The following is a 144179-nucleotide window of genomic DNA, read 5'->3' on the forward strand; positions in this document are numbered from 1 at the left end:
CGTTATTTAATGATTCCCAAAATGCTAGTAAGGTTAAAAATGCACTTGATTCCATCAGAGGAAGGAACTTGGCAGTTTTAGAGTTACGCGCGATCAAGGCGCGAAAGCTAACAAATTTTCGTTAAGGAGTGTTATCTTACAGCCAATAAAGAATCGAAAAGGTGTTTTTCTACTTTGCTTCAATAGAAAACCTTGGCGTATACCCGTTGTTAAATCTGGTAACAAAGAAAGAATTTCGGACCAACATGTTTGGGCAAAAGTTTAAATTTGCTCTTTCTTTTAACTTTCTAAGCTCACTCGACAATTTTGGTCTTTTTGGCTTTTTGCCGAATCGAATCCAAGACTAATGTAATTGTTAATATGGCCTGATATCAACCGGTTAACTTTAGAACTATTGTGATGTCAGTGATTACAAGGGACTTTCCGTGAGCGACGCGTCGTTTGCGGGGAAATAGAGGGGAACCGTCGTAAGCAACTTCATTAAGCAACTGATTTAAAGACAGCGAATGTTAATTTTTCGCCTAGTGGTCGGCGTTTGGACAAGATAATCCACAGAATTTTGGTTAATCAGTTATCCATGGATAATAATCAGATAATTATTCGTGATTACATTGCATTAATCATAGACTTCCCGTGGATAATTTCAAATTATGAATAAAGATAAAACAAACAGATATTATCCTATCCAAATGCCCTATACTAGCTGTTACGGGCGACTTCGATCGCGTGGAATTAGTATTATTTTTAATATTTCATCGAATTACCTTTATCTCAAACCTACGAAATGGTTCCCAGCTGCTCGACACACGACTTGTCTCTATAATTCCAGCGGTGTTTGTGCCAAATTTGTTCGCGATTAGCTATATATATAGATAAAGGATAAAGCGACACTGAGGCGTTCATCGTAGCTTAATTTTAAAGGAAAAACACGTTCCTGAATTTTCGTTCTTTCATTTGAAACAGCGTATCAAACAACGGATAGCTTACCCCTAGCCATTAAGCCTCTAAAGATCGTCCTATTCCAGATGCGTAAAATTCTAGCTTTAAGAATAACACCTAATTAAGCATCGTTTTACTGTATTTGAAAGTTATAAAAAATTTGTTTCTTAGAAAAAATCAACATCATGCACATATTTGATTGGGCGTTGTTCCAAAGAGTATTTAGTGATTAGTGTCTTCATGGATAGGAAACCTCCCGGTTTGTACTCGTTTAAAAATTCCGGGAAACGCTGGGTAGCTTAGCTAGTCTACAATATTAAAGACGATACCAAATGAATTCGAGGTTGTTACGCAAAATTATATGGGATGAAGTAAATATTACAACCAGAGGGGTATCGTCCAGCTGTCTTGTTCGTGGTCAGCTTGTACCACGTGACGGGTCCATCACACTGAAGCCTAACGCTCGTACGCTCTTGTTGATATCCACTTTAATTTTGTTAGTGAATATTCATCACTTATTTTGGACCTTCATTTTGAAAAAAACCAAAATTAAACGATGAATTTTTCCTTTAATTGATAAGATACGAGGAATTGAACACTAATACTATAAAATTTAAATTATATCGAAAGAGTTGCGCGTATCATTTAATATTTCCAAGGATTGAAACGAGAGACGATTCTTAGGGAATATGATCGGCCTCAATCGAACTGAAAAGAGAGTTTGACCTTTGCAACGTTGCACGAATTCATTATGAAACCAGGGATACTAGTTGATTTAAAAGGGATTCAAAGGTAAAAGAAACTTGAGGAACGTTATCGGCGTGTCATGCGCACTAGGGTGTACCGTATTTCTTAGTTTTTAGTACTATTCAAGGAGACGTATTCATTGAGTTGAGAAACATGCCACTAGAGTGGCCTTTCATCCGCTTGGATATTGACCAAATGAACTCTATCACGCGCTTGTAGCGCCATCCCGGTGCAAAAAGGGGAACTAAAAGAAAAGGCGGGAAATTTGACGAATTTCAAGAATACATGTAAATGGCCGAAATTCAAGTTCGTTTTCTAGATGGCGACACCATCGTTTGATAAACTTGGTGGCTGTCCGTCCGTCCCGTTGTTTTAAAAGTGTCCCGCGCTCCCCCAATAGGCAGGTTAACGCAAAGGCCACTCTAGTGGTAATTTTCTCAACTCAATGGACGTATTTTCCATTAGCAATCAATCGAGTGGAAGCGTCCTTAACGTCATTAGTGAATATTCGCCTTCTAACCCTAACCCCTATTCGCAATCTGCAGAGTCGAGAATAAGGGAGAAAATAAAAAAAACTAAACCCGACATTGAACTTGAAAGAAAAGAAATTTGGTTCACGCGCTGTTATAGATACCGCAAACATATGGATTGGTAAATATTCATCAACAAGCAGCGCAGAACCTGTAAACATGGTAATTCGCAATAGACAATTTCGATGGAACTAAGTTCAAACATTTGAAGTTTCAGTCAGAGTCCTGCACGGGCCGGGCTCAAGCCCGGTCCGGCCCGAGGCCCGACCCTATCGGGTCGGGCCGAGCCGGGCTTTCCACTTTTGAAAATTGTATTGGGCCGGGCCGGGTCGGGCTTTTAAAATTTTGGAAATTAACGGGCCGGGCCGAGTCGGGCTTTTAAAATTTTGGAAATTAACGGGCCGGGCCGGGTCGGGCTTTTAAAATTTTGGAAATTAACGGGCCGGGCCGGGTCGGGCTTTTGTTGATTATCATTTAATCCAAAGTTCAAATGAAAGATAATTTAAATGAGTATAAGCTTCTAAGGACAAATGTAGCGAACAATTATCAAAAGAAATGAAAAATACACGATGCTAAAGCAAATATGAATTCAAATCATTGATTTTATGTAAAAAAAATATAAAAATTACAATTGAACTACATGTAACGGGCCGGGCCGGGCCGGGCCTGTTCAATTCATGCAACGTGTCGGGCCGGACCAAGCCGGGCTTGGTTAATGCATGTAACGGGCCGGGCCGGACCGGGCCGAAAAACCAACTATGTACTCAGACTCGGGCCGGGTTTCGGGCTTATTCAAAATGCTAAAACCGGGCCGGGCTTCGGTCCGGCCTGAAAAACTCGGCCCGTGCAGGTCTCTGGTTTCAGTGATCAAAGAATCGCATTTTTAGCCATATCGTAGTATACGATAGGCTCTTAGTTTGACCCGAGCCGTAGTAGTAACAGTAGTACCAGTAGTGGCCGGAGTTTTCGCTTCGTTATCGTCAGATTTTAGCTTAAAAGGAACTTTATATTACCACAACCCACCCATAGGGGTTACTGGGCTCGGTTAGAGATTTAATTTTAATTAAAATTATTTGATGTCAGACCCGGGAATCGAACCCGGGTCGCTGGCGTAGTATACAAACGTTCTACCATTGAACCATAGAGACTTGATAGAAACCCCGAGTTTTTTATTATTTATTTTTATCTCTAAAATGTCGGGGTGATGTGCGGTGGGGTACCTCTTAATCTGTGGGGTCGGATACTTTTGAATTTTTATCTGTGGGGTCGGATACTTATGAATTTGTATGTTTGGGGTTTTTATATTTATTTTCTTTTTATTTATGTGTTAATTAAATAGATAACGATTTTCCCCTATAGAGAAGCCGGCGGACTGTCATGAGTTTCCTACCGCGCTCCTCATGTGTTTCGTTCTCTTTCGGTAGCTATCGTCGTCTATGTTATGTTTGACTGGAACGTTTTGGCGGTAAATTCAAATGTGGGTTTAGATAGAGCTAACATAGTGTTAAATGAGCGTTATGCGTTTGATCATTTTAGCATTGCTAAAGGTAATTCGAGGGGATAATCACTAAAATGCGTAATCACTATAACTAAACTTTCTCTTTCAAAATTTTCTGGGCATAAGTCCTTGTTAGAAATTTATAAGATGCGATAAGTGTGCATCGGCATAAGTCTATGTTGTAAACTCATCGAGGGGATTATCACTTAAAACTATCTGTTCTTCGATTCGCCGGAATATTAGAATTACAGCATAAGTAAATTTATACGGTTATAATTTAATCACTGTTTAGAGTGGGGAATCGAGGGGGCTATTAACTCTGATTTTATGCACGGTAAATCAATTAAGCATAGAAAAAGATAGCGCTATTCACTCATTAGGGTAAGGTATAGAGGGGTTATCCACTCATTAGGGTAGGGTATAGAGGGGCTATTCACTCGTACGATATGGCTACTATTACGAGCCCTTGGGCCGTCTTGTTAAAAATACAAAACGCACCTAACCAAACCAAACCTAACGAAACCTAACCTAAAATTTATGATTTAAGGTAATTTTGGGATCGACTAATCTGCTGAATGTCTAAACGCCTGAACTGCTGAAAATAGTAGAATTCCTACTATAAAATTCTCCCATCCTACCAAACCGTAAACTGTCTGAACCTTTTTGACTATTTTGCTGAAATGCCGAATTCTGAACACTGAACATTGAAATTAAAGTAAGAGATCGTCTGAACCTTTTTGAATATTTTGCTGAAAAGCTGAATTCTGAACCGTGAATTTTCAAAATGAAGTAAAATGGAGACCGTCTGAACCTTTTTGACTATTTTGCTGAAATGCTGAATTCTGAACCGTGAACTTTGAAATTAATGTAAGATAGAGACCGTCTGAACTTTTTTGACTATTTTGCTGAAATGCTGAATTCTGAACCGTGAACTTTGAAATTAATGTAAGATAGAGACCGTCTGAACTTTTTTGACTATTTTGCGGTCTCTATCTTACATTAATTTCAAAATTCACGGTTCAGAATTCAGCATTTCAGCAAAACAGTCAAAAAAGTTCAGACAGTCTCCATTTTACTTCATTTTCAAAATTGACGGTTCAGAATTCGGCATCTCAGCAAAATAGTCAAAAAAGTTCAGACGGTCTCTATCTTACATTAATTTCAAAGTTCACGGTTCAGAATTCAGCATAATAGTCAAAAAGGTTCCGACGGTCTCTTACTTTAATTTCAATGTTCAGTGTTCAGAATTCGGCATTTCAGCAAAATAGTCAAAAAGGTTCAGACAGTTTACGGTTTGGTAGGATGGGAGAATTTTATAGTAGGAATTCTACTATTTTCAGCAGTTCAGACGTTCAGACATTCAGCAGATTAGTCGATCCCGGTAATAATTTACTAATTTTCACAAAATTCATTCCGCGTTAATTATTTTATTTTTACATAATTTACACGTTATTTTAAGTTGAGTTTGGTTTGGTTAAGTGCGGCGCCGCTGCGTGTATCATCACAGCGAGTCCCGGCAAAGCCTTTGTAACTGCTATATACATAATTAGTTTTTAATGTCAATTATTGTTTGCGCTTACTATAATGGTCTGCAATGAATAGAGGAAGGCGTAAGCTTTCTTTTGGTATATGATTTATTCAGTTTGGAAGAGCAGGGGCTATTCTTCAATTTAGCCTAATAAATAATAACAAGACGGCCCAAGGGCTCGTAATAGTAGCCATATCGTACGAGTGAATAGCCCCTCTATACCCTACCCTAATGAGTGGATAACCCCTCTATACCTTACCCTAATGAGTGAATAGCGCTATCTTTTTCAATGCTTAAATGATTTACCGTGCATAAAATCAGAGTGAATAGCCCCTCGATTCCGTACTCTAAACAGTGATTAAATTATAACCGTATAAATTTACTTATGCTGTAATTCTAATATTCCGGCGAATCGAAGAACAGATAGTTTTTAGTGATAATCCACTCGATGAGTTTACAACATAGACTTATGCCGATGCACACTTATCGCATCTTATAAATTTCTAACAAGGACTTATGCCCAGAAACTTTTGAAAGAGAAAGTTTAGTTATACTGATTACGCATTTTAGTGATTATCCCCTCGAATTACCTTTAGCAATGCTAAAATGATCAAACGCATAACGCTCATTTGACACTATGTTAGCTCTATCTAAACCCACATTTGAATTAACCGCCAAAACGTTCTAGTCAAACATAACATAAATGACGATAGCTACCGAACGAGAACGAAACGGGGAAAATCGTTATCAATTTAATTAGCACATACATAAAAAGAAAATAAATATAAAAACCCCAAACATACAAATTCATAAGTATCCGACCCCACAGATAAAAATTCAAAAGTATCCGACCCCACAGATTAAGAGGTACCCCACCCCACATCACCCCGACATTTTAGAGATAAGAATAAATAATAAAAAACTCGGAGTTTCTATTAAGTCTCTATGGTTCAGTTGGTAGAATATCTGCCTGTTGCGCCAGCGACCCGGGTTCGATTCCCGGGTCTGACCTGAAAAAATTTTAATTTAAATTAAATCTCTAACTGAGCCCAGTAACCCCTATGGGTGGGTCGTGATAATATAAAGTTCCTTTTAAGCTAAAATCTGACGATAACGAAGCGAAAACTGCGGCCACAACTACTACTACTACTACTACTACTACTACTACTACTACTACTACTACTACTACTACTACTACTATTACGGCTCGGGTCAAACTAAGAGCCTATCGTATACTACGATATGGCTAAAAAGGTAAAGCATGAGGTAAAAATTTCTTTACTAGACGCCATACCTCCAGTTCTGAGCGAGTCTGACAAATATTAACCTAACAGTAGAACTCGCAGCAGACAGCTTAAGCCTTTAGAAGGAACGTTATCCCCTAGCACCATCCCTAAACCAAGGCACCATCGCGCACTTCGGAGGAGGCGGAGTCTATTTACAGGGAGCACAAATCCAAATATTTGTGCTCACTGCTATTTACTATTTTTTGTCGCTTCAACTAGAGTTCGTTCTGGTGCAGTCACAAAATAAGTGTTTACTTTAAAAAATTCGAAATCGGAATGATGGGGATAAAAAGCCCCGAATACGCGGTATTCCTGTCAGCATACATTGCCAAAGCTAGGGTAGAGAGACCTTGAAAAGTCGGCGCAATACTCGTGCGAGGGGGGATTCTCCCCCGCACGCGTAAAAATTTCTTTGCGATTAAAAAGCGTTAAAAGTATGACAAGCAGAAAAATATTTACATACCTTGAATTTCCAAATTCCAATCAAATGATTAATACATCCGTATTTAAAGGGTCCCCGTTGTTTTGTCCTACGTCGAATGGTTGGGGATGTGGCTTCAAAGATTGCAATGCTCGGAAACTAATAATTTTCATGATTAATTATAGAATTAATTTTTTTAGCTTATTTGCCTAAAAAAACTATTAGAAATATCTGTTCGAGCGAAAGGTAAGCTAGCGGTTCAAAATCTTATCACCACCACGTCACTTTAAATGGGCTCTTTAAAATATCCAAAGGTAAAGGGTCAATTAATAATACGTTCAGGAAAGTTCAAGGCTCTTATCGGGTGCATAAATCGATTAAATAACGACAAATTAATGACGATTTAGTTAATCTGAACGAGATTTAAACCGTGCATGTTTACACTTGAAATTTTGAAATAGCTTTTTAAACATTTTGGAAAGACCAAATGTAAAGTTTTCCGGTTAACTTTAATAATCACTCTTTGGAAAAATCAGTTTTTATTTTGAAAATGGGATTAGAGTTTAGACATTTGCTAAAACAGTCCAAACCCTTTGAAAGTGCTTCACGGAGCCCTAACTTAACACCACGGATAGTAATTAGTAGTGAGCAATGGTTAGAGCATTGGGATGATTTCCAAAGGTTGTTTGTTCAATTCCTTTCTGAGTGTGTTAAGTATTTGCTAAACGGAGCCTACTTTTTAATTATATCGTGTAAACCAGCTTCATTTCAATGTTAACTTTACAATAATGAAATCTAATCATTCTAAACAATATCTGAATATTTGGCAATTTAAACTTAATATAAAACTCATATCGAAATCAACATGGTTTGGAAACTGAGACCCTCGTTACACTTACAATTACAAGGAAATATAACGGTTCACCAAGGCTAGTAACGTACTTTTGTAGTTGTGACAGAGATGATTTAGAGGTTTTGTAACTTGTTGCTCATAATATCATACAGTTATAATTGACGTTAAGACAATGTTTCCTCAAGATAAATATTTGGCAACAACAGTTGTACACAAACGTTAACATGTTTTTTGAATTGAAATCAATAAGCTTGTGTTTACTTCGGCGCCAAAAAAGTGTCCATTTTCCCATCTTAATTAACATTAAATGCGCGTTTGTTGCGCTCACATCGAAACAGGCCAAAACAATCAACAACATCACAACAACGTCGCGTGCTGGAAAGGCGAAGACACTAATATTTGCCTTTATCGAACGCATATATATTCATAAGCTATATATATATATAAGGCATATATCTATCAAAGTTGGTCTATATATAACCAGGAATAGACTTGGAATCTTTAACAGGCCATATTCTGGATCTTTCTGCTTGACTTAAAGGGGAGGAGGTGTAGAAATCGTCACCCCTGACGTCATGCATCATGTATTTGAACTTACAAACCACGTGATATTGACATTGCTAGCGACCCGCGTCGCGATTCCCGCGAGCTATGAGCGCCAACAGGCACCGTGGCACGTAGGAACGTTTCGAATTTAGCGGGGTATAGTCTAAATATGGATTTGGGCGCCCCCTTCCCAAAGATAAGAAAAATGTCGAAAAATATATAGTATTTTAATTACAGTGACAAGTGAAACGGTGAATTCAAAAACTGGTGTCCGATAAGTGTTGGTTGTTAAAAACCTTTTGCACATGAAATTTTTATCAATCCTCTCTGGGCATGTTTGAGTCATTGTTGCCCGTAAGTCAGGGCACCAACTCTTTTTGAGAATCTTTTAATTGGAAAAATACTATTCTTTTTGCAAAATTATAGGATTTTATAGGGACGGATTCATAAAATTATAGGATTATATTGGACTCATAAATGAGAAGACCTAGAGTGTGGATAATTTTATTTTAATGAGAATGTAAGATGCCAAGAAGAGCGTTATAGCACCTAGATGCAATCAAAGGCTAAAGGGTTCACACAGAAGACACACTTTCAGGTTTACTTGGGAATTGACCAATAATTAAAAAAAACAGAAGCAAAAAGATACTTAAAAGTGATTGAAAAGTTACCAAATCAAACTATTTAAAAGGGTCAGGTAGGAAAAAATGTTTTTCGGAGAAAACCCTATTTCCATAATTCCTTTTTATATTTAAAGGTCTGTGCTATAATTGAGCTTAATCTGTGAGCTTCGACATTTCAGATGAAAGGTCTTAGGTGAAATTAAATTAAAGCAATTGCTATAATTTCAAACAAAAACCAAAAAAGATTTCAAATTCAATTATGAGAAAATTGAAGATAAAAATATCGTGAGCGAGCGAAGCGAGCTCAGCGATTTCTTGGTCTGACCAAATGAGATCTTGCTAATTCTGCCGCTTTCTGCGTTTAAAACGTCACACAGCTAAGATTATAAATAATTACACCAAAATACCAAAAAATAGGACTTTATTGAAATTACAGGATACCTACTAAAATTTAGGATTTTATGGCAATTATAGGACTTCTGGGGCCTTGCTATTAGTACGTTTTTAAAAGCTTCAATATAGAGAAACTTCTGTCTGCTGAAGTGTAAGTGGCAGGCACAACAAGAAGGAGACGAATTAAGTTGCAAACAGAAATCAAAAGAGGTTCATAGCCTACACTAGGTATCATCGCTACAACCACCCTTCTCAGATAGATTCGCACAAGAGGGGTCGGACGTTTTGGAAAAAGAGTACGGGATTTCGAAATTCAATTTGATTTCTTCGGATTTTGTTTGATTTCCTCGGATTCGGCGATTTTTCCCGTGATTTTGACGAATTTTGCAATGTTTCCCTTGATTTCATTGGATTTTACGATATGTCCCGTGATTTCCTAGGATTTTGATATTTTTCTCGTTATTTCGTCGGATTTTTTTTATTTTGGATCTCCTGAATTTTGAAATGGATTTCGCGATTTCTTTACTGGTTTGGTTTCTGATTTTATGATTTCTTTGTTGATTTTGTCTGAGCTAAATTTTTCAAAGTGTTCCGACCGACTAACAAATCAAAACCATAGTCCCCGCTCGCAACTTCAAAGAAACACTCTGAATAGTGAATAGTAACAAGTCACCGAATTTTGCTTTAGTCGAATTCAAACGGTTTATTAAATCCAATTAACTCAATGTCTTTCAATCTAAAGTCTTTTCACTTTTCTTAACATGTTACTTCGTACTTAAGCATAAATTTTTCTGAGGTATCGAAACCTTTTCGAATTTTCATTATTATCTTCATATCAGGTAATATTCTCGATACTTATTTTGCTAAATAATCTGTTAAAGATATTTTTACTTGAATTAATTAATTAATTAATTAATATAACCAGAAATAACTCTTCAAAACATGAATATTTGCGTTAGCGAATTAGACCTGATTCGTAAATTTATTTATGTGCAAAATATATACATAATATACAACGTTCATGAAGTACAATCTGATTACCAAATTTAATAATTTATACACTCGTTTTGAATTTTCAATAAACCACACTAAAAGACCTTTCTTGTTCACCTTTCCTAACGCTAACGGATAACGTGACGCAATGTCCCTCGAACGCTATGCAGCGATGTAAATGTGAGTGATAGGGCAAACTGGAGTTATGAACTTTTGGACTTTGCTCTCTAAAACGAGTCGGTTTTAGTTTGAGCACGCAAGGATGTTTTAGGCCTATATTTTCGAAACTTCAAAATAACGTTAATCATCGCTAGGGTTAGTGGATTTCAGATAAGTAAAAACTATGAGTCCCAAATTTGAAAGTGAATCTACAAAGAGAAACAAGTTGGGAAACCAAAATAAGCCTCTCCGAGGTCGAGGCGTTTTTCTTAAATAATTGAATAAATATAATTGATATTAATTTTTTATAATCAGTAATTTACCTTACTATTAGTTTAGTCATTTTAAGAAAAGTGTTTCCTAAAATCATTTTAAACTAGTGCTGTGCGAGTACTCGATAAGAGATTTTCTGAGACTCGAAAAAGTTTCGAGTATCAAACCAAGGCTCGATAAATACTCGAACCTACTTTTGGAAGGCCTTTAACTCTGAAAATGGGATGCAGTAGCTAAAAAAATCTACTAGAAAGTCATGCTTATTGTTTAACAAACGCGAGTTAGTGCTCATTGAGTAGTTTAGATCATAATGCCAGTGTAGTGTAGTAGGGTAGTAGCTTCTAGCTGGTTCAATAGTGGAAGTAAAAGTAATAAAATACAGTTAAAGGCACGTTGACTATTACTATTTTTTTATTTTATTTATTTTTTTGAAGTTCAGCATAGTAATTTTCGTTTGGGAGTTGTGCGAAGTATAACAATGGCTAGAAGTGACTTCGGAGAGGAATGAGAATGTTAAATTTAAAGGGAATTGTTTGAAATAGTTGTCGATGATCCAAATTACAGTAAATGTCTATTATGAGAGCGATAAATTAACAGAAAGTGTGAAAATACTAGAAAATCAATTCCCAATTACTCGATAAATACTCGAAACAAATTTTCCAACTACTCGATACTCGATTCGAGTACTCGAGACTCGGCTCGATACTCGATAAGGGAAAATTTCAATACTCGAGACTCGACTCGAAACCAAAAATTCAAGGCTCGCACAGCCCTATTTTAAACATAGTTATTGTTGACGTTTGAATTCTAGCGTATGCCTCTTTAACAATTTTTGTAAATTTAGGGTATATAAGGCCATTGATTCACAATAATTGGCAAGAAAACTAGCAATTGCGCGAACCTTTGAATACAGCCCTGCCATTGGAAGGCTAGGCGTTTCTTGTAACCCTAGCCGATCATCGCGTTCAACTTAAAGGATAGCGCGGTTCCAGTCGATCCCCTACAAGTTGACTTTCCTTACGAACTCCAGTTTTGGATTGGCGAAGGCAGGAGGCATTTGTGGACGGGATTGTTACGTGAATGTATAAATCCCGCCCACTAGCCTTTGCCAAGCCAAACCCGAAGTTCAGGAGGAAAGTAAGGCAATCCACTGGAGGCGCACTATGCTTTAACCCTAACGACGGTAATGGAACTGCGAACACGTTCCGGATTTAGCATACACGTTTGCTCCGATTCGCCATTTGCGAACGCGGTGAGAGACACAGACAGAGAGACACACACCCCGACACGTCCAGTGTAGTACCTTTCCGTGACGTCATCGTCACTCCGAGAGGTAAAAACCAGGGAGTAAGGAACGTTAGAGGGAGTGTTGATCTAATGCTAAAAAAACCGTCATACAGTGGCAAATGGGAAAGAAAATGGGGGTAGGAATTTTCATCTCCTTTCTACAACTTTAGCTAACGCGCAGGCGCGAGTGACGTCGTTTACTACCGCCAAATTCTCTCTGCTGCCAGCTTCCGCTTCCATCGACTGCTGCCCCACTCACTCTGTTCAACCAACAATCAACGTCTGTTGGGAGGAAATCGAGGCTTAATAAAAATGCCAAATTGTTTTTGTAACGGTTGTAGGAATGATTCAAGGTATTCGCTTAAAAATATATGAAAGGAATATCCTTCCACGCGTTTCCAAAGCCAAAAACCCAGATAGAACAAGTTGGGAAAACCAAAATATTACCTCTCCGAGCCGAGACGAATTTACTTTCTGATCTAAACACAGGTCCACCAGCCAGAGAGAAAAACCGGAAATACGTAGTTCAAATTGGCGGGACATTGCGAAGGTCATTTGTAAAGGTTTAATCGTTTAACATTTCCCTGTGTATCCTCATAATTTTAATGAGGACCTAATATCTATCACTTAAGTGTGTATTTAACTTTCGGCTCACTCTGAACCGTTAAAACCTCTTGTAAGAGGACACGAAACAAGGTCAATTCGGGTTTAAATCTAGGGTATCTTATTTCATAGCCCCAACAGCTTCAACACTTATGGAGAGCCGAAGTATTGAAACCCACATTTAGTAGTGAAGTTAAAAGTTGTGTTTACACTATATATAAATGTAGTAAAGCTGAATTAAAAAGTAAACACCAAATTTGAAATGTTAATATAAAAGATGTTCTTGGAATATTGAGATGAAACAGAGCTTTATAGCTACGCAACTACTAAAAGAATCGTAATGCCGAAAATTATTTAAAATATTTCCATTTAATATTCTGCTAAAAGGAAATGTTATCGTTTTGTAAGAGATCTTATCATCCTACTCGCTTATTATTAACTTTGATAAGCTTGTAGTGTTTCGATTCGGATGCAATCTTCATTACTCGTTCTATATAAACGCTCACTTGTGTCATTACATAGAAAGAAGTTTATCTTAAATAATTAATTAAATATAACTGATATTAATTATTTTAATCGTCAGTATTTTACGTTAATTATAGTTAAATCGGTTTAAGAAACTTAATTCCTAAAATAATTTTAAACATAGCTATCTTTAACGTTATACCTCTAGGGAACACCTATATCAGAACTTTTGTAAATTTAGGGTATATAAGGCGATTGATTCACATTAAGTGGTAGGAAAATGCGCAATTGCGTGAACCTTTGGTGGCGATCCCACCTTAGGGAGGCTAGACGTTTCTCGTAACCCTAGCCGCTCGCCGCGTACATCTTAAGCCTAACGACGATGATGGAGAAGAAGCCAATGTTACAGATTGGTGTCTATGTGGTATAGACGAAAGACCAGTAGATGGTGGTGTTGTTAGAAGCCAATGTTGCAGATTGGTGTCTATGTGGTATAGACAGAAGACCAGGAGATGGTGGTTGTTAGAAGCCAATAAGGATAGATTGGTGTGTATGTGGGATACACGAAAGACTAGCGCATGGTGTTGTTGTTAGAAACCAATAAATACAGAGGGTGTTGAGTGAAAGAATCGGCGGTTAGTCAGCAGATGAAGGCGTAACGACTAGTCAATGATTGGCGTTAAATAACATAGATAATGTTTTTCGGAATTTCTGTGTACTGCGAACGCGGTCCGGAAATTGCGAACACGTTTGCTCCGACTTGCCAACTGCGAACGCGGTGACAGACACACACACACACACACAGACAGACAGACACACACACAGACACGTCCAGTGTAAAACCTCTCCGTGACGTCATCGTCACTCGGAGAGGTAATTATCAACCATGAATTGTAAAAAGTCCAAAATTACACATAGTTAAATTAGTATAGCATATTTAAACAAAACGTAATTTATTTTAGTAGAGAAATATCAGTTTATTTGTGGACTGAAGTATGGATTAAAACCGGGACTGAATTATCAAGCCCTTAGTACAGCCTTCTGACGTAACAATAACTAAAAGTATCGAGTCGAAACTGCATGATAAAGGAATTTAACCACTTAAGATGGTACTACTAATTTTAACTTCTCCAGAAATGATTGCTTTACGAAAAAGCCATCGATTTTTTTCGTGCTATGATAAGGACATTGTTACAAAGACAAAGTAATCATCTATGGTATTTCGATCGTTCTATTATTTAACGAATTCTGTTTTTGGACTTTCAACAATTTCCAAACGTTACCTAATATCTTCTGGTTTTACTTAAAAAATGCTGCCAATGCGATAATACTACATAATTGTGACTGAAGTACAAAAGATACGCAATTTCACAGTAGATATAGATTTTCCCTGGTTCTTCAAAACAGTTGTTTATCTTTATAGATGTAACCATCATTTTTAATTCCAATATTAAAAAAAAATTATCACATTTTGATTCTTACAATTACATTTAAAAACGATTTACGATTGACTATTATAAGTAATTAACATGATGAAGCTTCATAATCCTCAATCAGCTTGCAATTAGTCTCTATTTGTGCCAAATAATGTTGCGTGTCTATGCTAAATTGTATTTGCTTCAAGATGTTTAATTTCATAAATTATTGCAATTAAATCGAACGAAGGAACGCCCCTCTATTTTTTATCAAAGATCCTACTAAGGAACGCCTCTTTAGTTTTTACCAAAGATCCTACTAAGGAACGCCTCTTTAGTTTTTAGCAAAGATCCTACTACGGAACGCCTCTTTAGTTTTTAGCAAAAGAGGCTTCATCGTTACTCCTCTAAATTTTAAAACTCGCCCCTTGACGTTTACTAAAAGTAAAGTCTGCTGCTTGTTTTAAAATCAATTGTTTAGTTGATAAATATTACATTTTGCTCGTTTACAATAATATCCAAAAACGTTTGTAGTTATTATCAATTAATAATTGTTTAATTTCAGAGCTTAACACAATTAGAAGTAGAAACTTTCAAGTTTATTATTATTTCCCAAGGGTTATTTGAATGTATTATTTTAGTAACGTGCTTTTGAAATAGTGTATAACAAAACGGATTTTTGTGAGAAGAACGTTGAACGTAGCAAATTCACTACCCATCCTCGCATACTTTATTGAGAAACGTGGTCTGCTTATATTTTGACTCCACCCACAAATTCTGCATATAGCGACATCTAGAGATCAAAAATGTCATTTTTATCTCTATTTTCGTGGTTAAATATACAAAGAAAGAAAAACTAGATGCTTAAAAAAGAAACATCAATTATTTATATTCTTAACTTTAAAACTTAATTCCACTAAATCGGGAGTTATATAGCATTATTGTCCACTTTGCTTTTTTACCACTGGCGCAATTTCGGAAAAAAATATTTAACCACGAAAATAGAGATAAGAATGACATTTTCGATCTCTAGAAGTCGCTATATACAGAATTTGTGGGTGGAGTCAAAATATAAGCAGACGAAGTTTCTCAATAAAGTATGCGAGCATGGTACCAGAGGCTAAAGCTATGATCCCACGTTCTTAGTACATAAATCCGTTTTTGTGTATAATTATAATATAAGTGCAATTGATATTATTTCAATTCATAAATGTAAATTAAACTTTACTTTGACCTAATGATAACTAAGTGGTGGTGGTATTAGATAAAATACCTGGGTCATTATTTTCCTCATTTGGTGACTTCACTACCGACAGTACAAAGGTCAGATAGGATATACAACCCCTAATCAAACCTTCGACAAAACTTTTATCAATACAGTAGCACCCCAAAAAAGTAAAAGAAATCATTGTAGTGTCCATTTTTTTGCGAAGAAGTATCTCACGCGTCTGTCTTAACAATGACGGGTAAGATTGGTTTGTAGTACTCGTCAAAACGCGTCCCTGACACGACAACAATAACAGAGATCTCGAATCGCTTATATCTGACAACGTCATGAGCAACATTAATGTACCGACCAAGGGTCCCAAAGCCAACATTACAAAGAACAAATAATACTCTGTTTGTTCTTGTTGATTGGTGTCTTTTATTACTGCGGTAACGTTCAAGCAAAAATTAAGTACCCAATCCACGAACCATAGTAAGACAGGGAATCTTAGGCGTTTATCTAATTCAACCACTAATGTAATTAGCTGGGTGTGAACGATGCAGAGTTTCCTAATGGGTTTTTGAACATGCTTTATATGATGTGCTAATATTTTCAACTTAAAGATAACACATTCCACCGTGTAGGCAATTATTCCCTGAAACAAGTAAGTCAATGAGAAAAGCCAGGCGCAAACTAAATTCTCCACAAGTACAATCGCACGTGCCAGGAATAAATTCTTTTTTAAGTAATCCCAGTTGTGGAAAGTCCACTCGATGAAATCGCGAAGTGATTTATCATCATGTTTAAGCATTATTGGGAGAGCAAGTCCGAAACTGATTAGACAAATCATAAATAAAACCGCCATTCCTAAGTTTAGACCGTAGGTCTTAAGTTTAAAGGTTTCGTTCGATAGAATATTTGATGTCTCTCTTTCCAGGATGGATAAGGTTTTTATGCAATAAACAACTATGTTGTCTCTCACAAATAATTCGTTTACAAAGAACGCTACGATAAAACAATGATAAACCCATTGGATTTCGTAAATTAGTTGCATTAATCCTGGATTTCGAACATGGTTGTCAATGGCCCATGCTACTACACGTATTAAGTACAAGTTTACTAGGGTGAACGTTACGATGAAGCATAATGGTTTTCTTTTCATTTTCCCACGGTTAGATGCAAGTCCCGAGAACTCAAGTAACTTTAGAAGTATATTGAATGTTAGATTCGATTGTCTGTAAATTATATTATTTTCTTCTAGCTTCAACTTATTCTTAGGGTGACGTCGACGACTTAAGAAAAGCTTTTTGGGTAGTGGCATTGGTTGTAATTTCTGTTCAAAATTATTTCTATACACTGAATATGATCGCATTTTCACTGCCTTTTATAGTTTGAGCTTCAAATACTCTTTAATGGAAGAACTAGCGTGTCTTCGGTAGACGTCACGTCGACTGGTAGTGTTGTTTCTTTGGAGGCAGAACTCCATGTCGTTTTCGCTTTTGAGCTCTTCTTACACTTAGTATATTTTAAAACATCTTTCCTGCCGTTAATATTGCTTAAATCACTACGACAAACTATGCTTTTCAATTTAATTCCACCGTCAGTCTTACCAAGAACGTTTATCAAACATAACTGATTTATTAGAATTTAGAAACGAACATTCCTGCTTTAGGGAATGTTTTGAGTTTATGAACGTGGCCGACAAATAACCATAAGAGAAATTTTCTGCCCTTGACTAAAACAATAGCTTTATTTCAAAAATATGGTTTGTTTAATTGCGCGGCGTGATAAAAACATACTTGCGAATTAATTGATTCAGACTGCAGTTGCGTGCAATGTAAACAAGTCGGGAAAGTCAAAATGTTTCCTCTCCGAGTCGAAACTTGTTTACAAACGTCTTTACTTAGATATGAAATTATTGCTCTTTATTCATAAGCAATTGAAGAAGATAAAATTAATGAATTTTTAAAGCATTATTCAAAGCTTAGAGAATATACAGTTGAGTGGACGATACTTTTCTATCAATAAGGGTATGTTTTGTAAAGAAGGTAATCAGCCAATGGGAGAAAAACTGGCAATGGGGAGTATACATTTTGGAAAGGTATTCTCTTATGTAATGGTAAAGGCTCAACCGTATTCTCCTCAACTGTATACCCCTCTATGTTCAAAGCTACATTCTCAACTGAGCTGGCGTGTATAAGCACTATCCTCTCGTTTTACCTCAATGATATTCTTATTTTGCCAACAGTATTGGTAACGTTAGACAATTCTAAAGCTGATCTATCTCTTGCCGCACTAAATGAAATTGTGCACAAAAAAGAATGGCTATAGCTACCCAACGAAGGTTTAATGTTTACTTAACGAGTGGCGCTAATCGTAATGGAGTACAGTTCTTCAAATTTATGTGAACTGCAAACCCGTTTGATCCGATTTGCACGCACAGAGACGTCCATTGTAATACCTCTCCGAGACGTCATCGTCACTCTAAGAGGTAAAACGATCTTGTAGATGTAGGATACTTATTAGAAGAAACATTTTAAATTCATGAGAGAAACGTCATTCGGTATAAACCTGTATCTATCTTTGCCTTACCTCTTTTTGTATTTAATTTTTTATTTATTAAATATGTTAGTTGAACAAAGCGTTCAATAACAAAATATAAACATTATTGCAATCAAACCAACGGTTATCTGGTGTATGGTCCGCGATCGTTCGGCTTTCTTGGTTTTTAATGTAAAAACACGAGCGCATTCTTCATTAAGTTCTTAATTTGTAAGTCCGCATTAGAAAGAGTCAAAACTTAAACATAATTTAAGGACTCGATGGGCTCGATGAGCCTTTGAAAATTCGACTTGGTGAGACCTTTTTTCCAGGTCTAAAAATAATGACTCGCAAACCTCTATAACATATGGATTTTTTTCTTCAATTATTTGCAAAACATACCAGAGATATACTATTAGTGGAAGTTTATCTTTTCGCGTGACTTAATTTATCAGCAAAGCAAAATAATAAAAACAGAGTTTGTACTTAACGGTTTGGAAAACCAAGTTATGCACTCTCGCGAATTTATTGTAGGAAGTTCGATATAGACAAAAACAGTGTCATTAATCCAAAGAGTATCTATTTTTAGTGAGCAGTTTTAAGCAGAGGTCTTAAGGGGGTAAGGTACACGGCCCATGAATAGTATAGTGAGTTCTAGTATTGTAATGTAAAATCCTAAATGAAAAACCTGACTTAGAAATTTTTCAATTTATTATTAGGGTACAACGATTAACGATCCTGACACGACAGAACGCCTCCCTTTGTTTATAATTGCAAATAATACGATGGAGCGCCCCTTTTAACTTTCAGCAACAGAATCTACGACGGAACGCCCCTTTAGTTTTTAATAGTAAATCCTACGACGGAACGCCCCTTTAGCTTTGAATAGTAAATCCTGCGACGGAACGCCCCTTTAGTTTTGAATAGTAAATCCTACGACGGAACGGCCCTTTACCTTTGAATAGTAAATCCTACGACGGAACGCCCCTTTACCTTTGAATAGTAAATCCTACGACGGAACGCCCCTTTACCTTTGAATAGTAAATCCTACGACGGAACGCCCCTTTACCTTTGAATAGTAAATCCTATGAAGGAACGCCCCTTTAGCTTTGAATAGTAAATCTTACGACGGTACGCCCCTTTAGCTTTTAGCAATGGACGCCTCTGAATTTTAAAACTTGCCAAATTTCTACTAAAAGTGAAGTCTGCTACGTGTTTCGAAATCATTTGTTTATTTTACTAATATTACATTTTGCTTGTTTACAATAGTATTATAAAAGGATTATAGTTATTATTAATAAATAGTAGTTTATTTTCAGAGTAAAATACAATTACAATTAATAAATTTTAAGTTGATTATTATTTCCCAACAATTATTTTAGTAACGTGCTTTCGAAATTGTGTGTATTTGGATTATTTGTAGAATTGATAATTAATGTAAATTAAACTTTAGTTTGACCTAATGATAATTAAGTGGTGGTGGCATTAGATATAATACTTTGCTCATAAATTTCCTCAATTGGTGACTTCACTACCGATAGTACAAAGGTCAGATAAGATAAACAACTCCTAATCAAACCTTCGATGAAACCTTTATCAATACAGAAACACCCCAAAAAAGTGAAAGAAATCATTGTAGTGTTCATTCTTTTGCGAAGAAGTATCTCACGCGTCTGTCTTAACAATGAGGGGTAAGATTCGTTTGCAATACTCGTCAGAACGCGTCCCTGACAGGACAACAATAACAGAGATCTTGAATCACTCATACCTGACAAGGTCAGGAGCAGCATTAAAGTACTGACCAATGATTGTACAACCCAGATCGCTAATAACGTAAAAGAGGCGATATGTTTTTGTTGATCACTGTTTTTTAATAGCGCAGTAAAGTTCAAACAAAAATTAACCACCCATTCCACAAACCATAGTAAGATTGGGATCCTTAGGCGTTGGTCTAATTCAACCACAGTTGAGATTAACTGCTCATGCGCCATGCAGAGTTGTCTAAAGGACATTTTACAATGCTTTACATTTTCTGCTAGGGTTTTCAATTTAAATCTAACACATTCCACAGTGTAAAATACTATTCCTTGAAACAATAAGGTTAAAGACATAATCCAGCTGAAGAATAAAATATCCACAATTCCCAGCACATATCCCAGGAAAACATTATTCTTTAAAAAATCCCAATCGTATAAAGCCCAACTTATATGAATGATAATTGATTTCTTATCTAGAGTTAGTATCCAGAGAAAAGCTAATACAAAACTTGTTATACTAGTCATAAGTAAAATCGTGGTTATTAAGTTTAGACCGTACGTCTTAAGTTTAAAATGTTCATTCGATATAGTATTTGATGTTTCGATATCCAGTTTGGATAACGTTTTAATACAAAAAACAATAATGTTATCCCTTACCATTAATTCGTTCACAAAGAAAGCCACGATAAAAACACGATAAACATATAGGATTTGGTAAATTAGTTGTATTGATCCTGTAATTCGTAAATGGTTGTCAAAGGCCCATGTTACTGTGTGTAGAAAGTACAAATTTACTAAGGCGCACGTTATAATGTAGCGTATTGGTTTTTGTTTCATTGTCCCACGGTTAGATGCAAGTCCCATGAACTCAAGTAATTTGAAAAGTATATTGAAGGTTATAATCGATTGTCTGTAAATCATGGTACTTTCTTCTGATGGTAACATTTTCTTTGGGTGACGTCGACGGCTTAGAAATAACTTTTTATATCGTTCCATTGATTTTAATTTCTGTTCAATATTATTTCTATACACTGAATGTGATCGCATTTGTGTCAAGTCTTGAATTTTCACTGCTGGTATAATTTGAGTTGACGTACGCTTCAAATAATCTTTAATGCAAGAACTTGCCTGTATTCGTACGACGTCTCGTAGGCTGTTGGTGGTGTCTGTGCGGATTTGGAACTCTCTGTCGTTTTCGCTTTTAATCTCTTCTTACACTTATTATATTTTTAAACTTCTTTCCTGCCGATAATATTACTGAAATCACTACGACAAACTATGATTTTCAGCTTAATTCCACCGTCAGATTTGTCAGGTACTTTTATCAAACATAATTGATTTCGAATTTATATTTAACAAACGAATATCCCTACTGTAGGGAGCTTTTAGAGTTTATAAACCTACTCGACCAGTTTAACAGCGCGGACAGCGAGAGATATTTTCTGCCCATGACTAAAAGTATAGATATGTTTCATAATTATTATTTGTTTAATTATTTAATTGCGTGGCAAGATAAAAGTAAGCTTGGAAATTCATTTATGTAGACTCCATATGCGTGCAAAGTAAACAAGTTGGTAAAACCAAAATTTTACCTCTCCGAGTCGAAAGAAAGACTGCCTACAAACGTTTTTAACTAGATATGTTTATATTGCTCTTTATTGATAAACAATTGTAGAAGTTAAAATTAATCATTTTTTTAATACATTATTCAGAGCATAGAGAATATGCAGTAGAGTGGACGACACTTTTCAATCAATAAGGTTATGTCTTGTAAAGAGGGTATAATCAGCCAATGGGAAAAAACAGGAAATAAGGAGTATACAATTTGGCAAGATATTCACTTATGTATTCTTAAAAGCTCAAGCGTCTACTCCTTAACTGCGTACCCTCTATGTTCATAGCTACATTTACAACCGGTTTATCGTTTAAGCACTATCTTCTCGTTTTACCTCAATGGTATTCTTATTTTGCCAGCATGACCGTTATCGTTGGACAATAAAAAAAGCTGACTTTTCTCTAGCCGCACAAAAAGAGCATTAGCACAAAAAACAATGGCCATAGCTACCCGACGAAGGTTTAATGACTAGGTAATGAGTGGAACTAAAAGTAATGAAGTACAGTTTTCCGAATTTCTGTGATCTGCGAACGTGGTCTGGAAATTTCGAACACGTTTTCTCCAATTTGCCAACTGCGAACAGACACACATACAGATACTCATACAGACACACCCCCACGCCACTCGGAGGTAAAAATCTCTTGTAGATGTAGTCTATAGTTGTAAGAATGAGAAAATCGTCATTCGGTATAAACCTGTATTTACCGTTGTTTTATCTCGGTTTCTATTGCAATTTTTCTTTATTAAATATGGTAATTGCAAACAGCGTTGAATAACAAAATATAATCATTATGGCTATCAAACCAAGGAGTATCTAGCACATGGGTCGCGATCGTTCGTCCGTCTTGGCTTATAATTTAAAAAACAGGTGCGCTTTCTTCGGTAAGTTCTTAATTTGTAATTCTGCATTAAAAATATTCAAAACTTAACATAATTTATGGACTCGATGTACTCGACGAGCCTTGGAAAATTGGACTCGATGTGCTCGACGAGCCCACTTTTCAAGGGCTCGGGCTCGGACTCGAAACCTGGAAATGAGTACTCACACACCTCTAAAATATATAGGTATTTTGCTTCATTTATTTCCAAAACATAGAGAAAATATACTTTTAATGGGAATTTATCATTTGCGTGACTTAATTTAACAGCAAAGTAACTTAACGGTCAGGAGAACAAAGTTATACAATATACACTCTCCATACACAAACCATTTTTGGTATAACGTTTATTTAACTCTATTCCTCAGGGTATTTATTGAAGGAAGTTCGATATACGGCTTTGAGTAAATAGACAAAAACAGTGTCATTAATCCAAAGGGTATCTATTTTAAGTGAGCAGTTTTAAGCAGAGGTTTTAAGGTGGTAAAGTACACGGCCCGTGAATATAGTGAGTTCTTGAATTATAATGTAAAATACTGAATGAAAAATCTATAATCGTCGACGCAATGTTACTATACTTTCATAGTAGCAGAAGTATATAATAATTCTCTTCAAGAGAAGTGTTCTACAAAGCGGGGTAATTGCAACAAGATTCTTCCCAACATCAGAACCGAATCACTTACGCGAGAAATAGTTCCCTCATCATTACTCTATTAGCGCTTGACAATTTGGTAAGTCGCACGCGCTTGCGTGTTTTTGTCCCACGTCAAGACACTCAAGGTTTGTGGGTTAAGTGCTGAGAATTTAGCACCAAACAGTTATAGAATCTCAAATTTGATGAGCAGGAGAGAAAAAGGGGGAGGGGAGCTCCCTGACCTAGGAAGAATCATGTTACATAAAGTTTTATCCTTCTTCTAATATCCCCTTCTAATAGTTGTTATGTTTCCTTAATAGAGAACTGTGTTTAGACAATATTAAGTGATCACAAATGATAATAATGTTCTAGAATGATAGTTTTAGTTCGCATTGATGATAGAGGGATAAAATTCTTACATCTCCATGAGGAATAACTGCTTTATGGTAAAATTAACGACTTTATATTTGCGTGTATGGTTTTGAAATAATGAAAACGTGCAAAATGAACTGATATTTAATTATTTGGTCGGTTAAATGCGGCCGATAATTGAATTGGGAAAGTGTCGGATTTTGTAGTTAAAAATTATTCAGTATCCATAATTCTATTTGTATTCGTAAACTCTTTCTCAAAAGATACAATACTTTCGAAATAATTCCCGACTTACAAGGGGTTTTGAAGATTGACCAATAATAAAGGCCTAAATTCTATTAGATGTACCCGAAATTAAAAGAAACCCTTCAAGACAAACTGAACCCAAAGTTAATAACGGGTTTCCCGCCGAATTTCCAAACCAGTATACACAATAGTTAAGTTCTTAAAGTTGGCAGTTTAATTGGAACCAAACAACCATCGAACAAGGATAGCAAGACAATTTAATTACCTCAGAGTTTCTCGGTGAAACCATGAGAAGTATAATACTGGTTACGGGAAAGATTTTTTTCGAAATAATCAGCAATTATTCGAGAAATTGTAGGAAATTCCATCGTTTGCTTGATTTTTTGTTAAGACTTCAAGCAGGGCTGGCAAAATTCCGGCATTTCCAAAAATAAATACGAATTTAGTCCTCATAAGACACGTTTACTTGTTTTAGCAGACGTTATATAGTGAATTGAGGCGTAAGAGTTTTAGCTTGATTTTGGCTTATAAAAGACATGTTTTATGGTTTTAGTTCTAGTTTTGAATGATTACTCTCTATTAAATCTAAACTATGAGACTAAACTCGAGTCTCTAATAGTCTCTCGTAATCATAATACATTAATTATAAATGAAACGGTTTAAACCCTGGTTTATTCTTAATAGTAAAAACTGGTCTGGCTGGTTCTGCCATTCCTGGCTTCAAATTTACTAGTCGACCAAGTCCTTTTTCAAACCATAGACTCAAGTTTCTCTGTGAATCACCAAATTACCATTATGATAAATTTATATGTTCTAAACCAAGAGGGCGCTAGTTACCTACGAAGACCAAGCCCATAAAGAATTGCTTCCGTAGCAGACGACGTTACCAATCTCTCTATACTCTATTTATTTTAAAAAAATCTCTTTTATTTTAAATAAGAAACTGCTACTTCATGGAAACCCTTAAAATTAAATGTTTATTTACAAACTGAAGAATATTTTAGGAGCTTGGTAGATTAAAACTTAGTTGAAGAAGGACCGCGGTCCGAAAGCTCCCAAAATATTTTTTATTTAGTAAATAAAGATTTAATTTTAACGAATTCCATGAAGTGATAGTTTCTTATTTAAAATAACAGAGAATTAAAAACACCATGAATCCAATATCTAAGATACTTAAAAAAACATAAAAATTCAACTCGTCCTGCATGCCAACACTCATCAAACAAATAAACCCCAAAACCTCAAGATTTCAAAATGTTAAAAAACAAATAAAATGGTTCTTGAGAGAAAAGAAATCTCCCTTAAATGACCCTTACTCAAGAGAGCGAGAGGTGGAGAGTAAAAGAGTCCCCAGATGTTGGGAGCAATTTCTCCGATCTATATGAGACAACCAAATTATGAACTGGGATAAAAGTTCCTGGAGAGAGAAAGAGATTGTTTTCAGTCTCAAGCAATGAAACTCAATTACTGCCAATAGAACCATTGACTCTTTTCGCCAGATTTACTCTCTCGCTCGCAATAGTTCATATCAATAGACAGTTCTATGAAAGCTAAGTTAGTAATAGCTAATTTTGGGAATTCCTGGAATGCTCTTGAAATATATTTGTAGCTCCTGTAAACTCATGTTGGAAATAGACTTTATATTGCTTATACAGGGTGTTTGTGATAAGTCTGCGATAAATTAAGCCTGGGGATGTTCTTTGGGAAATCAATTTTGAGTCCAAAATGTAACTTCTATCATGACATTTTGATGTCCGGGACTCTGTTTTCGAGTTATGATTTGATGAAGGTTTTAGGGATGACCCCTTAATTAAATTAGCCCCAATCATTGTCTTTCAGTTTCTTAATTAAATTTAAGGGGTCATCCGTAAAACTCTCCAATCTTAACTTGAGAACAGAGGCTCGGGATACAAAATGGAGATAGAGTTACATTTTAGATTCAATAAAATTGACTTCCCAAAGAACATCCCATTAATTTATGGCAGACTTATCAGAAGCACCCATGTATATAGTTGAAAAGCACCTCGAATTCTTATATTGTTTTAGAGTAGCTATGGAATCAGAAATAGCATGCTTGCATGGGGACGAAAAGAAAGGTTCATATTGAAGTCTATCATGAATTTGTTAACGTTTTCCATGAATATTTCATCATAACTACAATAGTTATCGCTTTGCGAAAATTTAATGAAACATAAAAGGGTCTCATTTAAATCAGGGATAGATTTAATTTTAGAAGTAGGAATGGGGAACGGTTAGTATTTACTTCAGTCCGACTCATAGCCCAGTATAGAGCCCCTCCCTCCAACACGTAAAGAAAAGTTTAAATTATCTTATTGGCTCACTTAAACTACGTTTTGATGATGTTGCTGACGTGGACGGCGAAAAATACGTAATTCCTTTTTACCTCTGTCGCCGTGACCCACCTCTTCTTTCATACCCCTCCATCTCGAGGAAGGGAGTCCGGGACTTTGACGCGCGCCCTCATTACTCTGTTCTTCATTCCTACTTCCAAAATTAAATCAATCCCTGATAGTAAACAGCCCTATCACATACCATATTCATGTTACAATTTAGCAATTTCTCAAAGCGCTGGTTAAATTGGAAATTTTTTCAAAGAGATTTTAAAAGTCTTGAAACTAAAAGACCGTAAAACGTAACGAATTTTATTTGAGTTAGAAATTATGGTTCGCTAGATAAATTCCATTTGACCGAAAGTAACTGATTTACTTTATAAATTCCATTTGACCGAAAGTAACTGATTTACTTTATAAATTGGGTATTTAATTGGAAACGGTTTCATTTGAACAAAACTTTTGAAGGTCCATCGCGATGTTTTATGACCTAGCTTTTTCTAGATCTCTCTTACGATTAGAAATTTTTCAATTATAAATCGTTTCAGGATGGTTTTACAAAACGAAGATAATATAATATAACCAGAAGTATATAATACTTCTGTTCGAGAGAAGTGTACTTGTACACATATCGGGGTAATTCTGGTAATTGTAACATGATTCTTCCCCAACAACATCCCTTAACATTTATTATAGCAAGGTTAGGTTACTAAACTGAATCATGCACATACGCCATCTAAATAGTTCCCTCATCATTACTATATCTATTAGCGCTGCTTAACTATTTGCCAAGGCGCGTGCATTGCATGCGCTTGTGCGTTTTTGTCCCGCCACGTCAAGACAATCAAGGTTTGTGCCTGGTTGATTGCAGAATGGGGATTTAGTACCACCAAACAGTTATAGAATTCACCCTATCACGGTGTGATGTCCATCTGAAGTTTGATGAGCAGGAGAGCAAATTAACAAAAAGGGTAATTCCCTCGCTTGGGAAGAATCATGTGCTTACATAACTAAAGTATTAAGAGAACACAGAGTGTCATCCTTCTTCTATTATCTCCTTCTGGTATAACTTATTTTTTAAGGAATATGTATATATAGCTAAAATCATCCTGAACAGTACACTGCAAAGCTATTTCCTGAAATTTCTTTACACAACAATTGAATTCGCGTTAATATGCACATTATTATAATAATGGCTTAGGAATCACAAAGGGACCACGGCATATGGATGGCAAAATATATTTCTTTGATCTTGCAATGAACCCGAGGCAAAGAAGACCGGCAACAACCGGTAGACACTTGGGGCCTGTAATGTTAAAAATTATTGTCTCCGTTTTGACCATTTCTTGCTATGATATGAAAATTGGATGGTAAAGGGATGTGTTTCACAAAAAAAGTAACACTAAATAGTCAGTATTCTGGGAATGGAGGGGCGACAAAAATTTCCTCCGTAATGTTAAGTATAGGCGGAATTATCGACTTTAGCCACGGATACGACAGCCTTCCCCCACACCGAAACACTCGGAGTTTCGAATTTCTTATACAGAATAGATGTAAGAAAATTGTGGGAAAGGTATATCTTGTAACTGCAAAGGGTACAGCGTCCACGACGAAATAAAATCACTGGAATTTTGGTCTAAAACACTCGGAAAATAGTCCAATCGCCTGTAGAAGTGTTCGACTTCTCGTACACTGCTGCATTGCGGTTGAAGTGACATTCAGGGGCTTTGCACAGACTATTTAGTTGACTCATATAGTCTTTGGTTTTGTAAAACGTAACCTTAAACATAGAGAAATAATACCAAAAACGGATACTGGAGTAGAATTTTTTATTTCAAATCAAATAGTTTACGTTTCTACATTGTTCAACAGTTTAGCATTTGTCGGGAAGCCCTTCCAGCTCAGGGGCATCTACACAAACGACACGCAATTTTGACTGGTACCAACTGCCTCGATCGACATGGCGGCGATAACCGAGATACCAGATTACGCTACTAACATGAGCACATGCGCCTATCGTCAAACATCCACCTTTGCACGTACAGTACCAACCTAGAATGGCATGAATACCATTACCGTTGGGTACATATCGAATGAGGGCTTGATGAACAACTGAGCTGGAAAACTGACTAGGCAAACTTTATTGGAGACGCCCATTCGTAGTTTCATCAAGAATACTGCTAGAGCTGTCTTTGAAGAACAGCATCTGATTGTACCAATAAGTTCCTCAATAGTAGAATGAACCTCTAGGAAGTCTGTCATGGATAATGAAGTTAACACTTTACAGTCTTCATCACTTCGTATGACGTTGTCAAAGCTCCTCGTCTTTAAGTCCTTAACACACTGTCTAAGGCCCGTAAACAGGTGGTTGATGTCCCTGGATGTCATGAGACTTGATCTACTGGTGCAGTGAATACTATTAATTATTTCAATGGGCAACTCCCCGTCAACAAGATGCGTGGAGCACATGCGGTTGTCCTGGTGAATAAAGATTGCCCTTTCCACAAATATCTTTAACCGATATCCGGCTTTTATACTGGTGCGTGTACTGGCGCCGCAAATGAAGCAAGTCTTTGAATGTGGCCTGATAAAACTTTGGTTTATGGTAATGGTGTATGACTACGTGTTACTTGCGAAACCGGCTGTTCTTGTGACATCGTTGGTACTGCTTCTTCAAAACCCGCCTGCCTTCGTACTTGTGATGTTGGTTGGATTGGTACTAGTAAAGGTGATACGTCTGGTACTTGCGACGTGAATGGTTCTGGTACTTGTGAAGCGAATGGTTCTGGTGCTTGTGAAGCGAATAGTTCTGGTGCTTGTGAAGCGAATGGTTCTGGTACTTGTAAAGCGGATGGTTCTGGTACTCGTGACGCGGATGGTTTTGGTACTCGTGACGCGGATGGTTTTGGTACTCGTGACGCGGATGGTTTTGGTACTCGTGACGCGGACGGTTTTGGTACTCGTGACGCGGATGGTTCTGGTACTTGTGAAGCGAATAATTCCGGTACTTGTGACGTGGATGGTTCTGGTACTTGTGAAGCGGATGGTTCTGGTGTTTGTGACGCGGATGGTGCTGGTACTCGTGACGCAGTTACAAGATATACCTTTCCCACAATTTTCTTACATCTATTCTGTATAAGAAATTCGAAACTCCGAGTGTTTCGGTGTGGGGGAAGGCTGTCGTATCCGTGGCTAAAGTCGATAATTCCGCCTATACTTAACATTACGGAGGAAATTTTTGTCGCCCCTCCATTCCCAGAATACTGACTATTTAGTGTTACTTTTTTTGTGAAACACATCCCTTTACCATCCAATTTTCATATCATAGCAAGAAATGGTCAAAACGGAGACAATAATTTTTAACATTACAGGCCCCAAGTGTCTACCGGTTGTTGCCGGTCTTCTTTGGGCCGGAAGTAATCTTTCCATTATTGACGAACCCGGATTGTTATTCGAGACTCGATGGAGGAGATAATGCGTCACCTATTTCTATTTCTGGCTGCCTAATCGGTTCCCTATTTACGGAATTAAGAACTATTCATTTACGCAATGAGAGACGTGAACAATGAATATCAAGTAATGCAGCTATGTCATAGAGCTATAGAAAAGATTATTGCTTTAACATTGGCATTTAATTTCCTCAAGAGGTCCCGAAATATTTAAGCAGCAAGATGTTACCAAAACATTTATCAAATACACATCAAAATGCTTTGTTGTTCGTTTTCTTTAGTAAAAACATTTCAATCTCAATTTTAACGATTGATTTTTATCAGAAATAAATAGATTTCTTCCACTTGGAATCTTTATCACACCATTTGCAAGGCCTTTCTACTGTAATTAAAGGGGAGAAGGTGTAGAAAACCGTCACCACTGACTGACGTCATGCATTTTGTATTTGAACTAAGACACCACGTGACATTTACGTACCCTATTGGGTTTATGGCCTCCTAAAGATCCCAAGTAGAAGAAATCGATGTACTCATGTTTATTTCTTTCTTTCCCATTAAAAGTAGTATAAATACCCAAATTTCAAATGGATCATCTTGTTAATACTAACTGCTACAATGATACCTTCATCCTGATTAATCTGCCATAAACCGTGGTCATGTTATCTCATTGCCAACAATTCTTTCATCAATCTCCTTTTACTCCATTTAACCAAAAATACATACGAATTTAATTAGTAGAATATAAAACGAATCCCTAATTTTTATCACTTTCAGTGTTATACAAAAAGAAAACCGTTATTATTTCTCAACGTGTAATAATAATATGCCTGCGAGAAAAATAATTAAAAGTGAGAAACTGAAAAGGCTGGTATAACAAAGTTTTTTCTCTTGTCGTTGAAGATGAAAGCATAACATGGTCTTATGTTTTCTAGCCCCAAGTAGACCCATAATAATTAAGTCGCTTAAAGTGTAATTTTTAGCCTAGACCTAAATGTATAGTCTCTAGATTCCCGTATATTTTCAAACCGTAAAAAATAGTTAAAATAATCTTTACAACTTTATTTTAAACAAGTTGGGAAAACCAAAATATTACCTCTCCGAGTCAAGACGACTACTTACAAACTTATTTACCCAGATATGGAAATGTTTCTTTTTTTTATGAACAAATACTGAAGTTTAAATTTATGAAATATTAAAGCAGTATACAAAGCATAGCAAATATACTGTAAATCAGGCGACATTCTACATCCAATAAGGGTATACTTGTACACATTAAAGTCATCCGATGGGGGAAAAACGGGAAATGAAGAGATAAAACTTTGGAGGGATTTTACCTTTACGTGTTTGTAAAGGCCCAATTTTCTACTCCTCAACTGTATGCCCTCTATGTTCAAAGCCATATTCACAACAGGGTTGCCGTGTAAACACTATCCTCTCGTTTCACCTCAACGATTTTCTTAGTTTGTCAACATGACTGTTAACGTTACATAACACCAAAGCTTATTTGTGGCTACACACACTGAAAGTAAATGCGCACCATAAAAAGCATGAAAACACGAAGCTGTAACCCGATTACGATCAGACCTTTCACTGGTCTGGGCTGCGTTCAGCAGAGCTCACCAAAAAAGACAGTGGATTTTGGAAATGTTTACCAGTGAGCTCTGCCGTCATAGCTTTTCTCCGGTCATCGGCGTTTTAAAAATGACGCTAGCGCAATAAAGCGTGCAAGGTACCAAGGCTTAATAAAAATTGTATGATAACATATTTATAGAGATAGATAACAACGTTTATAATTAAAATTAGATCAACTGATTTCACGCCAATTAAATAGCCATAGTCCCATCAGAATCATCAAGAGCTATTTGTATTAGTTCCTCCATGGTTTTTTCGCCAAGCTGAGAACTACGCGTTTTACGTCACGTTATCCAAAAACCCGACTATTTTCTTTGAATACCGCGCTGGCTCAGCGCTGAGCACCGTGACGTCAAATTTCAAAAGCAAAATCCCGTCATGTATGACACTGCTAACAGCGCTAGGCTCTGCTGAACGCGGCCCATATTTCCACCATGATTATAAAATCTAAGCCTAGTTATTTAAAAGTGTATTTAACTTTCGGCTCACTCTGAACCGTTATTGTATCTGCATTACAGAAACGAAAACCAAACCCAAGCGTTTACTTTTTGGTTCACTAGGCCTATTGACAAATAAAAGTTCATTTGATCAACATAGTAGTGTTCTTCTTGAAATCACTTTAGAAAGGATTACGCTATAAACAGATGTAGTATAGCTTAAGTAATATATAAACATCCATTTCAAATAATAATATAAAAAATATTCTTGGGATATCAAAATGAAACAGAGCTTTATAGCTACAAAACCACTAAAGGCATCGAAATTACGAAAAATATTTCCATATATTAATTTTGCATTATGAGAAAACCAAATATTAAGGTTTTGTAGGATTTCTTTCCATAAAACACAAAGCGATCTGCTAACGCGATGCACTAGTGTAACAACGGACGGACACACACAGATTAAAGCATAGACTGCTTTTTAACTCTTTCTGTTTTAATTTTGAGTCGAGAAACAAGATTATCTTAAATATTAAAATAAATATAATTAATATTAAATATTTTCTTCGTTAGTTGTTCGCCTTATTGATCGTTACATCGCGTTGATAAAGAACAATTAAACATTCTTGAGAGCCTTGACTAATATTGGCGTTTGAAATGAAGCATACGCCGGTTGCTTCGCCTTACTCAAATAGGTAGTATATAAGGGTTTCGAATCGAAGCTATGGATAAGAACAGCGCAATTGCGTGAACCTTTGGTGGAAGCCCCACCTTAGGGAGGCCGGACGTTTCTCGTAACCCTGGCCGATCGCCGCGTATGTCTTAACCTTAAGGATGATGTTGGAGTAGAAGACGGGTGTACAGACTGGTGTCCATGTGGGATGGACAAAAACAAAGACCAGAAGATGATGGTGTTAGAAGCCAGTGTGTACAGACTGGTGTCCATATGGGATGGACAATGACCAGAAGATGGTGGTGTTAGAAGCCAGTGTGTACACACTGGTGTCCATGTGGGATGGACAATGACCAGAAGATGGTGGTGGTAGAAGACAGTAAGTACAGACTGGTGTCTATGTGGGATAGACTAAAATAACGCCCAGAAGATGATGGTGTTAGAAGCCAGTGAATACAGATTGGCGTTCATGTGGAATGGACAATTCACTAGTCAGATGAAGTAATAGTGGCCAATTGAATTGTGGATAGCCTCAAGTTTTGAATTTTCCGGGAACTGTGAATGCGGTCCGGAAATAGCGAACACATTTGCTTCGATTCGGAAACTGCGAACGCGGTCCCCTGGGGTGTAAGTCAATAACAACAGACAGACACACACACACACACACACACAGACACGTCGAAATTAGAACCTCTCCGTGACATACGTCACTCGGAGAGGTAAAAATTAGAACCTCTCCGTGACATACGTCACTCGGAGAGGTAAAAATGTAAAAGATGGATATTAGCTTGTGGAAGACCGATTTCGACTAGCTTCTATTCACTTTCAATAAATTTCAAGCTTTGTTTTTGGTTTGGGAAATGGTTTGAAAACGATATTTACCATGTCGGGTCTTGTTAAATACTTAGGGTTACTTGAACAATTAAAAAACAACACCTCTTATAGTTAACCATGGCAGATATTCAAACACGACCTTCCCCTGTGCTAGTTCAAAGCCGGTTTTTAAATTTGACGCATGCGCGCAGACACCGCGATGAGGCCCCGAGTCAGCGCCAGAGAGAGACGAATTTTAGCCACGAAGCGAATGAACGCGCCTATTCACTTTAACACTCCCTCTCAAGTCTCTCCTCCCTGTAAAAACTAAAAAGGGCTTGAGGAGATTGAAAAAACTGGGGACAACTTCTTCGTATTCTCATTTTTACCAAAAGGATAATGTATCTCAGAAGGAGCCAGAAGAGAGTGATAATCATAGAGAATCACTCATGAAAAGGCTAAAAAGAAAATGTTTTAAGTTTGTCGCGACTGACTGTATTGAAACAACATTTTGATGCTCTTCCTAGAATAGGGACTTGGCAGTACTACGTCATGCAACGTCAGGCTACCTTCCACTAGTGCTAAAAAACATACCAGGAGGAGGGGCTTATATAGCTTTCATTCTGTTAAAAAACATACCAAAATGGCGCTGGGGGGCGGAGTTAAGCCCGAATTGCCAAGTCCCTATTCTTATATTTTTGACGACATGAAATTGTCATCTTAATATATTATGCTGTCTCGAGTCTTTTCCAACTGACTATTAATTTAAATTTTATGTTTTTGAAATAATTACCTCTGGGTCCCATGACGCCTTAAGACGGCCCTGGCAGACGACAGTGTACCGAAGCTTCAAGTTTTAGACCTTTGGTTTATGCTCAGTCCACTGCCGTCATGTAACCACCTCGACCCCAAACCTTGGTGAGAAATACGGAAAATTTTTAAACTGGTCATTTGACCAGTAGAGCCTAAGGGTTTTAATTAAAAAACTGGTCAATGACCACTGAATATTTATACATACGGTCAGAGCTGCACTGATATTGCTCTAGGTTTAATATACTGTTTATTGGTTTTATATATAAGCATTAATTTCTATATCCCACTAAAAGGTTAGTTTATATATATATATATGTTAAAGCATAGCGGCGCTCCAGTGGATCCCATACAAGGTTACTTTCCTCCTTAACTCCGGGTTTGGCTTGGCAAAGGCTAATGGGCTGGATTTATACATGCAAGTATAAATCCCGACCACAAATTTTGTTCTCATAATATTAAACACATATCGCCACAAAAGTATCTTATACTTCAGAATAAAAATAATTGCACTTCAGACTAGAGATCTTTGAACTTATTATTATTAAGTTTTATCATGAGTTAATAATATGTTAGCCCATGAGTTAATAATATGTTAGCCCATGAGTTAATAATATGTTAGCTCCCTATAAGTTACTCAGGCTCCATAGGCGTAATGCATCCAGCGATTTCTTCTCATTTCGCCCGCGCGGGAAAAAAATCCGAATGTTGCGCTCTCTCTTGTCGAAAAAAAAAACCCGCTCGTACGGCTCCTCGACCTCGAGTCGTCGGCTGCTTTTTCACCAAGGGAGTGTTTTAGACGTGAATGTTTATGTTTTAATTTAACATTAAATCATGGCGTTTGTGTCAGTACCGAGACAAAAGAAATGCAGGAACTCAATGCAATTTGCCGATATTGATAAAGAATGATAAATTTAAGAGTTGTTATTGTGACTTGAAACGAGAAAATTATACAACAGCTAAATCCAATCCACTGATCTCTTAACTGTTTGCTTAACCGAGGCCAGACCTGTCCACTAGAGCCCAGGCTCAGCTCAGCTCACCTAGGGCTCATAAAACCATTTGTAATCTCAGGTGGCTCTTATTTTAGTGTTATTTTGTATTTATTTCCATTAAAAACTAATAATGAAAACAGAAAGGATTTGAAGTCTTTATTAACTATAAAGGTCTTGGAGAGTGTCAAACAAAATCTTATTATTTTTCTTATAACGGTTAAAATATCTTTCGATCCGCAATTATCCCTTCAAATTGAAAAATAACATTTCAAAATCAATGTTTTAACTTAAGCATTTTTTCTAAAATGGGCTTTCGGTTTTCTCTAATTAAAAGCAGTTCTTCGATTCGTCTTGGAATCATTGAAGCGCGCTTTGTTGATTGTAAGCCACCAGCCTCAGAAAACAATCTTTCGCAATCTCCGGAAGATGCAGGTATACCAAGAAATACTTGGGCCATTTTGGATTATACTGGGAACCTTGGTGCATTGAGCTTCCAGTATTCTAAAGGGGTATTTTTTCCCCAAACTTTATTCAAGGGCAAATCTGTTCCATAAATGTATTGGCTCAACTAAAAGAGAAAGTGAAATTCAGATCAGTACTTATTATTGATGGTGTTAAATATACTTTACTTCAGACGCCATATTCTGATTTTGAATTGGAACTTTGTCATTTAAATATTTTGCTCCATAGAAGAAATGTTTGCACATTTTGGTTGGTTTGCATCAGAAAGTTTATAAGTCGTAAAATTTGGTACTCTTTTTTGAGGATTTCCATTGCTGATTTTTTGTTTAGAGTACAGAAACTCGGAAAGTCCTTCGCCCAAGGAGGATTTGAAAATCTCTCTGTTGTATAATTAGTTTTGATATTTAAGTAGGCCTAGGATTTGTGAAGCAGAGAAGAGTATAGCCAAAATCATTTCGACTTTTCACAGTGCAAAATCAATGAAAAATCACTGATTTTGGCCATATTTCTTATCTACAAAATGTTTTGTGTTGTCGCTTTTGTCACCATGACATCCAAGTTAATTAGAGTACAACTTTGAAGAGTTAACTGAAAATCGATTAACCTAAAACATATTCCATACCGTGACACATTCGAATTTTTTGAATAGGATCCAAAATGGATGCTACCACATAATTTTTGTTCGAAATGACTGTGGAAAATCTATCTTGAAGATTAACAATTTTACATTTAATACTAGGATTACTTAAAAACACACAATCTAAAACAATCTATTCTCATGGATTCATATCACCACTAAATCTCGCACTGAATTTATTGTAATAAATATACATATCCTTAATAATTATAAATAAAAATGTACAACAACACATAAGTACGGTAATTAACTTACCTGCAGTTACCACAGATTATTCATAAAGAAAGAGCCGCCGTCTTGAAGAGTGAAAATTGAAGCCAAAACTAAAACCATGCTAAAACTAACAAGGTTCACGAAAGAAACACGCGGCGACGCAGACGCGTAGGGTAAAGCCAAGCCGAGGCGGAGAGACGTCGTTGGGCAATAATTCCAAGTATTTGGATCGGAGTTAGCTTGAATTTCGCGTATGCGATTCGAGACAAAGGGGCGCCAGGTGTTTGACTTGTCTTTTATCCAACTCAGTACAATAGTTGAATCAGTCCACATGTGAACTGCTTCCGGTTTATTTATGAGAGCGCGTGTGACGCTTTTAGCTAAGCGGACGCCCAAGACCGCACCCATCAATTCAAGCCTGGGAATGGATAGCTTGTTTATCGGGGAAACTCTGGTTTTGGCGGCAACCAGACTGGTCTGTATTTCTCCATCTTTTGTTTGACAACGCCGGTAAACAACCGCGGCGAAGCCTCTTTCGCTCGCGTCTACGTAACAGTGCAATTCTGACGTAACGCGACTATTTTCTGGAATTCCGGAGAAATAAAACCGAGGGATTTGTAATTTGCGGAGTGATGCAATCTCAGCACACCAGTTGTTGAACGGACTTGCTAATTCTTCCGGAAGTGGGTCATCCCACTGTAACTTGCGTTTCTTCTGTTTGTCTTGCCACTCCCACAGCTGCTGATAAAGGAATTTGGCGCGAACTGTGAAAGGTGAAAGGAGGCCCAGCGGGTCGTAAATTCTCGCGAGGGATCTTAATACCCATCTTTTGGTTTCTTGTTTTTCTAAGAGGAATTGCAACAAATTGTTGACCTCAAAACTTAGAGTGTCTTCTTGACTATTCCAAATTAATCCGAGGACCTTCAGTTCTCCTGGATTGGAAAGATTATGAGTGGCCCTTTCTGGGGGTGGATCCTTTTCTCCCCATAACTTTCTGAGCTCTGGTGAATTCGTATTCCATTTACGGAGATTCATTCCGGCTTTACTAATTATGAATTTGCTCTCCTCGGTGATTTTATGCGCCTTCTCTACGTTTGCGGCTCCTGCCAGTAAATCGTCGACGTACAGGCTTAATTTTAGGATTTTGCAGGTCTCCTCGAACTCGGCTTCAAATTTACTGATATGAAATTGTAGCGTTGCTACCAAAAGGAATGGACTACAGGTGGCTCCGAACGGTACCCGAGAGATTCTGTAGGTTTTTAGATCGGCTTTCCTCGGGTTGGTGATGTCTGAGGTCCAAAGAAATCGCAGGGCATCCCTGTCACTAGGGTTTACAGATATTTGGAGAAAAGCCTTCTCGATATCACTGGAGAAGGCGACGCGATGCTCTCGGAAAAATAGGTATATTCCCATTGCTTAGAATTCCATTAGACCGAATCCCGCCATCTCAAATTATTCTCTTATTTCTTTAACCCAAATCGACATTTGAATCTCCCGCGAAACACTTACCCAAATGTACGTCACTTCCTCTTTCATTGCATAATTTTATTTCAGCATAAATTACACTAAGGCAGTAAATTAATTACCTACGATAAATTAATTTATTACTTTAAAATTAGAATTTTATTCATTATAAAACTAAGCTTTTCCTGAAGGTTTTGAACCGTTTAATTGAAATTATTTAAACTATTAGTGATGATCAATTGGCCAATATCGTAAATTAACCGATGTCAATACCAATTTATTTAAAATCAATGAAACGAAAATATCAATATCAAACAATTATCCATTGGAAAAGATATCAAGCTATTCTTTAATTTAAATTTCTCAGGTTAAGTTTCAAAAGAAGATGAATTTTATTATTTTCTGACAGCAAAATTGGCAGCTTCTTTGCATAATTCCCGAAGTTTTTCTATTCCAAAATAGAAATGTTAACGTTTTGTGATATTAAAGGAGAAATATAAATATAATTTTCGTTTCTTTTGAACTAGTTTCTATAAAGGAACTTTAAACAAATGGCCATTTGTATGAGTACACTTACCGATAATGGATTTTACTAATCTAGACAATTACTACGTCTTTTAATTAATATTTTATAAATACTACCTGAATATTTTTTTAAATATGAAAGATTATATTTTTATTTTAGATTAATGAGTTAAAAAAATTGGTATCCGTGTTTCAGTTAAGCTTTGATATTGCAACGCGCTCTTTCTCCATAACCTCTCCCTACCCCTTTAGGGACAACGCTTCCTCCCTCTCACCTATCCCCCCCCCACAACTGAACCTTTCCTCCCCCCTCGTTTTTTTCCATGAGGTTCGAAGACCGAACAACCTCGGGGGGGCTCGGTCTCTCTCGTACGCGCTCGACCTAAGCGGTCAGTCCAGCCCCTCAGTGTATTTTATTTTGTTTAATGTGTATTTTATTTTTGTAATGTCGGTATTTCCATAATAAACAGTTCTTCGTTTAATTTAACGTCTCTCGTCAATACATGTGTTGCATTTTTGGTGGCAGCGGTGGGATCGAACACCTAGTCGTGCGCTGCCTTACCCGTTTCCATTGTCTTCCTGCTCCCGCGCCCGCAAGTAAGCCTAAGCCTAATTTACCCTTTTCGTTCGAACTCTCGCCTGTTCTCGCGCCCGCATCCCATGCGAGCCGCTACCGCTGACCGGCCCCCGAAAACTTTTTCGTACGAACTCTCGCCTGTTCTCGCGCCCGCATCCCATGCGAGCCGCTACCGCTGACCGGCCCCCGAAATCGCGCCTACCCGTTCCCATCCAGATCACCACGAGGGCACAGGTGAAATCGAAGATGGCGGCATCAAACGACGACCTGGCCCAGTTTCTACAAAACGTGAACGGCCTCATCACGCAGGCGGGCCAGCAGCCCGCTGCGCCTCCACCACCTATGTTGCCGCCATCTAGTGGTTTTACCCAAATAATCCCGTTCGGCGCTGGCTCCGGCGAAAACGCGAAAGACTGGATTGAGGGCTTTGAACGATTGGCGGACCAATTTCGGTGGGATGACTCCGTGAAACTCAACGTAACCCCCGGCTATTTGATCATCGGGAGCCCCGCGCATCACTGGCAAAAAACGATCGGATGCTCGCACACTACGTGGGCTACCTGGAAAGCAGCTTTCCTGCTGGCGTTTCCCGAGGTGAAAACGTCTGACGAATGGCTCATCGATATGCGGTTACGTACACAAGAGCCGGCCGAATCATTCTCCTCGTACCTCTACGCCAAACTCCATCTCTGTGTTAAGGGGGGCTTAACCAAGGATGCCCCCGCTACTTTAAAATACATAATTGCCGGCATGAATAACCGCACCCATGCCAATATTATCAGTGCCCATGCCACCTGTGTGACGATCATGGATCTTTTACGCCTCGGCAACGAGTTGGAGTCAGCCGAACGTGCCACCTGGGCTACCGGCCTAAATCCTTACGCCTACGGGGGCTTCTGCCCTGTTCCACCTACGTCGTACTATGGGCCGGCTCACCCTACGGCCTCAGCGTCCTGTTCGGTAAGCGCCGTTGGTGCCGCCGTCCCTCAAACCTATCCCGGCCTCCGCTACGTCCCAACGCCATCGGGCACCGCCGTGCTGGCCGGAGCCCCACTACAAAGTGCGGGCAGGGGCGTCGCCACACCCGACACCGATTCTACCGCCGCTGCTGTGCAAGAGCTATTGACCGTTGTTAAAAGCCTGAAGGACGAAGTGGAGAAATTGAAAAACGCTCGCCAACAGCCCCCGAGCCAGTCGAGAAACAACACACCGCGAACCCCTTGTCCTCGGTGTCAAATGTATGGCCACTGGGCCCGCGACTGTAACCGACCGCCGGCCGTCAACGAAGCGCCCAACTTCCATGGCAATCGCTCCCAGGACGTCCGCAACACCAACAACCCTTTTCACCATCAGGGAAACTAATTTGCGGTTCCCTGTTGGGGGAGGGGCCAAGTAAACCGCGAAACTCCATCACCAAACTCTTAGGGCGCTTAGAGCAGGGACTCCCTGTTCTAAACCTCCCAGTTCGTGAACTCGGCCTAGTAAAATGCCTGTTAGATACCGGGGCGGCAAAATGCGTGATCGATGGGGGCCTGATATCTGATGCAAACGCCACTGCCCTTGTTAAGCCCTGGGACGGTGGCCCGCTCGTTAGCTTCAACAACTCGGAAATCGTACCAGACGGTTACGTAAGCCTGGGACTAGAGCTTCGCGAAAACGAACCTTATCGCGACGAACAATTTATCGTGACGAACAATTTATCGTGGTGCGGAACGCACTTTACCCTATGCTTCTCGGATCTAACTGGTGCGCGAAGAACTATGCTACTATAAAATATCTCCCCGGAGACAGGATCGAAGTCGTAATTGACACTAGTTTGCTCCCACGCGTCGATCACGCTAACCGAAATGACCCTCCCGGCCAACCGGCCAAAAGCGTCCCCGCGACCACACGCGTCTCTGCAAATCCCTTCATAAACTCTCTCCCCGAACCTGACAGCTTTTCAGACCACTTATTTACCACAGCGAAAACGGTAACGCCAATGATCTCTGAGTCACCTTTGGAGGAAGCGCACGTAGGGGAACAGTCAGACGACTCTAACCGAAATGACTCTCCTGGTCAATCGCCCAAAACCGTCCCCGCGACCACACGCGTCTCTGCAAATCCCTTCGTAACCTCTCTCCCCGAAACTGACAGCCCTTCAGACCGCTTATCTACAACTGCGAAGACGGTAACGCCAATGACCTCTGAGTCACCCTTGGAGGAAGCACACGTACGGGAACAGTCAGACGACGCTGTGCAAGAAATGCCTTTCGCGCAAACTCTCGAGCTTGACTTGAGAAAAGGAACGGTTCTCCCCATTGGCTTACTTAGCACCGAATACGTTACGGTCCCCCCCGAAGCCGCTGTGTGGGTGCAGGTGAAGCCACACAACAAAACTGTACCCGATGGCACTATCGTAACCGAAACCATGATGAACTCAAAACCGGGACAGATATTCTTCAGCCCCGCAGCCGTAACCTTTGTTCACAACAATGAAGCGTCTGTACTTATCGTAAACCCATCCGCCGAAGATCTGGTCCTTCAAAGAGGCCAAGCTATTAACCACTGTACTGAAGTAGACGAGTCTCTGTCTACTCCCGTCGATATGTCAGACACTCCCCCGTGCATCCTCAGTCTTTGCAACAGGACCCCAAACACTGCTGCGCACATTCGACAAGTGCTCGAGGAAGTCGAGTTGGGAACCTCCCTCACTACGGCACAGCGCCAAGATCTCACCAACTTGCTAACCCGCTTCCAAGACTGCTTTGCCACGGCTCCCGAGGGTTTGGGCACAACGGATATCGTAGAGCACACGATCGACACCGGTAATCACCCCCCTATACATTCGCAGCCTTACCGGGTATCCCGCGCCGAAAGAGCTGTCATCCAGGAGCAAGTTAAAGAAATGTTGGCAACCGATATCATCGAACCATCACACAGTCCCTGGTCGGCGCCGGTTGTCCTGGTTAAGCGGAAAGATGGAACCTGGCGGTTCTGCGTAGACTATAGGAGACTAAACGCTGCCACAACAAGAGACGTATACCCTCTCCCCAGGATTGATGACGTCTTGGACCGCCTTGGGGGGTCGAAATACTTTACTTCCTTGGATTTGAAGAGTGGTTATTGGCAGATCCCCGTTGCCGAGGGACACAGACCGAAAACAGCCTTCATAACCCCTGACGGTCTCTACCAATTCAAACGCATGCCCTTTGGGGTAACGAATGGTCCCGCGACATTCCAGCGTCTTGTTGACCGGGTTCTGGGTCCGCTCAAGTGGAGCATGGCGCTAGTATACCTGGACGATATAGTTATCCATGCTGCCACGTTTGAGGAGCATCAGCTTCGGTTGGAACGCGTACTGCGATCGCTACGGGAAGCTGGTTTAACATTGAAGCCGTCCAAATGCACCTTCGCCGCTGACACAATCCGTTACCTGGGCCATGTTGTCTCGGCCGAGGGTATAACACCGAACCCTGAGAACCTAAGAGCAGTACGCGACTTTCCAACCCCCAGAACAGTCAGAGAAGTACGGGGCTTCTTGGGCCTCACCGGCTACTATCGCAGATACATACGTGACTACGCCAGACTAGCAACACCACTTTCTATGCTCCTCCGAAAAGACCAACCATGGGTTTGGACCCAAAAGCAAGCGACCTCCTTTCGAATGCTTCAAAACGCCTTAACAACTACGCCCATTCTCGGTCATTTTGCTGACTGTGACGAAATCGAATTCCACACCGATGCCAGCGGCGTTGGGCTCGGAGCCGTTCTCGTTCAGAAACACGACGGTAAAGAACGGGTTATTAGTTACGCTAGTCACCGCTTGGACCGGTGTGAAGAAAAGGCTCATTCCAGTGAGCTGGAATGTATGGCCGTTGTCTTCGCATTGCAGGAATTTCGCGACATCCTGTTTATGGCTCATGACTCCGCAACATCCGGCCACCTCGGGGTTGACAAAACCCGCGAAAAAATACGGGAGAGGTACTGGTGGCCTGGCCTAAGGAAGATGGTTAAGCAGTACGTTGCCTCATGTCCCAAATGCCAACTCCGGAAGGTTCCTCCACAAAGACCGGTTGGGTTCATGAAATCAATTCCACCACCAGAAGCACCCTTCGTAACGGTCGGGGTCGACCATCTTGGACCTTTCCCGACGTCGAATAATGGGAATAAACACCTCCTAGTTGCTGTCGATCACCTTACTAAGTGGGTCGAAACGAAGGCAGTCCCAACCACCGAATCTCGTTATGTTGTACAATTCCTCCTCGAGAACATAATTTTGCGCCACGGGACCCCCCAAAGGATTATAAGCGACCGGGGCACAGCCTTCTTGTCGAAAGAAACGGAGCGTACCCTCGAGAACTTGGATATACGTCACGGTGTGACCGCCAGCTATCACCCCCAGGCGAACGGTCTCGTCGAACGGGCAAACAGAACCCTCGCTGACATATTATCTTCCTACGTTGGGCCTGATCATCGCGTTTGGGATGTCATCGTCCCTTACGCCACCTTTGCCATTAACACTGCCCAACAACAAACCACTCACGCAACTCCTTTCGTGCTTGTCTATGGTCGGGTCCCAATGTTGCCCGAGGAAACCTTGTTGCCTTTCCTCCCACCAGACCCACGCGACGCCCCGCAAAATCTTAAAGATCGCCTCTCCCAGCTGAGAACCCTTGCACGCGAGTCCATTCTTCGCGAACAAACACGTCAGAAGAATCTCTACGACGGGAAGCGTCGTCCTCCACCAACCTATGCGAAGGGTCACCTCGTCTTCGTACGCGATTTCGCTAGAAAAGTTGGTAAGTCGGAGAAACTCCTGCCAAAGTACAAAGGGCCGTACCAAGTTAGCCAACTTATCGGGCACACTACACTCCAAGTCGAAGACCCTCCAGCGTTTCGCACTCGTCGCACCCACCGAATTTTCCCAGTACACTTGTCTAATGTCAAACCTTTCGTCGGCCGACACGATGACGCGCTGGAAGACCTTAGCGGGGATGACCCTGCTTCTGACCCCGAGACCATCTCCAGTGACGCATGAGGACATGCGTCTTCGTAGCGGGGGGGATCTGCAACGCGCTCTTTCTCCATAACCTCTCCCTACCCCTTTAGGGACAACGCTTCCTCCCTCTCACCTATCCCCCCCCCACAACTGAACCTTTCCTCCCCCCTCGTTTTTTTCCATGAGGTTCGAAGACCGAACAACCTCGGGGGGCTCGCTCTCTCTCGTACGCGCTCGACCTAAGCGGTCAGTCCAGCCCCTCAGTGTATTTTATTTTGTTTAATGTGTATTTTATTTTTGTAATGTCGGTATTTCCATAATAAACAGTTCTTCGTTTAATTTAACGTCTCTCGTCAATACATGTGTTGCAATATTGACATCGGTTAATTTACGATATCGGCTAACGATTCTAGTCTGTTTATAACATTAAATCGGAACTTCACTTGACGCAATCTTCTAAGGAGCTATGACTATAATTTTGTTTAATTATAAGATTTTTAGCGTAATGTTTAAGCAATACGTTTAATCTTGAAAAGGGAGTGAAAGTACTAAAATAATTTTTTTATAAAACTAATTAACTATGAACATTTTTAACCATTTTTGGATATAATCGATTGTAACACACTTGTCATTAAATTTTCAGGGCTTATACTTAGCTTGAAAAATTGATATTTAAATCTAAGTAGGAGATTCAGTTAAAATTTGATATTCGGCTCTAAACTAAGCCTTAATAACAATGTTTTGTAAATAAATCATTATTAATGATTTATTTACTAAAGTTACATTAATCACAACGTTTAGAGCCCGGCATTATCTATCCATTATCCAAGTTATTTTATCTTCATCCATACTCGAAAATTATCCATATAACTCACATGCTAAATCGTATTATAATCCACAACTTTGTTTATAAATAATCGGTTATCCACCAATTTGTGGATAATGGATAGATAATGCCGAGCTCTAAACATTAATCACAATGTTTAGTAAATAATACAATTAATCGCAGTGTCTACAAAAATTATACTTAGCTTGAAAAATTGATATTTAAATCTAAGTAGGAAATTCAGTTAAGATTTGATAATTTTCGTTTTATTTCAACTAGTTTCTATATAGGAACTTAACTCAATTGGCCATTTGTATACACTTACCGACAATTGATTTCACTAATCGGGCCAATTACTGCGTCTTTTAATTAATATTTCATAAATACTACCTGAATAATTTCAGTTAAGCAAAGGCTTATAGCATTGCCGTCGTCCCGCGTACATAATATAAGACTCCCGGTCTACCGTATCTGGCGTGTTTAGACAAGAAATCTCTCCTTCGTTTATTCTCAGTATCATCTTAAGCTAAAAATACGAGGTTCCCTACGTACATAATTTACGATACCCCTGATAACGCGCGCGGTCTCTAGAGCCGCGCCAATACGAGGTTACTAACCCGCACCCCGCGAGAGCGCTCGGCATTCGAGGGATCAGGCAACTAGCGTAATACGCTTTCCATCGTACACGCTCAGATAGACTTTATTACGGAGCGGCTTTCCCCTCGACAACTAGAAACGCACGACGCTATTCGAGGGATCAGGCACTGGCGTATTCCCCCGGTATTACCTTTTTGGTGGTTTTATTGCCGTAAATTCGGGAGATATGCCTTTAATCCGTTCTAATATTGAAATAAAACTATAAAAAGTAATCCCGAGTGTATTTCCGCGTTAAACGGCGTAATACGCTTCCCATCTTACACCCTCAGAAAGACTTTATTACAGAGTGGCTTCTCCCTCGTCAATTGTCCCGTATAGAGACTAACATTTTTGCTCCGCCACTAGATGGCGTGTGCAAAAATAAAAACGACCTCGGGAAGTTTTCAACACCGTGTGTTCTAAATATATAGTGTAATAGTATACAGACAAAGTGAAAATTGGACTTGGGTTAAGCATTAAACAAAAACAATTTCGCCCAATAAAACGTTTTTGTTCAAAACCAGGTTAGGTTAGTAATATTTTATAAGTCATTTAACATTGTTACGCCTTTTCCAAAATATTGATGTTTATCTTCATTGACTTCTCAAATAATATGCCTATTCCAAAACGTTACTGTTCGGTTAGGTTTGGTTTGGCTTGGTTATAGAAGTACGTCTCTTCCTCTTTGGGGCGGAATATAACATAAAAAAATAAATCAATATTAGCAATTGGTTTTATTATGTCATATTTTGCTGATTTATTACTATTTCGTTCTTATTATCCTTAGCTATATTATAATAATTTAGAAAATGTTTGGATCTAGTGTTCATTTTACGTAGGCCGGAAATTGTTTTAAGTTAATTTAATTTACATTCCATCGGGAAAAACCCAAAGTGCGGGTTTTTCGGTGCAATGGGAATGTCCCATTGGACAGCATCGTAAATCCTCCGAAGTGAGAGTTTTTTAGTCGAATGGGGTTGGTTCGGTTGAATGGGACTCGGCACAATATTACTAAAGTGTTTAAATTAAGCTAAGTTGAAGTTCACCGGAAATTGTGTTTTCCCACGAGGAGCGGCACGGGTTTTTCTGAAAACAATGTATCTTACTTCGCAACAAATTATTTCAACCTATGTATTTAAAGCGACGTAGGTCGTAACACCATTCAAAATATTTCAAGATAAACCTGCAAATATCTTTAAAACTAAGCTTATAAACCCTTAAACACGATAGGAAGCTAAGCTTATAAACCTTTAGTCATGTTTAAAACCTAAACATATAATCCTGAAAACATGTTATACAACTAGGCATATAATCGTGTAAACACGTTTTGTTACTAAGCACTATAGCACAATAACATGACATATACCACCTTAAACATGTTTAAATACTAGATATGACAAGCGATCAATACATTTTGAACCTAAACATAAGGTGTTGCAAACCTAAACACCATTCTTATTTAAACATGAGTGTTTTTAAACATGATAAAATATCTGTTGCATTTTCGTGTTTAGGCAAGTGTTTAGTTTCTAAACACTTTTTTTCTGTGTAGTTTTGGGACTGCAAACGGGTCTACTTCCTCGATTATTCCCTCTTGAAGTTGGCTTCTCAGAATATCATCGTATTCTCTCAATAAAACTGGATTAGATGCTAACTTGTTTAGCAGGTTGGTTGTTCGTTTCTTTGCCACGGCGAAATTATCGCTGAGAGTATCCTTGTTTGGTTTCCAGGGTAGTTGGATTTCATAGCGATTGTTGTCAAATTTGACGGTTTTGTTAAAGGATTCTTGTACGTCGTCCTGGAGGGGTTTTTCTAGTTCTTCGGGTTTGACTCCCATAATTTCTAGGTCCCAAAAGGCGCGTAATTGACGCGAGACGAGTTCTTCCTCCGAGACGCGTTCCGCCGCTACTCTCATTACCGTCACGGAATTTACGCTGACTACCGACCGACTCACGCTTAACTCAGCAGGACCTTGGATGGTCCATCCCAAAATCGTCTCGATCGCGGCTGTTGATTTCCCAAGACGTTCGTGTCGGTCTCTCGCGACTTCCCAATAGAAATCCGACCCGATTAGCACTTCGATTGACGCGTGATCATACGGACGACCGGTACGCGGTTCATCGGCCATAACTAGACCTTTACTTTGCATTTTTTGCACTATTTCGCCACTGGGTATTGAAACAACTGATCCGCATATTTGCGGGGTTTCAAACGCGATAACAGGAATTGAAATTGTAGGATCATGAATATTGCACAATACTACGCGAACTTTCCTTCTTTTGGAATAAACGGGAGTGTCGCTACCGAAATGATTAATACGGAGAGGTTCTTCTCCGATGACCTCTAATTGGAGACGGCGCGAATCTTCTTCTTTAATGAAAGATAACTGGCTTCCGCTATCTAATAAACAGCGGAGTTGACTGGAGGTTTGACCGTTAGGACTTTTTACGGTAGCTAGCGCGGTCTGGAGTAATATGACGCTCGAGCTATTAGAAATCGCGGACACGATATTCGCGGGAGGGTTTTCTCTTGGTTGTTCATCTGGAGTGTCCACCGATTTTGGCTCCGTGCTTTGACCTCTATCTTGGTCCTTGTTATAGCAAAGGGTGAAATGATGCTTTCTCTTACACCATTTGCACTGTCTTACTCTAGCGCGGCAATCATTAGTTCTATGACCTTCGCGTAGACAGTTAAAACATCGACGTTTACTCATCACTATATCACGTCTTTCGTCTGAACTATGTTTAGTGCATTCGGTCGTGAAGTGACTAGTTACGTCACAGAAAAGACAAAACTTTTGGCTTGAGGTAACGCTCAGAGCAGAGAAACTGCCTTTCGGTCGGGATTCGGGACGGGAATGGCTACCTCTAGCGTCAGACTGGCTTCTTTTGGATTCGCTGTCTGTCTTTCTGGACCTAGTCAGAGCCGCGGCTCTCTCTCTACTTGAGACTTCACGCAGTAGAAATTCGCATAAGTCATCTAAATCCCCATCTTCGCTATCATCAAACTTTCGGTTAAACGCTATAACTATGTCTTCCGGAATTAAGTCCATTAAAACGGGCGTAAGTAGCGCGCTGTAACTACTCGTGGATACTCCTAAATTTTCTAGGCTCCTAATCTGGATTTCGCATTTATCATATAGAACTCTTAACGCGGCGACGTCGCTTGAGTCTTTAACTTTAGTCATGCTTGTTAAACATTTCATGTGAACGCCTATGATATCTTTTTTCCTACCAAATTGCTTTTCAAGGACTTTTATGGCTGAATCATAGTTTAAACCCGTTGGCTGTAAGCCTCTGATCGCCCTAGCGGCTTTGCCTTCAAGATAGGAACGTAAATAGGTAAACTTAACTGCTGGGTCCAGGTCTGCTCGGTGAACTGCGGCATCAAACTGGCTCCAAAATTCTTGCCAGTTTGCGGAATCGCCGTGGAACTTTTTTATTTCCAGAACTGGTAATTTCACCAAAGGAGTTTGGGATTGGCAGGAGGACCCGCACGATGACGACCGATCTTCTTCGGCGGCAGCTTGGTTGTTTCCGTTGCCGTGGGATCTTTCTCCACCACGTTGAATAAGTTTGCTGGCTTTGAACTTACAGGAGATAATTCTTTCGTGGCACTCCTCGGTCTTGAGAATTTCGGCTTCTATCAGCGAGTCGTCTATTAGATCCTGGATTTGGTCGTTCATAAGGAGTAGTTTCCTTTCTTTTTCTTTAAGCTGCATTAGCTTCTCCTCGATCATAGCTAAATCCGGCGTTCTTTTCTTTGTTTCCTCATCAACAGTCCTTATGACGTTCGTAGTACTAGTCCGTAATGCGCCTCGCGCTTTTATTAACTTGTCTACATCTACGGGTGTCGCGTTTGCCATAATTAACTTTGTTCGAAATTAATTAGTTCATCTAAAGATTCCCAGGTATCTTGCACCAAAAATGTGGGAGAGCGGGAGGAATTGGGGTCTGAACCGGGCGATTACCGACTGAAAAAATAATCGTAGGTTCTGGAAGGTGGCAAAATAACGCGACAGCGGATTAAATATAACAAACAAAAGAAATTTATTAAACTACTGAAGATTCATATACTACTACAAAATTAGTCACAAAAAGGGCAGCAGTAAGGAGGGAGTTTAGTTTTCGCGTTAACTCGCGATCAAAAATTTGTACACCCGCAGGTTAGGAATAAACTCAAAAACTGACCACACAAAGGTACACTTTCAAGTTTTTCTCTCTTTCGAGGGAAAACGTGTGCGTCATGGGTTTTTTCGGGTTTTCGTGGTGCACCTGCATTTGGAAGCCTTGGTAAGGTACGGTGTTGTTGAACTCTTGAGAGAGGGGAGGGGAGAATTACCGGCCCATCGTACAACAGCGTTTATGTCTACAAGGGGGTTGGGGGATTAAGAGAGCTTCCAAATGCAGGTGTGCAACTTTGGGGACTAAAAACTCAAAAAATACCGCGTAAGAAAAAATACAAATGAAACTAAAAAAACACAAAAATTAATGACGACAAAGTTTTTCAATTATGTGGATAATTGCTCGAAATAAAAATTGATTATAATATTTAACAGCCCCCAAAAATGTGTCCATGAACAATTCCGTACTCATTAAACATATGAGGTAATGATAACGTAATTGATTCTTTAAGAGTGTCAAACGTTTTAAGAAGAAAACGGGAGGGTCGATCAGATTGAATAACTTCACCAAAGTTCTTCCAACGGAGTGAACGATGGTGATGCAGGTCACCAATCGAGCTTATACCACTAAGGGTAAAACGGGAATGTAGAGTTCCGCTGAGCGTTTCACCATCCCTATCCCGAATAAAGCGATTGTCAAAAATCGGAAAAGAGAAAACCGTTTCCCGAAGACATAGGTCGAGGGAAATGGTCAATGGTGAGAGTTGCCACGTAGTTAGACATGTGTTATATACCGGGATGGAGCAGGGTGTTAGAGGTTCCATCATGAAAAGGGTACGTATCGTAGTAAAATTGGGAAAACTAAGTCGAAGTAGTGAGTGCGCAATGTCAATATGAGGGGAAACGTTGGGATTTCCTTCAAGTATATTAGCTGCTTGAGCCAACCGAAAAGCTTTCATTTTAGTCACCGTGACCACTTTTTAAATTCCCCTTCTTTAGTAAAAAAAAATAATAATTTTCCTAAGAAAGTCTAGGGAATATTTTCAAAGGAAATTCTTTAGGAATTCTTGAGATCAATTTCCAAAGAAGGTTTAGGGTTTATTTCCAAAAGAAATTCGTTAGGAATTATTGAGATAAATGTCCAGTGAAGCTCTAGGGTTTATTTTCCAACGAAATTCGTTTGGAATTCATGAGATAAATTTCCAAAGAAGGTTTATTTTCCAACGAAATTAGTTAAGAATTTTAGAGATGAATTTCAAAGGGCCAGATATATTGCAATTATGCGCAGCTTTACATAAAATTATCTCAAAATATTTTTACCCTAATTGTTTAGCTAAAGTTTCTAGATAGACATTAACTTGATGGTTAAAAAAATTAAAAAGGCTTGTTCCGCAGCTAAGGCTCAGCAAGCGCTGAAATGGAATGTTATATTTACCTAATTTTACCTCTCCGAGTGACGTATGTCACGGAGAGGTTCTAATTTCGACGTGTCTGTCTGTGTGTCTGTGTGTGTGTCAGTCTGTTGTTATTGACTTACACCCCAGGGGACCGCGTTCGCAGTTTTCAAATCGGAGCAAACGTTTTCCCAAATTCCGGACCGTATTTACAGTTCCCGGAAATTTGGAAAATTGTATTCCACTTACAATGGCTATTATCTATTGCCTATCTACCACCACTATCCTCAGGCCATTTGTCCATCCCACTTGGACACCAGTCTGTACACACTGGCTTCCACACACCACCAATTATGGTCTTTGTCCATCTCACATGGACACCAGTCACACCACCATCTTCTGGTTTTTGTCCATCCCACATGGACACCAGTCACACCACCATCATCTGATCTTTGTCCATCCCACATGGACACCAGTCACACCACCATCTTCTGGTTTTTGTCCATCCCACATGGACACCAGTCACACCACCATCATCTGATCTTTGTCCATCCCACATGGACACCAGTCTGTACACCTGACTTCTACTCCATCATCATCCTTGAGGTTAAGACATACGCGGCGATCGGCCAGGGTTACGAGAAACGTCTGGCCTCCCTAAGGTGGGGCTTCCACCAAAAGTTCACGCAATTGCGCTGTTCTTATCCATAGCTGCGATTCGAAACCCTTATATACTACCTATTTGAGTAAGGCGAAAAAACAGTCGTATCCTTCAATTCAAACGTCAATATTAGTCAAGTCTCTCAAGAATGTTTAATTGTTCTTTTTTAAAACGATGTAACGTTCAATAAGGCGAATAACTAACGAAGAAAATATTTTATTTGAATTATATTTATTTTATTATTTAAGATAATCTTGTTTTTCAAATCAAAATTAATACGGAAAGAGTTCAAAAGCAGTCTATGTTTTTGTCTGTGTGTGTCCGTCCGATGTTACACTAGTGCGCTGCGTTAGCAGTTATTTTCGTTTTGATGTGTAAAGAAATCCTACAGAACCTTAATATTCACTTTTTCCATTATATAAAGTGAATATGTGGAAATATTTTTCGTAATTACGATGCATTTAGTACTTTTGTAGCTTTAAAGCTCTGTTTCATTTTGATATTCCAAGGATATTTTTTAATATTATTACTTGAAATGGCTGTTTATATATTACTTAAGCTATACTATATCTGTATATAGAATAATCCTTGGTTTAGTGATTTCATATAGAAAGCTAAGGCCTGCACTGTGTCGGGTAAATCAAGTTTGATCCGCAATAGGCTTAGTGATCCAAAGAGTAAATAATTGAGACCAGAGGTGAAGTAAACTTTGGGTTTTGATTTTCGTGTCTGAAATGAAGGGATATTAACGGTTCAGAGTGAGCCGAAAGTTAATTACACGCTTAAATAATCAGGTTTAGATTGTATAATAGAAGAAAGCATCATGGTTGCAATTAGGTCAGTAAAAGGTCTAATCGTTATCGTGTTATAGCTTCGAAGTTTTCATTGTTGTGATGGTGAGCATTGACTTTCAATGCGTCTTACCACAAGTAAGTATTGGTGATTTTTAACGTTAACACTCATGTTGGCAAACTAAGAATATCGTTGAGGTGAAACGAGACAGTAGTATTTATACTGCAAACCAGTTGTGAATGTAACTATGGGAATATAGGGTAAACTGCTAAAGCGTAGACAATTCCGCCTTTACAAACACATAAAGGTTATATCTCTCGAAAAATTATACACTTCATTTCCTGTTCTTTTCCCCATTGACTGATTTCCGTGTCCAAGATTTATATTTATTGGATGTAAAATGTCGTCTGCTTTACTGTACATTCGCAATGCTTGGAATACAGCTTCAATAATTCATAAATTTTAACTTCAAATAGAGAAATAATTTTATGTCTAGGTAAATAACTTGACTCGGAGAGGTAATATTTTGGTTTTCCCAACTTGTTTTATTTTTTGGATTTTTTTGCCTTTAATAATCTGTGAGGTGTTTATGTAAAGGATAAAATAGATTAAAAGTAAAATAAGAGTAATTAAAATCGTTATGTTTAGATTTACAGGGAATCTAAGCTGTCAGTCGGAATTTTTGCTTAATTCTCTTATGGCATGTTTTATCTTTATTTCGAGCGTAATTAGAGTCCAAAATAAATATATTTTTTAAAAACATTGTAGAGAAAATTAGGTTAAATGCGTTTCTGATACTCGAAAAACTCTCAGTGAATATACATTATTAAATTTAACAACAACGTCTGTATCTACTGCTTGGCCGTTAAAGCCTCCAAAACCCACTTAGTACCCCATACAATTGCACAAGATTAAAACTTTCTGCCGTTTACGGATGTTTTTAAGTCGATTAAATGTCTGACTTCATAAGCAATTTCACACTGCATGCGAGAACTGCCCTCGCTATAAGGGGTGAAGTCGGAGGCTCCGGTGTAGTTCAGCATATAAGAACCACACTTCCAGTATTGGGATATGGTTCTGCATGTAAGAACTATCCTCGTTTCAAGTGGCTAATTTAATTTACCCATTTCTCTATATATTTCCCAAGAAAATTCCATAGATATTTCCCACGAGAATTCCAAAGATATTTCCCACGAGAATTCCAAAGATATTTCCCAAGAAAATTCCCAAAGACATTTCCCAAGTAAATTCCAAAGACATTTCCCAAGAAAATTCCCAAGTAAATTCTAAAGACATTTCCCAAGTAAATTCCAAAGACATTTCCCAATTAAATTCCAAAGACATTTCCCAAGAAAATTCCAAAGACATTTCCCAAGAAAATTCCAAAGATATTTCCCAAGAAAATTCCAAAGATATTTCCCAAAAAATTCCAAAGATATTTCCAAAGTAATTTCCAAAGAAAAAGAGGCCAATATTCCGCAATTTCCTAAAGAACGCCTTAAGGATTAACAAAGAAATTTCGCAAGGAATTTTCTTAAGAGTTCTTAAGAAGATTTTTGTAAGGGGTTTTTATTTCGACAACTGCCACTTCAGGGAATTGGCGCTGCAATTTCGCGAAAACCAACGACTAGATGTCCAGTTAAATTCCATTTGGAGTCTTTGTAATCTGGCGTCACGTGGTGCTTGTGACGTATTTCAAAATTTTTTAACCCACCCGCCGACCCATTCTTTGCAGTCCCTTTAAGGCAACAAGATGTTCACAAACACAGGAGAATATTTTATCACCAACAATTTAAAACAGTATTTTGTTATTCATACAATGCTTTAAAAGTAAAGTACTTTAAATTTTCACAAAATACCATGGCTTTTCATCTGGAAGTGGAACCATTTGGAATTACTACACAAGTAAAAGAGTTTCACACATTCCTATCCGTGTTCAGGTTGTAACGGCCTGCTACTTCACTCGCCGTATAGGCGCTGAAAGTCGCGCGTCTCCATACTCCCCAACCCTCTATGCCTTTAGGGGTGTCCTATTGTCATCTTAGCTGGGGTGGTCCTCGTGACCCTGACTTCCCGGACTAGTATGCCATTAGGCACTAATTGGAGTTTCCACGAATCTACCTGAATTTATGGCTTGATGACCTGGCAGAGAGATGAGAAGAAACTCTCCGAATGATTTTATGACAGGGTTGACTTGGGGGATTCTGTTGTTATGACTAATGGAAATCAGTTCTATTTCTTTCCTCAAAACGAAGAGTCACTTTTTTAACATCTCCTACATTCGCTACTTAAAATCGCGCTCGTAGAGAGAATTGTAACATTAACATATCCGGGCAACGTTACAAGGTATCTTCTTCGTGTTCTTTATCAATTTTGTAACGGACAAACTATGTATAAGATCATTTAATCCCTAATGCTCTATGTAGCTATAAAGATAAATAGAGATTTTTGTGTCTAACCTTCAATCTATCTATTGTATTTGCAAATAACCATGTTATGTTTGGAACATTCATTATCAGTCACCGTTTGCTGTACACGAGCCATATGTGCATGGGGTCTAAAAGTATTACGTATTCCAACGTCATTCGTCCCAATTTAACACTCAATAGTATTAGGCTTAGCAAAGGCTTAATTTTAGGGGTGGGGATCGGACAAACTTTCACGGATAATTTGGCATTTAAATTGACTATTTCCCGTCTAAGAGAAGGCGGAAAATTGGGGACCAAATCAACGCAATAGCATTGCAAAATTTCAATACACACTGATGCAAGCCTGCAAGGACAGCTGCGTTTCGATTTTTTTTGCCCGCAATCTTCATCATAGATATATATGTCCCTGAATGCATTTCGAGAAATCAAGAACTATACATGTAATACTTCTCTTCGAACATTTGGAACAAGGTTACTGAACCGAATCACATAGGCGATAAATAATTCCCTCCTCATTTATTAACGCTTAAGGTTTTGCCAAGACGCATGCGTTTGTGGAATTTTGTCCCACGTTAAGACGAGTTTTGTGGGTTGATTGCTGAAGATTTAGTACCAAAAAGTCGGGACATACAAGAGGATTGATACATTGCTGTCTCATGACACAAAAAGACTGCATCAGCGCAGGGGTCAATTAATAAAAACTGTCATTGTAGACAAAGACGGGAAAGTGTAAAAGATAAGTGTAGAAAATGAATTGCCAGAAGTACATACAGATATTAAAATGTTTACTTTTGAAGACATGATCATAAAACATCGATTATTTTAAAAAATTCTTATCTTAGTTTTTTCACCAAATTTTCATTAAACTCAATTTATTTTTCTACATTATTTACACAAGTATTTTGCTCTATATAGTAGTTCCAGAAAAAAATGGTATCTTCAAGTTTTTTGATACTAGGTTTTAGTTCAAATACTCCAATTTTTGTATTTTATAATTGGAAATATTGCCAAGCAGAAAATTTAATAGGCCGTTTGACTGTGATGTAGTTAATAATGTTCTTAAGAAGATTTTTGTAAGGGATGTATTGTAGTTTTGCATTTATTGCGTAAAAATAGCTGCAAAATTATTAATTTCAACATCTACACTGTTTGGAAGAAATATTCTCCGGAAATATGAGACCAAGCTCGAGCTTGAGCTTACTAAATTGAATGAGCCCGAGCTCGAGGTGAGCTTTAAATTCTACCGATTTTGAGCCCGAGCTGAGCCCGCGAAAGATATTAGAGAGAGCTTGAGCTCGAGATTAGCCCATCAAAATTGGACCCAGCAGTTAAGTTTACCTATTTACGTTCCTATCTTGAAGGCAAAGCCGCTAGGGCGATCAGAGGCTTACAGCAAACGGGTTTAAACTATGATTCAGCCATAAAAGTCCTTGAAAAGCAATTTGGTAGGAAAAAAGATATCATAGGCGCTCACATGAAATGTTTAACAAGCATGACTAAAGTTAAAGACTCAAGCGACGTCGCCGCGTTAAGAGTTCTATATGATAATTGCAAAATCCAGATTAGGAGCCTAGAAAATTTAGGAGTATCCACGAGTAGTTACAGCGCGCTACTTACGCCCGTTTTAATGGACTTAATTCCGGAAGACATAGTTATAGCGTTTAACCGAAAGTTTGATGATAGCGAAGATGGGGATTTAGATGACTTATGCGAATTTCTACTGCGTGAAGTCTCGAGTAGAGAGAGAGCCGCGGCTCTGACTAGGTCCAGAAAGACAGACAGCGAATCCAAAAGAAGCCAGTCTGACGCTAGAGGTAGCCATTCCCGTCCCGAATCCCGACCGAAAGGCAGTTTCTCTGCTCTGAGCGTTACCTCAAGCCAAAAGTTTTGTCTTTTCTGTGACGTAACTAGTCACTTCACGACCGAATGCACTAAACATAGTCCAGACGAAAGACGCGATATAGTGATGAGTAAACGTCGATGTTTTAACTGTCTACGCGAAGGTCATAGAACTAATGATTGCCGCGCTAGAGTAAGACAGTGCAAATGGTGTAAGAGAAAGCATCATTTCACCCTTTGCTATAACAAGGACCAAGATAGAGGTCAAAGCACGGAGCCAAAATCGGTGGACACTCCAGATGAACAACCAAGAGAAAACCCTCCCGCGAATATCGTGTCCGCGATTTCTAATAGCTCGAGCGTCATATTACTCCAGACCGCGCTAGCTACCGTAAAAAGTCCTAACGGTCAAACCTCCAGTCAACTCCGCTGTTTATTAGATAGCGGAAGCCAGTTATCTTTCATTAAAGAAGAAGATTCGCGCCGTCTCCAATTAGAGGTCATCGGAGAAGAACCTCTCCGTATTAATCATTTCGGTAGCGACACTCTCGTTTATTCCAAAAGAAGGAAAGTTCGCGTAGTATTGTGCAATATTCATGATCCTACAATTTCAATTCCTGTTATCGCGTTTGAAACCCCGCAAATATGCGGATCAGTTGTTTCAATACCCAGTGGCGAAATAGTGCAAAAAATGCAAAGTAAAGGTCTAGTTATGGCCGATGAACCGCGTACCGGTCGTCCGTATGATCACGCGTCAATCGAAGTGCTAATCGGGTCGGATTTCTATTGGGAAGTCGCGAGAGACCGACACGAACGTCTTGGGAAATCAACAGCCGCGATCGAGACGATTTTGGGATGGACCATCCAAGGTCCTGCTGAGTTAAGCGTGAGTCGGTCGGTAGTCAGCGTAAATTCCGTGACGGTAATGAGAGTAGCGGCGGAACGCGTCTCGGAGGAAGAACTCGTCTCGCGTCAATTACGCGCCTTTTGGGACCTAAAAATTATGGGAGTCAAACCCGAAGAACTAGAAAAACCCCTCCAGGACGACGTACAAGAATCCTTTAACAAAACCGTCAAATTTGACAACAATCGCTATGAAATCCAACTACCCTCCCTTACAAAAATCTTCTTAAGAACTCTTAAGAAAATTCCTTGGGAAATTTCTTTGTTAATCCTTAAGGCGTTCTTTAGGAAATTGGGGAATATTGGCCTCTTTTTCTTTGGAAATTACTTTGGAAATATCTTTGGAATTTTCTTGGGAAATATCTTTGGAATTTTCTTGGGAAATATCTTTGGAATTTTCTTGGGAAATATCTTTGGAATTTTCTTGGGAAATGTCTTTGGAATTTTCTTGGGAAATGTCTTTGGAATTTTCTTGGGAAATGTCTTTGGAATTTAATTGGGAAATGTCTTTGGAATTTACTTGGGAAATGTCTTTAGAATTTACTTGGGAATTTTCTTGGGAAATGTCTTTGGAATTTACTTGGGAAATGTCTTTGGGAATTTTCTTGGGAAATATCTTTGGAATTCTCGTGGGAAATATCTTTGGAATTCTCGTGGGAAATATCTATGGAATTTTCTTGGGAAATATATAGAGAAATGGGTAAATTAAATTAGCCACTTGAAACGAGGATAGTTCTTACATGCAGAACCATATCCCAATACTGGAAGTGTGGTTCTTATATGCTGAACTACACCGGAGCCTCCGACTTCACCCCTTATAGCGAGGGCAGTTCTCGCATGCAGTGTGAAATTGCTTATGAAGTCAGACATTTAATCGACTTAAAAACATCCGTAAACGGCAGAAAGTTTTAATCTTGTGCAATTGTATGGGGTACTAAGTGGGTTTTGGAGGCTTTAACGGCCAAGCAGTAGATACAGACGTTGTTGTTAAATTTAATAATGTATATTCACTGAGAGTTTTTCGAGTATCAGAAACGCATTTAACCTAATTTTCTCTACAATGTTTTTAAAAAATATATTTATTTTGGACTCTAATTACGCTCGAAATAAAGATAAAACATGCCATAAGAGAATTAAGCAAAAATTCCGACTGACAGCTTAGATTCCCTGTAAATCTAAACATAACGATTTTAATTACTCTTATTTTACTTTTAATCTATTTTATCCTTTACATAAACACCTCACAGATTATTAAAGGCAAAAAAATCCAAAAAATAAAAAATAGATAAATATAACATTCCATTTCAGCGCTTGCTGAGCCTTAGCTGCGGAACAAGCCTTTTTAATTTTTTAACCATCAAGTTAATGTCAATCTAGAAACTTTAGCTAAACAATTAGGGTAAAAATATTTTGAGATAATTTTATGTAAAGCTGCGCATAATTGCAATATATCTGGCCCTTTGAAATTCATCTCTAAAATTCTTAACTAATTTCGTTGGAAAATAAACCTTCTTTGGAAATTTATCTCATGAATTCCAAACGAATTTCGTTGGAAAATAAACCCTAGAGCTTCACTGGACATTTATCTCAATAATTCCTAACGAATTTCTTTTGGAAATAAACCCTAAACCTTCTTTGGAAATTGATCTCAAGAATTCCTAAAGAATTTCCTTTGAAAATATTCCCTAGACGTTCTTTGGAAATTTATCTCAAGAATTCCTAAAGAATTTCGTTGGAAAATAATCCCTAGACTTTATTAGGAAATTTATCTCTAGAATTCCTAAAGAATTTCTTCAGAAAATAATCCCTAGACATTCTTTGGAAATTTATCTCTAGAATTCCTAAAGAATTTCTTTAGAAAATAGTCCCAAGACATTCTTTAGAAATTTATCTCAAGAATTCTTTAGGAAATTCCAAGGAAGTCTTTGGAAATAGTTTCTTTAGAAAATGATCCCAAGGGCTCCGTCGGGTTCCAAAGAAATTCCTTTAGAACTCTTAAGAAGATTTTTGTAAGGGCTGGAAACCAAACAAGGATACTCTCAGCGATAATTTCGCCGTGGCAAAGAAACGAACAACCAACCTGCTAAACAAGTTAGCATCTAATCCAGTTTTATTGAGAGAATACGATGATATTCTGAGAAGCCAACTTCAAGAGGGAATAATCGAGGAAGTAGACCCGTTTGCAGTCCCAAAACTACACAGAAAAAAAAGTGTTTAGAAACTAAACACTTGCCTAAACACGAAAATGCAACAGATATTTTATCATGTTTAAAAACACTCATGTTTAAATAAGAATGGTGCTTAGGTTTGCAACACCTTATGTTTAGGTTCAAAATGTATTGATCGCTTGTCATATCTAGTATTTAAACATGTTTAAGGTGGTATATGTCATGTTATTGTGCTATAGTGCTTAGTAACAAAACGTGTTTACACGATTATATGCCTAGTTGTATAACATGTTTTCAGGATTATATGTTTAGGTTTTAAACATGACTAAAGGTTTATAAGCTTAGCTTCCTATCGTGTTTAAGGGTTTATAAGCTTAGTTTTAAAGATATTTGCAGGTTTATCTTGAAATATTTTGAATGGTGTTACGACCTACGTCGCTTTAAATACATAGGTTGAAATAATTTGTTGCGAAGTAAGATACATTGTTTTCAGAAAAACCCGTGCCGCTCCTCGTGGGAAAACACAGTTTCCGGTGAACATCAACTTAGCTTAATTTAAACACTTTAGTAACATTGTGCCGAGTCCCATTCAACCGAACCAACCCCATTCGACTAAAAAACTCTCACTTCGGAGGATTTACGATGCTGTCCAATGGGACATTCCCATTGCACCGAAAAACCCGCACTTTGGGTTTTTCCCGATGGAATGTAAATTAAATTAACTTAAAACAATTTCCGGCCTACGTAAAATGAACACTAGATCCAAACATTTTCTAAATTATTATAATATAACTAAGGATAATAAGAACGAAATAGTAATAAATCAGCAAAATATGACATAATAAAACCAATTGCTAATATTGATTTATTTTTTTATGTTATATTCCGCCCCAAAGAGGAAGAGACGTACTTCTATAACCAAGCCAAACCAAACCTAACCGAACAGTAACGTTTTGGAATAGGCATATTATTTGAGAAGTCAATGAAGATAAACATCAATATTTTGGAAAAGGCGTAACAATGTTAAATGACTTATAAAATATTACTAACCTAACCTGGTTTTGAACAAAAACGTTTTATTGGACGAAATTGTTTTTGTTTAATGCTTAACCCAAGTCCAATTTTGACTTTGTCTGTATACTATTACACTATATATTTAGAACACACGGTGTTGAAAACTTCCCGAGGTCGTTTTTTATTATCATCTTGTTGCATAGTCATCAAATATTGGCGTTTCCAAGGCAGCACGAATGTATTGAAAACGCTAGCACTTTTGAGGTCACTTAATTCAACAAATAGCGTCGTTTGAATTGTAAATACCAACACCCGCGGTTGGGCTACATTCATTAGAAACTTTGGCGGGATTCGGTCTAATGGAATTCTAAGCAATGGGAATATACCTATTTAAACAAATCTTGCCGATCTGTTGAAAATGTTGTTCTATTGAGCTTATTTATTCTTCATGTCGAACCATCACTTTAAACATATATTTTGCTCAAAATTTGAGTCAAGGAAGTCCTTTTCTCAATATAAAATGAAGGCCATGTGAGTTACATTATTAATATAGCCACAAGGTGTTAGATTATTCACCTTGTGGTAAAATATCTCCACATTTTAGTTGTTTTTCCAAAATATTATAATTCTTCTTAAAATAAAGATTTAAAAAAATTTAAGCTATATACAAACGTATTAAAACATGTTACGTTAAATAACACCTGGTAAGCGTTGATGTTTAGCTTAGTGTTAAGATTATTCTGTGTTTACCTCTTAAACGTGATAAAATAAGAAGTGTTTCTATTTGGAACACATATTAAGGATCCTTAGAGAAACAGAGATGTCATTAGACATCAACATTGAAGAAATACACATTATCTCACACCAATGTTTAACTTTATAACATGTTCAGATGTTGCAAACCTAAACACTTTTTTTTTCTGTGTAGCGTATTATCTTCCCCACCGCGCTGTCGTCAGAGAGAACAGCGTCACAACCAAAGTCCGTGTTGTCTACGACGCCTCGTCCCATAGCCAAAACTCGCCGTCCCTCAACGATGTCCTAGAGTCGGGCCCAAACCTTAATCCCGAGCTTATCCAAGTTCTCATTCGTTTCCGAGAGCATCGCGTCGCCTTCTCCAGTGATATCGAGAAGGCTTTTCTCCAAATATCTGTAAACCCTAGTGACAGGGATGCCCTCCGATTTCTTTGGACCTCAGACATCACCAACCCGAGGAAAGCCGATCTAAAAACCTACAGAATCTCTCGGGTACCGTTCGGAGCCACCTGTAGTCCACACTCTAAAAAATAAGCGTTCAATAAGGTTCAAATTTGAACTGTACGATCCTTCGTTGAACATTTGCTGTTCAGAGGCTCATTAGATTTCAAAAAGCGTTCACGCTGCATCTTTTTAAAGATAAGCGTTCAACGTAGAACACATAATAATCGGCCTGGTGGGGTTTTCTAAGAAACCCAGGAAAGGGAGGTGTCACGGTGTGTTTAAAATAATTCGACCCCTATCACCAATATCCCCCCTCTTGAAAAGAAATGTAAAAAGGGGTGTACTACCCCGTTCTCCCCATTGGAAATGTGACCCTCTCCACTCCCTCGAGCCTTCATCCTACGTCACGCCAGGTCACGCGGTCCAGGTTACCGCTGAAAATAAACTGAACTGCAAAAAAAATACCGTATTTGTAAAATATGCCCTCGTGGCATTAAAACCGAGGGGTCGAACATAATGTACAAACACGTACGTTCTGGATATACTTCCCGGAATACTCGAATATGATTTTAATTATGCCTATTATAGCCACATAAAAGTAAATTCTCCTACAACCACAAGCCCTAAATTTAGTTTCTGTCCGACCCCTCGATAGACCGAGTACAAAGACCCTTAACCCTTTGAAGGCTTTCCCCCTTCAGTGGACGATGGGGATGGGCCAGGTTCGGTTCTTTGTGTGTTTGTTAAGTGGTAAACGGTTACTAAAAATTTCCACTGTGCTTCGCGATGTTTTCGAAAAGCGGCTTAAAACGGTTTTATTACAGTACGCTAGCTAAACCGATGATTTCAATCTGATGATCCATTTGAAAGTCTATATAAAAATTGTTTTATTGAAGATATAATTCAGGTATGTAATATTTTATTTTATTTTCTAGCTAATTAAGGTATTAAAACTTAAAATGTGTACAATTTAATTGGACAATAGGGCTATTTGAATATAACGGAGCTCAAAGCCACTATAAATTCTACCAATTAGCTGAACCAGTCACTTTTTGTAAAGGTCCTGTGTTAAGAGATAACGCCTAAGTGTTTTTTCAGTAATAAACAGAAAAAATGTCCATAATAATATTATTTTTCACCTTGAGCTCTTGTTTAAAACACTTCTAATTAACGTGGTCATTTAGCTAGTGCTAAATTTCAAAATATAATTGAAAATCATTAATAAATAAAGAAAAACCCTAGTACTGGTAAATCGAACCTTTCCTACTGGTACTTTTCCTAAGTTTCCCCCCTCCCCCAATAGCGTGGAGTCGCGCCTTAATGTCGAAAAAACCGGGCTATTGTGGCCCAAAGAAAAAGTTTTTAAAAGCCTAGGGATTTTCACAAGCTTAGTGGAATGAAGTATTAGGTTTATTATATATATATACTATTAATTTTATGGACAATTTTGAGTCGACAATTTTCTTGGATATTTTCCTTAAGCGCCACCGTTTACAAGTTGTGATCAGTATTTTGCGTATGAACCGTTAAATTAGCATTATCTTTCAGTGCTCTACTTAAATTTACGGGACCATCCCTAATCATAACTCGTAAATAATTGTCTCTAAGTCAAAATGTCAAAGAAAAGTTTCGACTCAAAATCGTCTTTTAAAAACGGTATTTTGGTCCTAGCCCCCATTTCGAAACACCCTGTATATGCTCTTTTAAATATATATAAAAACTCTCCATTATAGGTGGAACTTCTCGACCAATTTTTTAATTTGGAAAATGGACTGGCAATATCATGTAATGTATAAGAAAAAATAATTATATTTAACTGCAAGGAAAGCTGTACACGAACTAATTTACTACAAATTTTTGGAAATTTATTTGAAATTGATGTTAAGGTGGTCCAAATATCTTATTCTCAATGACATTCAAGAATTTATCATACCGCAAATGGATTTAAATTAAATCCATTAAATCTCTAATGAGGACTTCAGTAAGTTTGACATGTAAGTTCATAGCCATGATATCATTTCATTCTTCCATTCTAGTCGGACCATACTCGGAATATTTTTAGATGTCCAAAAGGTTTGACTACTCCAGAATCTGTTTAGCTCTAATTACTAAACACAAGTTTCTAAAACAACTAATTATTCTAAGGGACTGGTAATTAAAATATGAATTATCTTTTATAAGATGAATTCGTTGAAAATGAAATTTCGTCATGAAAGGATGCAAATGGGAAATTTAGTCGTTCGAGCTATGAAGTTCCTACAGAAAGTTGTTCTTCTTTCAATTTATAACAAATTATAGATTTATAACGGATAATTTTATTCTGTAATTTACTTTGGTAAATCAAATAAAGTGGATTGAAATTCTAGAAAATCCTGGGTTTTTATGTTATGCATTCTACTTATCTTTAAACTATTTTCAAAAGCACACTTTTTTTCAATATTGAACCTTAAATATGGGTTCGAAATACAACAAAATCATTCAATTTTGAACGCTGTATATCTGCTCAATAAAGCACCTACTCGTTCACTGTGGAACGAGAAATGCGAGTTCGAGGTATACCAATATCATTCTGTGTTGAACGCTAAATATCTGTTCAATCCACATAAATACTGTTTAGAATTGAACGCTAATTATGAATTCAAAATACACCAATTTCGTTCAAAAATGAACGTTAAATATTTGGTCAAAATAAATCGGTTTCGTTCAATATTGAACGTCCATAGAACGTTCGAGATTTCTCAGTAACGTTCAAAGTTGAACGTTAAATGTGCGTAAGTATATAACAATTTCGTTCAGTACTGAACATTTTAAACTCAATCCAAAAAACACTTGCGTTCTTAAATGAACCCTAGATTCGCATATAGTATGGAACATTTGTGTTCTTGAAAGAACAAACTCCTTGCGTTCAGTTTTGAACGCTATATAATGAGTTCAAAGTTGAACAAAAAAGTGTTTAGCTACGGGGACAAGCCTCTGAACAACATTTTGTTCAGATGGGAACGATATTTTTTAAGAGTGCATTCCTTTTGGTAGCAACGCTACAATTTCATATCAGTAAATTTGAAGCCGAGTTCGAGGAGACCTGCAAAATCCTAAAATTAAGCCTGTACGTCGACGATTTACTGGCAGGAGCCGCAAACGTAGAGAAGGCGCATAAAATCACCGAGGAGAGCAAATTCATAATTAGTAAAGCCGGAATGAATCTCCGTAAATGGAATACGAATTCACCAGAGCTCAGAAAGTTATGGGGAGAAAAGGATCCACCCCCAGAAAGGGCCACTCATAATCTTTCCAATCCAGGAGAACTGAAGGTCCTCGGATTAATTTGGAATAGTCAAGAAAACACTCTAAGTTTTGAGGTCAACAATTTGTTGCAATTCCTCCTTTCACCTTTCACAGTTTGCGCCAAATTCCTTTATCAGCAGCTGTGGGAGTGGCAAGACAAACAGAAGAAACGCAAGTTACAGTGGGATGACCCACTTCCGGAAGAATTAGCAAGTCCGTTCAACAACTGGTGTGCTGAGATTGCATCACTCCGCAAATTACAAATCCCTCGGTTTTATTTCTCCGGAATTCCAGAAAATAGTCGCGTTACGTAAGAATTGCACTGTTACGTAGACGCGAGCGAAAGAGGCTTCGCCGCGGTTGTTTACCGGCGTTGTCAAACAAAAGATGGAGAAATACAGACCAGTCTGGTTGCCGCCAAAACCAGAGTTTCCCCGATAAACAAGTTATCCATTCCCAGGCTTGAATTGATGGGTGCGGTCTTGGGCGTCCGCTTAGCTAAAAGCGTCACACGCGCTCTCATAAATAAACCGGAAGCAGTTCACATGTGGACTGATTCAACTATTGTACTGAGTTGGATAAAAGACAAGTCAAACACCTGGCGCCCCTTTGTCTCGAATCGCATACGCGAAATTCAAGCTCCCAAATACTTGGAATTATTGCCCAACAGGGGGTAGTCCGGCAGACTTGCCAACACGGGGACGAAGCGCGGAAGACCTCCTAAACAATTCCAAATGGTGGCGTGGACCACAATACTTATACGAACCGAACTGCAAAATTCCATTCGGTCAAAATCCTAATCCAGAGCCATTCCCGACGGAAGTCTTAGATGAAATGAAAACAGAAGCTCGCCTAGCCGCTCAAGGAGTTGTGCCCACCGCCATCAATACAGACCCGCCTTTAAATCTAAACGCATTCAGTTCAATCACCAAGATATTTCGCATTACAGCCTACGTAATGCGCTTCATCCGTATCGGTCTAGGAGAAAAGCCAAAGGGACCCTTAACGGCCGAAGAAATACGCGATTCCGAGCTCTTATGGGTGAAAATCACCCAAAAAGATGTATTCCACTCAGAAATAAAAAGGTTGAAGGCTGGTCAAGAAGTAGAACAGGAATCCCCAATCCGTAGTCTAGATCCCAAACTAGACAATGCTGGCCTACTCGTGGTAGGAGGAAGATTGAAGACTAAATCCCTAACATACAGGGAGACCCATCCCTGGATTCTTCCAAACAACCATCGGTTTTCTGAGCTACTCGCTCAAAAGTGCCACGCGCGGTTGTATCACGCCGGGGTGAATGACGTACTTGTGGGTTTACGGGAAACCTACTGGATAGTACGCGCGCGTCAACTTGTCAAAAGAATAGTTGCTGGTTGCATTCTCTGCCGACGGTTTCGCGCGAAGCCCTGTACCGCCAGAATGGCTCCCCTTCCGGAGGAGAGAACCACTCCCGCTCCACCTTTCAGTGTCATAGGTCTAGATTACGCTGGACCGATTTACAATAAAACGGGTGAAAAGTGTTACCTCGTTTTGTTTACGTGCGCGGTCACGCGCTGTATTCACCTTGAATTCGCGGAAAATATGTCGGCCGAGTGTTTTTTACTCGCGTTTCGCAGATTCGCCGCTCGTAGATCCATTCCGAGCATTATTTACTCGGATAACGCCAAAAGTTTTAAACACGCGAACACAGACTTAAAAGAAATTTTCGCAAACATGCGGAATCCGGAAGTAATTAACTACTTCACTGATTTAAAAATCCGTTGGCGGTTTATTATAGACCGAGCCCCTTGGGTTGGCGATTTTTATGAAAGGCTAGTGCGATCTGTCAAAAACTCATTGAAACAAACTTTAGGATCTGCTAGCCTATCAAATGTCGAATTATCCACAATTTTAGCGGAAGTTGAGGCCACTATAAATTCCAGGCCGATAACTTTCATGTCCCAAGAGGTTGAGGACCCAATCCCACTGAGCCCCGCCCACTTCCTGGTTGGTGGCCGGTTAACTGTGTTGCCATCGAGAAAATTCTCAGAAAAAGATATTCAGCCCGTCACGCGAGAGGACATTAGAATCCGATATAAACACCAACAAGCCTTGTTGGAACGACTATGGACCCGTTGGAAGCGAGAATATCTCCTTAAGCTGAGAAACGCTCATCATCTAAGTAGAGTTAAGTCGACCCCAGAACTAAAGGTGGGAGATGTCGTCATAGTAGAAGAGAACAGGATGCCCCGTCTCTGTTGGAAAATCGCGGTCATAGATGAACTGTTTAGGGGCCGCGATAATATTGTCAGATCTTGCATGTTAAGGTTAGCGAATGGGACCAAGATGAAAAGGCCCATTAAATTGTTGTATAATTTGGAAATTGCCAATTGAACCCTACTTTGAGCATTGCTCAAGGCGGGGGAGTGTGTTAAATATTATAATCAATTTTTACCTCTCCGAGTGACGTATGTCACGGAGAGGTATTACACCGGCCGTGTCTGTCTGTCTGTGTGTGTGTCTGTGTGTCTGTGTGTCTGTGTGTCTGTGTGTCTGTCAGACCCCACGTGACCGCGTTCGCAGTTTGCGTATCGGAGCAAACAAATACCCGATATCCGGAACGCGTTCGCGGTTCACGGAAATTTGGCCATTCATCTACCAACACTAGTCTTTAATATGGCTTCTAAGGACCACAATCTGCTAGTCTTTGTCCATCCCACATGGACACTAGTCTGTATTTGCTAGCTTCCAAGCACCACCATCTTCTGTTCTTCGTCAATTTCACCTTGACACCAGCTTCTATGCACCACCATCTTCTGTCCTTCGTCAATTCCACATTGACACCAGCTTCTATGCACCACCATCTTCTGTTCTTCGTCAATTCCACATTGACACCAGCTTCAATGCACCACCATCTTCAGGTCTTTTGTCCATTCCACATGGACGCCAGTCAGTACATTCTGGCTTCTTTTCCTCCGTCATCGTTTGGTTTCAAGATATACGCGGCGATCGGCTAGGGTTACGAGAAACGTCTAGCCTCCCAATGGCAGGGCTTCCACCATCGGTTCACGCAAATGCGTTTTTATCTATTATTTGGTTTTAAGATATACGCGGCGATCGGCTAGGGTTACGAGAAACGTCTAGCCTCCCAATGGCAGGGCTTCCACCAAAGGTTCACGCGAATGCGTTTTTATCTATTATTATAATGGAAACGAAACGTATATATACCCCAAAATTTTAAAAAAGCGGGCAAGAGGGGTACCCTTCACTTTTAACGTCAATATTAGCAAAGTTTCGAAAGATAATAGGAACAACTTTATTTTAAACGATTTAACTATTTTTAAAGTTATTTACTGGCGATTAAAATAATTAAAAATAATTATATTTATTTAAATATTAAAGATAAACCCAAGTACCGAAGTCGTTAAATCATTGCCTCCTATATCTTTCTAGGCCCGTGCATTGCGTTATATTTCGTACATTGTCTCTTATATCTTTTTAGGCCCGTGCATTGCGTTATATTTCCTACATTGCCTCCTGTATCTATCTAGGCCCGTGCATTGCGATATATTTTTGAGAACAACAACCAAAATGGGAAGCTCCTCTCAGAACCATAATAATTTGTTTTCTCTGTTATATGAAATGAAAATATGGATAATATTTTCGGCAATTCGATTTGAATGGCTCTTTCTGATGTATCATTCTCTCAGCACTGTTCATAATGGACAGGAACGTAGAGATTCGAGACACTTGGAATTACGATAGTGTTTCAAATCCTCTGTAATGAGGGCTTAACGACTTGGAGTGACTGAAAAGATAGATACACATCCTATTTTTTAGTTGTACCATGCGTACCACAATGTTGCCAGGCGTTTATTGAAGGATGCTTGGGTACTTGGTACAGACTGTTACGTCTACCAAGTTTCCTAGCATCCAAGAATAAATAGGATTCATAGAAGCCAGTGTTATGGGCATGTCATGGGTCAAGTCGTTAAATATATCGACGCAGTTAAATAGCTGATGGCATTATTTTATCCACTTTCTCATTGCGTTTCGAGTGGAAGTTCAACTTTGGCACGGACGACAGATGGCGCTCTTAACCTTCTACCCCCAAAAATCGCTGTTGTCTGCTCGTTTTCCCCTTCCGCGTTTTTTCGTTATAAACTTATGATTTAACGAACTGTTAAGATAAAATTTCATATTTCCTAAGACAGATAAGCTTCTACTCCTTTCATCTTACTCCCAGTTAGATTTAACCTTGTTAAAACTTAATCCGATGAATTTGAGTTATAATGTCGTAAAATCCTGCGCATACAGTTACCTAGGAGTGATATAGACATTTTTACCGATGTCTAGAGATGTTAAGCTTAAGCGAAATTGTTTTACGTTTGAATAAATATACCGCTTCCAGTAGTGGGTTTATAGTACTCCTTGTTTGTGTAAGATTAGTGTAGCTGTAGAGCGTTGTTGCTGTTTAGTTTATACGCCCCCTAGGCCTATTTGTGAAAGACCTTTTTTACGCACTTTTATCATTCTTTATTTGAAAAAAGTGTTGGCAATGTATATTTTTTAAATATGACGGAATTGCTGTTGGTATGATAGCACTCTATTCGCGAAAAAAACCTTTTTTTAAACAGTTGATTCATTCTTTGATAGAATTTCGATGGAAGCAGTTAAGTGTAAAATTTGCTCGATTAATTTTGTTCGGCAAATAATATAATTAAGCCTTACGTATTACTGAAGGAGATTGATTTTGCCAACCTGTGTGAGTATTTAAGGAGATTGATTTTGCCAACATTTGTGAGTATTTAAGGAGATTGATTTTGGCAACCTTTGTGAGTATTTAACTGATTAATAAGTAAATGGAGGAAGATAATAATTTAAGTAAAGAGGAAATCAGGAAACGTAAAGCAAGGGAAAGAATGAGGGCAAAGAGGTCAGATCCTGAATTTAGGAAACGAGAAAATGAAAGGAGAAGAGAGTTAGCAGCTGAAAAAAAGGCTGTTTCGGGAACAGGTTCTAGCACACCCAATGTTGGTCCTACCGCGAGGCCAGTTGGCCATGATTCTGCGAAAGATGATGCATTAAATAAAAGCTCTATTGAAAGTACTGTAAGCGTAGGCATATCTTTTAATGAGGAACCCAATAATGTACAAAATGATAATGCTAATATTAGTGAAATAATCGAAGGCGATGAACAAGTACCTTGTACGTCCCATGGTAATGTCTATCCCTTAGAAAGATTAAGAATCTTGAGACAAAATGAAGAATGCAGTAAGAGGGAGTCGCTAGGTAAGGGGAAAAAGCGAGAGAATGAGTCAAATTGTGAAATTGAAAATCAGGGTGGAATATTTACCAAAAAATTAAAAAGGGTTGATGAATGGTATAAAGCAAGCGAGCGTGTAAGAAATCAGATAAGTAAGGCTACTGAACGCCAAGATCCAAATTATAGGGAAAGAGAACGTGTCAGAAACCAATTGTATAAGGCTGCTAAACGCCAAGATCCCGAGTTTAGAGATGTTGAACGTGCTAGAAAGCAGACAGGTATGGCGGCTAAACGCCAAGATCCCGAGTATAGAGATGTTGAACGTGATAAAAACCAGGCTTGTAAGGCTGCTAAACGCCAAGATCCCGAGTTTAGAGATGTTGAACGTGCTAGAAACCAGACAGGTATGGCGGCTAAACGCCAAGATCCCGAGTATAGAGATGTTGAACGTGATAAAAACCAGGCTTGTAAGGCTGCTAAACGCCAAGATCCCGAGTTTAGAGATGTTGAACGTGCTAGAAACCAGACAGGTATGGCGGCTAAACGCCAAGATCCCGAGTATAGAGATGTTGAACGTGATAAAAACCAGGCTTGTAAGGCTGCTAAACGCCAAGATCCCGAGTTTAGAGATGTTGAACGTGCTAGAAACCAGACAGTTATGGCGGCTAAACGCCAAGATCCCGAGTTTAGAGATGTTGAACGTGCTAGAAACCAGACAGGTATGGCGGCTAAACGCCAAGATCCCGAGTATAGAGATGTTGAACGTGATAAAAACCAGGCTTGTAAGGCTGCTAAACGCCAAGATCCCGAGTTTAGAGATGTTGAACGTGCTAGAAACCAAACGGGTAAGGCGGCTAAACGCCAAGATCCCGAGTATAGAGATGTTGAACGTGCTAGACAAAGATCTTCAGCCGCAGATAGGCAAGGCGAGCAAACCCCTCGCTTATAGAGCAGACCTATTTTGATAGCATAAAAGATGGCCCAACGTGGCCGTGTGAAGGATGTTCAAATCTTTTTTTTAAGTCATCTGGCACCATTGTAAAGTCCATAGATTTTTTGTCAGTCCCTGGTATTGAACAAAGAGAGTTGAATGATGAAATATTTTTGTGTAGTACTTGTAATAAAAGCGTTAAGAGAAAGCAAATTCCAAAATTTTCAAGGGAAAATGGATTTGTGTTTCCTGAAATACCTGCGCAATTAAGTAACATAAGTAATTTAGAAGAAAGAATGATATCACCACGAATACCATTCATGCAAATACGAAGGTTAGGGTGTGACCAACAACGTGGTATTAAAGGAAATGTGGTTAACGTCCCTATAAATGTAGAGTCCACCGCCTCGGTTTTACCCAGGTTACCTCGAGACACGGATACTATTCAAATTGAGTTTATGAGAAGAATGCAGTATAACACACCCTATTTGTACGAAACTGTGAGACCCAAAGTCATTTTAGAGGCCCTTAACGTTCTGGTAAAAACGCCTTTGTATGTTAAACATGGAATTACCGTTAAGAGTGACATATTAGACCCCATTCCTGAAGAACTTGAATTTATTGTTGACGAAAATGACCGTCAGGTAAATCAAGTTGATGTATCAGGAGATAATCCAGTAGTGCCAATAAACGCAGAGAATGATAGCGATGATATGTGGAATGAACCCAACGAAAGTAGTTCGTTAACAGTTGGGAATCAAGACACATTATTAGTTTCTTTAAGTAATTTCTTGCCAAGTAATACCATGCATGTTAAGTTTGCTCCTGGTGAAGGTCAAACCCCAATGTCTTTACTCTTTGACGAGGATGCGGAAGAATTGTCATTCCCGAGCATTTACGTGGGTCAAAAAATGAACCTTAGGGTTAAGGGAAGTTTTGGTGATATTTTTAAATGGGAGCTTCGTAATATTGATAGGCGCTGTGCTAAAAATCCTTCGAAATTGTTTTACTCTTTTGTCAAATTGGAAACCTTGAAAGTTAGTCAATCTATACAGGTTTGCATGAGGAAAACTAAAAGAACAGATGGGTCGATATATACTGCTGGACTTTTAGCCTCTGCAGGTTCTCTTGATGCTTTAATTAAGCAGGATGATGGTTTTAGGGTTTTAGAAAGACTACAGAGCTCGCCTTCTTATTGGCAACACAGACAAAAGGAATTGATGGGTATGATTAGACAGCTTGGTACGGCTACCTTTTTCATAACGTTTTCGGCTGCCGAAAGTAAATGGCCTGAGCTACTGAATATTTTGAGACTAACCTCTGGGCAGGAGAGTTTACCTAACGATGATATTAACAATTTAAGTTTTTCTGAAAGGGCAAAACTGATTCAGGATGATCCTGTTACTTGCGCTAGATATTTTGACCACCGTTTTCGGGCTTTGCTTAAGGCTTTACAGAAATTAGGTCCTCTTGGCGTTATAGAAGACTATTATTTTAGAGTTGAAATACAGCAAAGAGGTTCGCCCCACCAACATGGTTTGATTTGGATAAAAGATGCTCCAAAACTTAAAAATGATCTCTCAAATGTTAAGGAAGTAGAGGAATTTATTGATAACGTTATTTCTTGTGCTGCTGAGCACAATGACGAACATTTAGATTTGTTAACACGATTACAAATTCACAAACACACAACGACTTGTAGAAAGAAGGTCGATAATAATTCCGTTTGTCGTTTTGGAATCCCGTTTCCACCTATGCCCAGAACCATAATTTACGACCCTGGTTTAAGAGAGCCTGGTAGCGTACAGGAAGAACTCAGATGTAAGGAAAGGTCAAAGAAATTGTATGAGATGTTGCAATCGAAAGAAAAAGAGTTTTGGGTAGATAGTTTTGAGGAGTTGCTAGCTAAGTTGCGTATAACTGAAGACGAGTATATTTCTGCCGTTACTTATGACCTCAAAAGGAAAACAGTTTTGTTGAAAAGACACCCTAAAGATACTAGAGTTAATCCTTACAATCCGTGCGCTTTGCGTCTTTGGCAGGCGAATATGGACATTCAATTCGTTCTTGATGCTTACGCACTGGTTATGTATATTGTATCATATATAGGAAAGTCTCAAAGAGGGATGTCTTTGCTTCTGCGCGAAGCTTCTAAACAGGCAAAAAATGATAAATGTTCAGTAAAACAGAAGTTGAAACTAATTGCTAATCAGTTCTTGAATGCCCACGAGGTAAGCGCTCAGGAAGCGGCTTACTGTGGTTTACAAATTCCTGTGTCCAGGTGCAGTCGCGCCTGTGTTTTTATAAACACCAATGCCCCTGAAAATCGTGTACACATTCTTAAGAATCAATCTGAACTTGAAGAACTACCAGCAGACAGTAATGATGTTTTTGCCTCTGGGATGCTAGAACATTATGTTCAAAGGCCAGAGGAACTAGAGGCAATAACATTAGCTCAATTTGGTGCCTGGTACGAATATTCCAAAGCCCGTAGAGTGACTAAAGCCGCCCACGATCATGTTGATGAGGGAGAGAGCAATGAAGTTGAAGCTTGTGGTAAATGGCTGAAACTTAAAGATGAATCAGGGTTTATTAGGAAACGTGGCCATGCTAAAATTATTAGGTACAGAAGATTCAATTTAGAAAAAGATCCCGATAACTTTTATCGTGAACAATTAATGTTATTTAAGCCTTGGCGCGATGAAAGTAATGATATTTTGACAAAGGATATGAAATCAGAATATGAGCTTTGTCGCGAAACTATTAATGAAGTTAGGAAAGAATTTCACAGTGAAATTGACGAAGCAGCCGTGGAACAGGCTGTAGCAGATTTTGAAAATGGAGAAATTCAAGTGGATGTTACTAATATCCAGCCTGAATTAGAACATAGAAATGAAGTTGATAGATCTTTAGCTATGGTGATTCCGATTTTTTAATTAATACGGTTCAAGAACCTGTAGGAAATATTAATAGAGAAATTATTGATGGCAATGCCGAAAATACTGTTGCTCCGTCAATTACCTTAATTAATGACTCTGAGTACAACGCCCTTCTTAGAAAATTGAATTCAAAACAAAGAGAGATATATTACCATGTTTTGTATCATGTAAAAAGCAAAGAAACTCCGTTGCGCCTCTTTGTTACAGGGGGCGCTGGTGTGGGGAAAAGTCTTTTGATTAGTGCTATATTTGAGTCTGTGTCAAGGTTTTACAACAAACAACCTGGGAGTAATCCATCGGAAGCGAAAGTAATCCGTTGCGCACCTACTGGCAAGGCTGCCTTTAACATAGGTGGGGCAACTTTGCACAGTACTTTTAGTTTACCCGTTAGCCAATTTGGTGGAAATATATCGAGATTGGAAAGTGAAACACTTCATAAATGCAGGTTACTCTATGGTCAAGTAAAACTAGTAATAATTGACGAAATTTCAATGGTTGGAGCGAAAGTGTTTAATCGGGTAAACGCTAGGTTACAAGAGATTATGGGTTGTCCTGATTATTTTGGTGGTGTGTCTGTCGTTCTAGTTGGAGACTTTAACCAATTGAGACCAGTTTGCGATAATTTCGCATTTCAAGGTCAAAGTGAGAAAGATAATCCTTACGCGTCGTTAATTGGTAACCCAATATGGGAGCAATTTGAATTTGCCGAACTTGAGGAAATTATGAGACAGAGAGATGATAAAATATTTGCTGAAGCTTTAAATAGAATGGCTGTGGGAAGTATGACTCAAAATGATATTGATTTCTTTAGTAGTCTGGAGGTAACGCCTGAGCGTGTACCCCCAAAAGAAGCGATACATCTTTTCGCCACTAACGCGGAAGTAAACCAATTCAATCAAAATAAGCTTTTAAACATGAATACGGAAAAGGCTGTTTCGGTTTCAGTAGATGTTGTCAATGGTGATCTTAGTAGTGAAGTTAAAAATAACATACTTTCCCAAGTTGAAAAGTTAGCAACGTCTGATACGTATGGTCTGCCCAAACAATTGACTCTTGCGTGTGGCGCGAGATATATGATGACCAACAATGTTGACACCTCTGACGGACTAACTAATGGGGCGACCGGTTGGTTAAGAAAAATAGAGTACGGAACAAATAGGGTCGGGGATAAAATCCCGTTCAGGGTATGGATGGAGTTTGACGATCCCAAAGTTGGGAAAATGTTGAGGCAAAAATGTCATGGTTTATATTTGAATAGTAATATTAACGCTTCGTGGACGCCTGTTGAAAAGGTCATAAAGTCGTTTAATAGAAAATGGAGACAAAATAATGCCTCAGTTTCTAGGAAACAATTGCCTTTGGTTGTTTCTGAGGCCATTACGATACATAAAAGTCAGGGTGATACTTACTCCTCGGTAGTGGTTCATTGTAAGGCTACAAAAAAAATTGAAAGAGCGCATTTATATGTGGCTTGTAGTAGAGCGAAAACCGCTTCCGGTTTATATATTGATGGAAAATTTAAAGTTCCTAATTCACCCAAAAACAACCTAGTAGAATTGGAACTTAAGAGGTTGCGAGACACAAAAAGCATAGAACTACCTTTCTTGCATGATCCCGTTTTCATTTATGTACATAACGTGCAGTCTTTAAATGCTCATTTAGAAGATGTTTTAACAGACAATGTAATAATGAAAAGTCAAATGTTATGTTTTGTTGAAACGTGGAAAATAGAGACGGACGATTTTAGAGTGCCATCTTTTAAGGAAGTAGGTGGTATTTACTTGCCAAGTACGGCACGCAGAGTTGCTTTTGGTTCGTCCATATATTTAAGAAAGACGCCTGAAAACGAAGTTAAAGAGATAGATACTAGAGTTTTACGAAGCGACAGTCCTGTTAGAAATTCTCACGTGGAACGTTGCTGGTTAGATGTTTACATAGAAGGAGAACTTATATCTGTGGTATTGTTGTACAAATCTCCCTTAGCAAGTTTGAGAACTGTGTTTGAGGACTTTAACCCTTTGTTTGACATGAAATATGATTCTTCCATTCCAACAGTTGTAGTCGGAGATTTTAATATTAATTTCTTAAAAAGCAAAACGGCACTGAGCATGTTTTTTGATTCATTTGGGATAAGTCTTTTACCTGGTCTGGAACAAAAGTATTCGACTGACTATCATTGCCAATTAGATTTGGCTTTTGGTAATAAACTATTTCGAGACCGATACGAAGCTTGTTATAGAGAGACTTACTATTCTTACCACAAGGGCATATGTATTTTTAAAAAATGAATAGTTTGATATGCAAAAGTGGATAGTAGCATTATGCAAAAGGTGGTGATACTATACTGATGTGCTTAAATCTATAGCTTAGGCTTGGGATCCTAGATAAAGAAACCCAAATTTGGCTTGGGATCCAGGATAAGAAACCCAAATTTGGCTTGGGATCCAGGATAAGAAACCCAAATTTGGCTTGGGATCCAGGATAAGAAACCCAAATTTGGCTTGGGATCCAGGATAAAGAAACCCAAATTTGGCTTGGGATCCAGGATAAAGAAACCCACTTAAGGCTTGGGATCCTGTACTAAGAGACCCACTTAAGGCTTGGGATCCTTGACTAAAGAACCCACATCTGACTTAAAGATTTGAAAAAAAAAAAATGGTAAGTATCATTATTGGAATTGACGGTCATATAAGTTTGGTATTAATCCTTTTAAAAATATGGTATATTTTATGAGTAACCTGGAGGATTGGCGTAGTTCATGAGTAGCCTAGAGGATTTGTGTAGTTAATGAATACCCTAGAGGTTTTGCGTAGTTCATGAATACCCTAGAGGTTATGCGTAGTTCATGAATACCCTAGAGGATATGCGTAGTTCATGAATACCCTAGAGGATTGGAGTGATTCATGAGTAACCCTACAGCATTGGTTTAGTTCATGGGTAACCATGGAGGACAAGGTCAACGAAATTGTAAACAAAGTATGTAATAGTGATAATTAGTTAATGGGGAGAATCGTTGAGGTGATTTATTGTGGTTTTTCAGAAAATACGTCGGCAAATATATCTCAAGGCTTATCCTTAGGCTTAATAAAGCTGAAATACAACTCTGAAAACGTTAAAATGGTTGCGTCAGATAACTGAGATCTGGAGCGGCAACTGTGGGTTCATGTAAAGGCGAACCACTGAACAAAGTGTAAGTGTTGCATCAAGTTTCATAGGTTTGGTGAAGAATGGAGCAATTTTGTATAGCGTACTTTAAAAATGTTTTAGGTATGGCGAAGCGGAAATGGCTGAATAATCGGCGACAATTCAATAGTCCTAGTCGAAAATCCCCTTTTTTTCGGCAAAACACCGCCGAGGTGATTTTGAAAATGTTCCTGGCGGCGTTATCTGCCGTTGGTAACACTGCAGCGTCCTCAAAAGTTGGCCAACGCTCAAAGCGGAAGTTGGACTTCGCCGCAATTTATCGACTAGAACTATAGTTCTAGCACCTTCAATGTTATGGGAGCGGCAAGTAGAGCAATACAAGGGCGGGCTGCATAGCGGTCTAGCAGTGGAAATACAGAAAGGAGAAAAACTTAACGCCAAGAGGCAGAGTTTTCCTATTTTGTGGAACTGGAGTCGTCTTGGTCTTTGTTATCTGAAACGTACAGCGCCAATACACTTATGTAATAGTTTCGAAAAAACGAAACTTAATGAACCACGCCTCATCTACTAGGTTATTGCTTTCTTTAGGACGCTATCCACCAAACATTCATCCTTAAACAGTCTGAAGAGGTTTTTAATATTAATAATTCAACTGTGATTATGGTTTTTTCCCAAATGGGTTTTCCCAGAGACCTTTTTCCCACATGCGCTGTGGGTTTTTATGGTTCGAATTAGCTTGTATTATGACATGAATATTTGACATGCATTGCATCGTTCGATAATGCTGTTAATAAATTTATTCGTGGATAGCTCAGACGTCCGAGTGAAAAATCAACTATTAATTTAAAAATAAGTGTTTTAATATTAATAATTCAACTGTGATTATGGTTTTTTCCCAAATGGGTTTTCCCAGAGCCGTTTTTCCCACATGCGCTGTGGGTTTTTATGGCTCGAATTAGCTTGTATTATGGCATGAATATTTGACATCCATTGCATCGTTTGTTAATGCTATTAATAAATTTATTCGTGGATAGCTCAGACGTCAGAGTGAAAAATCAACTAACAATTTAAAAATAAGTGTTTTAATATTAATAATTCAACTGTGATTATGGTTTTTTCCCAAATGGGTTTTCCCAGAACCTTTTTTCCCATATGCGCTGTGGGTTTTTATGGTTCGAATTTGCTTAATGTTAAATTATACTGAAGGTTCCAATATATAATGTTAAATAACTATTCAATGTTGTATATAGATAGAAACGTTGAAGTATTATAAATACTGTTCTGTTAATGGTTTTTCAAGAACCTTTTGTTCCCATATGTATTGTGGGTTTTATGGTTTTAATTAGGTTATATTTAACTTTTACTGTACAGTTTAATGTATTATGTTATTTATTGCTTTGTATATATTGAAGTATTGTTGAAGTGTTAAAAATACTGTCTTCTGAGCCTAATGTACTTTCAGAATGTTATGGTCTTGAATTAAATGAAAAGTTAATAAAGTGAACGTTAAAATATATGACATCGTCCCTATATTATGTGGTTTGATATGCTCATAGCTTCACAAGAAATATAAGAAAACCAAGATCAGAAGAAGATTTTACATTTTTGAAGAGAATTTCCTTAGGAGCCTAGCTTATGTGTGATTGGGTTATGGCTTCCATGTTTTGGGGACATTTGCTTTTTGTGTGGCGAGGTATGATTCAGCTTTGATATGGACAAATGTTACAAATCATACTATACGGTTGAGGTACAGCGAGAGAGTAGTTTCCACAGCAAAAAAAGGCTTGAACAATTGACTATTTTAAAATTGAATTCCTGCATTTGCAAAGAATTAAAAAAAAGCGATAGATGCATATATTTAGGTTGTTTAAGGGGTAGTGATAGTCATCTCCACTCGGAGAGGTAATATTTTGGCTTTCCCAACTTGTTATTTCGAGCAATTATCCACATAATTGACAAACTTTGTCGTCATTAATTTTTGTGTTTTTTTAGTTTCATTTGTATTTTTTCTTACGCGGTATTTTTTGAGTTTTTAGTCCCCAAAGTTGCACACCTGCATTTGGAAGCTCTCTTAATCCCCCAACCTCCTTGTTGACATAAACGCTGTTGTACGATGGGCCGGTAATTCTCCCCTCCCCTCTCTCAAGAGTTCAACATCACCGTACCTTACCAAGGCTTCCAAATGCAGGAGCACCACGAGAACCCGAAAAAACCCATGACGCACACGTTTTCCCTCGAAAGAGAGAAAAACTTGAAAGTGTACCTTTGTGTGGTCAGTTTTTGAGTTTATTCCTAACCTGCGGGTGTACAAATTTTTGATCGCGAGTTAACGCGAAAACTAAACTCCCTCCTTACTGCTGCCCTTTTTGTGACTAATTTTGTAGTAGTATATGAATACTCAGTAGTTTAATAAATTTCTTTTGTTTTGTTATATTTAATCCGCTGTCGCGTTATTTTGCCGCCTCCCAGAACCTACGATTATTTTTTCAGTCGGTTATCGCCCGGTTCAGACCCCAATTCCTCCCGCTCTCCCACAGGGGGCTCTAGTAACCCAGTTTTTAATCTTAAACCCGACCTTCGTTTTAGCCGAAATGTTGTCCCGCTAATAGATTTCACCGTCACAAAAACAATCTACCAATCTATGGTTCATCATAACATGACCCCCCCTACACCGTTTGCAGCACTTCCCTTGGTAACACGCTTACCACGTTTTAACATATTTGGTGTATGGCAACCGTCACGTCGTTCGAAGTTTACCACTCGAATGGAAAACTCCCTTCAATGGCGCCTAATGCATGGTAGTTTACCTTGCCCTTCGCGTATGTACCATGTCAGAAGTCCATTAAATTAGCCTAGGAAGTAACCAAAAGCGGGGTTTGGGACTCCCCTCTCTTGTGTAGCAATACTGAAGAAGGGCGACACATTCGCCACCTCGCGGTAATTTTTCTCAGATCTCCGGTTTTAGTGCGACTCGTACGCCAAAATTTGCCCTATCGAGAGAGAAAAAACTATTGGCCGAAAACGCCCCTTCCACTGTAAAACCGAGCTCTCTTTAGCATAGGGATGGGGGTGCAAATTTTGGAACAGTGAAGCAGAGTCCTGCACGGGCCGGGCTCAAGCCCGGTCCGGCCCGAGGCCCGGCCCGATCGGGTCGGGCCGGGCCGGGCTTTCCACTTTTGAAAATTCTATCGGGCCGGGCCGGGTCGGGCTTTTAAAATTTTGGAAATTAACGGGCCGGGCCGGGTCGGGCTTTTAAAATTTTGGAAATTAACGGGCCGGGCCGGGCCGGGCTTTTATTGATTATCATTTAATCCAAATTTCAAATGAAAGATAATTTAAATGAGTATAAGCTTCTAAGGACAAACGTAACGAACAATTATCAAAAGAAATGAAAAATACACAACGCTAAAGCAAATATGAATTCAAATCATTGATTTTATGTAAAAAAAAAATATAAAAATTTCAACTGAACTACGTGTAACGGGCCGGGCCGGGCCGGGCCTGTTCAATTCATGCAATGTGTCGGGCCGGGCCGGGCCGGGCTTGGTTAATGCATGTAACGGGCCGGGCCGGACCGGGCCGAAAAACCAACTATGTACTCGGACTCGGGCCGGGCTTCGGGCTTATTCAAAATGCTGAAACCGGGCCGGGCTTGGGTCGGGCCTGAAAAACTCGGCCCGTGCAGGTCTCTGCAGTGAAGGTCTTTCAGTTTTTTATGACTCTTCATAAACCTATCGAAAAAAACTATTTAAAGGGAGGGTGAAGTAGAAATCAAGTGATTTTTTATCGATTCTCCTACTAATTATAAGACCAGTCTGCACAGAGAAACATTCAGGAAATACTTCCGAATGATTTTAAAATTCAAATTAGGTTCAGATTTTAATGATAATTTTAAATAAGGACGTCCGACCAATCGCGTAACCCCCTGCCTTTTTATAATTAGTAGAAGAATCGATAAAAAAACCACTTGATTTTCTACTTCACCCTCCCTTTAACAACCGTGGCCGTTCCTTTTTTTAATTTTTTATAAAGCAAACAATCTACCCTTTAAAGATCCAGCGCTCATGGGCTGAAGAAGTCACGTCCCGCTCACGTCAAGAAAGACTTCCTAGAGAGGAGCTCGAGATTTCTAACTGTGTTAGGAAAGGGGGAAAAATTTAAGCCCCTATCCATGGAGCTAGAAGGAGTTTTTATCCCAGCAGAGACGTACGCTATACCAGCCATTGTAATTGTTCACTTCCTAGGCTAATTTAATGGACTTCTGACCATGTCCATACTGATTACGTCACGCCCTCATGCCCGTTCTGCCCATGTGTTGGGTCTTTAGATCACATGTATCTTACTTGCCCGCTTTATGAGACAGTCTCCTCTCGCGTCCCCTTTTGGGTTCACGAGGTCCGACATCACGCTCACGATGACGCTGATGTCTGGTTCCTCCCCTTAGGCAAGAAACATGACTTTTGTAACCTTGCTTTTATTTTACTGAAACGCGTTTTTTACGAATTCTATAGCACCATCTCGCACAATACCCTGAACCCCTTAGACTTTGAAATAATTGTTGACCGCCTTGTTTCCAGGCATCGTCGCCTTACCATTGCTAGAGTTTCTGCTCTACGCTCTGGAGGTGACGATCCTGAATTTCTAAACATCCATGGAATTTCGCGTGGGATTTTTCGGTCCGCCAGTACCCTTCCCCCCTAGTAACTTTTTTACCCCTTTTCTTCTGTTTATATTTTTTTAAACAACCGACAACCCCTTAGTTTTAATTGCTTAATTTAAATTAGTTATTTTGATTGGTTAATTTGTAACTCATTGTAATTTATAACATTGTAATTATCATCATCATATTGTCGTATATTAAATGATCTCCCTTTAAAAACAAAAACTCCCCATTGTTAGAAACCATTCGCATTCACACTCAGTGAGAATGTAGTCAAAATCATTTTGATGAACCGCGCGGTTTAAGCTCACCTCTGTTAAAGTTCTATATAATTTTATGTTAATAAAAGTTCAATACGTTTTTGATCTACCATATAGGCCTAGTCTGATCATTTAAAATTAAGTTATATAGGCACTGTAAATAGCGTAACAATATATTATTTAATTGCGTTAGTGTAACATTTTAAAATTCTCAGAAAGTACATTGTGATGATTATATAAGGTTTATTTTTTGCTGCATGCTTGAAATCGTGTACGTTTGCCATGTCCCAGGTGCAGTCTTGACTCCAATTGGTTGAACAATAATTACTATAAACCTATGAAATAATATTTTAAATTAAAAAGTGTTGGCACTTATTATGTGAAGAAATTATTTGGGGCGCTAATTTTAAATACCGAGATTGTAAATCCTAATCATAAATTTGTAAATCCATTCTTAAATTAATAGTTTCTTCAAAAGAGGAATGCAAAACCAAAGTTCGTAAAATTGTAATTTTAAGAAACCATGACTGAATTAAAAATCACTCTTTCTTAGACTAATTGCCGCTAAGCAAAGGTTTTACGAAATTTTCACGTCTCAAAGTGTCAAAATCCAATGCGCTATATTCAGTGACTAATGATAACGCAATATTTGATTGGAGAAGGAAAACATATGTTCTGTGCACAACATAGAACTAAACAATAAAAAATCGAAAGAAATTGAGATATCTTACCGACTATACAAAACAAAGTGTTTAAAAATAAAATACAACGGAAAATGTTATCAAACTAAGCATAGAGTTAATAAATAAAAACTGGAGATAAATTGAAAAATCTTACAGGCTATGCAAAACAAAATATTTAACAAAATAAAATAAAACCAAAAATATAAGAATTCAACCTAAAACTAAGGCATCTAAAAATAAATAAATAATAGATATAAGCAAGTAAATCTTACCGCCTATGCAAAAAAAATGCATAAAATAAAAGAAACAGTGGTTCTCATACTAGAAATGTAACTAATAAAACAATATTCGAAATGAACAGAAAAATCTTACTTCCTATGTACAACACAATGTTTAAAGATAAAATAAAACGGAAATGTTATCAAACTAAGCATAGGAATATTTAAAAAGAATCGACATAAAGAAAGATATCTTACGGACTGAAAACAAAATTTTTAAAGGTGAAATAAAACGGTATGTCATCGAACTAATTAATAATACAATAACAGAAATAAATAGAAAAATCTTACCGCCTATGCAAATCCAAATGTTTAAAGATAAAAATATGAATAGTTTTAAAGAAAGAAAACGAAATAAACAGAAAAATCATACCTTCTAAGATAAACAAAATGTTTAAAAATAAAATAAAACAAAAAAAAGTTAAGAATTCAACCCAGGAGACCTTGAAAAAATTAAACAAATTGAGATATGCAAAGGAAACTTACTAACTATGGAAAATAAAATGTTTAAAAATAAAAGAAGTACTTTTCATTCAAGGAATGAAATTACTAAAACAATATTCTAAATAAATAGAAACATCTTACATTCTATGAAAAACACAGTGTTTAAAGATAAAATGAAGTAAAAAGGAAAATGTTAACGATCTACGAATAGAATTAAATGTAAAAAACTGAAAATATTACGTTCTATGCAAAACAATATGTTTAAAGAAATAATAAAATGGCATATGTTATCAAACAAGGCGTAGGCCTAGAATTGATAAAAATAATCGGCATAAACATGAAAGTGTTACATTCTACTTAAGGAAAACACGATGTTCAAATAATTAAAAAAAGATTAAGAATTCATTCAAGTGGAAAAAATAATTAACTGAGGTAAGTAATTATATCTTACGAACTATGCAAAATACAATGTTCAAAAATAAAAGAAAAATAGTTCTTATTCTAGAAATATAATTTATACACAATTATCGAAATATACGGAAACATCTTACATCCTATGAAAACACAATGTTTAAAGATAAAATAAAATGAAAAGGAAAATGTTATCAAACTGGGCGTAAATAAAAACTCGAAATGAACAGAAAAATCTTACTTTCTAAGAAAAACCAAATGTTTGAAGATAAAAAAGGAAACTGTTATCAAACTAGGCATAGAATTTATAAATAAAATCTTGAAATAAACCAAAAAATCTTACCAATTATGCAAATCAAAATGTTAACGAAAGTGTTATCAAACTATAAAAAATATTAAGTAAAAACTCGAAATATGAAGAAAAATCTTACGTTCTTTGAAAAAAAAAAAAAAAAAGCCAAATGTTACCAACTAGGCATAAAATTAATAAATAACAACTTGAAGAAAACAGAAAAATCTCACGGGCTATGCAAAACCAAATGTTTAAATATAAAAATCTAAAGTGTTATAAAACTAGGCATAGTATTAATTTAAGTAATCGAATTAAACAGAAAAATCTTACCTTCTATGCAGAATAAAATGCATAAAAAATAAAATATAACAAAAAATATCAGAATTTAACCTAGAAGGCATTAAATAAATAAATAATTGCGATAAGAAAAGAAATCTTACCAAGTATGCAAAATAGAATGTTGAAAATATTAAATAGTATTTTCTCAAACGAGGAATAGAATTAATAAATAAAAGTTTGAAATAAACAGAAATATCTTACAGACTGCAACACAAATGTTTAAAGAAATAATAAAACGCAAAATAATGTGAATAAATAAAACTCAAATTAAACAAAATTCTTACCGGCTATGGAGAAAGAATGTTTAAAGACAAATTAAAACGGAAATGTTATCAAACTAAAAATATAACTAATGAAAATAATCGAAATGAACAGAAACATCTTACTTCCTATGCAAAACCAAATGTTAAAAAAATAAGAACTTGAGAATTCAACCTAGTAGGTATTGATTAAAAAAAATTGAGATAAGGAAAGAAAATAAATGAAAACATAGTTTTCATACAAGGAATGTAATTAATAAAACAATAGTCAAAAAAAATTAATGTAGGTCAAAATCCCCCTGGACATAAAACCCCGGTCATAATCCCCTTTTGAGAAAAAGGATAATCCCCTAACGTAAGTGTCAAAATCCCCAAACAATGTCTCCCAGAATGGGTTTCGAGGACAAAATAGCCCAGACACAGAACAAATTTCCCCCAAAACAAAAAGTTTGAAGATATGGCAAGGCTATCAAACTAAGAATAGAACTAAATAAACAAATAAATAAATAAATACTAGAAATAAACCAAAAAATCTTACAAACTTACGTAAGACATAATTTTAAAGATAAAATAAATCAGAAATTGTTATAAAAACTTGGATAAAAAAACCAAAAAAAAACCAGAAATATCTTACAGTCTATGCAAATCCAAATGTTTAAAGAAAAGCACAGTGATGAAAAAATACGCATAGAATTAATGAAAGTAATCGAAATATAGGGAAAACTATTACCTTCTATGCAAAACAAAATGTTTAAAAATAAAATATAATAAATAAAATAAGAATTCAACCTAGGAGGCGTAGAATAAATAAATAAATAACTGCGATAAGGCACGAAATTTTACCCACTATACAAAAGAAAAAAAATGTTCAAAATAAAATTAAAAAGTGTGTTCTCACACAAGGAATAGAATTAATAAATAAAAACTTGAAATAATCAGGAAAAATCTTACGCACTATGCAAAACATGATTAAAGATAAATTATAACGGAAGTGTTATCAAACTTTAAAAATATTAAATAAAAACTCGAAATAAACAAACATCTTACTTTCTATTCAAAAACGAATGTTTAAAGATAAAGTAAAACAGCACATTTTATCATCCTACGCATAGAAATAATAAATATTTGAAATAAACAGAATTTTTTTACTTTCTATGCAAAAAACAAATGTTTAAAGATAAAAAATGGAAAATATTAGCAAACTAGGCGTAGAATTAATAAATAAAAAATAGAAAAATCTTACCGACTATGCAAAACAGAATGGTTAAAGAAAAAATAAAACGAAAAATGTTATCAAATTAGGCATAAAATTAAAAATAAAAACTAGAAATTAACAAAAAAATCTTACTTCCTATGCAAAACAAAATGTTTAAAGATAAAAAACGGAAACTCTTATCAAACTGGGCATAGAATTAATAAATAAAAACTTTAAGTAAACAGAAAAATCTTACCATCTATACAAACACAATGTTTAAAATAAAATAAATAGGAAAATTATATCAAATTGGCATACTGGATTCTTCTAAATAGTAATTGAGTTAAACGTTCGGATAAAAATGAATTAAACGTTCGGATAAAAATGAATTAAACGTTCGGATAAAAATGAATTAAACGTTCGGATAAAAATGAATTAAACGTTCGGATAAAAATGAATTAAACGTTCGGATAAAAATGAATTAAACGTTCGGATAAAAATGAATTAAATATTTCAAAATACAAACTCAAATAATTTACTGGACAGAATTATGAGAATTTTATGCCGTTTTTGTTTCCCATTTATTTTCCAAAAAAAATATTACTTTCACGTAGTTTTTGGCCTATTGACGCTGTACTAGCAAGGTTTATAGATACTCTAATCAAAAAGAGTACTAGAGGAACTATCTAACGCTACCTAAACAAACTAAATTTGGACGAGGGAAACGATTTTCAAGTAATTAATTTCGCATTGCGTGCATTTAAAACGTAAGTTCTATACTTACTTCCATTTCCTCCCTTTTGTGCGTAGGCCAACTGATCAAACATTAGGGTTCCAATAGTCAATACAACTAGGAGAAGAATCATCTTGGTCATATTTTGAGATCGGCTGTAATAATTATAATATAACCTATGTTAAATCAAAAATCTAGTTTTCTCTTTTTTTAAATTAAACTTGTAAGCGACCCTGTTTAAAATACGGTATAACTAAAAAATATTGTTACAGTGGTTTTTATGGCGTTTTCCTTTGGGCCAGTTTTCCGTTGCTGCCTCAGGCGGCAAAAAATCCGAATTTGACGCTATGCTGCTACCGGATCAAACAAATTATTGACAATCGCAAATGTCAATGGAACATTCCCATGAAAGTGACATATTTTTACCTCTCCGAGTGACGTATGTCACGGAGAGGTATTACACCGGCCGTGTCTGTCTGTCTGTGTGTGTGTGTGTCTGTCTGTCTGTCAGACCCCACGTGACCGCGTTCGCAGTTTACAAATCGGAGCAAACAAATACCCGATTTCCGGAACGCGTTCGCGGTTCACGGAAATTTGGTCATTCATCTACCAACACCAGTCTTTACTAACTGGCTTCTAAGGACCACAATCTGCTAGTCTTTGTCCATCCCACATGGACACTAGTCTGTACGTGCTTGCTTCCAAGCACCACCAACTTCTGTTCTTCGTCAATTTCACTTTGACTCCAGCTTCTATACACCACCATCTTCTGTTCTTCGTCAATTCCACATTGACACCAGCTTCTATACACTACCATCTTCTGTTCTTCGTCAATTCCACATTGACACCAGCTTCTATGCACCACCATCTTCTGTTCTTCGTCAATTCCACATTGACACCAGCTTCTATGCACCACCATCTTCTGTTCTTCGTCAATTCCACATTGACACCAGCTTCAATGCACCACCATCTTCAGGTCTTTTGTCCATTCCACATGGACGCCAGTCAGTACATTCTGGCTTCTTTTCCTCCGTCATCGTTTGGTTTCAAGATATACGCGGCGATCGGCTAGGGTTACGAGAAACGTCTAGCCTCCCAATGGCAGGGCTTCCACCATCGGTTCACGCGAATGCGTTTTTATTTGGTTTTAAGATTTACGCGGCGAGCGGCTAGGGTTACGAGAAACGTCTAGCCTCCCAATGGTAGGGCTTCCACCATCGGTTCACGCGAATGCGTTTTTATCTATTATTATAATGGAAACGAAACGTATATATACCCCAAAATTTGAAAAAAGCGGGCAAGAGGGGTACCCTTCACTTTAAACGTCAATATTAGCAAAGTTTCGAAAGATAATAGGAACAACTTTATTTTAAACGATTTAACTATTTTTAAAGTTATTTACTGGCGATTAAAATAATTAAAAATAATTATATTTATTTAAATATTAAAGATAAACCCAAGTACCGAAGTCGTTAAATCATTGCCTCCCATATCTATCAAGGCCCGTGCATTGCGTTATATTTCGTACATTGTCTCTTATATCTTTTTAGGCCCGTGCATTGCGTTATATTTCCTACATTGCCTCCTGTATCTATCAAGGCCCATGCATTGTGATATATTTCCTTCATTGCCTCCAATATCTATCGAGGCCCGTGCATTGCGATATATTTTTGAGAACAACAACCAAAATGGGAAGCTCCTCTCAGAACCATAATAATTTGTTTTCTCAGTTATATGAAATGAAAATATGGATAATATTTTCGGCAATTCGATTTGAATGGCTCTTTCTGATGTATCATTCTCTCAGCACTGTTCATAATGGACAGGAACGTAGAGATTCGAGACACTAGGAATTACGATAGTGTTTCAAATCCTCTGTACTGAGGGCTTAAAGGCTTGGAGTGAGTCGAAAGATAAATACACATCCTATTTTTTAGTTGTACCATGCGTACCACAATGTTGCCAGGCGTTTATTGAAGGATGCTTGGGTACTTGGTACAGACTGTTACGTCTACCAAGTTTCCTAGCATCCAAGAATAAATAGGATTCATAGAAGCCAGTGTTAAGGGCATGTCATGGGTCAAGTCGTTAAATATATCGACGCAGTTAAATAGCTGATGGCATTATTTTATCCACTTTCCCATTGCCTTTCGAGTGGAAGTTCAACTTTGGCACGGACGACAGATGGCGCTCTTAAACTTCTACCCCCAAAAATCGTTGTTGTCTGCTCGTTTTCCCCTTCCGCGTTTTTTCGTTATAAACTTATGATTTAACGAACTGTTAAGATAAAATTTCATATTTCCTAAGACAGATAAGCTTCTACTCCTTTCATATTACTCCCAGTTAGATTTAATGCTTAAAAAATATATTTTCAATAAAAACACCGCTTCCACTAGTGGATTTATACTCCTTGTTAGATTAGTGTAGGTGTAGAGAGTAATCATTACAAACGCTAAAAAATATATTTTCAAAAATGAAGAACATAGAACATTTATTCTATATCAAAAAATATTTTGGTGGTAAGATTGCTTTAGAAAAATCCAAACGGCTAGATATTGGTAAAAAAAGACATGTGTAAGCTATTTGTAGATGAGATAATTGTTTTACATGTTTTAAATGAGACTAAAACTTCCACTATTGTGTCTAAAAAAGTGTTGGCAATGTATATTTTTTAAATATGACGGAATTGCGGTTGATATGATAGCGCCCAATTTGCGAAAAAAACCTTTTTTTAAACAGTTGAATCATTCTTTGATAGAATTTCGAAGGAAGAAGTTAAGTGTTAGATTTGCTCGATTAATTTTGTTCGGCAAATAATATAATTAAGCCTTACGTATTACTGAAGGAGATTGATTTTGCCAACCTTTGTGAGTATTTAACTGTTTAATAATTATTTTGGTTAAGTGGGAGCCTAGCTTATGTGTGATTGGGTTGTGGCTTCCATGATTTGGGCACATTTGCTTTTTGTGTGGCGAGGTATGATTCAGCTTTGATATGGACAAATGTTACAAATCATACTGGTAGACTAAGAATGCGGTTGAGGTATAGCGAGAGAGTAGAGTTTCCACAGCAATTGAGAGATATTGAAAAGGCTTGAACAATAGACTATTTTAAAATTCAATTCCTGCACTTGCAAAGAATTAAAAAAAGCGATAGATGCATATATTTAGGTTGTTTAAGGGGTAGTGATAGTCATCTCCACTCGGAGAGGTAATATTTTGGCTTTCCCAACTTGTTTCATTGTCCAATGGAACACTCTTTTCGTCTGACTTTGGTAGGAAATAGCTGTGCTCAGGAGAAGCTAGGTATTATACTAGTAAACGCTGCGTACTCCATTGGTAGGGTGTAAAATTCGAATCATGAACCGATAAATGCAAGTTTGCCATGTAAATCCATTGGTGTTACGATCACGTGATCGTGACGACACAATAAATGTTGTAGTATGCATATTCCATTGGAAAAATGTCACATTCCCATCGCCCTAATTGCCGGAACAAAATCGTGAAAGCCGAATTTCCCTTCCGAAAAGTAGTTCAGTTCAGTTCTACTCAATTTGGAGCTTGCGCAGTGCCGTTCTTTGATCATTTTTGATGCACTTTACCACACCCACTTTGCTTTTCGACCTTTGGGATATCCAACTGGGCCTAGGCTTTACCAACGCCATCTACATTTTTTCTAGGGACATGAATATGCCTGATAATTTCACGATCGCTCCGCGTTGATTACATCACTACTTAGCATGCCGACGTTCGAGCAGACGATAATTATGAAACGATAGCCCATGAAATTGTATTCCAATGGACCTTTTAAGCGCCATGTTTCGAATTATTATTGCCGTGTTGGCAAGTCAGTAGTGCTGGCATGGCGCTGGGAGTTCAAGGCTAATTTTACCAATGGAGCATGCACCGCGTCTCATCACTACTGAGCTTAAACCATTGGAATACGCAAAGGTTTTTCGAGCGCCTCCGGCAGTAAAAAATCTGACCAAAGGAAAACGCCATTAGATCTCAATATGTAAATAGTATTTTTTAGACTAGAATGTTTTTTTATGAAGTTCAATCGAACGCCCTCTGCCCCCAAGTCATGTGATACGAGAGATAAGGGGATGTTTACCTTTGACGAACGGGACAAGATTATCGGGGAGTTGAGTCGTGGCATTCACGGGAATTAAGTGTGTATTTTTAAAAGAACTGACGATCAATAAATGTGATACTAATCTAAGTTAAAACTCGGAATTATTATTAAAGTCCGCGACTTATACCCACAACATACTGCAACATTTTGGTGTCAGAAGTGGGATCCTTCACAGATGCTTTGTTACGTCTGTTAAAGAACACAAAGCGATATTCAACGTGGACCGTACTTATCTACTACTTGGACATTCAAAAGAGCAATACGATAGAAATGGCATGTCAGTCGAACCCTAGTTTGCAGATTGGATATTTCTCAGGAAATTACGGTGAATCGGCCGAAGAATGGCTAATTCAGTTCGAGAGGATGGCAGTACAATTGAAATGGAGCGCCGCAATCAAACTAAGTGCCGCACCTAGCTACCTGTTTCCCAATAGCACCGCCTACAATTGGCATAGAGTAATCGGTGAGAGCGCGGCAGATTTTGACGAGTGGAAAAGGACTTTCCTGGCAGCATTTCCAGATCGTTTTTCGAAGGAAGAATGGAAACTTCAAATGAGAGCCCGTACTCAACAGCCGAATGAGAGCTACGAGTCATATTTTTTCAACAAACTCGATTTGTGCAAAAGAAGTGGTCTTTCCACAACAGACGCCGAAACGCGGACACATCTACTAACGGGCATGGCCAATAGAAATCACGCGGCCGTGATTAGCTCGATGACATTGGCAACTGCGGACGACATACTCACACAAGCGAAAGCCTTGCAAAAATCTGACCATTTTCATCAGGTCGGCTTTCTAGCTCCTCCAACCCCAATCGCGTCCGTGCCGGTTCAGTTCGCGTCGCTACCCGGTCAGGCGTCGATCGCGTATACGCCTCACGCTTCTACCGCATACGGGTTTCACGCAGTCCCGAGTCCGTATCCTGTTGCCCACACTCAGCAGTATCATACGGCGGCACCCATTGATTACTCCCAAGATTTGTCGACCACGAACCGTCAGAACAATACCAGTTCCCATCTCACAAAAGCTACCCAGGATGAAGACCCCAAGTATAGAGCGTTGTCGGAGAAGATAGCCAAGCTAGAAACTGCACTTGAGAGGATGGAAGAACGACAAGAAAGACCTGAGCCTAGACTTTCGCGCGGCGGTTACCAATACTCCAGGAATTATCGACAAAGTTCGTTTCCCCGAGGATCCGGATGCTACAGTTGTGGTAAATATGGTCATCTAGCACGCGACTGTACGGACCCTCGTAATGATAGCCGCGTCTCTAGAGTGCGCAACAACATTTCCGCTAACGGGTCGGGAAACGCGAGATCAGCTCAATAACGGGGGTGTCTGAGCTGTTAAATATTACTCCTGATCCCCCGCAAACTTTGAAACGTGCCGTAGTACCGGTTGTGAACGCGTTGGTCGGAAAAATCGGTGTAACTCGAGTCTTATTGGATACTGGAGCGCGAAAGTCCGTCATAGACGAATCATTAGTGGTCAGCAATAACTTGATAGGAGATATAAAGCCGTGGGAATGACCCCCGGTTATCGGTTTCGATAAACGGATCGCAACTCCAAAAGGAGTTATAAACGTGGCGGTGACGGTTGACGGTTTTGACACAGTTCGGGTAGAATGTTTTGTAGTATCCAATTCCATCCTACCCTTGGTACTAGGGGTTGATTGGTTTACTGCCCAGGAAGCGGGGATCGTTTTTGACGAAGGGCGGTTCCATTTAGTGTCCATGGATCGCAACAAAAAGCTTCGATACCTCCATCCCGTTACTGCTACCATTGGCGTGTCTCAATCGTCGTCAGAGGAACCGAGAATTCAAGACAACGGACAGTCCAGTGAGTCTATCCTTCCGGAGGAAACTTGTATTACAATCGAGGTAAAAGAACAGAAATTTCATGTAATGGCCGTCGAGACAGTGACTATTCCCTCTCGGTCTGGTACTTTTGTTAACGCGTGCATTCAGTGTAATGACTCTAAGTTTTTATGTAGAGATATGTTAGTACATGTTCACAATAGTAGCAACCCGCGTAAAATTTTCAGTGTCCCCGCTAGTATTGTAAAGATGAAACAAGGAATGACCCAAATATTTATTCTAAACCCAAGTAATGAAATGATTTCCTTTAAGAAGGGAGAAAACATTTGTAGCGCGAGTGAATTATCGAACACATCTCAGAAGGAGGACGAGCCTTTTCGTTGTTGTTCCGTCCAATTGGAAGGGGAAGAGATGGGAAATAGGGAACCAAATATGGTTAATAATGTAGAAATTTTGACAGAAATTAGGGACCTAGAGTTAGGCGCAAACTTAACTGAGGAACAGCGACGGGAAGTCCGTCTCCTTTTGAGTGAATATAGGAAGTCATTCGCGTTTGACAGTAAAGAGTTAGGAAAAACTACTATGGCAGAACATACGATAGACACTGGGAACCATCGTCCCATCAAACAATACCCCCGTAGAGTTTCACCAGCAGAGAAACAAATTATCTCTGATCAAATTAAAGAAATGCTCGATGCGGGAGTAATAAGAGAATCGTTTATTCCATGGTCTAGCCCTGTCGTTTTAGTCAAAAAAAAAAGAATAAGACTTGGCGTTTTTGTATAGATTATAGGCTTCTAAATAATGTAACAAAAAAAGACGTTTACCCGTTACCCCGTATTGATGATACTTTAGACCAATTGAGTGGGAATAAGTACTTTAGTTCATTGGATTTACGTAGTGGCTATTGGGAGATGGGTGTGGCGAGGGAGGACATGGAAAAGACGGCCTTTGCTACCCATCAAGGCTTGTACGAATTCACAAGACTACCATTCGGCTTATGTAACGCACCAGCGAGTTTTCAGAGACTTATGGACCGGGTCCTCGGTCGGTTAAAGTGGACCATGGCTCTGGTATATTTAGATGACATAATCGTATTTTCAAAAACATTTTCTGAGCACTTGGACCATCTACGGCAGGTTCTTAACGCTATTACCACTGCAGGGCTAACGCTTCAGCCGTCGAAATGCGTCTTCGCATCACAACAAATTAACTACCTAGGACACCTCGTCAGCAAAGACGGAGTTAAGCCAAATGAGAACAATCTTAGAGCTGTCCGGGATTTCCCAACGCCCCAGACTATACGCGAAGTTCGGGGATTTTTGGGGCTTACTTCGTACTACCGCAAGTTTATTCGGAACTACGGAGAACGTTCTCACGCGCTTACGAACTTGCTAAAGAAAGGTAGCATTTGGTGCTGGGGTGTTGCGCAACAAGTAGCCTTTCAGGACCTAAAGGATGCCCTACAAAACGCGCCGATACTTGGTCATTTCGTCGAAAATGACAAGACTGCGTTACATACAGATGCGTCAGGACACGGGCTTGGAGCTGTTCTTGTCCAATATGACCAGAATGGACGCGAGCGTGTAATAGCCTATTATAGCAGGAGGTTGAGCGAAGCAGAAGAAAAACTACATTCGAGTGAATTGGAAGTGATGGCCGTTGTCTCTGCCGTCTATTATTTCCGGCCCTATCTCCACGGTCGACCTTTCGATGTGGTGACTGACAACAGCGCTCTTCTCTGGTTACAAAAGAAAAAGAATAACAGTTCCAAGTTCGCTCGCTGGGCTATCTGCTTAGAAGAGTACCTCTACACACCTATCCATAGAAGCGGAAAGAACCATCAAAACGCCGATGCTCTATCTAGGGCCCCAATTTGCCCATATGATCCCGGGAGTTTAGCTGACGAAATACCGACATGTGCCGTACATTTTTGAACCTATCCCTCTTGAAGAGTTAGCACTGGCACAGCAGAGCCTCCCAAAATTGAAGGTCCTAATGGTCAAGTGGCAAGATTTGGAACGGACCACGATCGGAGAGGCACGAATAGCTGAATACACTTTGAAAAATGGAGTTCTTTTTCGGGACAATCCGCATGGTAGCGGTAGAAAGAAGCTATTGGTTGTCCCACCATCATTGCGGCGGACAATTCTAGAATTAGCTCACGATTCCGAAACGGGTGGACACATGGGATTCGACAAAACATTAGCTAAAGTACAAGAAAGGTATTGGTGGCCTAAATTAAGGAAGATGGTACGTCGTTATGTAGAGTCATGCGCCCCTTGCCAGTTTCGGAAGATACCACCTGGCCATTCAGACGCTCTACTGCACCCGATCCCACCACCTTCTGAGCCTTTTGAGGTGGTCGGTATTGACCACTGTGGTCCGTTCTTGAAGTCATCTCAAGGGAATAAATATATTCTCATCGCTGTAGACTATCTGACCAAGTGGATAGAAGCCCGAGCAGTTCCAAGTACCGAATCTGTCCACGTTACCGACTTTATAAGGAACCAAATTGTCCTGCGACACGGGAGCCCTCGGCTACTTATAAGCGACCGTGGGACCGCTTTTCTCTCTAGAGAGACTGAGCAAGAACTTACCAAATGGGGAATAAAGTCGGCCGCGAGTTCCAGTTACCGGCCTCAGACGAACGGGTTGGTAGAGCGGGCCAATCAGACCATGGCCAAAATCCTTTATAATTACGTAAATCCTGAACACACGGACTGGGACGAACACCTCCAATCATCCGTCTTCGCGAGTAATTCTTCGGCCCAAGCAACCACGAAGCGTACACCATTCGAACTGCTTTATGGGAGGATCCCAGTACTCCCAGGCGAAGCAAACATTGTTCCCCCCGAAGTCACCCCTATAGATGAAGAAGTACGAATCCAACAGGTTCGGAGAGACAGAGAAGCGGCACATAAACGAATTCGGGAGAGTCAAATAAAACAAAAAACCAGATATGACAAAGGACGGCGAGGAGCACAATCACATGACATTGGAGATCTGGTGTTAGTACGAAATTTTGCACGGAAAAAGGGGAGAACCTCTAAGCTGCTTCCAAGATATCGTGGCCCGTACCAGGTAGCGAAAAGAACAGGTCCGGTCAGTTATAAGGTAGAAGATCCACCGTATATGCGCACGAGTAAACGTCACCATATTCTTACCGTGCATGCCGACCACGTAAAACCGTTTCGAAATCACAATTACGAAGACGATGAAGATTTAGAAAATGGTGAATGGACAGACGAGGACAGTGATAGCGCTAGTAGCTCGGACGATACTATCATTTACGATCCGAACGCCGTAGTAACGGGCCCTGAAACCACCACCATCACTATACCGGACCAAGTACATTCCGTTAGCCGCCCTCGCCGCATTCCTAAGCCAATAGCACGATATGGTAATCCGGTGTGTTTTCCGTCTTACTAGTTAGGGGTATAGACTGTTTTCTGTTGTTCCTTCCGGTTAAAAAAAAAATCTATGTTATAGTAACTTTAAGCCTTAAGTTTTTGGTAATTCAAGTACCAATTGAGTTGTTAATTTTAAGTCCAAATGAGGACATTCGAACTGGAAGGATGGCCGAGATTGTTACAGTGGTTTTTAGATCTCAATATGTAAATAGTATTTTTTAGACTAGAATGTTTTTTTATGAAGTTCAATCGAACGCCCTCTGCCCCCAAGTCATGTGATACGAGAGATAAGGGGATGTTTAACTTTGACGAACGGGACAAGATTATCGGGGAGTTGAGTCGTGGCATTCACGGGAATTAAGTGTGTATTTTTAAAAGAACTGACGATCAATAAATGTGATACTAATCTAAGTTAAAACTCGGAATTATTATTAAAGTCCGCGACTTATACCCACAACATACTGCAACAATATTCATGTCAATCCTTTTTAGAAACCTTTTTTTATCGTTATTTGGCCAATCATAAATTTGATCTTTGAACTCTTAGTTGCTTACCTCTTGAAACGATTATCTTAAAATTTTAGTCGCAAGATTTTATTCAACCTAATAAGTTAGGGATTCGTCTGCGAGTCCGCTTTATGAATAAATTCTAAATTGTAACTCGGAACTGACTTCTTTAAGCTACTATTAAAGATATTGTTTTTGTTAACTTAACTCAAGTCGTTGTTGGTTATACTATCCTCATTTTAAATCCGCGCGTGTCGAACGAACATTCTTCAAATTATTATCTAGAAACTTTCGGACTTTTTCAGTCGGGTTCGAGAGTAATAATTAAGCTCTCCCAATAAGAGTAACTAAGTTTCCGCGCAACAACCTTTATTCGAGGGGCTACTCACTTCCCCAAAAAATGTACACCAGATTTCTTATTTCCAAATATTTCCGATTTATTTCTATTATTTTCGTATTTCTTTATTTCCCGATATTTCTCCTAAAATTTCCAATATTTTCACGATATTTCCTTTAAATTTCCGATATTAACATTATTCTTTCGTATTTCTAATATTTCTCAGTATTTCTAATATTCCTTCGTATTTCAAATATTTCTCAGTATTTCCAGAAGTCCATTAAATTAGCCTAGGAAGTGAACAATTACAATGGCTGGTATAGCGTACGTCTCTGCTGGGATAAAAACTCCTTCTAGCTCCATGGATAGGGGCTTAAATTTTTCCCCCTTTCCTAACACAGTTAGAAATCTCGAGCTCCTCTCTAGGAAGTCTTTCTTGACGTGAGCGGGACGTGACTTCTTCAGCCCATGAGCGCTGGATCTTTAAAGGGTAGATTGTTTGCTTTATAAAAAATTAAAAAAAGGAACGGCCACGGTTGTTAAAGGGAGGGTGAAGTAGAAAATCAAGTGGTTTTTTTATCGATTCTTCTACTAATTATAAAAAGGCAGGGGGTTACGCGATTGGTCGGACGTCCTTATTTAAAATTATCATTAAAATCTGAACCTAATTTGAATTTTAAAATCATTCGGAAGTATTTCCTGAATGTTTCTCTGTGCAGACTGGTCTTATAATTAGTAGGAGAATCGATAAAAAATCACTTGATTTCTACTTCACCCTCCCTTTAAATAGTTTTTTTCGATAGGTTTATGAAGAGTCATAAAAAACTGAAAGACCTTCACTGTTCCAAAATTTGCACCCCCATCCCTATGCTAAAGAGAGCTCGGTTTTACAGTGGAAGGGGGCGTTTTCGGCCAATAGTTTTTAGCCATATCGTAGTATACGATAGGCTCTTAGTTTGACCCGAGCTGTCGTAGTAGTAGTAGTAGTAGTAGTGGCCGGGGTTGTCGCTTCGTTATCGTCAGATTTTAGCTTAAAAGGAACGTTATATTACCACAACCCACCCATAGGGGTTACTGGGCTCGGTTAGAGATTTAATTTTAATTAAAATTTTTTCAGGTCAGACCCGGGTTTCGAACCCGGGCCGCTGGTGTAGAAGACAAACACTCTACCCACTCAACCATAGAGACTTGATAGAATCCTCGAGTTTTTTATTATTTATTCTTATCTCTAAAATGTCGGGGTGATGTGGGGTGGGGTACCTCTTAATCTGGGGGGTCGGAAACTTTTGAATTTTTATCTGTGGGGTCGGATACTTATGAATTTGTATGTTTGGGGTTTTTATATATATATTTTTTTATGTATGTGCTAACATGAGTTAATAATATGTTAGCTCCCTAGGGAGCTAACATATTATTCACTCATGGTGCTAATTAAATAGATAACGATTTTCCCCGTTTCCTACCTCGCTCCTCATGTGTTTCGTTCTCGTTCGGTAGCTATCGTCATCTATGTTATGTTTGACTGGAACGTTTTGGCGGTTAATTCAAATGTGGGTTTAGATAGAGCTAACATAGTGTTAAATGGGCGTTATGCGTCTGATCATTTTAGCATTGCTAAAGGTAATTCGAGGGGATAATCACTAAAATGCGTAATCACTATAACTAAACTTTCTCTTTCAAAAGTTTCTGGGCATAAGTCTTTGTCAGAAATTTATAAGATGCGATAAGTGTGCATCGGCATAAGTCTGTTGTAAACTCATCGAGGGGATTATCACTAAAAACTATCTGTTTTTCGATTCGCCGGAATATTAGAATTACAGCATAAGTAAATTTATACGGTTATAATTTAATCACTGTTTAGAGTAGGGAATCGAGGGGCTATTCACTCTGATTTTATGCACGGTAAATCATTTTAGCATTGAAAAAGATAGCGCTATTCACTCATTAGGGTAAGGTATAGAGGGGTTATCCACTCGTTAGGGTAGGGTATAGAGGGGCTATTCACTCGTTAGGGTAGGGTATAGAGGGGCTATTCACTCGTACGATATGGCTACTATTACGAGCCCTTGGGCCGTCTTGTTTCTCTCTCGATAGGGCAAATTTTGGCGTACGAGTCGCACTAAAACCGGAGATCTGAGAAAAATTACCGCGAGGTGGCGAATGTGTCGCCCTTCTTCAGTATTGCTACACAAGAGAGGGGAGTCCCAAACCCCGCTTTTGGTTACTTCCTAGGCTAATTTAATGGACTTCTGGTATTTCTAATACTCCTTCGTATTTCAAATATTTCTCAGTATTTCTATTATTCCTTCGTATTTCTAATATTTCTCAGTATTTCTAATATTTCTCAGTATTTCTAATATTCCTTCGTATTTCTAATATTCCTTCGAATTTCTAATATTTCTGATTAATTCTATTATTTAATAGCATTTTTGATATTTCTAATTCTCTCAACCATCATCATAACAATAATCTACAACCTATACGGCTAAATGAAGTTGGAATCGTTTTTAAAAGACGACTTTTGAATTCAAAGATACCTGATTCTCTGATTATAAAATTTTCAGTATTAATATCAATTCAGTTCAAAAAAATTTTTTAGTTCCATTGTTTAAAGATTTCATTTGTTTCATAAGTTCATAAGATATGTTCCATAAGTTTGTCACTGGTAATTGAGAGTTTGTCACGAAGTAACGTAGGTGAAACGTCATATATTCTCGTAAAGTGACGCCTGGTAAAGCTCTGTCAAAGGCTTAATAAAATGAACTGTAGAACCGAGTGTAGTCAGTTCTTGCATCGTTCTCGAACTAGCTCTCAGTAATTCTCTAGCATTACGAAGTGTAGGAAGTGTCATACTTATGGAACATATCTTATAGACTTATGGTATTTTTTATTTATTATGCTTCCATATTAAATCCAAAACAAATAATAGTATTTAAGAAAACTAATTACAAACAATCTGAATTTCAAATGTAAAAGATTCCCGCTGCAACTTTGGATAATATCTCAACTTGTGACGTCACACGTTACATAAAGCAGACGACGCTTCAAGGCCACCCAAAACTATAACCAGGAAATTTTCTGAATCACGAACTAACAAACCTTTTAGAGTAGCTCAGTGAAATCAATCGTAAATCAGTGACATCACTATACAAAGCAGTCAAATCAAGAAATCATCAAATCAATCAAATCATTAAAATCACTATGAAATCAATCGTAAATCAGTGAAATCACTATACAAAGCAGTCAAATCAAGAAATCATCAAATCAATCAAATCATTAAAATCACTATGAAATCAACGCCAAATCACTGGAATCACTACCAAATCATTCGAATCACTAGCAAATCATTCGAATCACTAGCAAATCATTCGAATCACTAGCAAATCATTCAAATCACTACCAAATCATTCAAATCCTCGACAAATCATTCAAATCCTCGACAAATCATGCAAATCGCACCAAATCATTCAAATCACTACCAAATCATTCAAATCACTACCAAATCATGCAAATCGCACCAAATCATTCAAATCCTCGACAAATCATTCAAATCCTCGTTAAGTCACCAGTCATTCAAATCGTACAAATCTTTCAAATCATTTCCAAATCCTTCAAATCACATAAATCGAATCGAAATCATCGTAAAATCTTGAAAATCACTCCCACATCATTCAAATCGGCTCCAAATCAGCAAATCAGTCAAATCATTTTTAAATCTTTGAAATCATCAAAATCGAGAAAGATTTCAAATCTCGTACGCTCTCATGAGTAATGACGGCCCCCTTGAGCTCGCCTCCCTCAGAAAATGCTGAGGAAAATACAAATCCCTGCTTTACCAAGATTTCGCCATATTTCCCCGAATTTCCGATGATATTTCTCATTATTTCCGATATTTCTCATTATTTCCGATATTTCTCATTATTTCCGATATTTCTCATTATTTCCGATATTTCTCATTATTTCCGATATTTCTCATTATTTCCGATATTTCCCAATATTTCCGATATTTCCCAATATTTCCGATATTTCTCAATATTTCCGATATTTCTCAATATTTCCGATATTTCTCAATATTTCCGATATTTCTCAATATTTCCGATATTTCTCAATATTTCCGATATTTCTCAATATTTCCGATATTTCTTATTATTTCAGATATTTCCGATATTTCTCAATATTACGATATTTCTCGAAATATTGAAATATATTTCTTAAGGCTTGTACACCATATTTCGTAAGTGGCTAGCCCCTCGCCTTTATTAAAAGGATAGAGCGGAGCCTCCGAGATACCTAGGCCCGTGCCTATCGAGAAGCGAGAATTTTTTTAACTAATTTAGTTTGCCGTGTTTTCTCGCTTGGGGGCACTTTTAGTATAGTAAAATAAAAATAAGTTCAGCCTCGCGACCCCGTCGACTGCTAATATATTAGGGCAAGGCATAGACGTAGAGCGGTATACCAGGAGGATATAGGGGTGAGGGAGTCTTCGCCTGCCCGTTTTCCCATTGAAACGCACTTACAGATTATCGGTCGTGGTTTTCCCCGTTTTCACTCGTTCTGAGAGATTCTTAGCCGCGCAACTAGTTCCACCAGGGGTAAATAACGAAAGGAGTTAGAGACGCTAGCTTCCGTAGTGTAGAATACAGTGGGACTTTCAAACGTAGACACAGAAAAGAGAAAACGCCTCGGTCGCGCTGCCTATAATTCAAAATAAGTATGATATTTTGCAACCAATAGCGTGGCAGCAAAGATTCGAAAGGCATGCTGGGATATCGATTTTCTCCTGTCTGCGGGCTGTGAGGGGACAATATTTTGACTTCCCTCGTCTCTCCCGTCGGCGTATATCTCGTGGCTCTCCCTAGTTATTTCCAGGTCAGACACTACCACTGTACCATCAGGGCTTGGCTTCCTAATTTATCTCTAAAGGGTCGGGAATGAGGGAGGGCCCTATTTATTTGTGGGGTCGGATACTTCTGAATTTGTGTCTTTTGGTCTCTATATTTATTTTCTTTTTAATATGTGCTAATTAAATAGATAACGATCTGTCTACTATTAAGGCCACCACCATCGGGAATCGAATACGGGACCTTGAAAGTCCGATGTTGAGCTGGCTAGCCTGTTAAGGGTTGTAAAATGAAGGACCAGAGAATTGAAACGAAATATACGAGCGGGGATGAAAATGAGGTAGGATTCGCGCTACCTTACTAGAAACTACACTCTGACTATTCAAGAGAGAGGAAAAGGAGTCGGTACGGGCGACGATGATTCTACAGAGGCGCGCTTTGCCGATTTTGCCCATAGGTCTATTGGTTTCTTCCTAGCTACATGGTATCGATGGGACTAAGAGTTTTACCGAGTAGTATTAGTAGTAGAAGTATTAATGACTGAAGAGAGGAAGTAAGTAAGGAGTTGGTGACATGTAGTTCACGTTGCCTCGTCCCCATATATTAGGGAATATTTAGCTAGGATAAAGTTTATTGAAATTGGGATAGCGAGAGTTCGTAAACTATGTGGGGTAATTATGTGCTAGACTATCTTGTTCTTTAAAAGCCCGAAAGACCCAGTGCTTTTGAGAAAGAGAGGTCGATGGCACTGCTCATGCTGCGTGAAGCCCAGCGTTCAAGATAACCATCTCGTGGCTTTGTACCAGCCAGTCTTATATACGGTGGCCCTGGAGAATGGAGTGTCTTTAGCGTTGCTCTTAGCTTGGAAATCAAATTTCTCAGAATTTGTACGTAAATATATTATAAAAATATTTTAGATCATTGATTGAACGTGAATGAAATCACAAATAGTGCGGTTTGACAAGTTCAGTAAGTAAAACCTTTTTCATTAAGACAGACAAAAAGTCCTATGGTGTTTAAAAATGCAAGTTACTTCTTACGTGGATGGATTCAGTCTCAAGACCAACGATGAAATATATCACTATGGCCGTTCTTCAAGCCCATTGAAACCTTTACGTTGCAAGCTGTTACCGAGTAGAGCCTAATTTCTTGGATACCAGTTTCATAAATATAAAAGAATATAAAGTAGTTACGATCATTTATTGGAATGTTTCGTCCAATTAAATTCATAAAAACTGAGAAGCCGGAAACGGATGAGGTGGAAAATTTGGAAACGCCTTCAAACGTTTTACTGAAATGGCCAATCATCATTAAGAACGATGATGACGATCTTACCACTTGCACAGAAGCAGTTCCAGTTCATCCCCCAGCGGAAAACACTGACAATGTACAAGAAGTTACGGAGAATCAGGAACAAACAATATTATCCCCTTTATTGAATGACAGACAATCACACAATGCTAAGAAGCCTTTTAAATGTGACGTAAAGCATAAGGTTAGACACTCATCTCATCGCCTGTTTCAATGTGAACTGTGTCAGAAGGCCTTCAAAAGCAAAAGTAACTTGGAACAACATAAACTCATACACTCGTCCAAACGTCCATTTATATGTCAAGTGTGTCAGATGACCTTCAAATGGAAAAAAAATTTGAGCGTTCATAAACTCACACACTCGTCCGAACGTCCATTTAAATGTCAAGTGTGTCAGATGACCTTCAAAGGGAAAAAAGATTTGAGCGTTCATAAACTCACACACTCGTCCAAAGTTCCATTTAAATGTCAAGTGTGTCAGATGACCTTCAAATGGAAAAATAATTTGACAACTCATCAACTCACGCACTCGTTTGAACGGCCATTTATATGCGAAGTGTGTCAGAAGGCTTTCAAAGGCAAAAGGAACTTGGCACTGCATAAACTCAGACACTCATCTGATCGTCCGTTTCAATGTGAACTGTGTCAAAAGGCCTTCAAAGGCAAAACTGACTTGGTACAACATAAACTCATACACTTCTCCGAACGTCGATTTAAATGTGAAGTGTGTCATATGGCATTCAAACGCAGTTATGAATTGGCATCGCATAGTGTCACGCACTCGTCCGAACGTCCATTTAAATGTCAAGTGTGTCAGATGACCTACAAATCAAAGAATTATTTGACAAGTCATCAACTAACACACACGTCCGAACGCCCATTTAAATGTCAATTGTGTCATATGGCCTTCAAAAGGAAAGTTACTTTGACAGAACATCAACTCACTCACATGTCCAAATATGATTTGTGTAATTCTAGTTGCAAATCACAATATGACCTTGACTTAAAATTCCACAAATGTTCTGAATGCGATAAAACCTTTAAAAGATTGCGAACACTAAAAACTCATAAGGCTCAACATTCTTCAGAGCGACCATTTAAATGCGAAAAGTGTGATAAATCTTTCAAAATGAGATCGGGACTAAATTTGCACAAGACTAGACACTTGGAGGATAAACCATTCAATTGCGAACATTGCGAGCGTTCTTTCCAAACTAAATATTTGTTAAACACTCACAGGAGAAGCGCTCATATCGCTACTAAACCATTTCAATGCGACTTATGTGACGCTAAGTACAAGAACAAAAGCGGTTTAAATGTTCACAAGATTTATGTTCATCAGAACGAAAGGCCCTTTTCTTGTGAACAGTGTGGCAAAAACTTCAAAACCCCTAGCTCGTTAAAGATGCACTTAAAAATAGTGCATACTGATGAAAGACCGTTCAAATGTACGGAATGCAGTTTGGCCTTCAAATGTGACACATATTTGAAGAAACATAAGTTGGTACACTTACGTGCTAAATCTTTCAGGTGTTCTAAATGCCATCTGTGTTTCCCTTCCGAAACATCCCGTCGCACACATGAGGCATCTAATCATTTGTATGACAAATATTTTGAAACTTCGCGAAGATATGAAAACTGTTCAAGCACTGATGTGAAACCTGTCATTTACGAGTGCTACATTTGCAAAACCGCTTTTGCAAGTGATTACGATTTGTTTCAACATAAAAGTATGAGATGTTCCCTCCAAAACTTCAAATTGCGAGCTTGCCATGTTGTATTGGAAAGGTTATCTCCGAAGCAACTCGCCGAATATGGTGTTTTTTCTTATCCACGATTAAGAATCCAGATCGAAGACTTCGTCATTAAAAAGGAGCCTGAATAAACACAAGCTCTTTAATTATAAAACCTGAAAACATAACCATTTCTGAGCTCATATAATATTATATTCAGTTTAAGAATATTACAATAATTATATTTTTTATTAAATTTAATTAAATTTAATTAAATTAATTATTGTACTTATGATAATACGTAGTATTTATATAAATCCATGATGTAGATTGGTCTTGTAATTAGTAAAAGAATCAATAAAAAATCACTTGATTTTCTACTTCACCCTCCCTTTAACAATTTTTGGAAATTTAGGGTATATAGGGGGATTGATTCACAATAAATGATAGGAAAGCCGCAATTGCGTGAACCTTTGGTTGAAGCCCTGCAATTGGGAGGCTAGACGTTTCTCGTAACCGTAGCCGATCGCCACGCACTTCTTGATCCTAACGTTGGGAGTAGAAGCCAACAAGTTGGAAAAACCAAAATTTACCTCTCCGAGTCAAGAAGACTACTTACAAACTTATTTTCCTAGATAAGGAGTTAAATCTCTCTTTTTTTGAAGTTAAAGTTTTCGAATTATTAAAGCAGTATTCCAAGCATAGAGAATATATGGTAAAGCAGATGACATTTTACATCCAATAAAAATGTGCTTTGGACACATGAAATCAGTCAATGGTAAAAAAACAGGAAATTAAGTGTATAACTTTGAAGGAAATATAACCTTTATGTGTTTGAAAAGGCCAAGTTGTCTGAGCCTCAACTGTTAACCCTATAGATACATTCACAACTGGTTTGCAGTGTAAACACCATCATATATATTTTTAGTTTGCCAAAGCGAGCTGATTTGTGGTTAGACGCAACGAAATGCAATGCGCACCATAACAAGAATGAAAACTCTGAAGTTACAACCCGATTACAATTAGCCCTATCACTGATCTAATTGCCTCCATGGTGCTTACTTCTATTATAAAAACTAGACCTTCCTATTTAAACGTGTACTTAACTTTCGGTTCACTCTGAGCCGTTAAAGCAAAGGGCGGCTATATTGATGCCCCTGAAAGATGTCTTTTCTGCTACACGTTGGCTAAGCTTAGCAAAGGCTAGTTAAACCAAAGGCAGGAACCAATGGGACCTAGTGCATTAGGTCTGATTGGTTCCTGCCTTTGGCAAGGTAAAATTCGTGTCCAGAAGATTAGCCAGCATGCTAAGGGTGATCATGGAGCCGCCTGTTCCTTTAATGCCTCTTTATTACAGATAAGAAAATCAAAACCCACAACTTACTAAATCTCGGCTCTCAATCATTTCCTCTTTGGTTCACTAAGCCTATTACGCATAATCCTCAATTTATCCGCCGGAGTCCAAGCCTTAGCTTTCTTTTCGTAAGCCACTATAGCAAGGATTATTCTATATACAGATGTAGTGTAGCTTAAGTAATATATAAACAGCCATTTCAAATAATAATATTAAAAAATATTCTTGGAATATCAAAATGAAACAGAGCTTTAAAGCTACAAAACTACTAAAGGCATCGTAACTACGAGAAATATTTCCACTTTATATTATGAAAAAAGGGAATATTAAGGTTCTGTAGGATTTCTTTACACATCAACACAAAGAAAACTTCTAACGCAGCGCACTAGTTTAACAACGCACAGACACACACAGACAATCACATAGACTGCTTTTTAACCCTTTTCGTATTAACTTTGTTTTGAGAAACAAGATTATCTTAAATACTAAAATAAATATAATTAATATTAAACATTTTTCGTTAGTTATTCGCCTTATTGAGCGTTTTGATAAAGAACAATTAAACATTCTTGAGAGACTTGACTAATATTGGCGTTTGAAATGAAGTGTACGACTGCTGCTTCGCCTTACTCAAATAGGTAGTATATAAAGGATTCGAATCGCAGCTATAGGTAAGAACAGCGCAATTGCGTGAAACTTTGGTGGAAGCCCCACCATTTTGAGGCTAGACGTTTCTCGTAAACCTAGCCGATCGCCGCGTGTGTCTTAACCTTAACGATGATGATGGAGATAGAAGCCAGTATGTACAGACTGGTGTCCATGTGGGATGGACCATGAGCAGATGATGGTGGTGATTAGAAGCCAGTGTGTACAGACTGGTGTCCATGTGGGATGGATAAAAACCAGAGGCTGGTGGTGTTAGACAGGCCTGTAAGTGTGATACAATTTTCGAAATTTCCGGAAATTGTGAACACGTTAGCTCCGATTTGCAAACTGCGAACGCGGTCACGTGGGTGTAACAACAGACAGACAGAAAGGTCGAAATTAGAACCTCTCCGTGACATACGTCACTCGGAGAGGTAAAAATTGCTCACTGCGAACACGTTAGCTCGGATTTGTCAACTGTGAAAGCGGTGACAGACACCATGAATGAAATAGTGAACAATCCAGGACATGCCTTTAATGAAAAAACCCGTCCACTATGTGTAACAAGCGACTAATATTTCCCCCTGTTGAGACAAATTCGCGCCAGCGGAACTACGTCATTTTTCGTTACAAAATTAAAGGTCACGTGAAAGGGTGGCTATCTATGGCAGCATACACGAAATAGAGAATGCGGTTTATGTAAACAAGGAGAAATGAGGTAAACTGTAAATACCGATTATCACTGATACACTTTGGAAACATACAGTGCTTATTCTTAACCATTTTACTTAAATAACGACCAAATTCCAATTATTTGAAGAAAATTGAACAGGAGAAACTTATTACCCCATTAGATTTCAAAATTTCAAATATTATACTTTATTTGTTCACCCGCAGATGAAGTTAGCAAAACCGGAAATTACAGCTTAATTTGTCCCCAATTTATTTTTAGCTCTCAAATTTCCATCGCCTCCACCTATCTTTCCACCCCCTTCTTGTTACAACTAGTGGATGTCTCGGTTTGTACGTGAAAAGGTACGGCTGTTAAGTGCTGGATTGTTCACTAAATTTCATGTAGACACACACACACAGACAGACACACTCCCACACATGTCCAGTATAATACCTCTCCGTGACGTCATCGTCACTCAAAGAGGTAAAAATATAATGGGAATAATATATTTTAGGTTTGAAACCCTGTTTCCACTCATTTCGCTTGAAACCGTTTCGCAATACTCAAAAATTAGATTTGCCTTACCTTCCGGGCTGGATTGTGAACTTCCGGTTAGTTTTACGACAACATATCTTATGGGATGAATTATGTGTTTGAAAATAATCTACAATTGAAGCCTAATGCCGTGTTTATCGGGTTAGTAAAACCAGAGTCATTGAACGTATTTTCGAATTTGTCCGCCATTTTCCAATATGGCGAAAATTCCACCAATGGTAAAGTGTGGGAGACCACACCACGTTAAAGAGCGACCCTCGAAAAATCTATAAGGTCTGAAATTTTCAGCTTTATTTTAATTTGTTCCGGGAATCATAACAAATGTTTGAACTACGCAATTAAAACCAATTTTCTCATATCGATTAAACCAGGAGCAGATGACAAAGGAGTCTCAGACGCTAGCTTCCATAATGTAGAAGGCAATGGGATCCGCGAACGTCACGGTTATTAACCAAAATCATTACGCCAGTGCCACCTCTCGTAGGAAAATTCAGCTTTATTTTCCAACCAATAGCGTGGCTGCAAAGTCTCGAAAGGAGATCTGGGAAATCGCGTCTGGAGCCTCTCTTTAAAAATACGTATCGTCTGCTTATAATTAGCCTAGGCTTAACGAGTCTTAAAGTTAAAAAATGGATTTCAACGGCTTTTTAATCTTTTTTTAGACTAAAATTGATAATGAAAAGCCCAGCGAGTAACGTATGTACACTATTAAAAAACTAAAATATGTTTCAGTGCCAATTTTTTACCTCTCCGAGTGACGTATGTCACGGAGAGGTATTACACCGGCCGTGTCTGTCTGTCTGTGTGTCTGTCTGTCTGTCTGTCAGACCCCACGTGACCGCGTTCGCAGTTTGCGTATTAGAGCAAACAAATACCCGATTTCCGGAACGCGTTCGCGGTTCACGGAAATTTGGCCATTCATCTACCAACACCAGTCTTTACTAACTGGCTTCTAAGGACCACAATCTGCTAGTCTTTGTCCATCCCACATGCACACTAGTCTGTACTTGCAAGCTTCCAAGCACAACCATCTTCTGTTCTTCGTCAATTTCACCTTGACACCAGCTTCTATGCACCACCATCTTCTGTTCTTCGTCAATTCCACATTGACACCAGCTTCTATTCTTCGTCAATTCCACATTGACACCAGCTTCTATGCACCACCATCTTCAGGTCTTTGTCCATTCCACATGGACGCCAGTCAGTCCATTCTGGCTTCTTTTCCTTCGTCATTTTTTGGTTTCAAGATATACGCGGCTATCGGCTAGGGTTACGAGAAACGTCTAGCCTCCCAATGGCAGGGCTTCCACCATCGGTTCACGCGAATGCGTTTTTATCTATTATTGGTTTCAAGATATACGCGGCGATCGGCTAGGGTTACGAGAAACGTCTAGCCTCCCAATGGCAGGGCTTCCACCATCGGTTCACGCGAATGCGTTTTTATCTATTATTATAATGGGAACGAATCGTGTATATACCCTAAAATTTGAAGAAAGCGGGCAGGAGGGGCACCCTTCACTTTAAACGTCAATATTAGCAAAGTTTCGAAAGATAATAGGAACAACTTTATTTTAAGCGATTTAACTATTTTTAAAGTTATTTACTGGCGATTAAAATAATTAATATCATTTATATTTAATTAATTATTTAAGATAAACTTATTTCTACGTACTGACACAAGTGAGAGTTAATATAGAACGAGTAATGAAGATTGCATCTGAATCGAAACACTACACGCATATCAAAGTTAATATAAAAAGAGTAGGATGAAAAGATCTCTTACAAAACGATAGCATTTTCTTTTTGCAGAATATTAAATGGAAATACTTAAATATTTTTCGGCATTACGATTCATTTAGTAGTTGTGTAGGTATAAAGCTCTGTTTCATCTCAATATTCAAAAGAACATCTTTTGATATTAACATTTAAAATTTGGTGTTTACTTTTTAATTCATCTTTACTACATTTATATATAGTGTAAACGTAACTTTTAGCTTCATTAAATAATAAGGATGTTAATACTTCATCTCTCCATACGTGTTGAAACGACTGGATTTATGAGATATGAATTGACATTGTTTCATGTCCTCTTATAGGAGGTCTTAACGGTTCAGAGTGAGCCGAAAGTTAAATACACATTTAAGTGATAAATATTAGGTCCTCATTAGAATTATTGAGGATACGCAGGAAATTATTAAACGCTTTAGACTTTACAAATGATCATGGCAATATCTCGCCGATTAGAACTATGTATTTCCGGTTTGTCTCATTGGCTGGCGGATCTGTGTATGGAAAGTAAATTCGTCTCGGCTCGGAGAGGTTTTTTTTGGTATCCCAACTTGTTCTAAATTTCTTCTTGAATTAAGTGATAGCTACAAGAGGTTGGGAAAAGAAATCACTCACGATCTTTGAAAACCCAAAAAGTAAGAGACAGTGATTTCGTTTCCAACCTCTTGTAGCAGTCAATTAATTCAAAAGAAATACGGAATATTTTGGCCCTGAAACACATATATAACATTGTGTTTCGGCATCTTTTAAAACCTTGCTTTTATCTTTTGAAAACCGAGCCCAATCATTCAAGTGGGCACAAATTGTTAATTAAGCCTTGGCTTACCTGTGTTTCTCTGCTAGTTTGGACTTAATTTGACTATTTAGTAGGTCTAAAGTCACAAAATATAGTCTTATCTTTTATTTTAAAGCAAAGGGCGGCTCCGTTGATGCCCCTGAAAGATGCCTTTTCTGCTACACGTTGGCTAAGCTTGGCAAAGGCTAGATAAACCAAAGGCAGGAACCAATGGGACCTAGTGCATTAGGTCTGATTGGTTCCTACCTTTGGCAAGGTAAAATTCGTGTCCAGAAGATTAGCCAGCATGCTAGGGGTGATAATGGAGCCGCCTGTTACTTTAATCCCAACGGTTACAGCTGTTTGAATAAAGTAATTATGTTGTGTATATTTATGTCGGGATCGGATAAGACGAACCTCAGTAGCCACCGTTAGTCCGTTATTACAAAAAAAAAATTCCCAGCAGACTTTGGTGCCAGATATAATCCACCAAAAGCATCGTCTGCTATAATGTCTGATAGCGCCTCTATGGCAAACGATACCGCTACAGCTATGACGTACGCGGGTGCCATTGCCCTCTATATTGTGGAAGCTAGCGTCCGAGACTCCTTTGTCATCTGCTCCTGATTAAACTTAATTTCAAATTACAATACATATAATAATTTCTAATTTCTGGCCCTTTGTGGGTTTGAAAAAGTGTCACCAAGGATTGTGTATAAATGTGGTTTTTAAGGACTGCGAAGCAAAACTCATTTTTGTATTATTTATTTTTAAGTTTCCTTACTTAGGCAGACTATTGAGTGAGTCTCTGCAATGGGTGATTGTAAAAGCTAAAAGGATAGATCGGAGCCTCCGAGATGAACTAGGCCCATGCGTGTCGCGAAGCGAGAATATTTTTTTAACCAATTTAGTTCAGCGTGGTTTTACGTGTGGGGGCGCTTATATTACCGTAAAATAAACAAAGTTTAACCCCATGACCCTGTCGACTGCTTAAGTAATTGGGCCAAGGTCGCGGATTGTAAGAATACGTTTTTATTACTCTTACGGAATTATTTTAATTGAATTTTTATTTTGTTGTCATAAATACAATCTAACAGAAAGATTCAATGAAAAGTGAATAGCCCCAAAGCATTTACGTTAATTTTAGGATGAAACTTTTCTCTATCATAAAAATTTTATGCCTGACCCCTAAAATATCAATGATAATTTAAGGAAGACCCCTGTCACAACGGTAATATAAGCGCCATCTCGTACACATATATGGTGAAAATATTTTCCTTAACAAACTGGATATTTCCCCACATAAAATTTGACATGCATGAGCCTAGTTCATTTCGGAGGCTCCGGACAGATGGATGATATCTAATTTTGGGATTTTCTTATTCTTACGAGATCTTAGCTACAGAACGTCCAGTGTCGTCTAGATTTTTAAACACGGATTAGGCGTAAAACAGTGATGGTGGTTAATATTCTACGACAGGAGTCACATCACAGGACGGTATATTTTTGATTAAATTTCAGGATAGTGACGTTGCAACGGTTTAGGCTTACAGTTGCAGATGACAGTATACCGAAACTTCAATTTTTAGACCTTTGGTTTATGCTCAGTCCACTGCCGTCATGTAACCACCTCGACCCCAAACATCTAGTTCTTTCCTGTTACCACCCTTCCCCCATTCACACTCATGCAGTAAGAATGTAGTCAAAATCATTTTGATGAACCGCGCGGTTTAAGCTCACCTCTGTTAAAGTACTATATAATTTTATATTAATAAACCTTCAATAAGTTTTTGATCTACCATTCAGTCTTCTCATTTAAAATAAAGTTATATAGGCAGTGTAAATAGCGTAACAATATATTATTTAATTGCGTTGGTGATTATATAAGGTTTATTTTTTGCTGCATGCTTGAAATCGTGTACCTTTGCCATGTCCCAGGTGCAGTCTTGACTCCAATTGGTTGAACAATAATTACTATTAACCTATGAAATAATATTTTAAATTAAAAAGTGTTGGCACTTATTATGTTAAGAAATTATTTGGGGCACTAATTTGAAATACCGAAATTGTAAATCCTAATCATAAATTTATAAATCCATACTTAAATTAATAGTTTTTTCAAAAGAGGAATGCTAGACCAAAGTTCGTAAAATTGTAATTTTAAGAAACTATGACTGAATTAGAAATCACTCTTTCTTAGACCAGAAGTGAGATGAGACTAGAAGTGAAGGGCTCTAGCATTGGTAGTAGATCCTGGCACTAGTGAACAAATTTGAGGATTTTATGCCCCTTCCATCGCGCCTACACTACAGAGAAAAAAATTGTTCGAGTTCCAAAAAATTTCCTACCCCCTTCCCCTCACTCTAAAGCCGCGGAACACGGACGCCTGTGCTTGAATCTAGTTCGGCTGTCTACCGCCACGAGCGTCTCACGTTTTGGAGGGAAAATTCAGAAACCTCTACTACAGGGCCAACCGTTGGTGTGTTATCAAGAATATTAGCTTTCGCCAAGTGAAGAATTTGGTTACCTCTATACTTCTAGTCTCATCTCACTTCTGCTTAGACCTAATAGCCGCTAAACAAAACCTTTACGAAATTTTCACGTCTCAAAATGTCAAAAATCAAAATCCAAAGCGCTATATTCAGTGCCTAATCATAACGCAATATTTGATTGGAGAAAGAAAAAATATATATTCTGTGCACTACGTAGAATTAAACAATAAAAAAATCGAAAGAAACTGAGATATCTTACCGACTGTACAAAACAAAGTGTTTAAAAGTAAAATACAACGGAAAATGTTATCAGACTAAGCATAGAGTTAATAAATAAAAACTCGAGATAAACAGAAAATTCTTACAGGCTATGCAAAACAAAATATTTAACAAAATAAAATAAAACAAAAAATATAAGAATTCAACCTAAAACTAAGGCATCTAAAAATAAATAAATAATAGATATAAGCAAGTAAATCTTACCGCCTATACAAAACAAATTGCGTAAAATAAAAGAAAAAGTGGTTCTCATACTAAAAATGTAACTAATAAAACAATATTCAAAATAAACCGAAAAATCTTACTTCCTATGCAAAACACAATGTTTAAAGATAAAATAAAACAGAAAATAGGAATATTTAAAAAGAATCGAAATGAAGAAGCAAATCTTACGGACTAAAAACAAAATTTTTAAAGGTGAAATAAAAAGGTATGTCATCGAACTAATTAATAATACAATACAGAAATAAATAGAAAAATCTTACCGGCTATGCAAATCCAAATGTTTAAAGATAAAAATATGAATAGTCATGAGTTAATAATATGTTAGCTCCCTATAAGTTACTCAGGCTTCATAGGCGTAATGTATCCAGCGATTTCTTCTCATTTCGCCCGCGAGGGAAAAAAATCCGAATGTTGCGCTCTCTCTTGCCGAAAAAACAAATCCCCCTCGTACGAGTCTTCGACCTCGAGTCGTCGGCTGCTTTTTCACCAAGGGAGTGTTTTAGTCGTGAATGTTTATGTTTTCACAATTTAACATTAAATCTTGGTGTTTGTGTCAGTACTGAGACAAAAAAAAATGCAGGAACTCAATGCAGTTTGCCAATATTGATAAAGAACGCAAAAGATAAGAGTTGTTATTGTGACTTGAAACCAGAAAATTATACAACTGAGCTAAATCAAATCCACTGATCTCTTAACTGTTTCCTTAACCGGGGCTACTGAGCGAAATATTCGCCTGCTTAAATAGCTCCGATATCATTGGCTAGCTTCCATTACACGCGGTTCCGGGGGAAAAACCGGAAAGAAGAGTAAATAAGTTTTTCGTTCACGTGGCGGCCGCAGAGCGTCGCATATAACTGGGAAGCCGGCGGCGCGGGAGAAAACGCTGGAGTATAAAAGAATTGCCTGAGTAAGTTATAGGGAGCTAACACATTATTAACTCATGGAATAGTATTAATAAAAGAAAACGAAATAAACAGAAAAATCATACTATCTAAGAAAAACAAAATGTTTAAAAATAAAATAAAATAAAATAAAAAAAAGTTAAGAATTCAACCTTAAAGACCTTGGAAAAATAAAAAAAAGTGAAATAAGTAAAGAAAACTTACTAACTATGCAAAATAAAATGTTTAAAAATAAAAGAAGAAGTATTTCTCATTCGAGGAATGTAATTACTAAAACCATGGAAGAACTAAGCCTAGTTCTTCCATGCTAAAACAATATTCTAGATAAACAGCAACATCTTACATTCTATGAACAACACAATGTTTAAAGATAAAATGTAGTAAAAAGGAAAATATTAACGATCTACGAATAAAATTAAATGTAAAAACTCGAAATTAACTGAAAATATTACGTCCTATGCAAAACAAAATGTTTAAAGACATAAAAAAATGGCATGTGTTATCAAACATGGCGTAGAATTAATAAAAATAATCGGCATAAACATGAAAATCTTACTTTCTAAGGAAAATCACGCATTTAGAAAAATTAAAAATAGACTTAAGAATTCCATCAAGTGGAAAAAATAAATAACTGAGGTAAGTAATGAAATCTTACCAACTATTCAAAATACAATGTTTAAAAATAAAAGAAACATTAGTTCTCATTCGAGGAATTTAATTAATACAACAATTATCGAAATATACAGAAACATCTTACATCCTATGAAAAGCGCAATGTTCAAGGATAAATTAAAATACAACGGAAAATGTTAACAAAACAAGGCGTAAATAAAAACTTGAAATAAACATAAAAATCTTACTTTCTATGAAAAACAAAATGTTTAGGGATAAATTAAAACGCCAAGTGTTATCATACTGGGAATAGAAATAATAAAAAAAACTGGGCCGGATTAAAGGGGGGCGGGCGAGTGGGCACTGGCCCCCGGGTGCAAGGCTTGTTGGGGGCCCATTGAGCTCCCCATCCAACCATACTAAAATCTTGAGGATCGAGTAAACAGAAGCCAATTAATTGAGAAAAGCATTAACTAACATACCCCCTCCATAGGAATATCATTACACCCAAATTTGGAGGCACAAAACTCTGGTTCTACTAGAGATATGGAGATGACCGATGTCCTTTGAGTATGTTATAGTCCTATTTGCCCCCCCCCATCCAACAATACTAAAACTTGGTGAATGGTTTTCGAGTAAATAGGGGCCAAGTAATTGAGCAAAAAGTTCATAAAAAGACCCTTCATAGGAACAGCATTGCACCCAACTTTGGAGGCTCATAACTCTGGTTATACTAGAGATAGGGAGATGCCCTTTGAGTATGTTATAGTCCTATTTGCCCCTCATCCAACCATAGTAAAACCTGGGGATCGAGTAAAAAGGGGCCAAGTAATTGAGGAAAGTATTTACAAACATAACCCCTCCATAGGAATAGCATTACACCCAACTTTGGAGGCTCATAACTCTGGTTCTACTAGAGATAGGGAGATGTCCCTTGAGTATGTGATAGTCCTATTTGCCCCCCATCCAACCCTCGATCCAACCATAGTAAAAATTTGGGATCGAGTAAAAAGGGACCGAGTAATTGAGGAAAGTATTTACAAACATACCCCCCTCCATAGGAATAGCATTACACCCAACTTTGGAGGCTCATAACTCTGGTTCTACTAGAGATAGGGAGATGTCCCTTGAGTATGTTATAATCCTATTGCCCCCATCCAACCATAGTAAAAATTTGGGATCGAGTAAAAAGGGGCCGAGTAATTGAGGAAAGTATTTACAAACATACCCCCTCCATAGGAATAGCATTACACCCAACTTTGGAGGCTTTTAACTCTGGTTCTACTAGAGATAGCAGGAATACATAGATTTCTTTTTCTTGGAATCTTTAAGAGGCTATACACTACATACTAATTACTGATTGAATGTAGGGGGAAGGGCTTAAAAATTTGTTTAACAGCCCGCGCCTCCCTCCTTCCGTTTCATTGGTTGTTCACAACAAAAAAATTAAGAAAACCACAGGAAAAATGATACATAATCAATGAAACAACAAAATAAATCATCCTCTCTAAATAACTCATACGCTTATACAAAAGAACTTCTGTTGTCAATATATACTAGCCATTAAAAAGAAAAAAAATAATAATAAAAAAGTAGCTCCAACAAAAAAGTTAGACATTTACTTAAGGCGAATCCCAACTTCAACTCCAAAAATTAAAATTTAAAAAATATCTTTGCATAGATAATTTGTTTACATTAGGGTTTGGCGCTCATAGATTGCGGCACCACCAACGAGATATACAAGTCCCATGCGTACGCAAATTTTTTTATTTTTTCCTGACCTTTTAAATCGCCACGATTCTCCGCTAGAGGCGCATTTAAGTCTAGAAAAATTACGTAAACCTCACGTGGCCATCTGTCTGTCTAAGTTTCGAACCTCGAGCGAGGGAGCGCGCGGTGGGATTTCATGTGCGTTAAGCCCAATCAGTAAGTGTATTAAAGAGACTAAGAAGCGCCATCTATCAACCACACAAGTAGGGATGCACCGATATATCGGTTATCGGTATATCGGCCGATATATCGGCCTATTTTTTTCATATCGGTATCGGCCAATATCGGCTTCATGTAAACCGATATTTCAGGGAAAAATTTGACAAGACATAAGGTACTCAATGAATACTAATTGAAACATATCACAACTAATTTATTCCCCAAATTTAAAATTTCCCTTTAAAAATGCAATGTTTTCCAGAATCTCAGTTTTATCCCGTTGTTCACGAATATGTGTAAATAATTACCCTAGTTTCCCATACCTCCCACAAACAATCGAAGTCGACACTGACGTTCTCTAATGCGTTTGGTACGTGTCACTAATGTACACTTTGAACTTTTCACTTGTGGTCCAAAATTTTGCTTATAACGCTACTTCTTGTTGAACAAAGAACGGAGCTGTATTTTTACTAAAAACCAAATTAGACCACACCACTTTTTAAGGAAAGGGGTTAAGGCCCACATTAAACGAAAGAGATGTGAAACATGTCTCAAATAAAACAAAGGAAAAACGTAAATGGTCCTAAATAATGTTGATTCTACTCTTGGAAACGATATTCATTGAGAAATATTACTTTTTTATGGGCCGATAATATCGGCCGATATATCAGCTACGAATTTCCGATATATCGGCCGGCCGATATATCGGCTGTACCCATATCGGTGCATCCCTACACACAAGTCAAATATATATGGGTGAGGGACCCCCCTTCGAAATGAGCGTGCATGGGCCTTGTACATCTCGTTGGTAGTGGTTGCGGGAATCGCGGCACAGGTCAATATCACGCGGTTTGTAATTTCAAATATATGACGCATGACGACAGGGGTGAAGATTTCTACACCTCCTCCCCTTTAAGTCAAGCAGAAAGACCCAGAAAATGGCCTGTTAAAGATTCCAAGTAGAAAAATCTATGTATTCCTGGAGATAGGGAGATGTCCCTTGAGTATGTTATAATCCTATTTGCCCCCGCATCCAACCATAGTAGAAACGTGGGATCGAGTAAAAAGGGGCCGAGTAATTGAGGAAAGTATTTACAAACATACCCCCCTCCATAGGAATAGCATTACACCCAACTTTGGAGGCTCATAACTCTAGTTCTACTAGAGATAGGGAGATGTCCCTTGAGTATGTTATAATCCTATTTGCCCCCCATCCAACCTAAGACCATTAACAACCCCCGGGACTCGCAACGCAATAAGATCCTCGTATTGAAATTTCCGCCTCTAGGAGTTACGGCTGTTTTCGCGACTAGGGTGCCACCAAGCGGCAACGGATAGAAACTTACAGGGTGTAGAGAACTTCCGGTTCCGGATATCGCTTTAAAAAGAAATAAGATCGCCTTCTTCTAAATTCGGAGGCCGAGGCCGCAACGGTTTAATGTATAATTATTATAAAATAGCAAAATAATATATCGCTAAATTAGCTTGATATCTGCAATATGGTAATTTAAAAAATATGTACACTTACACCTTAACATATTCATTCTCGACTTCATCGTCGTGATCCGCCATTTTTAAATAGCAAGGAGGAACCTGTAAACCGGAAATTCGGTACCCCCTAAAAGTTTCCTCAATATACCGCAAGGGTCGCTAGGATCGCGCGTAACAGAAAACCACGAAAAGTAAAAAGCTTGCGTTGCGAGTCCCGGGGGCTGGTAATGGTCTTAGATCCAACCATAGTAAAAACGTGAGGATCGAGTAGAAAGGGGGCCAGGTAATGGAGAAAAATGTTCTTAAACAGGTCCTCCACAGGAATAGCATTACACCCAACTTTGAAGGTTCATAACTCTGGTTATACTAGAGATAGGGAGATGCCCTTAGGGTATGTTATAGTCAGGGCTGGATTAAAGGGGGGCAAGGGGTACTGGCCTACGGGCGCAAAGCTTGTTGGGGGCACATTGAGTTAAACTATTCTCCCTTAGCAACATTTGCTGTTCCTTTTTTTTACGACTTAAGGTTGCGCACATTAACTCGGCCCCCGGGTGCAAAATAGCTAAATAATGCTCTGAATAAAAACTCGAAATGAACAGAAAAATCTTACTTGCTATACCAAAAAATGTTTCAAGATAAAAAAGGAAACTGTTATCAAACTAAGCATAGAATTTATAAATAAAAACTTGAAATAAACAAAAAAAAACTTACCAACTTTGCAAAACAAAATGTTTAACGAAAGTGTTATCAAACTATAAAAAATATTAAGTAAAAACTCGAAATATGAAGAAAAATCTTACTTCCTTAGCAAAAAAAAAGAAAAGAAAAGAAAGAAAATCGGCAAATGTTACCAACTAGGCATAAAATTAATAAATAAAACTTGAAAAAAACAGAAAAATCTCACGGGCTATGCAAAACCGAATGTTTAAATATAAAAAACGAAAGTGTTATAAAACTAGGCATAGTATTAATGTAAGGAATCGAAATAAAAAGAAAAAACTTACCTTCTATGCAGATAAAAATGCATAAAAAATAAAATTTAACAAAAAAAAGGTAAGAATTTAACCTAGAAGGCATTGAATGAATACATAAATGCGATAAGCAGAGAAATCTTACCAAGTATGCAAAATAAAATGTTGAAAATAAAATTAAATAGTATTTTCTCAAACGAGGAATAGAATTAATAAATAAAAACTTGAAATAAACATAAATATCTTACAGACTGCAACACGAATGTTTAAAGAAATAATAAAACGCAAAATATTATGAAACAAAGCGTAGAATTAATAAATAAAACTCTAATTAATCAAAATTCTTACTGGCTATGGAATGTTTAAAGACAAAACAAAACGGATATGTAATAAAACTAAAAATATAATTAACGAAAATAATCAAAATGAACAGAAAAATCTTACTTCCTATGCAAAACCAAATGTTTAAAAAAATATGAACTAGAGAATTCAAGCTAGTAGGTATTGATTAAAAACTAGAGATAGGAAAGAAACCTTACCAACTATGCATGAAACAATGTTTCAAAATAAAAGAAAACATAGTTTTCATACAAGGAATGTAATTAATAAATCAATAGTCAAAAAAAATTAATGTAGGTCAAAATCCCCCTGGACATTAAACCCCGGTCATAATCCCCTTTTGAGAAAAAGGACAATCCCCTAAGTGTCAAAATCCCCAAACAATGTCTCCCAGAATGGGTTTCGAGGACAAAATAGCCCAGACACAGAACAAATTTCCCCCAAAACAAAAAGTTTGAAGATATGGCAAGGCTATCAAACTAAGAATAGAACTAAATAAACAAATAAATAAATAAATACTCGAAATAAACCAAAAAATCTTACAAACTTACGTAAGACATAATTTTAAAGATAAAATAAATCAGAAATTGTTATAAAAACTTGGATAAAAAAACGAAAAAAAATACCAGAAAAATCTTACAGTCTATGCAAATCCAAATGTTTAAAGAAAAGCACAGTGATGAAAAAATACGCATAGAATTAATGAAAGTAATCGAAATATAGGGAAAAGTATTACCTTCTATGCAAAACAAAATGTTTAAAAATAAAATATAATAAATAAAATAAGAATTCAACCTAGGAGGCGTAGAATAAATAAATAAATAACTGCGATAAGGCAAGAAATTTTACCCACTATACAAAAGAAAAAAAATGTTCAAAATAAAATTAAAAAGTGTGTTCTCACACAAGGAATAGAATTAATAAATTAAAACTTGAAATAATCAGGAAAAATCTTACGCACTATGCAAAACATGATTAAAGATAAATTATAACGGAAGTGTTATCAAACTATAAAAATATTAAATAAAAACTCGAAATAAACATTAAAATCTTACTTTCTATTCAAAAAAAGTTTAAAGATAAAGTAAAACAGCACATTTTATCATACTACGCATAGAATTAATAAATATTTGAAATAAACAGAAATCTTTTACTTTCTATGCAAAAACAAATGTTTAAAGATAAAAAATGGAAAATATTAGCAAACTAGGCGTAGAATTAAAAAATATAAACTTGAAATAGAAAAATCTTACCGACTATGCAAAACAGAATGTTTAAAGAAAAAAATAAAACGTAAAATGTTATCAAATTAGGCATAAAAATAATAAGTAAAAACTAGAAATAAACAAAAAAATCTTACTTCCTATGCGAAACAAAATGTTTAAATATAAAAAACGGAAACTGTTATCAAACTGGGCATAGAATTAATAAATAAAAACTTTAAGTAAACAGAAAAATCTTACCATCTATACTGACACAATGTTTAAAGGTAAAATAAAAAGGAAAATTATATCATACTATACGCATAGAAATAAAAAATATTTGAAATAAACAGAAATTTTTTACTTTCTATGCAAAAACAAATGTTTAAAGATAAAAAACGAAAACTGTTGTCAAACTTGGCATAGAATTAATAAATAAAAACTTTAAGTAAACAGAAAAATCTTACCATCTATACAAACACAATGTTTAAAGATAAAATAAAAAGGAAAATTATATCAAATTGGGCATACAGGATTCTGCTAAATAGTGGTTGAATTAAACGTTCGGATAAAAATGCATTAAATATTTCAAAATACAAACTCAAATAATTTACTGGACAGAATTATGAGAATTTTATGCCATTTTTTGTTTCCCATTTATTTCTCCAAAAAAAAATATTACTTTAACGTAATTTTTGGCCTATACACCTAAAAATAAATTCATTCAAAATTTACAACGGGCTAAACCGGGCTTTCACGAATGAGGGGTGATATTATTGGTTCGCTTGGAAATGCGCAGAGGCAGAATTTTAGTGTCAGAATGTTTTCAGCCAATGAAAAAATGTCACCTTTGAGTTTGTATTTCTGTTCACTAGATGGCGCTTGCTTCATGTTCAATTTGCCCCTTAACGGGCGTATATATATGGCCAGCTTGTTTATTTTATTTTTAGGTCTATTGACGCTATACTAGCTAGTTTTACAGATACTCTAATCAAAAAGAGTACTAGAGGAACTATCTAACGCTGTCTAAACAAACAAAATTTAGACGAGGGAAACGATTTTCAAGTAATCAATTTCGGATTACGTGCATTTAAAACGTAAGTTCTATACTTACTTCCATTTCCTCCCTCTTGTGCGTAGGCCAACTGATCAAACATTAGGGTTCCAATAGTCAATACAACTAGGAGAAGAATCATCTGGGTCATATTTTGAGATCGGCTGTAATAATTATAATATAACCTTTATTAAAAGGATAGAGCGGAGCCTCCGAGATACCTAGGCCCGTGCCTATCGAGAAGCGAGAATTTTTTTAACTAATTTAGTTTGCCGTGTTTTCTCGCTTGGGGGCACTTTTAGTATAGTAAAATAAAAATAAGTTCAGCCTCGCGACCCCGTCGACTGCTAATATATTAGGGCAAGGCATAGACGTAGAGCGGTATACCAGGAGGATATAGGGGTGAGGGAGTCTTCGCCTGCCCGTTTTCCCATTGAAACGCACTTACAGATTATCGGTCGTGGTTTCCCCCCGTTTTCACTCGTTCTGGGAGATTCTTAGCCGCGCAAGTAGTTCCACGCGCATCGTCATCGGTCGAAGACTCCATCACCCCTATATCCTCCTAGTTTTCCGACTGTAGAGAGGCGAAATAGCCCGACCTCCTTTTACGCCCCCCTCCCTTGTATTTCGAAAGAAAACGGCGCGCCAATACTTAGGTATCTTATACCTTCTCTCTAATAAACTAGATATCACTTCTTGATTGGGTTTTTATATTTAGCAGTTTCTTGAATTATTGTATTTGTCTTTGAAAAGTCACTGCTTACTCAAAAATCTTTATTAAATAATATTGAAAAATATTAAATACTTTGATAGTTGAAACAATAAATATCATAAACTATCTTTAAAAATAAATTAGTTTAGCATCATTTAAATTCGTCAAAATTGAAGAATTTTAGTGATGGGTTTTATAAAATGTTTTTTTTTGTGGTATTTATATATTTGGTAAAACCAAAATCAAGTTCGTGTTTTTTTCTTTTTTTGTTTTCTTTTTGAATACCCTCCAATTTATGAGAAGTTTTACTCTGATATTTTCTAATAAAGCCTGATTCCTAATCCTTTGAAACGAAACAAGTTTTACTCTTTAGTGACATCGTATGATGAACATCTACGATGTGGGTCTTGGTTTTTAATTTTGCGCGTCCATCATAGATAATTGATGGATAAACGGGATCTTTCGTGTTTAGTGTTTACGCGTGCGACGGTGCAAGACAGGTAAGTAGGCTCGCGCTGTCGCTTCCGGATTTTATCTCTCTCCTTCAACTCGCTTGTGTGACGTCACACTAGACCTACACAACTCTGCTTGGCGAACGCTGGCATAGGAATCAGGGCGCGTGCTTTGAAATTTTGTAACTATAACCTTAATTATTCTTAAAAATGCGGTAAATTAAAAAATTGAAATTTGGGTTTGTTTAATTACTATTTACTGATGTTACTCGAGGAAAATATAATTTTTTTGAACTAAAGTTGATAGAATATTGACAATTTTTATAAACAAAAGTTTAATATTGGCTCGCTGGAGCCATCTTGTTTCTCTATGGAATACAAATTTTCGGCAGGGCTTCTTGGGAAGGCCTCCTCGAAGCTTTTGGTCGGTGTGTTCGAAATCACTAGTGATGGCCGATATGGTTATTTTAACCGATTATTTAAACTCGGCGAGATAACTAATTACATATCCCGTACAAACCGAAATGGACAGATTTTCTAACCTATTAGCAACCGATTTTTACCGATTATTAACCATAAACCGGTAAATAAACCTCGACTCGATAAATTAACCATGAATCGGTTAATTGGTAAAACTCGGTAAATTACCTGCGAATCGACATATCGGTAAATTAACCTCGATTCCTCGAATCGATTAATCAGCTCGAAGATAGTTTACCAATAAGGTAATTTATTTCGGTTTTTGTCCATCTTTAGAAATAACGAGCGAAAATGCTTGGCCAGCCCGTAACACTATATCAGGCCATATGAAAAAAGTCAAAGTTTTCTTACCCGCAACAAATTGAAGAGAGTAAAGTTTCAAGTTAACGTTGAAGGGTTCTCCAAAAATTTAATGATTTTTTCATCCGGCAAACATGGCTTTTTATACAATATTCTTTTTGGCGAGAAATAGTAATTATTTTTATTATTTAAAATTTTATGGCTTTGTTTTCAAAATTTTCGTCTCCGTCTACAGTTCATTATTATGAATTAATTCGTTTACTCCTTTGAATGTTGATCACGCTCGACTAGAAGGTATTAGAGCGTATATGTGCCGCAGTGTTGAAAACTGAGAGGACATTAACGTATACTTATGGTACATATGATTTAATTCACGAATAAATTATCTACCCGTCATAAAGCATTCGTATATAATTACAATCACCTCTGTGCGCCGTTATCGTTAAGTCCATGGGGGAAAAAACGTTGGTTTTTCGCGTACAGTAACTGCGAGAGAAAGTACGGAAGCGCTATAACACGAGTTTACAGCAGTTTTCCAGACTTCTGATAGACATAAAACAAGTTTGGCAGGACCTTTGTTAAGAGAATATCCGCTCCCATTTCAACGTAAGCCTTTCCTACTTTGACAGTGCATTTGTAAACTGAAATTGAGCTTGAAAAAGAGCATTATCAATAAAGATTCCAAAGCTGCGTAAAGAAGGCCTTTCACAGAAACTCCAAAAATAATTTCAAATACTCACACTGGACTTAGAGGTTCCTATACAGTGAGGCCGGGGATGTTGTCAATCCGTTAAACCAATGCAGCGTCCAAACGCGCGGACTAATCACACTACACGCATGCACGTCAGTGGCTAAACCTAGTCTCAAAACGTCACCTAATGTCACTAGATTCAGATATTATTGGAGCCCCACGACCTAAAGTCTTTACCCGATCACGACCTACTGTAAAAGACATAGAAAGGTAGATTATAGACTGGCTAGTGGCGATGTTGCATAAAATTACGCCTTAGGATGTAAACTATAGGAGAAAATTGGTCTGACCCTTACCGATTGAGGGCGGAAATTTGTGGCGGTATAAAGTTCAATGATGGTGAAAGTTTTCAGGGTGGGTTGGATAATTTATGACGCTATAGGATCTTCGCCAACATTATTAATACAGGCCTGAGCTCGCTCCTTTTCCTAGAATTTTTTCGGTACCTTTCAATTCGCCGAATGCGTCCGCAATGGGCGCGTTTTAGAACCTGTATTTCCCGCGTAATTTGAAACTCAGCAAAACTTTGTTTGACAATCCATATTGTAGGCGATGGTCAATCCCTCTTTAAGGGGCTGAGGGATGAGCTTAGATAATAGAACATCAAGAATTATTAGAACATTAGGGAATCATTCTAAATTTAAAATGTAAAATAAGGAAAGAATGTAAAAAAAACGTTTCTATTAGTTGTATTTTTCTAGTATTTTTTTTTTTTTCATTTTAAAAATTGGAATGTTACAACAGAACAGTACATTTTTTTACTTAATTCAAATAAAACTGATTAAGATTGTTTTAAAACTAGGAATAATTTAGTGCCACGTTAAAACTAGGAATAATATAGTGCCACGTTAAAACTAGGAATAATATAGTGCCACGTTAAAACTAGGAATAATATAGGGCCACGTTAAAACTAGGAATAATATAGTGCCACGTTAAAACTAGGAATAATATAGTGCCACGTTAAAACTAGGAATAATATAGTGCCACGTTAAAACTAGGAATAATATAGTGCCACGTTTAAACTACGAATAATATAGTGCCACATTAAAACAATTTTATTCCTATTTTTAAAATGTGAAGAAATTTATTCCTATTTTTAAAATGTGAAGAAATTTATTCCTATTTTTAAAATGTGAAGAAATTTATTCCTATTTTTAAAATGTGAAGAAATTTATTCCTATTTTTAAAATGTGAAGAAATTTATTCCTATTTTTAAAATGTGAAGAAATTTATTCCTATTTTTAAAATGTGAAGAAATTTATTCCTATTTTTAAAATGTGAAGAAATTTATTCCTATTTTTAAAATGTGAAGAAATTTATTCCTATTTTTAAAATGTGAAGAAATTTATTCCTATTTTTAAAGTGTGAAGAAATTTATTCCTATTTTTAAAATGTGAAGAAATTTATTCCTATTTTTAAAATGTGAAGAAATTTATTCCTATTTTTAAAATGTGAAGAAATTTATTCCTATTTTAAAAATGTGAAGAAATTTATTCCTATTAATAAAATGTGGCACTATTTTATTTATATTTTTAAAATTTGGCACTATTTTATTTATATTTTTAAAAATGTGGCACTATTTTATTTATATTTTTAAAAATGTGGCACTGCTTTTATGGCATCTTCCCATTACGCAGAATTCCTTTAGATCGAATTCCCATTAGACCGAATCCCGCCAATGATTTCAATGAATTTAGCCCCAACGGCGGGTTTGGTATTTACAATTCAAACGTCGCTATTTGTCGAATTAAGCGACCCCAAAAATGCTATGTAGTTTAATTTCTATTAATGTCCTTTTTTAATGAAAGCGTTTTAAATTCATCATTACTGCCTTGGAAACGTCACTATTTCGTTAAGTTAGGTTAGTAATATTTTATAAATCACTTAACAATGTTACACCTTTTCCAAAATATTGATGTTTATCTTCCTTGACTTCTAAATAATATGCCTTTTAAAAAAAATTACTGTTAGGTTAGGTTAGGTTTGGTTAGGAGGACGTCTCTTCCTCTTTGGAGCGGTTATACACTATAAGTATATTAAAACGGCTCGCTTAAAGTATTTTCAAGACGAATATAACATATGTTAGTAATATTTTATAAATCGCTTAACAATGTTACGCCTTTCCAAAATATTGATGTTTATCTTCATTGACTTCTCAAATAATATGCCTTTTCCGAAAATTACTGTTAGGTTAGATTTGATTAGGAGGGGAGGATGGGATTGTCCCATTGGACCGAATCGTAAATCTGCCAAAGTGCGGGTTTTTCGGTCGAATGGGATTGGGTTCGGCTGATAGGAATTCGGCGCAATGCTACTGAAGCCTATTTTATTTATACTTTTAAAATGTGGCACTATGTTTTATATTCTTAAAATGTAACACTATTTTATTTATATTTTTAAAGAGTGGCACTATTTTATTTACTTGTATTCAAAATGTGACACTATTTTATTTACTTGTTTTCAAAATGTGACACTATTTTATTTATATTTTTAAAATGTGATACTATTTTATTTATATTTCTTAAAAATGTGATACTATTTTATTTATTTTTTTTTTAAATGTGATACTATTTTATACAGGGTGTTTTTGAAACGTCTGGCCAAATTTAGGTAACGTGTTCTTGGAGTCATTCCGAGTGAAAAATTCCAAAGAACCATGTACCTAAATTACGCCATTTCAGAGTTATGAGCTTTCAAAAGTAGCCCCAAAATCAACAAGATTTTGAAACTTGTATTATGGCTTGCTCATCTTGTTTTCGATAAAACGCTCAATTGCATAAGCCAACCGAAAGAAATGAGAGACTAAAAGTTTGGAAAAGGGGGTGATTGTGTGTAGAACTGTGTTGTCGCTAAGAAACATGTTTACATTTCATCAACACAGGTTGTTTTAATGGTCATTAACACAGGTACTTTTAATTGTTATTAACGCAGCTTCCTTTAATGTTTATTACCACAGGTACATTTAATTTTTATTAACACAGGTACATTTAATTCTTATTATCAGGAACGTTTTCTAGATGGTGGAGAAGCTTGTGTTGATGCCTTTTTTTGTGCACCTTAAGCTTTTGTTACAGTTAATTTTTTGAGACCCTTCATTAGCTGCAGCTTCATGATCAACCACAATTTTTTTGACTGGATTTATCACAGATTCTTCAAATATCACCGATTGGTTTTCTTGAACATGTTGGGGTGCATTTGCTTGGCTTATCACATGGTTAATTTCTTGACTAGTTAAGAGGATAGGAACTTCATTGTTTACTTCAGGGAAAAGTACTTTTCTTAAACTGTCTCTCAAATCACGGTTATTGCTTTGAAATACGTTCCCAACAGGGGAGAGTGGTAGTCTTTCACTGCTAACCTTTTTGACTGGCGATTTAAATGGTACAGCAAATGGCAGCAAACTTCGCTTTTACTGCACTAAAATTGCTTGGCAAGAAACGCTTGTTGCATATTTTTAGTTCCCCTTCAACCTTTAAAATATCTTCATAAATTGTATTATCACCAAATATAGCTTCGATCCATTTTTCCCTTTTTTCTCCATCTTTAGGAAATGAGTGAAAGGTTACGGGTAAATAATTTTCAAGAAAACGCTTCTTCCCCTTTCCATCGGTTTGTTTACAATTAGGAACTGAACACATAACCATTATGAAAAATACGGACGGCACAACAGATTATTTTATATTATTCAACTGTGTGAATAAAATACAAATTCTAAGAAAATGAAAAAATAACAATAAAACTTGAAAAAAAAATTGCAATTAAAGAAAAAGATATAAGGCAAAGGCTTAGGCCCTAAGCTGCGGAATCAACTATTTAGCAACGCTTACTGTATTTTAAAGTTTCAAAATTGTTACTACGTATTCAATATATTGTACAGATTAATTAAAAATTAGAAAAGAATGGCAAACTCTTACTTTAAAATAATTGTCGACCACTAAAACAAAAACCTCCAGCCACTGGCAAGTGGCAACCAGTTGCTCCAACCGTCGTCAGATGTTTAAACTCTCTGACATCACCTGCTGACATCACAGATGACACGTGACCTAAGCGATGAAAAATCGCGCCTCTATTGGGAAAAGTTGGTGAACTGAATTTCCTCAATCTAATTTTCTTTTTTTTTTGCCCCGCGCGAACGAGCCTTTATACTAGGTGGCGGTGATTAAATGTACCTGTGTTAATAAGAATTAAATGTACCTGTGTTAATAAGAATTAAATGTACCTGTGTTAATAAGAATTAAATGTACCTGTGTTAATAAGAATTAAATGTACCTGTGTTAATAAGAATTAAATGTACCTGTGTTAATAAGAATTAAATGTACCTGTGTTAATAAGAATTAAATGTACCTGTGTTAATAAGAATTAAATGTACCTGTGTTAATAAGAATTAAATGTACCTGTGTTAATAAGAATTAAATGTACCTGTGTTAATAAGAATTAAATGTACCTGTGTTAATAAGAATTAAATGTACCTGTGTTAATAAGAATTAAATGTACCTGTGTTAATAAGAATTAAATGTACCTGTGTTAATAAGAATTAAATGTACCTGTGTTAATAAGAATTAAATGTACCTGTGTTAATAAGAATTAAATGTACCTGTGTTAATAAGAATTAAATGTACCTGTGTTAATAAGAATTAAATGTACCTGTGTTAATAAGAATTAAATGTACCTGTGTTAATAAGAATTAAATGTACCTGTGTTAATAAGAATTAAATGTACCTGTGTTAATAAGAATTAAATGTACCTGTGTTAATAAGAATTAAATGTACCTGTGTTAATAAGAATTAAATGTACCTGTGTTAATAAGAATTAAATGTACCTGTGTTAATAAGAATTAAATGTACCTGTGTTAATAAGAATTAAATGTACCTGTGTTAATAAGAATTAAATGTACCTGTGTTAATAAGAATTAAATGTACCTGTGTTAATAAGAATTAAATGTACCTGTGTTAATAAGAATTAAATGTACCTGTGTTAATAAGAATTAAATGTACCTGTGTTAATAAGAATTAAATGTACCTGTGTTAATAAGAATTAAATGTACCTGTGTTAATAAGAATTAAATGTACCTGTGTTAATAAGAATTAAATGTACCTGTGTTAATAAGAATTAAATGTACCTGTGTTAATAAGAATTAAATGTACCTGTGTTAATAAGAATTAAATGTACCTGTGTTAATAAGAATTAAATGTACCTGTGTTAATAAGAATTAAATGTACCTGTGTTAATAAGAATTAAATGTACCTGTGTTAATAAGAATTAAATGTACCTGTGTTAATAAGAATTAAATGTACCTGTGTTAATAAGAATTAAATGTACCTGTGTTAATAAGAATTAAATGTACCTGTGTTAATAAGAATTAAATGTACCTGTGTTAATAAGAATTAAATGTACCTGTGTTAATAAGAATTAAATGTACCTGTGTTAATAAGAATTAAATGTACCTGTGTTAATAAGAATTAAATGTACCTGTGTTAATAAGAATTAAATGTACCTGTGTTAATAAGAATTAAATGTACCTGTGTTAATAAGAATTAAATGTACCTGTGTTAATAAGAATTAAATGTACCTGTGTTAATAAGAATTAAATGTACCTGTGTTAATAAGAATTAAATGTACCTGTGTTAATAAGAATTAAATGTACCTGTGTTAATAAGAATTAAGGCCATGAATCTATATAACTATGAATATACAGCTCTATCATATGCCCCTTCTATCATGTCGATTTGGTTTGGGTGTTACCCTCCTAGCTTTGACGCGTTTTGCAAGGCTCTAATAGCCAATCACGAGACAAGAGGAAGTGAAGTTTCGAATTTACACACCCCCGGACTCCCCCTCCCTTCTCCCGTTCATAACACTAGCAGACACGTGACTGATGTCTCCTTTCGCTAAGCCCCTCCCAAACCTTATCGAGAGGTTAGACAGCGTAACGCAGCTGTATATTCATAGTTATCATGAGTTAATAATATGTTAGCTCCCTATAAGTTACTCAGGCTCCATAGACGTAATGTATCCAGCGATTTCTTCTCATTTCGCCCGCGAGGGAAAAAATCCGAATGTTGCGCTCTCTCTTGTCGAAAAAACAAATCCCCCTCGTACGAGTCTTCGACCTCGAGTCGTCGGCTGCTTTTTCACCAAGGGAGTGTTTTAGTCGTGAATGTTTATGTTTTAACAGTTTAACATTAAATCTTGGTGTTTGTGTCATTACTCAGACAAAAAAAATGCAGGAACTCAATGCAATTTGCCAATATTGATAAAGAAAGCAAAAGATAAGAGTTGTTATTGTGACTTGAAACCAGAAAATTTATTATACAACTGAGCTAAATCTAATCCACTGATCTCTTAACTGTTTCCTTAACCGAGGCTACTGAGCAAAATATTCGCCTGCTTAAATAGCTCCGATATCATTGGCTAGCTTCCACTACACGCGCTTCCGGGGGAAAAACCGGAAAGAAGAGTAAATAGGATTTTCGTTCACGTGGCGGCCGCTGAGCGTCGCATATAACTGGAAAGCCGGCGGCGCGGGAGAAAACGCTGGAGTATAAAAATGAATTGCCTGAGTAACTTATAGGGAGCTAACATATTATTAACTCATGTAGTTATATAGATTCATGTTAAGGCCAAATGGTAGTATAGGGACCCCACGGATTTTTAAAAGTTTGTACTCATTTCTGATAGTAAATGAGGTGAGGAACATTACATGATGCCGTTAAAATTTTCCACCGCAAATGATTTTGTTAAAAAAAAAAAAAAAGGTAGCACATATTACTTATGGTTGTTTTTATATTTGATATTTGGGGCGCATAGACTTGTTTAGATTATGTTTGGGATATTTTAGGTTCAGTTTAGGTTAGGTTCAGGTTCAGTTCCTATAGGATTTGTCCTTTTCCAAAATATTGCAATTTTCATATAGTATATTGGCATATTTTGAAAGAAAGAAAAAAAAAACTTTAAAATCATTTGCGGCGGAAAATTTTAACGGCATCGTGTTCCTCACCTCATTTACTATCAGAAATGAGTACAAACTTTTAAAAATCCGTGGGGTCCCTATACTACTATTTTACCAGAATTAAATGTACCTGTGTTAATAAGAATTAAATGTACCTGTGGTAATAAGAATTAATAGTACCTGTGTTAATGACCATTAAAACAACCTGTGTTAATGAAATGTAAACATGTTTCTTAGCGACAGCACACTTCTACACACAATCGCCCCCTTCTGTTTCCAAACTTTTAGTCTCTCAATTCTTTCGGTTGGCTTATGCGTTTTATCGAAAACAAGATGAGCAAGCCATAATATAAGTTTCACAATTTTGTTGATTTTGGGGCTACTTTTGAAAGCTCATAACTCTGAAATGGCGTAATTTAGGTACATGGTTCTTTGGAATTTTTTCACTCGGAGTGACTCCAAGAACACGCTACCAAAATTTGGCCAGACTTTACAAAAACACCCTATATTTTTTGAAAATGTGATACTATTTTAGTTCTATTTTTAAATTAGGACGCTATTTTATTTATATTTTTAATATATGACGCTATTTAATTTATATTTTTAAATGTGAGACTATTTTATTCTTAGTTTTAAAATGTGATAATATATTTCATGTTGTAACATTCCTATGTGATAAAAAGAAAACTTAATTTTAAATTTAGAAGTGCAAACAATAGACCCAACCAACAAATAAACAAGTTGGCCTAGTCTCGTCTCCATCTAAGGGATAGGATCACGTGACTAACAAAGTTGACTCTAGTACCATCTGTCGTTGAGCGACGAAAATAAATCTCTTATTTTTCTGATTGGATTAGAGTCTGACTCTTGGGGTAAAACAGGTTCTGCACATGGCAAAATCAAGCCAATCAGGTTGTCCCTTTCTCGCCTCAAAACCCGCGAACGAGATCTGTGCCGTTATAAAAATTCAAAAGATTTGTTGGTTGGGTCTATTCCCTAATATTCTAATAATTCAATATCAAATTGATATTCAATTATCTATGCTAATCCCTCAATCGCAAAGTTTTTCTGGGTTTAAAAATTAGCGGGTAATTTAGAGATTTGACTGCAGGGGCGGACTGGCAAGCTGCACAGCCATCTGCCACTGTTTTAAAAAGGGCCCCCCAAGCCGATCCCTAAAATGAGAGGGGAGTATGTCGTTATAATGCACAGGGCCATCGAAAGAGGGGGCAGTTCGGTCCTTTTTCCATGGGCCCGTACCTCTCGGGGGTTGTAACTCGTATCAGCAATTCTCGGAAGAGCAGTTCTCGAAATAGCAACCGCGATTCCAAAAAACAGCGGCGTTAATCAAAACTGCTCTTCAAGAAATAGCAGCTGCTATTTTAGGAAATAGCAGTGTTTGTCTTGAGTTTTGAGCATTTCTTAACAATACAGTTATGTTCGTTGGTTTTTATGTTAGTTTATTCAGTGATCATTTAATTAGTAATGTGACCTAATTTTTTAAAAAAGGCATATTATTATTTGGGAAGTCAATGAAGATAAACACAATATTTTAAAAAAGGCGTAACATTGGTAATGTGACATATATTTTTGGAAAAGGCATATTATTTGGGAAGTCAATGAAGAAAAACAAAAATATTTTGGAAAAGGCGTAACATTGGTAAAGTGACCTATTTTTTTGGAAAAGGCATATTATTAATTGGAAAGTCAATGAAGATAAACAACAATATTTTGGAAAAGGCATAACATTGTTACACTATTTCGAAAATATAACTAACCTAACTCAAACCAAACGGAAAAAAAACCCTTAAAATCCCAACCCAAAGCAACCTGACCTGACCTAATACTATTGAGTTCAAATAATCAATTTTAACCAAACCAAATTATCCGTATCTGACCTAGTTCTATTTGAGTTCATATAACCCAGCCTACACCATAATAAATAACTATAGTTTTTCGCATCCCCGTTTTTCTGCTCTTTTGAGAACTGCTGTAACGGTACGCCGCGGTTACGAGAACAACTGTATCGGTAACTGCTGTAATGGGTAAACTGTCATTTCCGGAAAACTGCTATTTAGGGAACCGCTGTTATGAGAACCGCTATTTAGGGAACCGCTAGTTTGGAATCCGCTCATACGGGAACCGCTCATGTGAGGGCTTCCCCCTCTCGTGGGTCCGGCCGGGCCTCGACCTTGGTTAATTCTAGTGGGTAATGGTTGTGAAAATATGAATAAGAATATAAAACTTAAAAATATATTTATCTTCAACTAGAGCTTAAACAGTAAATACGTGATGAAGAGTAGTAGTTTTATAACTTGAGCCTTCTCTTAATGTGCTCTTAGTCCCTTATTTTCCCTTGTTCTCACTAAGCATGAAAGTAAAATATAAACCGATTTTAAGTTTTGTTTGTTTCTCGCGGGATAGGCCAAGGTATAAAAGTAGAGTCGAAAACAAAGGGACTACTAAACTATCTCTTTCCGCTTTATAAATTATTAAATGAACATTATCTTATGAGATGCCATTTACCAATGTCCGATTTATGGATGCGTAACTATTTTGAGTTAGTGAAGGACCAATTTTGAAATATGCAAACCCTGAAAAGGAGGGCCCCCATCGACTGGGGCCCCACTGCCACTGGCAGTTGGGGCCCTATGGCCAGTCCGCCCCTGCGCGGAATTAGGTTGCCGGGTTCTTTTCTTGCAAAATTCCAGTATCCAGGTGATAAACTCTCAGAATTCTGGCGTTAGAGTTTTATTATTGTTTTGCGTGACCGAATAAACATTATTGAACTACAAAGCTTGTGGCTAGATCGATTCATACTCTAAATACTGCTATTATTTTCCAGGTTTTGCAATATCCCACCTTAACACAAGCTTTGAAAGCAACACTCCAAATGCATTATATTTCTACCATTGACACAAAATAACCTAAGAAATTCTTGTTTTCAAAAGATATACATATACAACACAATGTGTACTCGCGTTTTCATTTTCAGCATAATTACCAACACCATAAACATTTTAAATACCTGGATTTTACTAAAACCCGAAAGAGATTTGAAAAATTAATGGAATATTTAAAAAATTAAAAAGCTACTGAAATAATTATTCATAGTTAAACTGAATATTGGGATTAAAAATATTATCAGAGTTCATTGAATGAAATTTTTCAGACTATATCCTAGCTCACTGATGGTATGACGAATAATATGTGAGCTTCAGAAAACATTCTTATTTTTATTCTATTATGTACTGGTTCAAATAATTTTGACGGAAAGTCAGTCAAATCCTAATTTCGAATTTACTTTATTCACGAAGTAGGTATGAGAAAAGCTGAGGGTCGTTCGGATAAGAAGTGTTAAATTTCAACAAAAATTAAACTGTATTAACCAAGTGCCATTGAACTCCAGTCTACTTCGAGAAATTAAAACCTATATGTTTAAAAAAAAACCTTTTCAAAATATATGTCCTTGGTTTTGAGTTTCTGTTAGGTTAATAGTTAATTTTCAAAAAGGTCTGAATTCTTATGTAAAATCAACTTTGTGAGATGGCTCACGAAGCATTTACACTCAGTCGACTGGTGCAACTAAGCAAATGTCTAATTGAACCCATTAGAAATTTTAATTTTGAAATAACTTACGTGACAATCTTATCATACAAAGCGTTCCATTATTTGGAGCTAATAGGGTCAATGGTAATTCCAACGTCTCTAAGTGCTATTACGGCCATTCGTGCCAATAAAGTCAACTTCTACTTCCTCATGTAAGTTTCCACGTATGATAATTGCCAAACTTAGAAAAGCGATCAATAATTATTTCAGTTTTACTTTAATGATTTTTTCTATATTGTCATATAACGTTAGAAAGGCAAAATATTCCATTAGAAAGTCTGTTACTTCCCCAAGTAAAACTCGACTCTTTTGGTTTAAAATTGGGTTATTTAACAATACAATAGAAAAACGATTTTTCTATTATTATTCTATTTTCTAATTATTTTAAATCCGTTCGCTAAAACTGTACCTTCCATCTCGCTTTTTTGCTCCTGCGCTGTAGTCTTATTGTATCTTGAGAGTGCGCAGAGGCGGCAATTGCTCAACCTCCTTGTGTGTTCCGATACTGAGGTTAGCCTCTCAGGTTTCTGTTAAACGAGGGATCTATGAAATTTTTGAAGCATGAATAGAGAACGGTTAGCCATTACTTCAGTCCGACTCATAACCAAGTATAGAGCCCCTTAATCCAACACGTAACGAAAATTTCAAATTATATTATTGGCTCACTTAAACTACGTTATGATGACGTTGCTGACGGGGCAGAGAAAAATACTAGTTACTTTTAACCTCTGTCTCTATGACCCGCCTCTTCTTTCATGCCCCTTCCGTCCCGGGGATGGAGGTCGTGGACTTTGACGTGACCCCAGAATACTCTGTTCTCCAGTCCTGCTTCTAAAATAAAATTACATGGATCCCTGGTAAAACCCTAGCACTTTAGAAACCACACGTAGTCCTGTAAAATTATTTTGAACCTTTTTATTCGCTGCCTAGTTCTTCTAAGCTGACTTGTAGGTCTCCCTGTATATTTAAGTTTTCAAATAATTCCTATGAGACATAAATAGACATTGAGCTTTGCATGACAATAGGAATTTTGATTATTAAGCTTTGGAATAAAGATCAAGAGTCAATATTTTCAAATGCTCTTAATTTTTTAAAGTATATATTTGAGCCGGTCTTTTAAGAAAGGTATAAATGCTCATTATTATTTATTTGTAATAAGTAAATCTTATTCATCATCATGTTCCGCCCACTCACGACATGGGAAAATAGTTCTAACACCATGTTTAAATTCTTTAATATACATAATTAATTATACAGGGTGTTTCTGAAAAGTCCATCACAAATTAAGGGGCGTGTTTATGGGACCAAACTGAGCGGAAAGTACCAAAGAACATGGGGTGTACAACATTTTGTTACGGAGATATGGCCTTCCAAACATTCGCCCCTAAAACAAGGAAATATCCAAAAATGAGGAGTAACACTTAAGACCGACTAACCAGCTTGTTTAAAATTACTAGACAATTTCAATAGCCTTTAATCGAACAATTGATTTCTACCTTTACTAATCAGAAGCGTATAAATGAGTAGAAGTATGCCTACGGTGGTAATGTAAAATTAATCCCAAGTGACATGATGTTTCAAGATCTTCCCAGCACCAAGTAAAATGGTTCTGATTGAAGGGACTTTTATTAGCACAGCGTAAACAACGTTATTTTCAGGAATTAGTCCAAATGTCCACGGGCGGCATTACAAAAACGAGGCAGTCTTTCGAATGATACTTGGACATGTTGGAAGATCCCTGGCTTGTTCCTGTTATCTTAAACCGTAAAAAGCTACGCAAATCTTCATCATCACGGACAACACTCTTGTACGTTAGGTATGACCTTGAGAAAACCTAAAAGGACATCTCGAATGTATTTGAAAAACCCATCTCCAATTAAGGGGCGTGTTGTTTGTTTCCAACAGAGTAAACTCGCCCAGAGAACAATTACAATGCAGAGCCACGTTTCGGCGTTAATGGCCCACAAAGGTGGTCCCAAAAACAAGAACAAACTTTAATTTGTTTCGTTCAGTAAGTGTTTCATGTGTCATAGATAAAACGCCATGATTAATGCACGAAGAAAATGAATTTATTGACAAGTTTTAACATTTAGTTGCAACTAGTTACAAAAATTGATCAAAGTGTTCACCACCCGCGTTAAGGCACACATTAGCACGTCTTACAAATGATTCCCTTACACGTTGAAAAATGCCTGGAGTTTCGCGAATTGTTTGACAGCCGTGAATTATTCGTCGACGTAGCTCTTCAACATCGGGCACTTCAGTCTGATAAACTAAGTCTTTCAGGTGGCCCCAAAGAAAGAAATCACAAGGGTTCAGATCGGGTGATCGAGCAGGCCACTCCACAGGTCCACCTCGACCTAACCACCGCAAAGGGAAGGTCGCGTTAAGATAATTTCGGACCGCGATGCTGAAATGTGGTGGTGCACCATCGTGCATGAACCACATTCTGTTTACCAAACCTAAGGGTACGTCTTCGAGTAGTTCCGGTAAATCGTCCCGTAAGAACTGCAAGTAAGCCACACCGTTTAACCTGGGCTCTAGGAAATGTGGCCCAATTAAATTGTCACCCACAATACCACACCACACGTTTAAACTGAATTGTACTTGGTGACTTCTAACGCAAGTTGCGTGGGGGTTTAGCTGGGACCATTGATGTTTATTATGTAAGTTAATAATACCATCCCGTGAAAAGTTAGCTTCGTCAGTAACCAACAAATCCCGTGGGAAATCGATATCGTTTACTTTAGCCAGAAACCACTGACAAAACGCCGTGCGTCGTGGGTAGTCCGCTGGATTCAAACCTTGAACTTTTTGAACATGGAAAGGATGAAACCGGTGGCTTCTGAGGATTTTCCACACGAGCGTGTGGTTTACGCCTAATCGGCGACCAACTTGGCGGGTACTTGATTCAGGCTCGTCCTCGAAAATGGTGAGAACTTCGTCTTCTACGGCCTCTGGGATGGCTCTCGCTCTAGGTTGAGGTCCAGCCGGTTGGATTCGTCCATCTTGCCTCAAACGTCTGTCCACAGCCTCGAACGTCAGTCGATTTGGTAGTCGCCTCTGCGGAAATCTTTCCTGATACAAGCGTACAGCTGCAGCGGCATTCCCCTCGGCTAGTCCATACATTAGGTGCATATCCGCATATTCGGCATTTGTGAAGAAAGGCATTGTAACAGACTTCGTTGAATTATGAGTTTAATAAAACAAACACATGTACGTGAAACCTCTTTTATTCCTTTCTTAAAAAACATAGTGCTCTGTTTTAGTGCTCTGTTTTTTAAGAATAGGCGAAGTTCTCACTATTTTCGAGGACGATCCAAAAACAAGCAGCCGCCAATTGGTTTGCTGATTAAGAAAAAACCACACGCAACTTGCGTTAGAATTCACAAAGTACAATTCAGCTTAAACGTGTGGTGTAGTATTGTGGGTGACAATTTAATTGGGCCATATTTCCTAGAGCCCAGGTTAAACGGTGTGGCTTACTTGTAGTTCTTACGGGACGATTTACCAGAACTACTCGAAGACGTACCCTTAGGTTTAATAAACAGAATGTGGTTCATGCACGATGGTGCACCACCACATTTCAGCATCGCGGTCCGAAAACTTGTCAATAACATTTTCTTTGTGCATTAATCATGGCGTTTTATCTATGACACATGAAATACTTACTGAACGAAACAAATTAAAGTTTGTTCTTTTGTTTGGGACCACCTTTGTGGGCCATTAACGCCGAAACGTGGCTCTGCATTGTAATTGTTCTCTGGGCGAGTTTACTCTGTTGGAAACAAACAACACGCCCCTTAATTGGAGATGGGTTTTTCAAATACATTCGAGATGTCCTTTTAGGTTTTCTCAAGGTCATACCTAACGTACAAGAGTGTTGTCCGTGATGATGAAGATTTGCGTAGCTTTTTACGGTTTGAGATAACAGGAACAAGCCAGGGATCTTCCAACATGTCCAAGTATCATTCGAAAGACTGCCTCGTTTTTGTAATGCCGCCCGTGGACATTTGGACTAATTCCTGAAAATAACGTTGTTTACGCTGTGCTAATAAAAGTCCCTTCAATCAGAACCATTTTACTTGGTGCTGGGAAGATCTTGAAACATCATGTCACTTGGGATTAATTTTACATTACCACCGTAGGCATACTTCTACTCATTTATACGCTTCTGATTAGTAAAGGTAGAAATCAATTGTTCGATTAAAGGCTATTGAAATTGTCTAGTAATTTTAAACAAGCTGGTTAGTCGGTCTTAAGTGTTACTCCTCATTTTTGGATATTTCCTTGTTTTAGGGGCGAATGTTTGGAAGGCCATATCTCCGTAACAAAATGTTGTACACCTCATGTTCTTTGGTACTTTCCGCTCAGTTTGGTCCCATAAACACGCCCCTTAATTTGTGATGGACTTTTCAGAAACACCCTGTATATATTGTATCATAGTACAATTTCAATTTGCGTGATAAATTGACCGTCGCACCTCATTTGAATTTGTAAAAAGATATTCTGTTAACCTTATCGTAATAAAATTTCTCTACTAATTCCCTACTAATGCTGTGGAATTGAAATTCCTTCACCTTTTTTTAAATTAACCTATTAGCACATATTCTAAAGGAAAAGTCCTGGAAAGCGAAGAGCGAAAATCGGGACGTGATCGGTGATAATAATTTTACATGTCTTCAACAGCCACGGCGATATTGTAAACACTATGTTTTAAAAGTGGGACGGGGGAAAAGCAGAGGTGGAATTTATTTCACCCTTCCGCGTCTAAGCGCGTGCCCCTGGCGGATACCATTTTAAAATATTGCCTATTATAAGTTACTTATCTGTTATCTCTTAAATTTATCTTTATCTGCTACATGTATATATCTCAGATTAATTTTTATTTTATTTATTATTTTAATCCCATATCTTAAAACATAACGCTATCGAAAAGGTTTTTGATTTTATTTTGGATGTAGAACACACGCGTTTAGGAAAGACTGCAGCAGTACAGTGGAGTGTAATTCCTCTACATCAGACACTGTTTATTTCAAAAAGACGAAAACTTTACCAACTGCTACGAAAACACAGAACTATAAAAATACTATACTGAAAGGAAATAATCTTGTTGGAATTCGAATTCTGATAAGTGAATTAATTAACTTTTGAGACCTCGTGCCTATTTTGTGGTAAGAAAGACTATCTGGCCGCAGTGGGTAATTGACAAGTGCACCCGATGGATTAGCGTGGATATGAACAGGGGCGGACTGGCAAGCTGCACAGCCATCTGCCACTGTTTTAAAAAGGGCCCCCCAAGTCGATCCCTAAAATGAGACAAGAGTATGTCGTTATAATGCACAGGGCCGTCGAAAGAGGGGGCAGTTCGGTCCTTTTTCCATGGGCCCGTACCTCTCGGGGGTTGTAACTCGTATCAGCAATTCTCGGAAGAGCAGTTCTCGAAATAGCAACCGCGATTCCAAAAAACAGCGGCGTTAATCAAAACTGCTCTTCAAGAAATAACAGCTGCTATTTTAGGAAATAGCAGTGTTTGTCTTGAGTTTTGAGCATTTCTTAACAATACAGTTATGTTCGTTGGTTTTTATGTTAGTTTATTCAGTGATCATTTAATTAGTAATGTGACCTAATTTTTTAAAAAAGGCATATTATTATTTGGGAAGTCAATGAAGATAAACACAATATTTTAAAAAAGGCGTAACATTGGTAATGTGACATATATTTTTGGAAAAGGCATATTATTTGGGAAGTCAATGAAGAAAAACAAAAATATTTTGGAAAAGGCGTAACATTGGTAAAGTGACCTATTTTTTTGGAAAAGGCATATTATTAATTGGAAAGTCAATGAAGATAAACAACAATATTTTGGAAAAGGCATAACATTGTTACACTATTTCGAAAATATAACTAACCTAACTCAAACCAAACGGAAAAAAAACCCTTAAAATCCCAACCCAAAGCAACCTGACCTGACCTAATACTATTGAGTTCAAATAATCAACTTTAACCAAACCAAATTATCCGTATCTGACCTAGTTCTATTTGAGTTCATATAACCCAGCCTACACCATAATAAATAACTATAGTTTTTCGCATCCCCGTTTTTCTGCTCTTTTGAGAACTGCTGTAACGGTACGCCGCGTTTACGAGAACAACTGTATCGGTAACTGCTGTAATGGGTAAACTGTCATTTCCGGAAAACTGCTATTTAGGGAACCGCTGTTATGAGAACCGCTATTTAGGGAACCGCTAGTTTGGAATCCGCTCATACGGGAACCGCTCATGTGAGGGCTTCCCCCTCTCGTGGGTCCGGCCGGGCCTCGACCTTGGTTAATTCTAGTGGGTAATGGTTGTGAAAATATGAATAAAAATATAAAACTTAAAAATATATTTATCTTCAACTAGAGCTTAAACAGTAAATACGTGATGAAGAGTAGTAGTTTTATAACTTGAGCCTTCTCTTAATGTGCTCTTAGTCCCTTATGTTCCCCTGTTCTCACTAAGCATGAAAGTAAAATATAAACCGATTTTAAGTTTTGTTTCTCGCGGGATAGGCCAAGGTATAAAAGTATTGTCGAAAACAATAAGACTACTAAACTATCTCTTTCCGCTTTATAAATTATTAAATGAACATTATCTTATGAGATGCCATTTACCAATGTCCGATTTATGGATGCGTAACTATTTTGAGTTAGTGAAGGACCAATTTTGAAATATGCAAACCCTGAAAAGGAGGGCCCCCATCGACTGGGGCCCCACTGCCACTGGCAGTTGGGGCCCTATGGCCAGTCCGCCCATGGATTTGAGGTTTTGAAAAGCGACATCTATGCGTGGTGGAAATATACGCCTTAACCCCCTTCCCCGAGATAGCGCGCTCAGGCCTGTATTAATAAAGTTGGCGAAGATAGGACAATCGACTGGCCCGTGCTTGTCGATCTTTATGTCGGGAAATACACAGTTTCATAGAGGAAATATTTTCAACCTATATGTGTACTAGATGGCGCTTTTATTACCGTTGTGACAGGGGTATTCCATAAATTATCGTTGGTATTTTAGGGGGGCCAATTATAAAAATTTTATGTAAGAGAAAGGTTTCACCCTTAAATTAATTAAGGGCTATTCACTTTTTAGATTGTATGGAAAACAAAATTAATTATGATATTTTAATATCGTTGTTTTTTTAGTAAAACAAAGCTTCTTGCAGTGGCTATTTCGCAATTTTGTTATACCATAAGAGGATTTTTTCACACCTTCATAACCTTTCAGTTTTTAGCCATATCGTAGTATACGATAGGCTCTTAGTTTGACCCGAGCCGTAGTAGTAGTAGTAGTACTTGTGGCCGGAGTTTTCGCTTTCGTTATCGTCAGATTTTAGCTTAAAGGGAACTTTATATTACCACAACCCACCCATAGGGGTAACTGGGCTCGGTTAGAGATTTAATTTTAATTAAAATTTTTTCAGATCAGATCCGGGAATCGAACCCGGGTCGCTGGCGCAGCAGACAGAAATTCTACCACTGAGCTATAGAGACTTGACAGAAACCCCGAGTTTTTTATTATTTATTTTTATCTCTAAAATGTCGGGGTGGGGTCGGATATTTTTGAATTTTTATATGTGGGGTCGGATACTTATGAATTTGTATGTTTTGGGGTTTTTATATTTATTTTCTTTTTATTTATGTGCTAATTAAATAGATAACGATTTTCCCCGTTTCCTACCGCGCTCCTCATGTGTTTCGTTCTCGTTCGGTAGCTATCGTCATCTATGTTATGTTTGACTGGAACGTTTTGGCGGTTAATTCAAATGTGGGTTTAGATAGAGCCACCACCAACGAGATATACAAGGCCCATGCGGGCGCAAATTTTTTTATTTTTTCCTGACCTTTTAAATCGCCACGATTCTCCGCTAGAGGCGCATTTAAGTCTAGAAAAATTACGTAAACCTCACGTGGCCATCTGTCTGTCTAAGTTTCGAACCTCGAGCGAGGGAGCGCGCTGTGGGATTTCATGTGCGTTAAGCCCAATCAGTAAGTGTATTAAAGAGACTAAGAAGCGCCATCTATCAACCACACAAGTCAAATATATATGGGTGAGGGACCCCCTTCGAAATGAGCGTGCATGGGCCTTGTACATCTCGTTGGTAGTGATAGAGCTAACATAGTGTTAAATGAGCGTTATGCGTTTGATCATTTTAGCATTGCTAAAGGTAATTCGAGGGGATAATCACTAAAATGCGTAATCACTATAACTAAACTTTCTCTTTCAAAAGTTTCTGGGCATAAGTCCTTGTTAGAAATTTATAATATGCGATAAGTGTGAATCGGCATAAGTCTATGTTGTAAACTCATCGAGGGGATTATCACTAAAACTATCTGTTCTTCGATTCGCCGGGATATTAGAATTACATCATAAGTAAATTTATTCGGTTATAATTTTATCCCTGTTTAGAGTAGGGAATCGAGGGGCTATTTACTCTGATTTTATGCACGGTACATCACGGTACATCATTTAAGCATTGAAAAAGATAGCGCTATTCACTCATTGGGGTAAGGTAAAGAGGGGTTATCCACTCATTAGGGTAGGGTATAGAGGGGCTATTCACTCGTACGATATGGCTACTATTACGAGCCCT

The 144179-nt window shown here is 37.6% G+C and overlaps 9 protein-coding genes and 3 long non-coding RNA genes across 19 annotated transcripts; 7 read left to right on the top strand and 5 right to left on the bottom strand.

Annotated features, from left to right (window-relative positions):
- Positions 1 to 36332: 36332 nt before the first annotated feature.
- On the bottom strand, positions 36333 to 37697 carry LOC149718723 (uncharacterized). The gene has a single exon (XM_089861563.1). The coding sequence runs from the start codon at positions 37695 to 37697 to the stop codon at positions 36333 to 36335; it is 1365 nt and encodes a 454-aa protein (XP_089717689.1).
- A 968-nt stretch (positions 37698 to 38665) lies between these two features.
- On the top strand, positions 38666 to 40664 carry LOC149718724 (uncharacterized). The gene has a single exon (XM_089851925.1). It carries the CDS (start codon positions 39010 to 39012, stop codon positions 40210 to 40212), a length of 1203 nt encoding a protein of 400 aa, XP_089708051.1. The 5' UTR covers positions 38666 to 39009; the 3' UTR covers positions 40213 to 40664.
- A 6151-nt stretch (positions 40665 to 46815) lies between these two features.
- LOC149718725 (uncharacterized) lies at positions 46816 to 49158 on the bottom strand. The gene has a single exon (XM_089861565.1). The coding sequence runs from the start codon at positions 49156 to 49158 to the stop codon at positions 46816 to 46818; it is 2343 nt and encodes a 780-aa protein (XP_089717691.1).
- A 3136-nt stretch (positions 49159 to 52294) lies between these two features.
- On the top strand, positions 52295 to 60161 carry LOC149718726 (uncharacterized). The gene is made up of 4 exons (XM_089861566.1): positions 52295 to 52308; positions 53857 to 53924; positions 56054 to 57579; positions 60096 to 60161. Exons 1-4 carry the CDS (start codon positions 52295 to 52297, stop codon positions 60159 to 60161), a joined length of 1674 nt encoding a protein of 557 aa, XP_089717692.1.
- Positions 60162 to 62506: 2345 nt separating this feature from the next.
- On the top strand, positions 62507 to 63945 carry LOC149718727 (uncharacterized). Of its 2 annotated transcripts, XR_016377733.1 has the most exons (4): positions 62507 to 62723; positions 63550 to 63601; positions 63703 to 63797; positions 63853 to 63945. It is a non-coding gene; the product is annotated as an uncharacterized LOC149718727 (long non-coding RNA). The 2 variants fall into 2 exon arrangements; XR_016377721.1 differs by having other exon boundaries at positions 63703 to 63943.
- An 864-nt stretch (positions 63946 to 64809) lies between these two features.
- Positions 64810 to 67474, top strand: LOC149718728 (uncharacterized). The gene is made up of 3 exons (XM_089861567.1): positions 64810 to 65314; positions 65435 to 65667; positions 65741 to 67474. The coding sequence occupies exons 1-3, from the start codon at positions 64810 to 64812 to the stop codon at positions 67472 to 67474; spliced, it is 2472 nt and encodes an 823-aa protein (XP_089717693.1).
- A 2162-nt stretch (positions 67475 to 69636) lies between these two features.
- On the top strand, positions 69637 to 71739 carry LOC149718729 (uncharacterized). Its single transcript, XM_089861568.1, has 3 exons — positions 69637 to 69752; positions 69824 to 70935; positions 71674 to 71739. The coding sequence occupies exons 2-3, from the start codon at positions 69943 to 69945 to the stop codon at positions 71737 to 71739; spliced, it is 1059 nt and encodes a 352-aa protein (XP_089717694.1). The 5' UTR covers positions 69637 to 69752; positions 69824 to 69942.
- Positions 71740 to 74707: 2968 nt separating this feature from the next.
- On the top strand, positions 74708 to 78876 carry LOC149718730 (uncharacterized). 3 transcript variants are annotated; one of them, XM_089852098.1, is made up of 5 exons: positions 74708 to 76874; positions 76951 to 77192; positions 77257 to 77406; positions 77484 to 77881; positions 77949 to 78876. In XM_089852098.1, exon 1 carries the CDS (start codon positions 74708 to 74710, stop codon positions 76502 to 76504), a length of 1797 nt encoding a protein of 598 aa, XP_089708224.1. In that variant the 3' UTR covers positions 76505 to 76874; positions 76951 to 77192; positions 77257 to 77406; positions 77484 to 77881; positions 77949 to 78876. The 3 variants fall into 3 exon arrangements, with proteins under 3 accessions (XP_089708224.1, XP_089708159.1, XP_089708268.1); XM_089852033.1 differs by having other exon boundaries at positions 77484 to 78876; XM_089852142.1 differs by lacking the exons at positions 76951 to 77192; positions 77257 to 77406; positions 77484 to 77881; positions 77949 to 78876 and having other exon boundaries at positions 74708 to 76174; positions 76272 to 76379.
- A 3567-nt stretch (positions 78877 to 82443) lies between these two features.
- LOC149718731 (uncharacterized) lies at positions 82444 to 87358 on the bottom strand. The gene is made up of 2 exons (XR_016374607.1): positions 86967 to 87358; positions 82444 to 82615 (listed from the first exon to the last, which is right to left on the bottom strand). It is a non-coding gene; the product is annotated as an uncharacterized LOC149718731 (long non-coding RNA).
- Positions 87359 to 97198: 9840 nt separating this feature from the next.
- On the bottom strand, positions 97199 to 102564 carry LOC149718732 (uncharacterized). The gene is made up of 3 exons (XM_089861569.1): positions 102446 to 102564; positions 101641 to 101700; positions 97199 to 97604 (listed from the first exon to the last, which is right to left on the bottom strand). Exons 1-3 carry the CDS (start codon positions 102562 to 102564, stop codon positions 97409 to 97411), a joined length of 375 nt encoding a protein of 124 aa, XP_089717695.1. The 3' UTR covers positions 97199 to 97408.
- Positions 101699 to 105274, top strand: LOC149718733 (uncharacterized). Of its 5 annotated transcripts, none has more exons than XM_089852156.1 (4): positions 101699 to 101992; positions 102155 to 102304; positions 102671 to 102851; positions 102958 to 105274. In XM_089852156.1, the coding sequence occupies exon 4, from the start codon at positions 103172 to 103174 to the stop codon at positions 105158 to 105160; it is 1989 nt and encodes a 662-aa protein (XP_089708282.1). In that variant the 5' UTR covers positions 101699 to 101992; positions 102155 to 102304; positions 102671 to 102851; positions 102958 to 103171; the 3' UTR covers positions 105161 to 105274. The 5 variants fall into 5 exon arrangements, with proteins under 5 accessions (XP_089708282.1, XP_089708280.1, XP_089708284.1 ...); XM_089852154.1 differs by having other exon boundaries at positions 102178 to 102304; XM_089852158.1 differs by having other exon boundaries at positions 101699 to 102304; positions 102671 to 102933; positions 103019 to 105274.
- A 17928-nt stretch (positions 105275 to 123202) lies between these two features.
- LOC149718734 (uncharacterized) lies at positions 123203 to 125848 on the bottom strand. The gene is made up of 3 exons (XR_016377770.1): positions 125286 to 125848; positions 124979 to 125180; positions 123203 to 124890 (listed from the first exon to the last, which is right to left on the bottom strand). It is a non-coding gene; the product is annotated as an uncharacterized LOC149718734 (long non-coding RNA).
- Positions 125849 to 144179: the final 18331 nt, after the last annotated feature.

Source organism: Phalangium opilio, unplaced genomic scaffold, assembly GCF_054372755.1.
Source record: "Phalangium opilio isolate 3A_F unplaced genomic scaffold, DU_Popi_V2 ptg000002l_1, whole genome shotgun sequence".
Classification (NCBI taxonomy): Eukaryota; Metazoa; Arthropoda; class Arachnida; order Opiliones; family Phalangiidae; genus Phalangium; species Phalangium opilio.

Coding starts and splice junctions, on each gene's coding strand:
- LOC149718728 (XM_089861567.1), top strand. CDS start 64,810: ATGGGAACGATATTTTTTAAGAGTGCATTCCTTTTGGTAGCAACGCTA. Junction 65,315..65,434: donor ACTTCCGGAAGAATTAGCAA/GTCCGTTCAACA, acceptor ACTGTTACGTAG/ACGCGAGCGAAAGAGGCTTC. Junction 65,668..65,740: donor TGTGGACTGATTCAACTATT/GTACTGAGTTGG, acceptor GCGAAATTCAAG/CTCCCAAATACTTGGAATTA.
- LOC149718729 (XM_089861568.1), top strand. CDS start 69,943: ATGGAGGAAGATAATAATTTAAGTAAAGAGGAAATCAGGAAACGTAAA. Junction 70,936..71,673: donor TTGAACGTGATAAAAACCAG/GCTTGTAAGGCT, acceptor CTATAAATGTAG/AGTCCACCGCCTCGGTTTTA.
- LOC149718725 (XM_089861565.1), bottom strand. CDS start 49,158: ATGGCAAACGCGACACCCGTAGATGTAGACAAGTTAATAAAAGCGCGA.
- LOC149718730 (XM_089852033.1), top strand. CDS start 74,708: ATGGTTGGAGCGAAAGTGTTTAATCGGGTAAACGCTAGGTTACAAGAG.
- LOC149718726 (XM_089861566.1), top strand. Junction 53,925..56,053: donor AAATTCCATTTGGAGTCTTT/GTAATCTGGCGT, acceptor CCTATCTTGAAG/GCAAAGCCGCTAGGGCGATC. Junction 57,580..60,095: donor AAAAACCCCTCCAGGACGAC/GTACAAGAATCC, acceptor CATTGTTTTCAG/AAAAACCCGTGCCGCTCCTC.
- LOC149718733 (XM_089852158.1), top strand. CDS start 103,172: ATGTTTCGTCCAATTAAATTCATAAAAACTGAGAAGCCGGAAACGGAT.
- LOC149718723 (XM_089861563.1), bottom strand. CDS start 37,697: ATGGGAATATACCTATTTTTCCGAGAGCATCGCGTCGCCTTCTCCAGT.
- LOC149718732 (XM_089861569.1), bottom strand. CDS start 102,564: ATGGGGACGAGGCAACGTGAACTACATGTCACCAACTCCTTACTTACT. Junction 101,701..102,445: donor CTTAGTCCCATCGATACCAT/GTAGCTAGGAAG, acceptor TGGTGGAACTAG/TTGCGCGGCTAAGAATCTCT. Junction 97,605..101,640: donor AAAACCACGACCGATAATCT/GTAAGTGCGTTT, acceptor TACCCTTTAAAG/ATCCAGCGCTCATGGGCTGA.
- LOC149718724 (XM_089851925.1), top strand. CDS start 39,010: ATGCGAGCCGCTACCGCTGACCGGCCCCCGAAATCGCGCCTACCCGTT.